Source organism: Tachypleus tridentatus, chromosome 11 (genome assembly GCF_004210375.1).
Source record: "Tachypleus tridentatus isolate NWPU-2018 chromosome 11, ASM421037v1, whole genome shotgun sequence".
Classification (NCBI taxonomy): domain Eukaryota; kingdom Metazoa; phylum Arthropoda; class Merostomata; order Xiphosura; family Limulidae; genus Tachypleus; species Tachypleus tridentatus.
Window position 1 is genome coordinate 40,653,655 of NC_134835.1, and position 144,179 is coordinate 40,797,833.

At 34.0% G+C, this 144,179-nt stretch overlaps 3 protein-coding genes across 5 annotated transcripts in view; all 3 read right to left on the minus strand.

Annotated features, from left to right (window-relative positions):
- Positions 1–10,221: 10,221 nt before the first annotated feature.
- Positions 10,222–49,666, minus strand: LOC143231472 (neuropeptide receptor 15-like). The gene is given in 3 exon segments (XM_076466011.1): positions 10,222–10,922; positions 49,204–49,253; positions 49,255–49,666. Coding segments are annotated over 3 exon segments (1,077 nt in total). The 5' UTR covers positions 49,594–49,666; the 3' UTR covers positions 10,222–10,234.
- A 4,889-nt stretch (positions 49,667–54,555) lies between these two features.
- Positions 54,556–108,290, minus strand: Rab27 (RAS oncogene family member Rab27). Of its 3 annotated transcripts, none has more exons than XM_076466963.1 (6): positions 108,235–108,271; positions 87,690–87,801; positions 73,607–73,785; positions 70,178–70,263; positions 64,448–64,675; positions 54,556–62,029 (listed from the first exon to the last, which is right to left on the minus strand). In XM_076466963.1, the coding sequence occupies exons 2-6, from the start codon at positions 87,721–87,723 to the stop codon at positions 61,852–61,854; spliced, it is 705 nt and encodes a 234-aa protein (XP_076323078.1). In that variant the 5' UTR covers positions 87,724–87,801; positions 108,235–108,271; the 3' UTR covers positions 54,556–61,851. The 3 variants fall into 3 exon arrangements, with proteins under 3 accessions (XP_076323078.1, XP_076323077.1, XP_076323079.1); XM_076466962.1 differs by having other exon boundaries at positions 54,556–62,050; positions 108,235–108,266; XM_076466964.1 differs by lacking the exon at positions 87,690–87,801 and having other exon boundaries at positions 54,556–62,050; positions 108,235–108,290.
- Positions 108,291–128,907: 20,617 nt separating this feature from the next.
- LOC143231350 (serine protease 42-like) overlaps positions 128,908–144,179 on the minus strand; it is a 15,807-nt gene continuing 535 nt past the window's right edge. Inside the window, exons 1-6 of the mRNA XM_076465892.1 lie at positions 143,883–144,179; positions 142,178–142,257; positions 139,032–139,132; positions 135,127–135,395; positions 132,915–133,069; positions 128,908–129,121 (exon numbers count right to left, since the gene is read on the minus strand). The exon at positions 143,883–144,179 is cut by the window's right edge and continues 535 nt beyond it. Coding sequence (XP_076322007.1) covers positions 128,960–129,121; positions 132,915–133,069; positions 135,127–135,395; positions 139,032–139,132; positions 142,178–142,257; positions 143,883–144,179 — 1,064 coding nt within the window. The 3' untranslated portion in view covers positions 128,908–128,959. The remainder of the gene's footprint in view (positions 129,122–132,914; positions 133,070–135,126; positions 135,396–139,031; positions 139,133–142,177; positions 142,258–143,882) is intronic.

A 144,179-nucleotide genomic window follows, 5' to 3' on the forward strand; every position in this document is an offset into this window, starting at 1 on the left:
AGAAGAAAAAAGTATGAGAGGCAAATATTACCAGAATACACCTTCCTTTATCGTATCAAAATGAGCTGTAATCGAGTACACTTATCACTTTACACCAGTGTCTGCGGATTTGAACTGCTAGACCGGATTTCGATACCCGTAGTGGGCAGAGTGTAAATAACCCTTTGTATAGCTTAGTGTACATCACTAACTATGAAAAGCTTATTCTCTTTGTTACTCTGTCGAGAACGTTCTCACGTTCTTTTTTTTATTTCAGTAATGCTCAATAATGTACCTTATAAAATCTATCATCTAATTGTTTTTAGGTCGACTATGGTGTTTATGTTGAATGTCAAATATTTATGTGGACTTGTTAAAAAGGTTTGTTTTTAATCTTTGTTCTTTTTTATAACTTTGGTGATTTAACACCAAAATAGTTTAGCACAGAAGTTTTATGACATTGAGTTGTAGACAAAAGCAAAGTAAAACTTACCAAGCGTTATTTCAGCTAAGTCGTATGTTATGTTTATGTGTTAGGCCCAATGCTTATATTAGACTAATATAGGCCTACTATTACCAACATTATAGATTCAGTGTTTAAAAAGTTTTAAGTTGTAAATAAATGTTAATTAATAACAATTATCTTGGTATTTTAACACATATATTACCTACTTGGCCATAAAACATAAAGAAAAATAAACGTTTATTACTACCAAATATCTTTTTTTCCTTTGCACAATTGAAAGTTGAACATTTTTGTCAGAATGTCCGCGCTCTATTTTCTAATTTCTGTTCTTGAATACAGTGAAAAGGCCAAAGTCCTATTTGAATTTTTTTCGGAGTGCATACGTACTTTTGTTCACGATAACATTTAATTTCGTTCCGTTGTGTTTGCTAAAAATGTAGGGTTTTAATAATAGCTTCGAGACCGATGAAATAAGGAGGTACAGACAAATTCATTTTAGTTAAGATCTGTATTTTTCATTAGTCATTCAACAATGGTTTGATGGGCTTTTATACTAGTGTGTTTATAGGTTATAATTGGTTCACGTTCAGCTGATCAAAAAGCATCACACCAGTAACGTCTAAAAAGTACAGGCAAACATACAATAGTCAGTAAGAGTTGCATGATTGTTTCATGTCTCCAAAGGCTGAAATACTGCATGGTAAGCATCTAGAAATCAATGTTATGCTTAGTCTATATAAATAATTGTGACGAAGCTATTCTTTCACTAAGATATGCATGAAAAACTTCAAAGAGATTGCGTGAAATTGTGACAATTAGTAATGTTAGTGACGGAAAGAAGAAAATTCAAACTTTACAAAACTAATATTAAGTATCTAGGAATATGTTTTTTAGATGACAGACAAAAGCTGAGATCAGATCTCGCTAAAATTCTTGCTGTAAATACACTTGGCAATGTTACATCGAGAACAGTAAGTTACTTCTAGATTCATCAAAAACTGCTACTGAGAGAAAGTAACCAAACAAAAAATGGAAATGGACATCCGACCACAAACAGAGTAATGATTAAAGATAAGAAACGTGCACTTTGGATATGAATCCAAATACAGAATATTAAACAACAATCAACTATATTTTTACAGCAAAAATCAGTGAAACGTAGGGGAAGAGGGCAACAGTACAAACTTGGAGATGAATTTTTGCGATCTACATAAAACGAATGGCACATGACGTCTAGAGAGTACAAGCAGACGTTGGTTCAATATCTCTTATTTCTGAAATTGATGACCAGATACTTATTTTTTAAATAAAATCAAACCAGATAACTTTGTTGAATAATATAAATATTTTTCCTTAAGTTTGGAAAATTTTCAATTTATATATATGTAAGTATTTAAGGCCCTGTTATATTTCACATATTGTCGGCTCAGCATGGCCAGGTGGTTAGGGTGCTCGTACTCGTAATCATAAGGTGGAGGATGTGAATCCTCATCACACCAACAATCTTGCCCTTTCAGCTATAAAGGCGTTATAAGTGACGGCCAATTCCACTAAATGTAGCGATGTGTCATATTTATGATATTTGCCGATACGATTGATATACAGAGTTTTCCTTCTTAGCAAAAAAAAATTTTAATATACAAACAACAATACAATATATAATAATGGCTGTTACAAATAATGATTTATTTTCAACAATTTTAGAAACTTACAAACAATGCTGAGTCTTCTAACTGGTCTGGAACTAAATACTTTATCGACGGTTCACGGAGAGTTTGTTGTTTGAATTTCGCACAAAGCTACTCGAGGGCTATCTGTGCTAGCCGTCCCTAATTTAGCAGTGTAAAACTGGAGGGAAGGCAGCTAGTCATCACCACCCACCGCCAACTCTTGGGCTACTATTTTACCAACGAATAGTGGGATTGACCGCAACATTATAACGCCCCCACGGCTGGGAGGGCGAGTATGTTTGGTGCGATGGGGATTCGAACCCGCGACCCTCAGATTACGAGTCGAGGTTCATGGAGAGTGAATTAATTTTAATTTATATGCAAACATTTACAAACTTAGAAGTAATATGAAGTTCTTTATCCAACCGGGAACTGAATATTTTGTCCACAGTTTACAATGTGCAAATTATGTTGATACACAGATATACTTCAATGAACAGGTATGCTAGGTAGCCCTATTCTTCACACATGAGTTTTTTCCCAACGAAAATATCTGATGTCCTCGTAGGAATACTAACATCTAAAGTTAATTTACAGAAGCTTGTAATGATCGAAGTTTATAAATGATCCTGGTTAAATATCTGCAGTTTTCCGATTAGTAAGTGTTTGTCATAATTATAGCTCTGAGGCTTATAGTATATTGAGTGTAGTAACCTAACAACAATATATCGAACTGTCGTCCCACCTCTTGTGATTTACAAACTTTAAGGCGAAATTCTAGAAAGTTCAGTTGGCCCAACTATATTGGTATTTACGTAGTTATGTACATTGTTGATTCTTACGCTCGAGAATCTTCTACAAATGTTGTTGCTCAGGGTTTTGAGCGTAGCTTTGTTAATGTTCCTCTTCATAACATTTATTTAACATAAGGCCTAGTTTTGGGACCAGTTGTGATTGAAGTAAGATCCACTCTTCCAATTAAGGGTGTATCATTATTGTTAGGCTGGAGGAAAAGTTGTTGCCAAACCAAAAATAGTTAGCAAACCAATATGTTTCACCTAAGGATGATGTTATTGTTGAGGAGAATCGGAATGTGTTTCTCTTGTTTTCTGTGCCTCTAGCTCAGACTTAGAAATTAATCCAAAAATAAATGATGAATACGTATTCAAAAGATGATATTACAGATTTGTTTCAGTATTTTTTGGATCCGATGGGAATATTGTGAATGACTGTCTTAGTGACAATTCCTTGGTGATTAACAATGTTGAACATAAGGGATCTGGTTCATCTGATGAAGTTCTATTTGCTAGAAGCAAACTGATCACCAAGCGAAAAAAATGATTCACAGATATCTTCACTATTTAAATATGCTCTCCCAAAAGATGAATCGGAGAAAGTTCCAAATGGTAATTTTGCCAAATATTTTTGCTTCAGAGGATTGGGTTTTAATTTACCAGTAGTTGTTCACAAAGCATATCATTTTGAAATATTGAAAGTTGCTCATGAGATGTCATTTATATATCAACAAAGCATATCATAAAAGCAGGATAAATTTCTTTTCAGCAAAAATTGGGCAAAATGTTTCTCAGTTTTATAAAACTTGTCTTACCTATTAATGGATCGGAAAACCTAACCAGGAAGGTCCTGTTGCTTCTTTGAAAACTATCCCAGTTTCGACGAACCTCCTATTCGTGTGATTGTCTGTTGTGTTGAACCTTACAAAATAACAATAGTGCTGATGCGCTTTCATGTGTTATGTAATTTTATGATCATGAGGTAATTTGTACTGATTGTATTATATACTCTTATGATAACTGAAATTGTATAATGTTTATAATAATATATTATATTTAATGTATTGTTGCAAATGTATATATAATATCTTAGCTAAAAATTGTCTAATGCCAATTTTTAATTCTCTAAGGAGGGAGGTGTGATGGACATACTATTGCATATTTATTTTATTATCAGTGTTTGTTCAGTTTAATATATATTCAAAAATGCATGTAACTTATTCTGTTAAATCGGTAGTGTGGAATTCCCGCCTATTCACTAAAACTGTAGAAGATTCTTGGGTATAAGAATCCACAATATATGTCTTACGAAAGTATTTGCGTGTCACGGCTAGGCTTGGCCAGGTGGTTAAGACGCTCGACTCGTAATCTGAGGGTAGTGAATTCCCATCACGCAAAACATGCTCGCCCTTTCAGCCGTTAGGACATTATAATGTGCGGTCAATCGTTGATAATAGAGTAGCCCAAGAGTTGACGGCAGAGGGTGATGACTAGCTGCCTTAGACTTCTAAATTAGGGACAGCTAGCGCATGTAGTCCTCTTGTAGCTCTGAGCGAAATTTAAACTAGCGTATCTTCAGTGTTGTTGTGTCAACTAAAATTTCGAGAACCTTGCCTAAAGTTTAGAAATCGACGCGCCAAGAAACAGTTATTTATATTGTTGGCTTACTACACTTGGTACATTATTAATCGGGAAATTACAGATACTTGACCATCATAGATTTCGAACATTACAAAGCATTTACTTTGATGAATTCACATCGGATATCAGTAATATGACGAAAATATTATATAACTTCAATGGTGAAAGTCAGCTGTAAAAGGCATGAAACCAATGAAAAATATAGAACTAGCTAGCTCCCTGTTAAGTGAGTTGTATCTTCGTTAACTCGGAATTAATTCGTTCGTCGTAAATCTTCGATAAGATATCAAGGCAGTTCCAGACTGGAAAGAAGACTTAATATTATTTGTAAGCTTGTAAACCCTTTTAAGTAAATCCCTATTTACATAAACTGTATATAATAACTGTTATTAGAAATTGTATTATTATTTGTATATTGAAATATACTTATATTAAAAATAAAACTGTGTATCAATATTGTGGGTAAACATCATAAATTTGATACATTTCTACATATAATTAATTTCTAAATTAAAATTTAACTCAGTTTCAGGCTATTTGAAATGGCAATATGTAACATAATGAAATGGAGGCTTGTCCGACATAAATTGTAATAGGTAATAGTTCTCAGAGAGAGTTATATTAAAATTTGCATATATAGTAAACTCTCAGTTATCAGGAGTAATTACTGGAGGGAAAGTGGGGACAACGATAACACAAAAACACGGTGTTACAGATTATACTTTATCCCAGATTAGCTGCCAATTTATTATGTTACATATTACGATTTCAAATAGTCGGAACTCTTAATTTTAGTTTAGAAGTTAATTGAATATCGATATGTATCAAGTTTATGATATTTGTCAACAAGATTGATACACACAAGTTTCTTTCTCAATATAAATATATTTTAATTGACAAAATGAAAGAACAATACAATTTGTAATAATGGTTATTCCTAATAGTAATTACAAATGATGGCTTATATACAAGAGTTTTACAAACTTACAAATAGATGTGAGTCTTGTATTTCGTTTAGAACTTAATCTTTTATCGACTTTCACGAAGAGCAAATTATTTTTCGTTGATAAATCTGTACACTTCTCTTGACAGGTAGCTAGCTTGACTGACGACAATATCTAATGTCCTCGTAGAAATATTAATGTCCGAAGTAAATTCAGTGAAGTTAAACTTCTCATAATATTGGAAATATAAAAAGTTCCTGGTACAATTCTGTAGTTTTCTAATTAATAAACGTTAATCACAATTATAGATTCCGAAGCTTATAGTATACTGACTGATAATATTCCGTCACTTGGAGCGTTGGTCTATATAGTTTAAGACGACATTCTCAAATGTTCAACAATCTTCGAAAAATAGTAGCGTTTCTGAAAAACAAATATTGTTGATTCTTACTCTCAAGAATCTTCTACAAGTTTAGAGAACAGGCAGGACTTACGCAATATACATCCAAAACATACGCCACATGCATCAAACTGAAACTAACGCAAGTACTGAAATAAAAGTATAACGGTAAATCCATTACAACAGATAATACAAAACACACAAAGAAAACTTAGTTCTATGCATATTAGCAAAAAGTAGCGAAACGAATTTTCATACAACTCATATTAAAACGTTATGTATAACATACAACATGACAGGCTTTACAGCAGTAATATAAAATAATCGTTTAAACATTTGCATAATGAAGTTACAATGTATTTCACTATTTTATTATTGTTAATTTTTATCATTACACTTTTTATTATAATATTATTTTACAGTGCTAGTAAAACTAAACTAAATTTCCCAAACTGTCTGAATTTCTAAATATTTTGCTAGAATTAAGGCCGAAAAACACCAGCCACAAAAGCACTAAACTAAATATACAATACATTTTTATCATTATAAGAAAGAACGTAAAACTGTATATTGAATTAATTGTATTAATTACTGGGTAAATTTTTAGTTACATACTTTGTAAGTAATTTTTTTGGTCAGAGGTTAATGTTGATAAGCTACGTTGATGATGGTCAAATAGGCGTCATTCTCAAGTAACTTTGTATGAAATCACAAAGCGTAGACCTTCATGATGTTCAGTTATAAATTAATGATAAAAAAGATTGATATTTTACATCTTGAAATTTCTGAAGTCTGAAAACGTCGAAGAAAAGTGAAAAGTATGTAAGTGTTTTCATATACATAATGTTGTTTTCAAGATATATTCGAAGGGTTTTTCAATAATACCGTAACAGGCTGCTTCTAATGCACTGCTATTGTATGAGAGTGTGGTGTGTAGCGCACAAATACACAAATTGGATTAGATTAGTTACTAAACAGGAATAATTTGATCCGTCTATGAAAAGACACGTGACAAATGCAAGCCACATCCACTTTCATTATTGTACTTTATTTTAACTGTAAACTGCTTCGACAAGATGACAATACTGGTCGACATAAGAAGCAGTTTTATTGCACAAGACACTGGCGAGAAACAAGTAAAAATAAACGGGTTTTGAAAATATCCAGAATAAAAGCCTCTGTTATAATATTGCAATTTCTTGGTTTCCTGCAACTTTTCAACTTTGATGTTTTCACTTATTTAATTTCTACATGTTACGTATATAAGTTCATGTGGTCGTAACTTCTGTGTCTCTTTTTAAGTGATAGTTTAGTACATTTTTAGATTCGTTTTTCCTAAGAGTCGTGCTTACTATTAATTATATATATGTGTTTATTTTTTATTTCATACTATTTGTTCTTATTAAAATTATTTTAGGTTGAGGTGCATCGTAATAATAACAGATAATTATAGTGCTGGTCAAGAGTTTGATCATGTTAGTAGCTAATATATAATTGTGTAAATAATTGATTATGTTAGTGACTGTGGTGGTTATAACACAATGTGATTGATTTATTTTAGTTAGTGATTTCGAGAAGATAGAAAAGTTTTAAGATATGGAGTTGAATCAGGCTGTATATCAATTATTACGATTTATCTCGGACGAGTACCTGATTCATTATGTTACGTATTGTAATTTCAAATAGCTGGAAAGTTTAATTTTAATGTAAAAATTAATTGAATATCAAATTTATGATATTTGTCAATAAGATTGATACGCACAATTTTCTTTCCTAACACAAATATACTTTAATGTTCAAACGACAACACAATTTATAATAACTGTTATGACAAATATTGGTTTATAAACAAGAGTTTTACAAACTTAGAAACTATATTGAGTCTTCTATCTAGTCTAGAACTGAATATTTTATCAACGGTCCAAGTTCACAACGAGAAAATTAGTTTTGAGTTGATATTGTTACACCTTACTGAAGCTAACTAGCTTGGTTGGCCTCATGCAACTTATAAGCTGACTTTTTACCTACGAATATATTTAATGTTATCGTAGAAATACTGATATCCGGAGTTAGTTGACTGAAGTTGAACAATTTGTAATGTTCGAAATCTGTAAACGTTCCTGGTCAAATAGCTGTAGTTTCCCAATTAATAAGCGTTTGTCACAATTATAGCTTCTGACGCTTATAGTATACTAACTGTAAAGAACAAACAATATTCTGTTCTGTCTTTTGGCTCATCGGTTCATATACTTTAAGGTGAGATTCTTGAATGTTCAACAACGTTCAAAGACATGCTAGTGTTTTCGTAGACCATATGTTGTTAAACAAGCGGGACTTGTGCAATATACATCCAACAATATACATCACATGCATCAAACTGAAACGAACGTAGGTATTAAAATAAATACGTAACACTAAATCCGTTACAAGAATGAAATATTGGGATCCGTGTTACCTGTAGCGCTTGTTCAGTTATCTGGTAGAAATAAACCTATTTTAGGTTTGTCCCGGTATTGATAAAAATATTTATGTATCACGTGTAAGATAGACCTACAGAAAGTGTTCAAGTTCGCAGAAACATTAAAGGAGGAATTAAACTAATTTTTTATTGTTACATGGACTAAACGGTGAATTATTATTATCAGATAATTAAAACAATCGTCAACCAAAGAACAGAATTACAACACTTGTATCAAGAGTGGAAGATTATTTTAGTGTAAATAAAACATAACTTTGGCTAATCTTTACTTGTAGAAGGTAACGACCGTGAGGTCAAAGAAACAGAGTGAAGCAGTTGTTTTTATTAAGCAAAACGTTACAGAAAGGGCTATCTGTGTTCTGCTCCCCAGGCGCATGAAGCCCGGTTTTTAGCAGTATAAGTCCGCAGAGATATTGCTGTGTCACTGGTAACTAAAGTGAAGCATCATTTCAAGATGGCGAAATTATCACTATTAGGACAAGTTCAGAGAGTACATTATAAAAAATTAAAAGAAGTCCAAAAAGAAGGAGGGAAAACATCAAATCATTCAAAGAAGAACAAGACAAAAGTAATAAGGAAAAATAACAAGAAACAGACAGAAGATTAGAAAATTGTGATAGGAATGTAAAGTGAAGAGTTAAAAGAAAGAGATGTAATATTTAAAAAGGAATTGAAATCAGAAAGAAATCTAAGTGAAGAGCGGATTGATGGAGCTGTAGACAATCTATACAGAAACTGCAACAAAAAGTTCTAAGAATGTTGGTAGAGGTCAGCAAAGTACAAAATTACAATAAAAAAGTCAAAAGCAAAGTAGAAAGAGACGTAAATGATGTTAAAAGTAAGCTACAATAAAGATCATTACTGAGGTAGAAAAGAAAATCAATAACAGATTAGAACATCTACAAAACTAATTATTAAATGAGAATATTAAACCAAGATTTCAAATCAAAATAACATCTACTGCTATATATGAAATACGAAAACACATTTGGCCAACACCTGTTACCGCTATTGATGCGTCACTTGTCATAGAATGATCTCCTTGGATTACTCCAGCGCTGACACTACCAAATTTAGTTCCAAACTTTAGCTGAACAGTTCAACCTCAGACAATATAGAAACAAAAGAACTTTGATGGAAAGGTGTCGTGAGAGTCATACTAAGCTCATATAGAAATAAATTTCACTCTGAAGGGCTAGAAACGTGAACACCAAATCATCAGTTCTGCTGCCCATCTGAAAGGAACAATATTAAATAATCTTTCATTTACCAAATTATATTACTCAAACTTTTCTCGCGAAATGATATCACGGGTAGAACAATAATTATATAAATTCTATATTTGGTAAGATATGAAAACTATAGTACTTTCTTAACTGCTGTCATGACGACATACAAACATACAGTCATTACCGCCACAGAGGTCTTTCCTGGTATCATGTACCTGAAAATTAACAAAAATTTCTTGATAGAATTGATACTGATAGCGATAAAGCATAAAACAAAAAAACATATATGAAACTAATTATGTTCACGTGTTTAAGAAACATGATATTAGATTCTAAGTATACTTTACAATTTTAGAATAAATGTCATATTTGTTTTTTAATTAGGCAATTCTTTCTGGAATGGCCAGAAATGACGTCCTATAAGCAGGAGCGATCATAGTCATTCTGGATCCCCGGGTAAAATTCAGTAAATGGGGTCCCATAATCATAAGAAAACTCAGAGGTAGAATAAAAACCTTAGCATCGGGAGCCTTTACATGTGTGGGGTTCTGGGAAATTGCTCAGTTTGCCCAATAGTTAAGGCCACCTATGCTGGCAAGAAAAAGCACCTTACCTTTGTCAAGCATGTTACGTTACACTTCAGTAACAGTCGTTTTTAAACTTTTTGTGGTCTTGTTTCGACGACTGAAGAAATTTGCGGTGATATAGTTTATCCTCTTGGCCACAGAGGTGTGACAACATAGGATACTACGAAACTTCTGGCGAAATTTTTCACTGAAGATACTGTAAAGTAGAGGGTTACAGGCAGAGGAAACGTATATCATAATGTTGACAAAGATCAAGTACGACCAGGTTTCTTGGAAATGGGTCTCAGAGAAGGTGTTGTAAAACAACAGAACTTGATGTGGAGAGAAACTGAGAAAATACACGGTGACACCTGCAATTAGCATTTTTATAACACCACGTCGTGCTCTCATGGTTCCGACAAACATTTTCTTTCCAAGACTTGGCTCAATGGCTCGAAAACTTGCCTTGCTGAAGAGATGTTGGCCAATCTTGATGTAGAGGATGACTTGAAGAATTAATGGAAGTAGATAAAAGCTTGCAAATTCTGTGTATTTGAACAGCCATAAAAACAGTGGTTGTGGAAAGAGCATCAAACATGGAGTAAAACCAGGCTCTACTTCGTAAAGCTTATGCAAAAACAGATTTGGAGAAGCGCAGACCATAGCTAGAGGCCAGATAGAACTAATAGCAATGAGGATACGACGTCGACAGCAGTAAATGTGAGCCTTGATTGGATGAATTATGGCAATGTAGCTGAAACAGTAAAAAAAGAAAAAAATTAATCTTGCCACGTGACAAACGCAAAATATATTTTTAAACTTGTCTTGTTTATCAAAATTATTATACGCTGTCATCTAGAGGGAAGTATATGTAACTATTGTTAACGTGATCTCGTTGATAAAATTGATGATGGACATAGATTCTCGGAGCGTGAATTTTGTTCATGGATAATTGTTTGGTAGAAATTTTAATTTTTCTGTAGTCTCATAGAGGTTATTCCATGGATTTTCACTTCGTTGATTTCAAAAAATGAGAACTTATAGGCAAATGTAGGGTCTATGAAAAAACAACATGATTTTACTTGTGCTTTTAGAGCATACACAGTATTAGGCTTTTAAATATTGTGTGAACACAAGGACAACAGATCAAGCAAATTATTTGAAGGGTTTAATTTCCTTTGGAGCCAATCGTTTGGAACGCACTGAACTAACAAGATATGAGGATTAACACATTGCATAAAACATCATTTATCGAATCGAAAACATGTTCTAACAGTTTAACATTAATAGAAAATAAACCAAAACATGGTTCATTATCAATAATAAGTATCCCTGAATTCTTAAAGATTTAAATGTATAAACATTCAGTATGATAATTGTTGTCTAAAACAATTATATAAAACAGTTGAAGTGATTGCTTTGCCATAAATATGATTTTTTGTTTAAAGTTAAGATTTTTTCCCTATATATATTAAAAATTAAGCAAATACATATGCACGTAGCTTAATTCATGTGACTAACTTGAGTGTTTATGTTGGCCCATTATTTGCTTTTTTTCTTCAGCGCAAAGCTACACAATGAAATATCTACTCTTTTCACTGGGGAAGGCAATGACCACAACACTGAATTATGCATTTTCAGTCTATAAAATATCAGCCCATAAAAGTACATGGTCGGAAAAAGGCAAATGTTAAATTGTACAATTAAAGAAATGTTTTTTTTTTTAAAAAAAAAGGAAATAAATGTAGGGATGGCTACTATTAATCCTTCGGATGCAATACAATCAAGATAGTATGAATGAACTTTGCATCATGCCTGCAAAACAGCAGGCACACAAATAAGTAGAATATTAACAGACAAAAATTGGATAAATTAACGTAAATTGCTATATGTCAATTCTTGACTTATTTCACTGCAATATTTCAATTTATATGTTTCTACTATCTTCTGACAGGGGCTGAAGTTATAAGTGGTTTTCTTGCTGTCAGTTTTCATTTGTATCTTGCATCCGACAACAATTCACTTTTTGTGTTTATGAATGCGATTATTTGCCAGTAAACTCCTTGTACAGTTTCTAAGCTAGCAGGACCAAAATTGACAGATTGACTAGGGGTGAAACGGGGATGTATTTTTTTGTTTTTTTTATATCTATGTGGCGTAGTTCCCCACCCCTAATAAAAGTGTAGGATCGATTGCTAAAATGCTTCCTAAACATGATGAAGAACTAAGAGTAAGTCTTCAGGGTTGATAATCACGAATCTGACAGAATTGTATGATTCTACTTTCCCCCCTCCTCGGGAGGGGTGCACCAAGTTTGAGACAATATCCATACTCTCAGTCACTAACTAGGGGGACCAAACGTTGATTACAACGTCTTCACTGTGACGTTTTTGGTTTTATATAAGTAGCAAGCGGAGGCGCCATTCACACGTTAAGGGTCGTAAGAATTGAATGTGTAGTTTGAATTAGCAAAATTAAATCGAAATTTTGTATTGATGTGCAATAATATATTTCACACGATTTACTTTACGACTACTTTATTCCACATTTACTTTATTTCATATTACACTTTGTATTTTTCACACTTTCTAAGTCAAAATAAAGCGATTTCTTGTTGAACTTGCTCTTGAATAACCAAAATAAAATTTACCATGTGCAAGAGTTTTCAGGTATAGTCGTGGCACTTTATCGGTCTGATCTTGTTCTTTGGTTGCCGTTTGTTTTGGCAGAAATGTGAATGTTTTTCATTTTGAATGAAAAACTTAGAAATAAAATAAAATTTGGGAATTTAAACTGGTCTAATACAATGGAGTCATTAGCTAAACAAACATATTTTTGCAATGAGTGTAACCCAAGGTGAATATGACCATGTACCTAATGGCCACTCTGTGACATATTTCTTGGCCTAATGTATCATCTTACTAAATTTAGTTGAGATTGGTCCAAGGAACACGTAGTAGTCCGGAGACAGACACACAAGCAAACACTTTTAACTTTTATATCCTTAGATTAAACTAATCTATATTGATAGGAAATTTGGTATTCTCAGTTGCGTTGGCAGGAAAGAACAGTCCTGCTTATAAACATAGATTCAAATGCAAAACGAGGTTTTAGATTGAAAATTTTATTCGCCCAAGGAACATAAAATATATTGAACACAATAGTAAAAAAAACATCAGTCTTTATAGAAAGAATAAAAATATAATCGAGTGGCTTACTTCAAATAAATATCTGAATCAAAATCTGAAGATATTCTACAGCAAGAAGTTGTTCTATTCTGGGAGAACATAACGTTATATACACAGAAGAAATAAAATCATCCCGCTCACAGCACAGACATTATCCATGTTAATCGCTGACTCAAGTAAAACTAGAGAAAACTTAACTCTTCAGCATTCGTGAAGTTAAACACGAGACTGTTGTCTGAAAAAGAAAATATGTCCCCACAATGCCCATCTGTCAGTGGGAATAATCATTTTACAGTTTGATTTTACTATTACTGCAATAACGTTCACTCCCACATGGCTTCTTGATCTTGACATATAATAAACGTAGTAACTCTCTCTGTTTGTTGAGGTAATTCTTCAGCATTTCCACTTTGTAGATATTGGCAGTGCTACACACCAAAATAGAACACAGCAAAGTCGTACTTGTCCAACGTTATGATACACATACAGTAATCCCTCACGCATTTTCAAGTTTATATGCCATTTAAGTACTGTATAATCAACATAAAGTGTTAACATTGTACCATGACAGTAGTGCGAGTAATATCTGACAGATGCTGCAGCTACAAGCAATACTTTCTTTATCATGTACTATCTTTCTTCAGGATCTATCAGTGCGTGACTACCATATGTAATTACACGTCTTACTCTGTTATATACCTGTGACAATGCTGCTTCAATGCTACTATATATAGCATCACCATCCAGAAGGTTGTTGCTGTTGTTTTGAATTAAGCACAAAGCTACACAGTGGGCTATCTGTGCTCTGCCCACCACGGGTATCGAAACCCGGATTTTAGCGTTTAAGTCCGTAGACATACCGCTGAGCCACTGGGGGGCATCTAGAAGGAATAGATAGATTTGTCAGGGGTATTCTGCTACCAGTGTCTCCACTAAAGAACATTTTGTGTAAAAAATGTACAGTTACCACAATAATTAATTTAAGATGTTTTTCAACAATCTTTGAAGGGTCTGCCAAGATACTCTCCCTTTTACAAGGTGACTAGACAACCCAAACAATGATATTAAGAACTTTCTGAAAGTCTTAAGAATTCCATCTTTCGCCCTACTCTAAATATAAAAGCCAGCTGTAACCATAATGCTCCAGGAAAGCATGTGTAATGATTCTTTTATTAGATGCATAACACCTGTGTCGATGTGTTCACAAGTTATGGTTGTCTGAATAAATGACCATGTGGTCCCCAAACATATTGTCATATTTGTTCGGCAACTCGCTGAGTCTCTGCCACTGTGATAAATTCATTTTGCTTACACCGTCATCAACCACTGATCGTAGATGTTCTGACAGCTTTTTATAATCTTTAAGAAATTATGAGATGGACGGAAGTAAACCTATACAACTAATGCCATTCACTTCCACTTTACGTACTGTCTTGATAATCATTGCAGTAAGAAGCTCGATCATGCATTAGTTTCATCACAACATCAGACAGCGACGCTGTGATTCTCTTCTCAATGTAAGCTAGTTCAGTTCCTTGTTTCTGGGGTTGGTCTGGTTAGCATTAGAATGTATTTACCATGGAACTCACAGTTGACCTCTACGACCCGCTGCGGTTCTAGCAGCACCACTCTTGTTTCAGAATCATTCTCGTCTGCTTCATTGTTCGCTATCTTCAGAACTCAGTGTTTGTTATACATCTTGGTGGCGAGACAGCTTCAATTGGTAAACAGTGTCCCATAGTTGCACCTTCCAGTTTCATTCAGCTGGTAATTGGTGATAGAAACTGGATGATGGACTTCTCTAGTTTGCAACAGTCTTGATGTCCTATAGATAATTCCCTACTCGATCTTAGGATCTTGTTGATCCTTAGTCACCAGTGTCTTCTGTGAGAAAAGGGTAATAGTCAGTGACAGAATCCTTTCGACAGTTCTGGATGCCCTTGTATGTGGCTTTTCTTCCTTAGTAGACATAGATGGCTCTTTGCATCATCAGCCAAAGACACATTCAGGAAGGAAAAAAAACTCTTAAACTTCGCTACTTTTCCAGACTGTAGTCTACTCTTGATGCTAAACCGCAACCTTATTCATAAGTCTTTCACCTAGAAAGGTATTTCTAAGGTTTTCTGATGTACGTGATTAAGTAACTGTAGAATAAGAAGGAGCAAAGAAAACTCCCTGTTATAACTCAGAAAAACTCCACAATATAAACAGTGGTCAGGGCACCAAATGTTCTTCCTACTACCTAATAACCAAGTGCACTAACCGTCAAAAGGTTTATTTTGAATTTTGCGCAAAGCTACACGAGAGCTATCTGCGCTAGCCGTCCCTAATTTAGCAGTGGAAGACTAAATGAAATGCAGTGAGTTATTACTACTCACCGCTAACTCTTGGGCCACTCTTTTACCAACGAATAGTGGGATTGACTTTCATATAATAACGCCCCCAGGCTGAAAGGGCGAGTATATTTGGTATGACGGGAAGTCGAACTCGCGAACATCAAATTGCGAGTGGAGCACCCTAACCATCTGGTCATGCCAGGCCCACCAAAAGGTAATAACAGTTCTACTAATAAATATAGGTTTTAACACCAAAGGAGTTACCAACCATCAGATTGAAAAATTGACATATTCGACAGAGTTCCTGAAATGAGAATACGCAAAATTCAAAAGAAGTAAAAATCAATTTTGATTTTCTAGAACACGAAATAAAAAATAGAAGAGTACAAGAAGTCGGTTAGTACTTCTGGATACTTTTGAAGAGCAGTTTAGAGAAATTATCCAGAAAGTCTGCTCTTGATAAAGAAGCCGTGAAGCAATCAACATATACAGAAACAATAATATTATTTGTCTCTGAGGTGAAAGTAGGGATAGCTTTATATCTAAAGTTAAATACTAAATTTTTGCTAGAAAGCCGCAAAACAGATCTCCATCAATTTCACCATGAAAAACGCCAAAAAACTTCGAACTGTGATACATGTCTAGAACTTCTGTAACTAGTACACGAAATAAGTTCATTCTTGTGCAAAACAGTTTTTATGTGTATGAGAAAGCTTTCTAAAACTTCTCAAATATTTCGGAGAGTTTGGTAAACTGAAGAGTTTACTTTTACGGACTAAAGGAAAATATATATCTTCTAGGTGTCACACGATCACTATGTGGCCGTTTTGTTTTATATAGATCATTAAATCTTTATTCATAGGAAAGTTTGATATATACAGAGTGAAATATTTCAGTATTATTGTATAAATAGGTAATGAAACTAGTCTGTATTGATAGGAAAGTTGGTTAGACCATGTATAGCATGATTGATATTGTATAGATCGTGGAAATAGTCTCGCAGCTTCATTCATGGTTTTCTTATCAAAAATATTTTTCTTGTTATTTTTTTGTGTGGTCTCTCAATAGTTCGGTTCAGATAACACGATAAAAAGCAAGGTTTACTGAAAGTGAGAAGTAAAATAAGAAAACGTACTATGCTTTCATTGAATTGAGATTCATCGTTACAGCTTTGGTCCAGTTTTTAGCATATTGATTGGCTGAACCAAAGCATTATTGTCAAGGCAGCTGGTTCTAAGAAAAGGACGTGAATCGAAATAATATAAAGAAATTTTGAGCTTCTTAAAGTTACAGGAATTACCCAAAGATCCTCCTTTTGGATAAATAGGTTAATTTCACACTTCTAGGTTGAAAAATTGCCATGAAACGTTTGTATCTTTGTAGTATCACAAAACCAGAATGGATTAGTGCAAAGTTCTAACTGTCCTTTTTTTTTAAATAACCTCTTCTGTGACAACCAGAGAACAACTAGCATACTGGCCTAACTTCTATGTTGTTGTTTTTTTATTTCTGGATGTGAGGAAAGGAACAATGGCGTACTTTAGTTTGTGAACGCATAGGACGAGAATATTTTAACCCCCTTGCGCTCCCCATACACACAATTAAATCCTACTGAACCTATAAACGACTATATTGACCAATTAAGGATACCAATACCGTTAAGCGGTGAAACTTTTACTTGCCAGGAGCTGACAAATAATTTAATGACAACATAAAATATTCATCGGTATTTGTTTGTGCTAAAAAAATCCTCTTCCGAGCTTCCTGCTCCGCCAGTATATCAACTACAGTGTCGAAACTTGATTCTGGTAATTCTCGTTCATGTTCAGCTGTACTGTAGATAAGTTCTTTAACGGGTCTTAAGGCAATGTATTTCCCAAGGGTTTATAGAGCCTCTCGTTATTGGTTCATGTGGGATCTCAGAAATTTCCACGCTGGCCATAAGTATATTAGGAAACTCATAGTTAGACATCTGAATACATACTTCTAATCTGAACTACTTTAAAACGGGCTTCTAAGCATAAAAAAGTATTTATTTCATATACTACAGAAATGGGAGGATAAAGTTCAAGATATATGTTTGTTGTTGCACCGCAGAAAATATATACTAATATTTTTTATTTTGGTAAATAATTAGTAACTTCAGACTGACATATTAATGAAATAAAGCTAATAATTAACGATACATAATAAATATTTAAAATGAAGCTGTCACTGTTCCAGTCACAAAATACAATGAAAGTTACTTTGCTTAATCTGACTGTATAAAGATAAAATACTGTGAGACTGGGAACGTAACTATTTACCCTTTTGGATGTTTTAATAAGTAAAAGTGAGGGAAAGTTAAAAATATCTATTTACCGAAAATCATTCACACGAAACATTGTGACACTGATTTTCAAAAAATTGTTACATTTTATTCTTATGTGGTTAGAATTTTAAAATGATGATGTAAAGAGAAAGATATACAGAACCAGTTGTTATTAATGAAGTGTATAACTGTAGAAAGTGGTTTTGATCCTGATTTTGTTGATAGAGCTGTCAAAAAATTAAAAAAACGGGAATATGAATATTACATTAAAACCAAATACTGAACAAAATAAAAATAAATACACTTATACCTGGTTTATCTTATCCAAAAAATACAAAAATTAAAAAAACAAAATATCTTTGCGATATGCAGACCGATCAACAAGATTAGCCAGATTCTTGATACAACTAAAGACCAAATTGATTTAATGGAAATAAAATGGTATATATATATATGAAATAACAGATAGAATACTCAATACTGTTTGAAGTTTGTAAAACTTTTTTATGGAAATCATTCTTTGAATTACCATCATTATAAATCATATTGTTGTTTGTATATTAAAAATATTTTCGTTAAGAAAGAAAATTGTGTGTATCAATTTTGTTAGCAAATATCATACGTTTGTTATTTTTCTGCATTCAATTAACTTCTAAGTTCAAATTGAACTCTCTGGCAGTTTGAAGTGGTAATACCTAACTTATGTAACATAATAAATCGGAGACTAGTCAGAGATAAATTATAATACGTAAGATAATAAATTGGGGGCTCATCCGGGACCTGAATCAGAGACAAAGTTCATTTTAAATTAAAATCGAAATCTTAATTCAATTTATATTTACCAGAGCCAACAAGAGTTTATCATGTCTGATTATCTAGGTTTTCTTGAACCACCCTCCCCTAAGCAACTAGAAAGATATAACAAAAGTGAATTACTCGAATTTTCCAAAATCGTATAATTAGATGTTAAAAACACCATTGAGACAATGTTAACTCAAAATTGTATTATTGAAATACTAGTTAACGATGATTTGCTGTCTGAGAAAGCATTAGGTAAATATTCTAGTGCCTCCTTTAGCCAATCAGAGTCGAGTGATAAAGATAAGCTAGACATCCAATTAAGACTCAAAGAAATCGACTAGAACAAGTACACATCGAAGCCTTGAAAGAACAAGCTCGAATCAAGGCTGAAAAAAAAATAAACGTCTCGAGGCCGATCAAGCCCGTATCGAAGCGGAAAAAACAACATAAACTATGTAGCATAATAAAATGGAGACTCTTCCGGGATGAATTATAATATGTAACAATACAACTATGTAATCATTGTATGAGCAAATAGTCAATGTATATATCTAACATTTTGCCCACACACAGACACACACGCACCATCTACAATGTAGAGTATTTTGGCTTCACTTGAGTATCCGACTTAGCCCACTTGTATAGTCTGCAAAAGTTTCTGTGATTGTAAATTTAAAAAAAAATCCAGATTAGTAATAAACAGTGTAGAATGGTATGAAAGATGCCAAAACATTTTGAATTATGTGAATTTGAGAGAAGAAAGATAACAGTCTGCTAGAAGTTTAGGAAACCGATAAGTTAAGTAGTTGCAATGTTTGCTTAATTGCAGTCTATCCTGCTGCAGGTCTTCTAACAATTGTGATGACGTAATAATACGGATCGACACAGCTTAAACTTGCCAGAATTTGAAAATTTGAAAATGCTTTAAAATCAGTTGCAATTAATTTTCTCATCTTTTCAAAATATCTTTTTTTTTTTCTGTCGGATAATCTTCCTGTCACGAAACATGCTTGGCTTCATAGTAACAGTGGCAAAATTTTGAAATACTGAATCTGAATGACATTTTAATTTGATTCTTAAATCATAATAGCAAAGAAATAAAATTCAATATACGAAAAACATATAAAAAAGTGAATAAAAAATTAAAATAGTTGTATTTATTTTTCATATCTTATACAGTATTACTTTGATATTAGATTTTAATTTTCAACTTCACTGGATCTCCTTACTTGTACTTGTGATTTGTTTATCAATTATATCAATGAGCAATAACTTTGCCAGCAAATGTGTAGTTTAGTTTAGGACATTATGGGTAAGAAAACTAATTTTGGCCCTCTAATAACTTTAGTTTTTCCAGATAATGTATATGTGGATAGATAGATTATCTTCAACGCTACTTGAATGTTAGTAAAAAGTTATAACCCACTTTCGATTTTATTATTTGTTTATTTGGCCCGGCATGGCCATGTGGGTTAAGGCGTTCGACTCGTAATCCGAGGGTCGCGGGTTCGAATACCCGTCACACGAAATATGCTCGCCCTTTCAGCCGCGGGGGCGTTATAATGGTACGGTCAATCCCACTATTCGTTAGTAAAAGAGTAGCCCAAGAGTTGACGGTGGTTGGTGATGACTAGCTGCCTTCCCTCTAGTCCTACACTGCTAGATTAGGGACGGTTAGCGCAGATAGCCCTCGAGTAGCTTTGCGCGAAATTCAAAACAAACAATGTTTATTTTATTTTTATGTGTTTTGCCTTTGTACATGTTAAGATTTGATTTATTTATGTATATAATTAATCCCATTTTGAACTTAAAATATGAGCCAATAGTATAACAGCATATATATTTGCAATATTTATTGCGTTTCAACGTATTCAAATTTCATCTCACTTTGTTAAAAAAAAATTAACATTTCAAAATTAGTTTCACGGAAAGATATAGGGGTATCGAATAAAATTCAAACGTGTAAATTAAAAAAAGAAATAGATATACTTCATAGTAACTTCTCTGAAGTTTTTTAGTGCTTTCTGAGTGACTTTGCACAAATTACTCACTAATTTTAGAAATAAAAATTAAATATGACATATTTGTAACACATCTGAACGACCGTCTATATCGTAACTTAGACAGAAATGAGAAAAATGTTATTAACTTGACAGTAATAAAATTCGTATACATAAAATTGAAAATGGCGTAATTCACAAAAGTAATTAAACTTCGTTTTGTTAACGCCTTTAAAAGGACTTGGACATCATAACAGACATTTTCTTCATTATCCAAGCTATTCTCATTGGCAATCTATTTTTGTTTAGTTAAATTTTATATGGTTAATTGAATTATTTGAACAATTTTTACCTTTACAAAAGTTTCGAACTTGTTCTCATACCTCTTATGATTGAAACTATTTTTCATTCACACGCAAGAAATGAGGTACACTTTTAAAAAATTACCTTTCAAAAGCAAAGTTTTGATGAAAATTTGTTTACTAAAAAGTTGAGAGCAATTACAATTGACTGGAATGAAACAGTCGGTAAGAATTGATATTTGTGTATGATTAAATAGTTTTATAGTTAAAAGAATAAACTAAATAAATTATTTTCAATATACCAGTTAACATACTCAACTATTCTCATTCTGAGTCCTCATAAAATTAAAGTTTAAGGAATATTGATGTTCTTGGAACGTCTTTTCACTAAATTTTTACAGAGTTAATTTCATATATGCTATTAACATAAAAATATATAATTTCAAGGCTACGTCATTGTTGTCGCTTATTAAGTTCTATTTATAATCCCTGCACAAAACCTTATAAATAAATTATTCAGTATAGAAAGTCTGAAAAACAAACCATGACAAGTATTTCCATGAAAGACAAACAAAAACGCATTTAATAAATATTGTTCAAATCACTTTATGCACAAGTCCAGGTTTTTTAGGGTAACTTTCACGGTAATATAATTTTGTTTTAATCCTATTTCAAGTAAGACTACCAGCTGTTTTCTCTACAAAAAGGCTATCTGGTTATTATAAGGTAGAAGTTAGCTATACCAGTGGTCAGCAGTAAGTTTACGAATTTACATTGCTAAAAGTAGAGGTACGATTTTCCGTGACGGACAGAGATGTTCAAATAATTTATTATGCAATTTTGCTTTAAATTAAAAAAAAAAAAAATCTGAAGTATTGAAATTTCAAATAATCTATCATCTTGTTAAATATTACTGTTTATTTTGTATGTTTTTTTAATTTCGCGCAAAGTTACACGAGGGCTATCCGCGCTAGTCGTCCCTAATTTAGAAGTGTAAGACTAGAGGGAAGGCAGCAAGTCATCACCACTCACCGCCAACTCTTGGGCTACTCTTTTACCAACGAATAGTGGGATTGACCGTCACATTATAACGCCCCCACGGCTGAAAGGGCGAGCATGTTTGGTGCGACGGGTATTCGAACCCGCGACCCTCGGATTACGAGTCGAACGCCTTAACCCACCTGGTCATGCCGGGTCCCAAATATTACTGGAAACAAGAGGCAATAAAACTGGATTGATATTTCTTTATTTCAATTAAGAATATAAATACCATATTGAAATAATAATAAGTCGAAAATATTTTTTATATTCTAAAAGGCACAGAAAAGTTTTAAATAAGTTTAGCCTTGTAACAGTATTCAACTTAAATGGCACCTCTTGCAACACCTGGACTAAATGATCAGGCTAGAAATTCGTTAGATTTAGGCATAACTTACCTTAGTTGAAGAATATTGGTTAGAGGGAAAACAACCAGTCAACATTACTATTGTCCTTACATTTATTCCCAACCAGATAGTAGTATTGACCGACAAACTATAACGTACCCACGGATCCTGTCCACTAGTATAACACATTTCAACCCTTTGAGTTTCTTTTCCGCAACTCAGTTACTAACCACTAGGCTACACCTTATGAAATGTGTGTGTGTGTTGTTTTTTTTATAGCAAAGCCACATCAGACTACCTGCTGAGTCCACCGATGGGAAGCAAATCTCTGATTTTAGCATTGGAAACCTATAGACTTACAGCTATAGCAGTAGGCGACATGAAATGCGTTCTGTGCTTATTAATTAAGAGGACCACTTGCAGGGTAAGAAGTTATAAGACAATAGTTGTGTTTGAAAACCTCAGATGTATATTTAAATTCAATCATTATATTAAAGAAGCTACTGCAAATAGAAAAAGAAGAAACCTGTCGCAAAATTTACAAATAAACATGCCATCACTTATTACAGCGCCTCCAAACCCCCAGCTATAGGGGCTTCACTCACTGTGCTTGCTCGTGATTTTCATAGCTCTTTAGAAATTAATTGAAATTGGTGTCCTTTCTAATACTGTATGCGCCTGTCTGTATGTATTGCTACAGATAGGCCTAGTTTAAACAGATCAATAAAACATCAAAATAATAGAAATATTTTGGTGTTGATTTATCTGGAAAATCCCGAACTGTAGGTTCTCAATGGAAAACTACTTGTTAAGAGATAACATAAAGATAGAAATTAACAGACATTTTTTGTAATTATAAGTCTCCTAACTCGAAAGATTTAGTACTATAACACTATGTAACAAAAGATTTACTTTTTCTTGTTCCTGGGCAGAAAGTGTTATTTCCCAGTTGCTTATGCCTAAAGTAAATGGAAAAGACCTATTTTTCTCTTCAAACTTTCCTTTTGTGCCGTAGTTAATGAAATTTTCAAACCTACCCATTTTCCAGAACATTCCAGGAAGATTCAGTGCTGAGTAGCTGATAGAGAATTTTCTCAAAATTACAAGAATTTTCTAGAATGTGTAGAACATACGAGAATTTTCAAGAACCTTTGCGAATTTTCTAGAACTTTCCGTAGTAATATATATACAGTATATATATATATACACACCATTCACCATTTCAATTTAGTTCTAGCTGCCTAAGTGAACACACAGACTTATCTGATTTTATCAGAGATGGCATCAAGAAGCTGCAAGCATTCTCTAGACACCTTCTGCTGTGTATATGGCCAAATTATCAAGACAAGAGTGAAAAGTACTCTGTGATAGCATCTGCTAAAATGTTTGAAGTCTACAAGGCATATTGCGGCATGCCTGTAGGGATCAAGACAAAGCCTGGGCACCTCATTTTACCTGCAAAAAAACTCTAGAAGTTAAGACGGATAATTTTTGCTTGCTTTGAAAAGTAAGATTTTATATTATACAAATTTTAGACCTTTTAAAATTTAAATATCTTTTTTTTTAATTTTCAATAGTATAGAAAAAATATCACATATAAAATATTTTGCATGAACCTCTTACACATTAGTTGTAGACGAAATAAATTTATTCTTCACAATAACAATTTTATTTTGCTATTTTGCAGGATGGTACAGAGAGGAAAAAGAGCCATGAAGTTTGCTATTCAAAGAATTTGGTGTCAACCCACTGATCACACAAGCAACTGCTACTTCTGCAAGGTGGACCCTTCCAAACGTCGGGCTGGCAAGAATGCATCTGCTATCATGTATCTGGACCTTCCATCATCCATCGCCCTAGCGCCACAGTGCCCTGAGCTCCCTGTACCCACTCCACCAGAGAGAAAGCAGTGATCCTTATAAGAGAGCAGCAAATTAGAAGAGGAGGTAAACGTTGAAGATTCAGATTACAATTTTAGAGGTGCAGCTGGTGAGAGAAACCCATACTACCCATCCAAAGAGACCACAATGACTTGATCAGAGATCTTAGTCTAACAAAGCTGAATGCCGTGACTATATCTGTAGGCTGATACGTGAAAGGGATTCACATTCCAGTCGCAAATCTCGAAAAAATACTCACTTCTAAACATTTTTGTATATCTTTCGTATAAATACATGTAAATCTTGATTAATATGTTGTTTTATTTAGACCTTATGTAAATGAAAATGTGCAAATTTGCCCGTTTTTACATAGAAAATAGGTTAATTTCTAAATTTCATTATCCAGGTCACAAAAGCAAAGTTTGAAAGGAATAGTGGCCATTTTCTGTACTTTTACAACATAAGCAAGTAAGAAATAACACATACTATCCAGGAACAAAATTTGCGTTGCATAGCGTAATAATCAGTTCGTATACACGTGAATTAACAGTGATGTCTTAATATTTAGGTTTAAAAATTTTAATGGACAGTAAATACTTGTTGAAATGTGAGAGACGAATCAGTGATGTCGAGAAACCCACTTGTTGAGAAATTTATATGCAAAAACGGCTCGTTTGGGTTGAGAAAACATTTTACATAGAAGAGCGAACAACGTTTCGACCTTCTTTGGTCATCGTCAGGTTCACAAAGAAGGAGGTAACTGACCGGAAGCTGACCACATGTTTGAAAGGGGTTGTGTAACTGTGTGTCGAAATGTAGAGGGCGGTATTAGATGTTTGAATATATAATTTTATTTATTTTAGTATATTAATATAGGTATAAAGGCGTTCCTTTATATTGGTTTATTTTGGGTTTAAGTTGTTGTATAAGTAAGGCTTCTTTAATTTTGCGTTTGTTTATGTTTGTTTCTTTATTTAGTATTTGAGTGTTTTCTATGGTTATGTTGTGTTTATTTGACTTGCAGTGTTCGAAAACGAATTACAAGAACTGACACACAATTCAAAACAGAAATCCACCGAAAAATCACCCATACTGGACTATACATTCCTTGGGACTCAGCACATGAAACAAAACAAAAACTCAACATACTAAGAAACCAAATAAACACAGCCATAAAATTATGCTCACCAGATAAAATTAACGATGAATTAGACAAAATAAAACAATACTTCATCAACATCAATAAGTTTCTTCCACAAACCGTAGAAAACATTATACGCACACACCTAGACAGAAAGCAAAATCAACCAACAAAAGTAAATACAGCTCACGAATCAAAAAACCACGAAACCATATACTGCTGTATACCATATATTCCTGACATCAGCAAACAAATAACCAACATTTGGCAAAAATTAGTAACAAAATATGACATTCCAGTTAATACCAAATTTATTCAAAAACCAGGCACAAAACTGAGGTCTATACTATGTAAAAACTACACTGACAAACACCACACCAACATTATTTATAAAATACAATGTGATAACTGCCACGACTTCTATATTGGAGAAACAAGTAGAAAAATGGAAACCAGATTCAAAGAACATAAAAAGTCACCTTCACACGTTACTGTTCATGGTTACTGCAAATTCCACTATTCGTTGATGAAAGAGTAGCCCAAGAGTTGGCGGTTGGTGGTGATGACTAGCTGCTTTCCATCTCGTCTTACCCTGCTAAATTAGGGACGGCTAGCGCAGATAGCCCTCGTGTAGCTATGTGCGAAATTCAAACCAAACGAAACCACCGAAACAACATTTGTGGATGCGAACGAAATTAGAACTTTCTAACCATTTGTCTACCAATTATAACTAAATACCTTTTAATTTTAACATTTTAACTTATAAAACGCTAGAGGCCTGTATTGCCAAATAAACAGAAGCTGTGACTGAAAACATCGTACGCAGAATTTATTTTTATCTCGTAACATACTTGTGAACAAACATGAAAATTATTATTTACAGTACTCAACTTGTGTAACAAGAATCATAAGAGCTTGTTTTATACATAAGAGGTGTTAAAGTAACTTCATTTGATGCTATGGTTTATCATTTTTGCAAACACAGTAAAAACATTTTCTACATTGTTTATTCATAGCAGTGAGCGATACTTGAAAGTAAAGCTACTCCCTTCTTGACACCCTGCCTCATGTGACAACATATCTAGTCTAGTAAACATATGGATTAACAATACATTGAAAGTTACTATAAAATAACCTACTACTATAAAAATATTACGAGCATTCTGTGAACGAAGTGATTTGAGATTAAAGTGAGAAATGCCGTGATACTGAGGATTCCACTCCTTAAGTGGTCAAATTAAATGTTAACATTAGTTTTGAAGTCAAGAAGTCCTGAGCTTTAAACTTCAATAGGTGTTCTTGTAAACTTTATATCATCAGGACTAAAAGCCGTACTGTTGATTTTAGACTAACATTTAAGTAGAAATAATCAGTTACGAATAAGTTTAAGCACGACGTGGAACAGTTAGGAAGATTCAACTAGTGACGACACAGATGTGTTTATCATATCTCAGCAGCCCTAGTACTGGCTCATCAAATGTGTGGTTGATGTATTATTATACACACTTCTTTACTTTCATTTGGAAGTTTTTATTACTGGCGTGTATTCATACTACAGAAATTTGGCGTAATGTGATGAAAATAATCTGTATAATATCTAATATGGACTAACACGTGTGTACGTATTACCAATATTTTTTTTTCTAGTTTGTGTGTGTATTTTCTTTATGCAAAGCCACATTAGGGTATCTGCTGAGTCCATCGAGGGGAATTGAACTCCTGATTTTAGCGTTGTAAATCCGTAGACTTACCGCTGTACCAACAGGGGACTTTTCTAGTTTGACTCACCAATTTATGAATTTTAAGAACTGTCAATGTCACCTTGTGTGATTAACACAGATCACAGGATTAATTCAACTAGTATTTTTCTTTGTGTTGAGTTCAGTTATCCACTCGTACATTAAAAGGTATATAGATTCCTAACTCATTCTTCTGTTTCAAAATAAAATACATTAAATAATTTAGACGAGCTGACATATAGATATTACTGCCTTGTAAGTTTTGAATCAGACAGGAAGTAAATCTTCGCGCATGCTCTGTTGTTCTATTTAATTTGTTTTGTAAAGCATCTAATGTTTTAAAATTTCTTATCCACTGTTTGCCACATGGTTTGGGGTAACAGTTAGGAAAAGGTTGAAACGATTCGGGCCTAAAATCGAAGATCGTGACACTCCTGATTTAATATATTTTGCGAATGAGAGTAAATGAGGTACAATTATCATTCCTAAGATTTTATTTTCAAATAAAGTAATTCTGTGTATATAACTGTTTATATTGCCATGTTCCACTTTACCTTGTGTGTTTAAAGCTTGCTTTTTGTTCGATGATAGCCCATGGTTGCTTGTTTGTTTTGAATTTCGAATAAAGCTACTCAAGGGCTATCTGCGCTAGCCGTCTCTAATTTAGCAGTGTAAGACTAGAGGAAAGGCAGCTAGTTATCGCCAACCACTGTCAACTCTTGGACTTCTTTTTTACCAAAGAATAGCGGGATTGGTCGTCACGTTATAACGCCCCTACGGCAGATAGGGCGACCATGTTTGGTGTGACGGGGATTCAAACCCTCGACCCTCGTATTACGAGTCGAGTACCTTAACCACCTGGTCATGCCGGGCCCTGTTTAACTACATATGTAATACAACTCAGACTTTCTTTGGAATAATTTAAATAAGTCTTCTAAATTTCATAAGAAAATTCAAACTGAAAGTTGGCGACTTTTCCCTTAAATACTAGCTCTTGTCTGGTATGATGACTGTATAATAACTTTGTGACTGAGTGATTGTTTTTAGAAACTCCTCTATGGTGTACCTTTAAATAAATAAACTAATGGTGTAGTAGGTTATGCTTCTAAACAGGTGAGTAACACAAAACTGTTTTAATTTTATCTTATTTTATTAACACTCCTACGAAAAGTGGGGCCTAATAGGCCCTAGACCAACTTGAAAAGTTATTAATATTAGGCTAATAAATTTGTATTTAAATGAAATCAAATGAAATGGCAATTTCATTTAAATACAAATTTATTAGCCTAATATTAATAACTTTTCCAGTTGCTCTGGGGCCTATTAGGCCCCACTTTTCGTAGGAGTGTTAAAGTAATCCAATTGCAGAAACTTTTCAGTTAAAAACTATTCAAAATGTTTATTTTCGATGTTTAGCGTGTGTGTTTTCTTATAGCAAAGCCACATCGGGCTATCTGCTCAGCCTACCGAGGGGAATCCAACCTCTGATTTTAGCGTTATAAATCCACAGACATACCGTTGCACTAGCGAGGGGTACCGATGGTTAGCCTGTCGACTTGTCTTTTCTTTCTTGATAATATTAAGTCAATGCACTATTTTTTACAATATTTTGTTTTAAGAACAATATCTAAAATTGAGATACCAGCCTGTTTTTCGAAGTATGAATGAAATTTTTAACAAAGGTTAACAAAGAGAAAGTTTGCAACTGACCGTTGCCTATCTCGTGCCTTGGGGACGAGAATGTAAACGGATACTAAACTTTATTTCTTCTTGGAATGTGTCTTTAATGTGATATAAAATCTTATTAAAATACATATATATGCGCTTTGAGATTTGTGTTGTAACCTAGAAAAAATATGTATCAATAGCTTACTTAAGCTGTCTAGAATAACATAACTTACTTTAACCTCAACAGGTTTTAGGAAGTATGTTTAGCAGCCCTAGACTTTTTGCTAATGATTTGTATGATTATTTTAATCGATATTTAATTTAGTTTGTAAGCTGCTTTATGTTTTTTGTTACAGCAGTTTATCGACGTTACAAGTGTAACTCAAGCGCAGTCTGTGTGTATTGTTAGTTCATAACGTCAACCTCGATAAGCTTTATTATTCTAAAACCAAATAATTGCCAATCACAGAAGCGGGCGAAATATGTCAACCCGCAAGATAAATGTCAGGAGTGGCTTCGTGCAGAGCTGCTAATCCAAGTGTCGTTATTCATTTTCCATTGCCTTAAAATTATTTGACTGCCAAATTCCGCTACCATTTGATTAGAGCAGCCTAAAGATAGTGTTTGGTGTTGTTTACTAGCTGTTTCTTTCTAGTATATTAGTTCCAAATTATGGATGGCTAATGTGTAGCTTTGCACGAATGTCCGTAACAAACTCAATGTGAATTTGATGGCAGAAACTCATCATCCCAAAAGTAACTTTAATTGAGTGGTACAGAAGGGTACTTGTTTATCTTATTTCTGCAATTGCGGTTTCAAGTTCAATCTGGTAAAGAAGTTAGAGGATGAGGCACACAGGTGGCGTTAGTTTTGACCTCAACATCACTAAAGTTCTGGGTTAATAAAATCATTCTTAAGTGCAAGAAAAATAGAATTACGTGAGTAAACATTCAATAAAGACAAACTCCATGGCCACTCTCACAGTGTGGCAAAGCTGTCAAAATGTTTAGGTTGTGACAATTTATAATTCTGTTTGTTTTATAGAGTAAAACGCCTGTCTGTTTTTACTCTTCAAATGAAACACGCTGAAAACGTGAATGTTTCAGTTTGTAGAGTTCTAGAAATGCATGCATGATGAAAGACTGTTCGCTTTTAGCAGGTGAATGATCTTAAATTGATGACCAGATCAAGAAACATTTGCTGGATGTCATAAACATTAAAAACAAAGAAATGTTTTTACCATTGAAGGTTCTTTAGATTATAATTCCAAATGTAAAATTAGAAAGATATAATACATCTTAAAATTTCACGAAAAACTACCAAACCGAAACTGTGTAGGGTGGCTAATGAAAAGACTGTACTGAAATAACTTTAATCAAAATAATCTTGCAAAATATGTTGTTTTTGTTCACGAAACAAAATTTGTATTTTCAACACAGTGTTTTCCCTTTCAGTGGAATATTTTGTTTTTATAAAAAGAAAGACTTCTCATTCATTTTAATTAGTGCCTATGAAACAAGGCAGCTAGTAATCACCACCCACCGCCAACCCTTGGGTTACTCTTTTATCAACGAATAGTGGGATTTACCGTCACATTATAACGCCCCCATGACTGAAAGTGCAAGCATGTTTTTTTGTGACGGTGATTCGAACCTGCGACCCTCAGATTGCGAGTCAAGCGCCCTAACCACCTAGCTATGATTTACATCTAATCAAAGCGCGTGTATCGTTCACAAAACATGTATTTAATTAGATCGTTATGCTGTTAAAACATAAAACTATGGGTGATAAAAATGTCTATCAATCCTCATCGGTCTATTCGTTTTTTTGGAAAGACGAGATGAATAAAACTGTTTAATAAAACTAGATATCTGAAAGACAGTTCCGAATTTTTCATAACTCACTAAATAATTCTAAAGTAATTAAAATGAAACAAAAACTCGCTTTTGTCGATAAGACAAAAACTATTTATCTACCGTTTATACAAACACTGGCTTTCTTTTGATTAGACAAAAGCAAATTATTTCTCAATTAGACAAACAATAGCTATCGTTTGATTAGACGAAAACAAATTATTTGTCTAATCGAGAGATAACTGTCTAATCAGAGAATAGTGATAAATTATCTCTCGATCAGACAAACATTAGCTATCTTTTGACTAGACAAAGAAATAACCATCTTTCAATAAGATAAAAACTAATTAAATACCAATTATTAATTATCTTTCGGTTAGACAACTAACATATGTCTCCTGATTAGACAAACAAAGGTTATCTCCTGATTAAAGAATTAATAGGGTCTCTCGATTTGACAAAGAATGGCTTTCTCTCGATCATGAATAAAAACAAATTGTCTGTCGAATAGTCAGGTGAACTTGGTCTGGCAGTTAATGCACCAGATTGCTATGGATCCGAGGATATATTGTTTGCGTCACATTACTGCAAAACATAATAAAAATAAATACAGTTTCGCAGTTCGGGGTTGTGGTTAATTACAAGAGTAATAGTCAAATACCATTATTCACAGTAACTCAGTCTATTTGTTCAAAACAAGGAACATTTTATAGAGATAGTTCCTGTGTAGCTTTGCGTGAATAACCCAAACAAACAAACAAACGCTTTTTCTCTCTTGGTTTGATTTATGGTGAAAATGCTGCCTGTTGTCCTGAACTGAAGTCTGAAAACAAGAAATTCATTTATGGCCCGGCATGGCCAAGCGTGTTAAGGCCTGCGACTCGTAATCTGAGGGTAGCGGGTTCGCATCTCAATCGCGCCAAACATCCTCGCCCTTTCAGCCGTGGGGGCGTTATAATGTTACGGTCAATCCCACTATTCGTTGGTAAAAGAGTAGCCCAAGAGTTGGCGGTGGGTGATGATGACTAGCTGCCTTCCCTCTAGTCTTACACTGCTGAATTAGGGACGGCTAGTACAGATAGCCTTTGAGTAGCTTTGTGCGAAATTCAAAAACAAACAAACAAAACAAGAAATGCATTTCACTTTGCTTAAATCCGAAGACTTACCGCTGTCCCAGCAGGGGAACAACATATTATAACTAAGTTCTTACTATTCGCTCCCATTAAGAACAGTTTGTAGAATAATTTTTCCACACTTTTAATGTGCTCCCTAGTGACACAGCGGTATATCTGTAGACTTATAACGTTAGAATTCAGGTTTCAATACCCATGGTGGGTAGGGAACAGATAACCCATTACGTTTCTTCCTGCTTAACTTCAAACAAATAAACTTGTAATATTATTCTACAAACACTGTCTGCCAGTTTTTGCTCTATTATTTTGGTTTGTTTGTTTGTAATTTTTCGCGCAAAGCTACACGAGGGATATCTGCGTTAGCCGTCCCTAATTTAGCGGTGAAAGACTGAAAGAGCGAGCTTGTTTGGTGAGACGGAGATTCGAAGCCGGGACCTTCAGATTACGAGTGGAGTACCTTAACTACCTGGCCATGCTGGCCCTGTTATTTTGATAAAGATAATCCCTATTTCATTCTTTTTACTCCTTGCAAAAAAAAAATGTTATTCATTTTTGTCTTCGTTTTAAACTTACGTTGATAAGTCTGTGAATACAGTATAGTAAAAAAATAATTACTTTAAATATTTTTTGGAACAGTCAACTAATTTTTATAACTTTACTGTTTCAGATTTTAAAAATATGTCAGAAACAAATTATCGCACTGAGTTATGTCTGTAATTTTTTTTTCAATGATACTTAATTGGTTGGTAAAATGCCTGGAGAACGAGCGTTTTTCCCAACTTACAGACACGTCAATTATTTATTACATTGAATTATTCCCTGATATTGATGTTGCTTGGGAGTTATAAAAAGTCATGTCTATCAACCTACTTAATACTTGAATTCTATTTAAAAAAAAACTGTTTGTATTTATCCGCTTTTTCATTATTGTGTATTACTTTACACAAAACACGGCGCATGATTCAAAGAGAGTCGGTTGCTATGTTGTCAATATCATTTGCCTGTGTGTTAAGCCAGTGCTAATCTAAAGGGTAGAAGAAAGAGGCGTAATCTCACCCATGAGTGGTAGTGGATATCTCGTGTCAGCGTAACTTACATACGAAACTGTTTGGTGACAATTGATTGTGAGATTTATTATTTATTATGTACAATATTAAAATGCATTTCTCGTTTTTGTAGCTTGACTTTCACCGTTAAAGGAAGAGAAAGCACGTTTTTTATTCCATTAAATATAACGTTATTTGTTATTTAAGCCATTCATCTCAACAGAAATGTTAGTTTGAGGGAATAATATTAATTATAGACTAAAATAAAGACAAAGTGGGCATGGCATGGCCAAGTGGTTAAGGCACACGACTCGTAATCTGAGGGTCCCGGGTTCGAATCCTCGTCCCACCAAACATGCTCGCCTTTTCATCCATGGAAGGCGTTATAATGTGACGGTCAGTCCCACTATTCGTTGGTAAAAGAGTAGCCTAAGAGTTGGCGGTGGGTGGTGATGACTAGCTACCTTCCCTTTAATCTTACACTGCTAAATTAGAGACGGTTAGCGCAGGTTGCCCTCGTGTAGCTATGCGCGTAATTCAAACCAAACCGAAGACAAAAATATAGAAATATGTCAGTAGAAGAAAAGCTAATGAACAAAAATTAGTTTCAATTACAGATAGTTTACTGTGCCTTGCACGTGACGAAGTATTCCATCCATACTGTTTTCCTTTGACATGAAATCTAATATATATACACTTACAATCTCAGTATTTTTCATACGTTTTCAAATGTATAACATTTATATTATTCTTAATTTCATAGTTCCCTTTCCCTGATAAGAAAACAGACTTAAGCCAAGATTCTCACAAGAAATGAGACGATCTAATTCCCTGCTAGAAACCAGACCTAGTCTTACATTCCCCCACTAAATTACGACAGAGACATCAAACTACATCCAAGTTTCTCCCTAGAAACCATATCCAGCTCCACGTACCTCACTAGACATAGTATCCAGACTCACGTTTCTTTAATAAATAATACGAGATCAATAACATTATGTAACACAATTTTTACTTTTTCTTGTTCCTGGGCAGAAAGTGTTATTTCCCAGTTGTTTGTGCCTAAAGTAAATGGAAAAGACCTATTTTTCTCTTCAAACTTACCTTTTGTGACCTGAGAGCGTATCACGAAAACCTAATGAGAGACTATATCTGGGGGCTGATACGTGAAAGTGATTTACATTACACTCTTAAATCTCGAAAAACTACTCACTTCTAAACATTTTTGTATAACTTTAGTATAAATACATGTAAATCTTGATTCATATGTTGTTTTATTCAGCCATTGTGTAAATGAAAATGTGCAAATTTGTCCATTTTTACATATACAATAGGTTAATTTCTAAATTTCATTATCCAGGTTACAAAAGCAAAGTTTGAAGGGAATAATGGCCATTTTTTGTACTTTTACAACATAAGCAATTAAGAAATAACACATACTATCCAGGAACAAAATTTGTGTTACATAGTGTAATTCTTAATTATTTAATATAATTATGATATAAATAGCTTTTGTTATTGACTTAGCTATTGTAAGTTTTAATATAATTATGATATAAGTAGGGTTTGTTATTGACTTCGCTATTGTAAGTTTTAATATAATTATGATATAAGTAGGGTTTGTTATTGACTTCGCTATTGTAAGTTTTAATATAATTATGATATAAGTAGGGTTTGTTATTGACTTCGCTATTGTAAGTTTTAATATAATTATGATATGAATAGGGTGTGTTATTGACTTAACTATTGTAAGTTTTAATATAATTATGATATAAGTAGGGTTTGTTATTGACTTCGCTATTGTAAGTTTTAATATAATTATGATATAAATAGGGTTTGTTATTGACTTAACTATTGTAAGTTTTAATATAATTATGATATAAGTAGGGTTTGTTATTGACTTCGCTATTGTAAGTTTTAATATAATTATGATATAAATAGGGTTTGTTATTGACTTAACTATTGTAAGTTTTAATATAATTATGATATAAGTAGGGTTTGTTATTGACTTAACTATTGTAAGTTTTAATATAATTATGATATAAGTAGGGTTTGTTATTGACTTCGCTATTGTAAGTTTTAATATAATTATGATATAAGTAGGGTTTGTTATTGACTTAACTATTGTAAGTTTTTAAGCTATAATCCAGCAAAGAATTTTCAACTAATTTCACGGATTGGCGCACGGGAAATGTTGATAAATAAAACTTAGTAATTTAAAACATGGCGGATATTGTACACTTTGTACAAATCATTACTTTCTAAATTCTGCCTTCCAGTGGCACAGCGGGCTTATAAAGCTAGAAACTGGGTTTTAGTACCCGTGATGGGCAGAGCACAGATAGCCCATTGTGTAGCTTTGTGCTTAATTACCAACAAACAAACTAATAAATTCTTTATCTCATATTATTTAAGTTCTACGTTCTCAACAGAAAGGATGAAGACTAATAAATTAGAGCGAGTCAACATAGTGTTGTAAATGTTGGTATTGTTGGGTGGATTACAGTCCACTTAATGATAAGCGTTTTATTTCTCCAACTACAAGTTCTACAAGTACACAACTAACGACAGACCTAACACCATAAATAAATAACTCTTCGACAGGAATTACACTTACTCTCAAAACCCGTAAGTGAATCAGTAGTTTGCTATATAGATTCACACCGCCTGTTTCTTTAAAAAATACCTTGAAAAATTACTATTCATCTTCTTAGAATTGTCTTTCCAAAATTGGTTGCGTCTTCCACGATGTAGCGTCTTATATGCGTCATTGTTGTTTGTACTGGTTCAAGTCTAACGTCACAAAGTAATGGATGTTTAGGACTAATTAAAAGTATATTAACAAACGTGCACTGGTAACCTATCCGACAATTATACCGATGTTCTAAAACTGGTTACGTGAATAAGTGTAAACTCTACACCCACAAAATCTCTGCATGATTCTCACGAATACCAGCAAATAGCCAAAGGTAAATCAACCTGTTGATCATCGGTTGTACAACATTAATTACCTTACTGTCAAATATAAATGGCTTCTGCCACATGTTTCTGGTTTTTAGTAGAATCTGTAACAGAAGACAGAAAATAATGTTCGTTTGTTGTAGAGCAACACTACAATGGAGTACCTGCTGTCTCCTCTTTATGGTTAAATCACCAACATGTAGAAAGTAATGACTAGTTTACATTAATTAAGTTGATCGAATTAGTTAAATTCTGTAAACAATAGGTCTCGTGAGACTATTGGGGACACATGAACAGTAATTGTTAGAAGCTATGCACAACAATACTCTTAATGTCCCACACTTCCAATTATTGTTACAAATAGTGAATTTCAAAATAAAATTACAACAATTAAGTTTTGAAATATTTTGAGGATATTTCGATGAACTTCTAAGCGTACAAAGTACATATTTTTCACATATAGAAAAACAACAACTGAATAACCTTGTGTTTATTGTCATGTTATGAGTACCATTAGATATATTAAGTTTTATGTAAATAAATATGTAACAGTTAAAGAATTTTACTTTTTGTAATTTCACTAATATTATCAACTACAATACTGAATTCTCACAGTAAAGAGGCTTTTAAAAGTTATCATGTCGTCACTATATAAAATCAGCATCTATAACATCTTGTTTTGATAACTTTTCTTCACTCAAAACTGAATGCTCTCTATCTTATTTGTTTCAGTGAGTGTGTGTTTTCTTACAGCAAAGCCACGTCGAGCTATCTGCTGAGCCCACCAAGGGGAATCGAACCCCTGATTTTGTGTTGTAAATCAGAAGACATACCGCTGTACTAGCGGTGGGCTAGTTGTTTGACGTTAAGCACAAAGCTACAAAATGGGCTATCTGTGCTCTGCCCACCACGAGTAACAAACCAGGATTCTAGCGTTGTAAGTTCGCAAACATACAACTCTGCCACTGGGTAGCGAATATTCTTTAAACAGATCCAGCATAGCCAGGTGGGTTAAGGCGATTGACTCGTAATCGGAGAGTCGCGAGTTCGAATCCCCGTCGCACCAAACATGCTCGCCCTTTCAGCCGTGGGGACGTTATAATGTTACGGTCAATCCCACTATTAGTTGGTAAAAGAGTAGCCCAAGAGTTGGCGGTGGGTGGTGATGACTAGCTGCCTTCCCTCTAGACTTACACTGCTAAATTAGGGACAGCTAGCGCAGATAGCGCTCGTGTAGCTTTGCGCGAAATTAAGAAACACAAAATATAATATATTCCCTAAACGGCCATGTTCACACGCAAAGAATATGTTGTCGCACGTGTTCACGTAAGGCTAACCTGCAAATGACTGGATATGTCTTCCATGTGTTTTTCATTGTTTTATTCTAAATAAGCAAATACTTTGTTAGAAGTGATAGAATGCTTTCTAATGTTTTATAGCATGATATTTGCAATTTGTGTTAAGAAGAAAAGTTAAACTTCGTGAAACGCTTAAATCGACTGGGCCACGTTTTTCTTCCAGTAAATGCCACATGTTTATGTAGTGCCTACAAGGAAGTAATAAAATAAGTTTTATTCAGAACTACTTTGAACACCATATAATACGCCTAGCTGTTAAAATGCAGTGAATTCAAGGTTCATGGTTCACATCCCCTTGCAATATAAACATATTCTCCACTCTGAGGTCGTGACGGTTTAATCTAATTATTTGATCAGATAAAAGTCATTCAAGAGTTGGAAGCTGTACAGTTGAATAGCATGGCTTCCCTCTATCAGTGCAGAGAACCCTAAATATAGCTCTATCTAAAAATTATAAAAACGAATTATATCCTAAATCTCCAAATCGTTTTTAATGTGTCACTTGCAATTTTTTTATATGCAGTTTCAGAAGTAAAAGCTGTGTTTGAAGTTAAGCATTAAAATTATATAAAAACTAATAATATTCATAACATAAAATGTTAAATCAAACCAAACTTTAACCAATGAATAATTGGAAGTCTATAACAAGTAATAGGGATCTTCAAGCATCTTATGTTATTTCATAAGCAACTATTACTAAATGTTGAATACCGTATTTTCCGGTGTATAAGACGATCCTAGAGGTTTTGTAAAAATTAAGTGTATTTCTTTGAAGCTCATTGTATAGGGCGGGCCCGACATGGCCAAGCGTGTTAAGGCGTGCGACTCGTTAAGGGTTCGCATCCCCGTCGCGCCAAACATGCTCGCCCTTTCAGCCGTGGGGACGTTATAATGTTACGGTCAATCCCACTATTAGTTGGTAAAAGAGTAGCCCAAGTGTTGGCGGTGGGTGGTGATGACTAGCTGCCTTCCCTCTAGTCTTACATTGCTAAATTAGGGACGGCTAGCACAGATAACCCTCGAGTAGCTTTGTGCGAAATTAAAAAAAACAAACAAACATCATTGTATAAGGGCGACCTCTATTGTTAAACTAGTCTAGGATGTTACTTTTGTAACCTATGGCCAACCTGCGCATTGGGATAATCAATGCAACCATAAGTGTGATTTAGTAATGGTGTTCAAATGCTACAGAAGCTCAGTATAGCATAACTTAAGTTGCAAACATGTAATAATCAACTTTACAAAAGTTTTCATTATAGTTGAACTTCTTTTCTGTTAAAGAAAATACTAATCCTTAAGATATGGTGATCTACTACAAAAACGTGTTTATGTAATTAGTGTTTGTTACATAAACTAACTTTTGTAATATAATATTGGGATTATTTTAGTATGACGGATGATATCAAATAAACTATGTCTTAATCAATTACAACTAGGATGTGTAATAAATAACTTCAGGATGTAAAATTCACACAAGAACTCTATCTTTGAACCTGTGTATACGACTAGGGGTAAAATCAGGTGTTGTTTCAAGTTTAGTTTGAACTTCGAGCAAAGTTACACGAGGGCTATCTGCGTTAGCCGTCCCTAATTTAGCGGCTGGCATGGCCAGGTGGTTAGAGCGCTTAACTCGTAATCTGAGAGTCCCGGGTACGAATCACTGTCACACCAAACATGACCGCCCTTTTAGCCGTGGGGGCGCTATAATGTGACGGTCAATCCCACTATCCGTTGGTAAAAGAGTTGTCTTACACTGCTAAATTAGGAAGGGCTATCTGCGCTAGCCCTCGTGTAGCTTTGCGCGAAATTAAAAACAAACCGTAATTTAGCAGTGTAAGACTAGAGTGAAGGCAGCTAGTCATCACCACCCACCGCCAACTCTTGAGGCTACTCTTTTACCAAAGAATAGTGGGATTCATCGTCACATTAGAACGCCTCGACGGCTGATAGGGAGACCATGTTTGGTGTGACGGGAATTCGAATCCGCAGCCCTCGGAGTAAAAGTCAAGTGCCTTAACCACCTGGCCATACCAGGCCTGTTGTTTTAAGAGTAAAATGAATCGTCTTATACACCGCCAAACACAGTATTGAAATTTGTATTCAGTACTGAAAACGGAAATCAGCTGGAAATGCCTTCTTATTCAAAATCTACTGAAGTGGAGAAATTCTTTGTCGCAAAATGCAATCTTTATGTTGTAAACACCACAAGAACATGCCTTTATCTTTAGTGTGTTATTTAGCACATATGGTTGTTTATTTTACCCTTTCTACTTTATACCAATTAACATATATTGTGAGTTTTTACAAACAAATTGCTTTGATGGAAAAGCAGTCATTGGAATCTCTGAAGTATTATATGTCTACTTTTATAAGATATAAAGTGAACTTTCTTCCGTTTTTTTCTTTATTTGTCATAACTTTAACGGAATAAGACCGTATTAAAGATGTAGGTATCGGTTAACATCCACTAAGCTGTCCACATGTACACGTACATAAATGTATTTAAACATAACTAGTGAGTGGAAAATAATACTCTTCAAACATATCGGGATATTTACACTATCAGCTCAACGAAAGAAAAAAAGTAATTGGCGTATAAAGGACAAGATATAAGCGTAATATAAATTGATAAACCCTCAAATTAATGCCTGGCATGATCTGATGGCTATGGCGCTTAACTCTGTGTGTGTTTCTTATAGAAAAGCCACATCAGGCTATCTGCTGAGCCCACCGAGGGGAAGCGAACCCCTGATGTTAGCGTTGTAAATCCGTAGATTTACCACTGTACTAGCGGGGGGCAACTCTGAGCGTCGCGGGTTCTATTTTCTCTCATCGAACATGCTTGTCCTTTCCGCCGTGGGGGCGTTGTAGTGTGATATCCAATCCCGGTATTCGTTGGTAAAAGAGTAGCTCTTTTAAATGAATGCTAGGATTGATCATCTGCCTTCTCACTCCTAAATTAAGAACGGCCAGCCAGATAGTGTTCATGAATCTTTTCGTGAAATTCAAACCAAAGCATTAAATGAAATAAATCACATTTTGGCAAATGTATTACTAATTACCGTGCTCGTGCAGCTAGCCATCGAGGAAAGTTACTTGAAAACAACGTACCGTAATTTTCTCTGTTATCTACCAAACATACTCGCTCTTTTAGCCGTAGGAGCGTTATAAAGTGATGGTCAATCCCACTATTCGTTAGTAAAAGAGTAGCTTAAGAGTTGACGGTGAGTGGCGATGACCAACTTGCCTTACCTCTTGCTTTACACTGCTAAATTAGGGACGGATAGCGAGGATAGCCCTCGTGTAGCTTTGTGCGAAATTCAAAACAAGCAAACTCTCTGTTATTTCTCATATGGTTGTTTTTTTCTGATATTTGTGAGAAATCGTTGAATGGAATTTTACTAGCAAATTTAAGAACCCTTTATTAACTGTTGTTAATATTTCAGTAGCTTAGTGATAAGTTTGTGAGTTTATAACGCTAAAAATCGGGTTTCGATACCGGTGGTGAGCGACCCACATAGTTGTAGAGTTGTGGTTAATAACAAAAAATATTTATTCTAATGTTAATGTACAAAACAAAATGAACAACTCTTGTTTGTCTACAGAACTGAAGAATAATTTGAGTGTTAATTTTGACTGTGGTTTATACAAACAAACACACTTCTGCATTTCTTTGAAATAGAATACAAAAACATAATAGACAAAACTATTTGCCATTGAAATAACATGATCGTCTAAAATGTGTCTAAAGAATAGAGGGGTATTTTAATACACTAAATACGCGCACCTCTATTGCCACACTTAAACAGTATTAGGGTACAAGTATTATTTTAGAGAAACCAATAGATAGTATTAAGCATTTAACCGCGACCTAAAGGTTGATAGAATGTCTCCGAGTTTGTTTCTTTTCGACTGAAGTATTTGATCAGGCTCAGGGTCTCATAGATCAACTTACTAGAACCGTGCCTGAAAGAAGTTGAATTTGAGGGGTGGCTGGCGGAGTTCCTGATGAGCAATAAAATGCAATTTGGCATGCGTGCGTCCCATGCTTGTTGTTGCTTGCGCACAAAAAAATATAGCTAATGAAAAGGGGTAAAAGTCTCATATATTAATATACTCTAATCCTGCTGAACGAATTCCAAGTGCCGTGGCTATTGAAGGTTCCCTCTTGCTTTCAAGTATAATCTTTTTGCTCATAGTTCCATCTTTTCGTCCTATTTGAGATCTAATTACAGCTGCGAGTACTGTGGTTTCCCTCTTATTAAAGGTTATATTTATAGGTTTATGAGACTATTGAGTTTCTGTCTCATAACTTCAATGCCAAATAACGAGCAGCCAGAAGTGTTTGTTTTAGAACAAAGCCACAGTGGGCTTTCTTCTGGGTCATTGTAAGTTCGTAAACATACTGCTGTCTCATTAGGGGGACTACCCAGAAGAGAAAGTCTCTGAAATTGAGAAGTATATTTTATTCTGCTTAATTTGTTAAATTTGTTAATTTGTTTCTTATGTATAATCCATTATAGAAACGTTGGTTAATAATAATCGTATATGAAACGTAAGCAATGGAAAATTAGAACAAGGTTATTGAAGTTCGCCGAACCTTAAACAACGTTACAAATTGAAAGCCATGATTTAAACGTATGAACCAACCAGAAGATAAAGATAATTTGGAAGTTCATTTAAAAAGCGGTTAAACCACGTTAGCACGACAATTCAGAATTTGTTCATCGACTGCTAATATTAAAAAAATGTTAAATATATCTCACTTACATGTGTTAATAAATTCATGGGATGCACACGTTTTACTGTCGTGACGTCATTAAAATGTGTGCATCCCATGAATCATGAGGAGAATTATACCCTCTGTAGGCTACAACACAGCATGACGTTTGAACTTCAAAAACAAGAAACGAAAATATTTTTTACTTTTAATTTTTGATTTTATGTACACTTGAAGCAGAACACTTTCAGGAACCCTACGGAAGCACATCTAGTATGGTTTTATGTACACTTGAAATAGAACACTTTCGGGAACCCTACGGAAGCACATCTAGTATGGTTTTATGTACACTTGAAATAGAACACTTTCGGGAACCCTACGGAAACACATCTAGTATGGTTTTATGTACACTTGAAATTGAACACTTTCGGGAACCCTACGGAAGCACATCTATTATGGTTTTATGTACACTTGAAACAGAACACTTTCGGGCACGCTATGGAAGCACATCTAGTATGGTTTTATGGTTTGATACAATTATGGTAAGATTTATTAAGTAAGTATGGAGTGTGTGTTGAATGCAACACGGAAAAGTAATAAACAGCAGTAAAAGGAAAGTTAAACGTTCCTAAGACCCGTATTACAATTCCAATAGAGTAAGAACTAAAGGCACCCAGTAACGAAGTGATATAATGTTTGTTTCCTGGTAATTATTCTGTTAAATAAGACATAAAAAAATCTCAATTGTTTAAATTTTCAAAGAAAACAGATTTTTTTAGCGTATATAGCGTGCATTGAAAAAGTGAATGTAATTTCTGTCTACATAGTACCAACTATAGTCTATACAAATGAGTGTTAAGTTCATGTTATACAATAATTTAATAATTTGTAAAGGTTACTTAATACCTCTACTAGTACAAATTTGTAGTTGCACAGTAAAAATTAGAATTTATTTTGAAATGTTTGTGGATATTTACATACAAAAATTGTAATTTCAAATAAAATGAAAGAATTTTGGATACTTCAAACAAGTGGTCAGATAACCTCATAATTAATGCTGGATAAGAAAGTAGAAATTTACACTTCAAAACGCTGTTAGGGGGCACTCGTAGTGGTGTATTATTAACAGTATTTTGTTATGATACGTTGTCAACTTTCATATCTTTAACTGACAAGTTATCACATATTACTACGTGAATATTTAATAGTGTTTTGTTATGCTGTCACGTGTCTTTATTTGTTAAGTAGAGGTATTTTTTTAAATTATCAATTATATTGTTAGGTGACACAATATATTATGTTTTGTTACGCTATCGACTATATCGCTGAGTGACAGGAGTAATGGTATTTTGTTAGGCTCTCAACTGTATTGCTAAGTGACACTAGTAATGGTGTTTTGTACTCTTCTGTATTATTAAATGACAGTGACAATGGAGTTTTGCACTCTGCTGTATTTTTAAGTAGCAATAGCAATGGTGTTTTGTACTCTGTCTGCTATTCATTAAATAACACAATTAAAGGGAATTTGATAAACTTTTAGCAACATCGTATTGTGTTGGTAGACATAGGTATGGAGAAGTTTCTACACATTGTAAGCGATAGAATACTACAGTTAGCTTTGGTTCATCCTTCTCAAGGATGAAAACCAAACACGTGACTACTTTCTGGTAAAGCCCGACATGGCTAGGTGGTTAGGGCCTCTCGTCTCGTAATTTGACGGTCGGAGGATCGAATACCCTTCACACCAAAGATACTTGCACTTTTAACCGTGGGGACGTTATATACGTGACGGTCAATATCGCTGTTCGTTGGTAACAGAGTATATACTCAGCTGGTCATGACGTGAGTTGATAGGTTTTCTTATTACATTATTATTAGGTCATACCTTAAAATAATTAATATCCAGTAATAGAAATATTAATTTAAGAATGATAAGGCGTGGGTATTGTTCAGGCGGTTGATATCCAATTGCCACAACTTTACCAGAAAATTCTATATATACATATCAGTGGAAACTGTTTTGAGGTCATCGTGTAGCAGTGGCATGGGGTAATCTAAAACTAATCAATCAATTGCTTGATAGCCGCTATCAACATTATCAAAGAGATCCATGGGTTAGTTGGAGCTTGTTAATTTCTAAGTAGCCTAAGGCCAGTAGTTTGTTTTCCTTCATACATGCAACTTACAATGATAAAACTATTTAAGAAAGCTTCCCTTTTCAATGAAATGTAAAAAGAAAGACGGAAACTGATTCATAGTTTTACACGAACCCTTTATGAAAAATCTGTGTTTTAATTTTAAAACCAGAGACGCAGCTAGGCGCTTAAAAGGTTCGGAACTCGAACCCATAGGCGCGGGAATTTTCGTGGGTTTCTTTATAATATTAATCATGATTTTCTTTCTGATTTTCAAGACATCAACTGGGGATTTTGGGCTCAAATGGAAACACGGCACGGGCCACACGTGTCAGTGCTTAACGCAGCCTCTGTTTATAAGTAATGAAATTTGTACGTACACGGATGTGTAACAAGTTGCTGAAAATATTTTTCTGGGTTGCTTCTATACCACACCTACTTAAAATGCAATCAGAACGAAAACAGAAAAATGATTTAGAGAATACAAGATTGTAAGATTATTTTTGAATTTCGCGCAAAGCTATACGAGGGCTGTCTACGCTAGCCGTTCCTAATTTAGCAGTGTAAGACTAGAGGGAAGTCATCAGCACCCACAGCCAACTTTTGGGCTACTCTTTTACCAACGAATAGGGTATTAACTGTCACATTATAACACCCCCACAGCTGAAAGGACGAGCATGTTTGGTGTGACGGGGATTCGAACCCGCAACCCCTCGGATTCCGAGTCGAGTTCCTTAACCACCTGGCCTTGCCGGGCCGACAGAGAATACAACATAGGACGAAATTAATAAGTGTGTTAAATACAACACACACACACAAACAGGATTAAAGTTAATAATTTTAATTTCAGTACAGAAAGAAGAACATGTTTTTACGTGAACAATATTCTATACATAATCGATAGACGTTGCGAAATGCATGTTTCATCAGCAGTAAAATAAAACATATATATGAACAATATTCCATATAGAACCGACAGACGTTTCGGTATAAACACATTTGAGCAATGGTTAAACAAAAGGTATAAAAAAGATACAAAGCGTGTTAGAAGTCAATGATTTAAAACAAGATATAATCAACAAAAACAGAAAACACCAAGTATATATTAATGACGGTTAAGATGTAGTGTCAGAGATGGAGTTACGAGAAGTACGAATGCGTAGACAAAAATTATAACGTCAAATGAAAACTTGTAACAGTTGGAAGGAGCTTGTAAGTTTTGGTGATCTTTATATTTAAACTCAGGAACAGATGGAGAAGTATTGAAAACTCAAAAGCATAGGAAAAGAACAAAATACTTGAGTACACACGAAGGGATAATTTTTCATTTCACATTCCTACGCTTCTCGAGTAGTCAGCATGGATCATTTAACAGAGTGAACCTCGAGCACACTACAAATTTTGTCGTAGTGACGTAGTATTGTTTGAACTTGAAAACAAAGAGTCATTCGTCGGGTATAAACAATATTCTACTTTCTAAAAATAACAATAAAAAAAAAAAATTCGCGTATATACCCAACACCTTACAATCACTAGAGCTAAAAGGCTTATCCCCTATGTTTTCACGCTCCTCTCATGTAATGTTCAACAATATGTACTGTCGCTTAGCAACAAAACTATCGTCTTACTGTTCTTTGTCCAACTATGGTGTTTATGTTGAATACTTAATAATCATGTTGATTTGCTTTCTATTTCTTATTTTTTGATAACTTCGGTGATATAATAGTATATAGTTGTAGTCAAAAGTAAAATATAATTTATCAAGTAGTGTTTCAGCTGAGCTCTACGTTACGTTGAAATATTAGGCCAATGCTTAAATTAGACTACAAACAGACCTAATATTACTGACGTTATAGAGTCAGTGGGTAAAAAGTTTAAGTTGTAAATAAATGTTAATTAATAAATATTATAACCTTTTTGGTCATAAAATATAAAGAGAAATAAACGTTTATTATTACCAAGTATCTTTTATCCTTTGTATAGTTAAAAGAGTTGAAATTTGTGTCGGAATGTCCGCGCTATGTTTTCTTATTCCTTACCTAGGTTACAGTGAAAAAATAAAACAAAAGAAAAAATCGTGGCATGTATTAGTTTTTAAAGTAAAGATTTTACATTTTTAAAAACTGGGGTGTTCAGGGATAATGTTATTCTCTTTCGCCCCGCAAACGTAGATCTTAATTGTGATTTTAGTGATTTGTAATTTTTATCAACTGGTGAACGTCTAGTGGATGCAGAGGTGAGAGAAGACCAAGGCAGGTGGCGTTGATGGTGATGATAACGGCTTGATATTGTGACGCTGATGAGAAGGAACAAGTAGATAGTATTCGAACAAAGTATGTCACATCGGACATCCTTTTAACAAGGATTAAAACAGTACCATAACTACTATTCACTTTTTGCTTGAATATTACATACTTTGTGCAAATAACTTGTTGGGGTAAGTTTCGGCTCATGAACACTGTTTACGATAAATCTCTTTCTGTGGTGATTAAAATATTATTTCTAGAGTGATGAAATAAGTGTGCATTTTATAGCAACAAACATATTTGTTTTAATAAATTCTATAATTTTCATTAATTATTCAACAAGCTTCCTGCCAATAATGTTAATAATAATAAAGTTCTCTCACCAGTAACACAGTGGTAAATTTGAAGGCCTATACCATCCAAAAACTGGGTTTTGATACCCGTGGTTGGCACAAATTACACACAACACAGATAATCTATTGTGTAGCTTAACTAACTAATTAATCAAAAAATGGAGAAAGAAAGTCTCGCATTCACAGCAATTTAGTTAAAGTAATATTATAAGATAGTGTCAAACATATTGTTCTGTGTTATATTTAGTTGACAGGGAAAAAGCAAATTAAGTTGAACGAAAATCCTGTTTGTCTTGACATTTTTTGTTATTTCGCTTTGTCTCGCTAAACAGTAACATGCCAAAAGAAGTGAAATTGACTGTGAATAGAGAGGTGCCTTGGTGTGAAAAAGAACTTATATTATCTTTGCTGTCTTTATAGAAAGTCTCGGATTGCTATCTTACTTACATTGAAAAAGCTGTTTTGTGTGTTAAATTATGGTAGCGCTGCAAGTTAAATGAATTTATTTAATACACAAACTAAAGGTATTGAATTGCTTAAGGCCAATGACTTCTACAGCATGTACAATATAATTGTAAGCTATTGGTAACCGTCTAAGGGGAATTAACTTGTACAGGAATAAAGTGCCAATAAACTACAATTATATAATTATGTGGTACATAAACGTAAGCTGTTTTCTCAGAAATATAGTTAAAACTCCATAGCGCTACGGAACGAAAAAAGTAGAAGGACAGCATGTTACATGGAAAATGTGTTTTGTTATTTTGTAACATTCTTGTTACAGTGAATCTCTACATACAGAAATAACATTGTTTTGTTGGTGTTTTTTTTTTTAACTTCGCAGTTTGTCGTTCTTCGTAGGGAAATAAAAATGTTTTAGTGTTTGAAATGTAAAATATTCCGTGTTAATGGTAAGTAGAAAGTAATATATTTATTAAGTATACGAACGTAATTGTCAAACTTATTCTATGTATAATTACACGAACATAATGGCAACACATACACTCATCATACATACAGCCTCGGCATATCCAGGTGGTTAGGACGCTCGACTCGTAATCTGGGGGTCGCGGGTTCGAATCCCCGTCATATCAAGCATGCTTGCCGTTTCAGCTGTGGGAACATTATAAAATTACGCTCAATCCCACTATTCGTTGGTAAGAGAGTAACCCAAGAGTTGGCTATGGGTGGTGATAACTAGCTGCCTTCCCTCTAGACTTATTACACTAGTAAATTAGGGACGTCTTGCGGAGATAACCTTCGTGTAGCTTTGCGCGAAATTCAAAACAAACAAACGTCATGCTTACTCCGTGTATAAACTAAGTATACAAAACAGTCATCAAACTTTCTCTAAGAGTTATACTTAACGTAACCGTCAAACCTGTTCTATGGAGAATTGTACAAAACACAATAACCACATTTATTCTACGTGTAATTATACGAAACGTAATCATTAAACTTATTCCATCTGTAACTAACTATATAATACATAACCATCAACCGTGTGTAAACTTGTGTTTTTCGTGTAAAACTATATAGAAACTGCAAACGATTTTAAACGGAAGTTTTGTGAAGCGCTGATTGTAAATTTAATTTTAAACAACTGTTAAATATGGCGGATACATTGAACCACATATAACGGAAAAGAACCATCATGTTTCTTAAGATATTCTAATTCATTTGGCGACATAAATACAGCATGTTTTCATGGAACCTTTCGAAAAGAACAAAAAAGTAGTTTTTAAGTTTTTTAAACATTAACAAGAAACCCATGAAAGTTAAGTTACATATTTCTTTCTGATGTTATAGAACTAAATTGTTTGAACTGCCCTTCAGTTTCATCCTTATTCTATAAAACTATTGTTATAAGTACGTTAGCTGGACCATTGTTTGTTACGTCATTGATCTAGACCAGCAATTATCTACATATATAGTCGATAACAACATCAGATAATGTTGTTGTTGTTTTGGAATTTCGCACAAAGCTACTCGAGGGCTATCTGTGCTAGCCGTCCCTAATTTAGCAGTGTAAGACTAGAGGGAAGGCAGCTAGTCATCACCACCCACCGCCAACTCTTGGGCTACTCTCTTACCAACGAATAGTGGGATTGACCGTCACATTATACGCCCCCACGGCTGGGAGGGCGAGCATGTTTAGCGCTACGCGGGCGCGAACCCGCGACCCTCGGATTACGAGTCGCACGCCTTACGCGCTTGGCCATGCCAGTCCCAACATCAGTTAACAACTTAAATTTTACGCTATCGTTATTCTATGATTAGGTTTTAAAGTTTCTCAAGTCATGCATGTACTTCCAGAAGAAAGGCGTATGAAGCCTTTCACATATATAAAAAGTCTGTTTTATTTCTTTTATGAGTTATTTATCAGTCAGTTATACAACTACAGAGAAATTTCACATTTTTGCCACCTTCAGTCTATTCTTTGTCTTGATTATTAAATAAATAAACATGTGTTACTCACCGTTCGACACAAACACCAACAAGGGTCATTACAGAGGCGTATAAAGAAAAAAACTTCAGTAAATCGCAGGAGTCGACAGGAATTCAGCCCCAGTTTCCAGCCAACGTTCTTCATGAACTGGACAATGTCCGGAATGCAGGCGACCATGATGATGAAGTCGCTGACGGCCAGATTCATAATGAGAAGATTAGTCACTGAGCAACGCATACGTTTGTCGGCTAAGATGACAAAGATGACTAGTGCATTTCCCAAAACCCCTACTGTTCCAATCAAAAAGAAGAGGACTGAAAGTGATATAACGGTGATCTGGGAAGCTGGTGGTGGGTGATGTTCCTCCCCATTAGTAAAAGTAACCGATTCATTTGTAACATTATCTAAAGTTATAATCATCTTGTAAATAGTAAACAGTAAATTTACTCTGGCTTTATGATGAGTTCAAAAGATCGTCTTGGGTCTCCGAAGGACGATTATTAAATGTACTTTTACCAGGTAGTGTGTGGTGCAACATGTGTATCCTGCTGTTGCTTTAAGCAGTTGAACACGCCTCCGTAAAATTCTCTCAGCTCCTTCTTTTTGCGCCCTCTATTGGCGCATTTTAATAGCTTATGTTTGTTTGTTTTTGAATTCCGTGCAAAGCTACACTGCGCTAGCCGTCCCTAATTTATCAGTGTAAGACCAGAGGGAAGGCAGCTAGTTATCACCACCCACCGCCAACTCTTGAGTAATTTTTTCCAAGGAATATTGGGATTGACCGTAACATTATATCGTCCCCACGGCAGAAAGCGCGAGCATGTTTGATGCTACGGGGATTCGAACTCGCGACACTCAGATTACGAGTCGAACGCATTAACCACCTGGCCATGCCGGGCCTAATAGCTAATGATGATTAAAAACACACAGTATTTCAGCCCGTTTTTAATTATATCTAATTATATAATTTAAAACTAGTATTTATAACACTTTTAAGCTATCTTCCTATCAGGTTAAAGCTTCAGATAACACATTATTACAAAAATTAATATGGAATAGAAAAATGTCTAATATAGGATAATTGTGGCGCATCACATACACAAATATGGAATATTCAGGGTTAATATGAAGATACTACTTTGTTACAATGTATATATTATTTTATAGTATCTTACTATGTGTATATACTCTGTTTTATATCAGTCCTTTCTCTGTACTTAACATATATTTGATAGTTCAAATAATCCCAATTTTGGCACAGGAATTATAACTGAAAAATTCGGAGCTCGATTCTCGCGGTGGGAACGTCAAAGTTAACTCATTGTGCAGACTTGCACCCACGGACATCACACGGAAGTAGTCTCATGTTACAATTTGTTTTCTTTCTTATTTCACCCTCATAAAGGTGGTATAAACAAAAATATATCAATGGTTCAAGACTTCTCATGATAGTGACTGTACTTATCCGGATAATAAAGAAATATTAATTATGGTAATTACCTGAGATACAAACACAGAAAGTTAGTAGTAACAAAACAAAAAATTAATATTGTTACCAAACATATTAACAGTAAGTTGAATTTTAATAAACTGAAAACCATTAAAATTAAATAAGATTATCATTGCAAATCTCTACATACTATATAACTCTGTATACCCTCGTTTAACAAATACCCAGAGTCACGATAAATACAATAGAAATCTAACAGTTTTTTTCTCGTAACCGAAACCGTAAGAAATTGAAATAAATTTTAGTTTTAAGTTGAGCTTTAAAAATATTCACAAAATGAACACCAAAACCACACGATATAACCTTATTACAGACATAACAAATCACAAACATAGCTATAATCATACATGAACGTAACAACCAAAGATGATGAGAACTTAGTTGAGGTAAAAACCCAACCAAAGCCACCTGTCCTTTTTTATTATCCATTAATAAAAAAACGAACTAAAAACTAAATTCCACGCGTACTGTACTCACATTGGAAAAACAAATGAGCAATAATTCTCGAGCAACGCCACAGAAGGAACATTAGCCTGTCAAATAATGAAACATACGAACCAACTTAATAATGGTAGTCACTTCATGGTGCCAAGTAAGATAATTTAAACTAGAATACCGATAAACAACAAAGGAGTCAAAACAACCTTCCCAAAAAGAAGGTCAGTCAGTAGCGGGTACGACACTGCTCCAAAACTGATTGGGGTTAACATTATCCTGTAAGACAATGATTACATCTCTCGCAATGAAAGACCCTGAAATAAATTGAAATCCAAACCAGTATTACTTGAACAATACAAAACTCGTGTTCGGGAGCATCCACCTGAAGGTAATCCAGAGGTAAGTAAAGATAACCAATCCTGAGGAAGTCCCGAATGAGGAAGATTGAAACGTTTACTAATAAACTCCTTAGTGAGTTCACTATTAGTGGACAACATCAATTCAACAACAGCTGATACTCGGAGGAAACGAGGGATAACCTCATAATATAAATGACGAAGTCGCGTGATACCTGTATCTACAAATTCAAGAAAATAAAACGTTCGTCTACGATTGTCATCAAATTTGGGTCGAAAAAGAAAGGTTGCTCGGAAATTTCAAGAAAATCGTCACAGATTTGTATATCGGTCACACCATGGTGAAGAATTTGAAATGTTCTAGAATATTTTATTATTTGTGCAAAGTAAGTACGTATACTATTCTACCTAATAAAATGCATTAGAAGGAATGATTTATTGTTCCAATTTTTTTTCAAGTCATCTCACTGAATGAAACGACTCTGGTAATTCTGATACATTTTTTACTCATCATCTGCTGGCTTAATTGGGAGAGGGGGAAGCCGTCAAACATTTACGAATCTCTACATAGTATCTCGAGCCGAGCATGGCCAAGTGATTAGCGTGCTCGGACTGTGATCAGAGGGTTCGTGTTCTTTTACCCAAGAAATGCAACCTTGCACTTTCGAGTGGTGGGTGAGTTATAAGAGTGACAGTCAACTTTCTCTCTTTGGTAAGATAAGAGATAGCAGTAGACGCTGTTGACTAGTTGCCTTTCCTCTAGCTTAGCAGTTCATAAATGGTGACGGATATGCCTAATTAGCCATAGTTTTACAAGAAATGTTTCAAAAACTAAATAAACTTACATTTGAATTAAATTATAACATACTACAACTATTTTGAGAGGGAGTTTTCTGGCGTAAGCTGTCTCACTGTAAAATTAGCTTCTGTGCGTGTATTTTCCTTGTAGCAAAGCCACATCAGGCTATCTGCTGTGTCCACCAAGGGAATTAAACATCTGATTTTAGCAGTGTACATCCGAAGACTTACCACTGTCCTAACGGGGTGCAATTAGTTATTAAGCCATTTATTATGGCTATTTCTAAATATTTAATATTCTAGTTTGAGATAACGACAGAATGTTGTTGAATGAGAATAAAAACTGTATTATAAAACGCGACTTGTCCATAGTATTAGTTATGTTTCTCTACACCAGGCTGTACTTTGGGTCTGTCAGCTCGTCTAGTATTTAGAAGCTAAGGTTCTTTTAAATTCGAACTACTTCTAGTTTTAAAGTCAAAGAGATGTTTTCTAATAAATAATGTGTTCGAATGTTCAGTCGACTGAATTAACAATATGAGTAGAACCATTGAGCTTTAAATGGTTAGTTTTAACAAAATGTAAGGGATTTAAAATTTGTTGTGATAGTTAGAAACCATGAAAGTGTATGTGATCTTTCATCACCTTCCACTTTTCAATCTGTAAAAACCGCTTTACAGGATATCTGTTGATGCTATCTAGAATACGTATTCAATGCTATTCATCTAATTGTACAAGCTATTTAAAAACATAGTGTTTATAGTAGTTGGTCGGGAGGACTATAGTTTTTTTCTTTTGGAAATGAAACTTCAACTTTTCACTCGTTAACATACATTACTGTATGTTAGGTTTTAAGATACTGATAATTTGGGTACATGGCCATTATGAGGGCTAGAATGCCCACTTCAAGAGATGAGTGTTATGTATCATTCCATTTGTAGCCAACTCTTTCCAGGTGGTGAATAGTAATCATGGATGTGGAATGTTATGACCTACATCTGGTTTTAATGCCTTTCTTTCTTCCACTACTGAAGCTTGCAAATAGAAATCGATTTACATTCTTTAAGGCAAGTATAGATCATCAATATGTTTCGCAGTTAAACTCTTTTATTTTACTGGATTGAAATTCAATAAAACTAAAGACTTTTAACACATTTTAATTATAAAGTTTTTAAACTTTAATGTGACCATAGATTCGTTGTTCTGATGAATATTTGTTGCGCGTTTTTAAACGTAATAACAACTTACGTTTAAAATTATTTTTTTTTCTTCATGTTAAGCACGGACCATTAATTGAAGAATAATTGCTGCCATTATTTTTCTGTTCTAAACATCAACAATATGTGAATATTGTTGATAAGCAGTCTGGTATTTATGCTTTTTCGTCTGAGATTCAATAGAATTGAGCATTCTGATTATGCATGTAAGTTCTTCAAAAAGCTTTATTACTTGGAAAAAGCAAAGTAAATATAAAAAAGTGATCTTTAACTATCAACTACATTACGTTCATTTTCAGCTTTTATGGATTGTTCACACTCGTCACATGATCCAGTAGTGTAGTTCACGTCCTGTCTTTTAATATACAATGCTTGAGCTAATCCAGCAGTGTATTTCATGTCCCGTCTTTGCAATATACGATACTTGTGAGGTAATCCAGTAGTGCAGTTCACGTCCCGTTTTTCCCAATACATCGTAGGAGTAGAATACCTTTCGTTATATTAGACGTTATATTAGACCTTCTGCAGTTTGTATTTTAGTATCTTCGGCGGCTTATCAGCAAGCATTCGGACTTATAACACGAAATGCAGGCGTAAATACCCGTAACTGGTAAAAAGCCACTCGTGTTTAATGATAAATAAGCAAAATCGAACGTCAGATCACAGACTTTAGTTAAACCACGTTCTTTCAAACAGGTTTAAAAGCAGAATATATTTCAATTATCATCAAACCGTTGAACAATTTTGATCACGAACCAAGTGTGCACAAGGTCCTTTAAGGTTTGAAATTCGATTTTTTTATTACAGGTTTTATTGCTAGTAATTGTATATACCTTTTACATGTGCTTTTTAAATTCAAAACTTGTTGTTTTGTGTACGTTGCAGTAGTAACTTAATGGAAGTGAGAGCACGTTTTGAATAAAATTAAAGCAGCAACACTATTGAAGAAACCGATGATTAAAACACAACTTTTAAATACATCGTCGACGTTTCTGTTAGCTGTTTATAAAGTGGATTTTTTTCTATCTTTAGTACTAGAAAATAAGAGGATAACCACAAAGAATAATTTAATACACTATTTTATTCCTCACTTCAAGTGGGATATGAATACACCAGTTTCAAGAAGTTACACAAATGTTTCTTCTTTCATAATGAACACACTAACGATGCAGATGTGACTAGTTACTGGTCAAAATAAGCCACTGGATTACATAGAACACAATCAGTAAATAAGAATTAACAATTTTAATCATAGTTAAACACCAACCAATACACACAGAAAGAATTACGTAAAAAAGGGGTTTCACCTCGTATCTATTCAAAACAAAATAAACACAACTGTCATCCATTGCTACTACATTACATGGCAAATCATAATATGGAGTCTCTTTAAAATACACGATTAATTTCAAAACATAAGCGAATTAAAAACATTATTGTTATAACCCCGCGTGATAAAAAAACCTAAGTAATATTTTTAACTGGACCAATTATTTAAAAACAATCATATTTGGTTTTCTTTATTTTCAGAAACACATAGCAGAGAAGAACTGAAATGTTAAAAGGTCATCACACAGAAATGTGACAAACGCCAGTTCTTAAGCATATAACACTGCATAAAGGTTTGATAATTGTTACTTTGGCCTTTTTGATACAAACAGTACTAATGTTTTTAAGGCCATTACATGCAACATCATGGATAAATACACCTGTTGGAAACTGTAACAACTAAAATTGTTTCTAGCCTTATTACATAAATATAAGGAAATCGAACACAGTAATACAGATACTAGTTTACACATTTTACAAACCTGCAAGACTAAATCACCCTATCAGTATGTATGTTTGAGCAAGAAAGTACATTTAGAAAATGATTTATTATGACAAGGTGTGTACCATGTATATTTAAACTAAGCTGTAAAACGCATCAGCACAAAATATATATTACAACACCTTATGCTTTTATCTTAATAACTACCATGAACACAATTTTCTTGAAAAAGGAAACCTTTATGAATTAAAATAAAACTTTTGTACAAATTGTTTGTTAGCAATCAATATTTTTATTTCTTCTCACCTTGAAAAATCGTGTTATCGTAGTAATAGGGGATGTATCATAAAAAGTGTAAAATAATTTGTTTAAAAAAAGGCGCCGAATATTGTTACCGAGAAGTTGATCGTTATGATTATTTCAGAATAATATTAATAAATTTGTTAAAGAAATTTCTGGATGACTTTAAATGTCAGATATAAAAATAGTGAACAACGGTTGGAACAGAACAGAGAAAAAAAGAACTATCATTTTCTCTACATTACATATTACACTATATTTTTATCCAAAATATACGAGACATAAGATTACGTTGTACACATGTTTTACAATCCAGTTCCAGTAATACAGGACAGTAACAAAATGTGGATTGAAGTTATAAAGCACTCCGTTTTCACAATATGAATTAAACTGTTTTAATGGAAAAAAAAGAAAGTCGTTCGCTCTTCTCTATACTTAGTTTTACCAGTCGTCTATATGAGTGGGCAAATGACCTCTGTGATGTCACTTTGGTTTCTGTCCGTACCCAATCATTAAACCTCTATCACACACTGCAAATTACATTTTCCCACACAATCACTACTGTTCCTCAAGTTTACTAACACTTATTTTTTTTCATTTATTAAAACGACTACAACCATATTATGTTTCGTATTTTCCTTTCTTGCCAGGAAACAGTTTAGTAACACAGTGTGTGTTTTATGTTTGTTCCTCCTCTTTGACACTAAACAGATTCTATACAGAGTTTAATCAGCAAAGTTTTAAAAAACCTTAATTAAAATAGGTTACTTAATTAATGGGCAAAATGTATATATGCATTAATTTTCTAAAGGCTACAGGGCAGAATATCGAGAAATGATGCTGCTTCTATCATTTGATGACATTAGTTCAATAAATATTAGGTTGGTTTTTTTTTTTTTCTTTTTCTTGGTTTCAGGTCAGAGTTACACAGTGGTTTCAAACATTTATTGTCAGTTAAACAACGCAGTTCAATTACTAATATAATTCATGCCTTTTAAGTTAAATTATAAGAGCTCATTTAACTTTAAATGTATTATCTTTAATGTAGAAAATATGTACTGCTTATTTCATCTGTTGTATGTAAATAAACCAAAAACTGCCTATCCAAAAATACTTTAATGTAAACAAAGAAGTTTAATATGAATAAAAACATTCATGTCCTACACAATCATACAAATATAGGTGTTATCACACACAAGCCTTGATCAGAGAACTTCATTTGAAATATAAAAATATAATCATACACAAATATTTTGCTTCTGATTAATTTCATATATTTATGCAGTACTGAACTTCTAAGATTCTTGTTACACAATTCTGTATAAAAATAATACTGAAAGAAACGAAAATACATGAGACTGAAGATGTGTGAAATTGTATAAGTTCTTTTCCTGTGCTTTCACAAGAGACTAATATTACTTAACTTGCAAATAACTTTACAAAATGTGTTAGGTCTATAATAAATTTTAAATCTAGAATGTATGTTAAATCTAAAATCAAAAGCACATCTTAAAAATAATCTACAATTCATGGTTTTATGAATAACTTAACAACTTAAAAATCTAACTAACTGTAACAGATGTGATGAAAGTGTAAGTGAAAACTTGTCATGCTAATTCTTTCCTTGCAATTTTGATGCAAGGAAGGTGAAAAAAATCTGATTTTATTTGCTTCAAATATTTAGAACATGACTGTATAGAGAGGTTTATTTTCTGGATATAATTTTACAAATGCCCTAAATAATGAATTGAGTAATTTGAAAATTCATAACACATTAAGGAATAGATAACATAATTTAACAATTGTGGTAAATATCAAAATGGCATGGTAAGAAAAATGCCCAAACAAACAAATAGTATCCTAGTTAAATTGTGCACTTACATATGTTAGAGAAAATATAATATAAAACTTGACATCTTTAGTACATTTGGTGTAAATGCACTACTTTTAATCAGTTTGGTCTTCCTTTAACCTTTCTGACAAACACACTTAACTAGAATATATGCATATGCTATATTTTACTCCAAGGTTACTAGCATGTGTAAAATGTACTAACAATTTGATGTTTTTATGCCTTATACAAAGCTCAAGATATATGTTGTTTGTATATGTGCTGTAGTTCACATTGAAATTCACTTTTATTGTGAATATTTTATTTTAGTAGTAAATGGTATTAAAATATTTTTTTACTATTAAATATCAAAAACCTATGTTTGGCCTTGTGAAAGTCACTGATTCCAGTTCATTTTGTAGAGAAATATTTGCTAAAAATATCATAAGAGAAGTTATTTATTAGAGACAGTTTTATTGAACTATTTTTAAAATTCTGTCTTAAAAGTACATAATTTTAAAATTAAATAATTTATGCAGCACCTTTTGTGATTTTGTGTCACTCAAATATGAAGAGCAACCACATTTTCATCTGAACACTGCTATCCATGTTTAAAGAAAATGCTATAGCAGTGATTAGTAGGCTTAAGAGAAACTGGACAAACTACAGTTTCAGATACCTAGCAAGACTACTATTTTATAAAATCTGATAATATTTTTGGCTAATTACACCAGCTTCATAGCATCCCAGAAGTAGGAGCCAGATATCTGAATATAAGTTTAGAACATGTAAAACTCGCTATTCTACGTAAAAAGTACCATTTGGTTTCCTGGTACATTATCATTCAACATCCTATAATATATAAAAATATAGTGTTTTCAGGACATAATAGGATTGTCCACTTAATATCAAGAAGTCAAAACTCAGAAGATAGATATATATATATATATACACAAATAAATTGAGAGAGTTACCTGAAAATTAATGCTTGAAATATAAATAAAAACAAATGTTTCTACAACTGTATAATTAAACAGTTCAAAAATATATAAAGATTTTTGTTTGTAAAAAACCAATATGAATAACAATTTACTATAAATTTGGTGGTTTCTTTTCATAATTACCTACAATTCAGTAGCCTTTGAAAAATACCCTGTACCATTTCTCTAATAATACTAGTTTTAAAATAACATTTATATCTCTAGAATGACTTAACACATATAATACAAAAACCTTGACTACATTTTTACTGAAATAGATCCATTTTCTATTTTGACATTTGCTAATATTAGACGAGATTTCAACAGAAGGTTTTCCTCAATTTTTCTCTTGTCCCTTACAACAAAGTAGTAAGATTCTACTATTTTTCACCACATAAAAATTGACTACTGATTAATGCACATTTACTCTGACACAAAGAAAGTGTGTAACACATTTATGACTTAAGTGACCCTGAACACTAATACAAATACACCCCTTTTGCACATGATCTACTGTTCTCAATGAAGTTACAAAAATAAAGAGACTCCATTAATTTCATCTACTTGTGGAAGTAGAGATAATTCTACTATTATGAGCATACCAACATTCTATATACTTTTCTAGATACAAACTAAAGTTAATTCTTACTGTATAAGGTGAACCAAGATGTATTATAGTACAAAATAAACCAACATTAAAACATACACTAGCCAGCCTCTTTAGGATAATAATAGTGACTAAAATATATTGTGTTCAAATAGTCTAAATCCTCAGGTGAAGGCTGATACATACTGATTAAGAAACAACAAAAAGTGAAACAGTCACTCAAAACTACATGTAAAATTTAAGCTTCTTGAGAATTCTATTGACATTTAAATGCTAAATGCTTGTTTAAAAATCACAAAACAAATGATTATTAATACATCAATTATGTATTTTCTATATTCTACAATAGATGAATATTATCTTGTACACCATACATCTTCATTTTGTCTCAAAAAAAAAAACTCTGAAGGAACTCTTTATGTCACCAGTTATTTAATCAAACACAAGCAGGAAATAAAGAATCACCACATGCACAGTTATATATTAAACCTACACACAGATACATTGATACATATAAAAACACATCTCTCAATGACCAACAAACATCTTATCATACCACTGCTAAAAATAGTTTCCTTAGGCATTTTCATAATGTTTTAAAACACCAGAGAGTAAAATTAAAGTAGCTTAGAAATTGCCTGTGTGTCTTCCACAACAAAAAAAATTTGAGTCTAGAGAGTGCTTACCCTCAATTTTTGTTGTCAGAGGGTCAACTCAGACTGCTCAGTTATTAAATCACAAAAAATATACTACTCACATAAAATAACACTTGTCTAACACTAAACAGAGAAATTCTTAAGTATTTAAATTTCAATTTTTTCCTTTTCAATAACAAAAAATAATTATTCACAGAAGGAATTCATGGTGACAAGAAACACAGTTGAAGTAAAAATGTATTCTAAATTTATATAACTGGTAAGGGTATTAACACTGATTAAAATAAAATAAAGGGTATTAACACTGATTAAAATAAAATACAGAATAACATTTCAACCAGTTTAGGTCAACTTCAGGTTAACAAAGAGAGTCAGCAAGAAGGTTGAAATGTTGTTTTTTACTTTATTTTAATTAGAGTTTTAACACCGATTAGCCATCTTTAGAATACATTTACAGAAGCATGATTTAAAGGATTATTACTATTCATGATTTGTATAGTAAATATCAGTGATAAATGCACATGGAAAAATATCATTATTTAAATATAACTCTAAGATAGAATGTCAAGAAGAAATAGATAATTCAGTCAACTGAGTGTGATAAGACAGTATAACTGGTTGTTAGGCCTGTGACTTAATTATTTATCATTATTTCAATCTATTTAAAATATATATAACTAAAATTATTCAATTAAAAAATGAGATGTAAAATTTAAAGCTAAACTTTTTTTTCTTCAAAATGTTTACAAACTTTTCTTACTGCATTTAAATGTAAAAACACACCTAGAACACAATTTTTATAATCAACTGAGCTTGATTTCAGGATTTCTCACAACTATAATGATAATGAAAAACAATTCTCATATGTATGGCATACAGCTGATTTAAAATAAATGCAAGACTTTAGGAGAAATTACACAAAAAAAGTCCAGTTTTGCACCAATCAATACTCAACACCTAAGACAGACAATTATATGCAGAAGAATCATATTACTAGATTTCTACATATTATATTAAAACAAGACAATAAACGTTCAGTAGTAATTTTTAAAGGCAATTTAACATCAAACCATTAATCTTATTAACCTTTGACTTCTTCAATGAAAATAATACAACAATATCAACTGCATGCTTGATACAAAATTACATCTTATTACTTACAATTAATTGTTTTTGAAGCAAATCCAGCAAATTAGTAAAATAATATCATAGCAAGTAACATTTATGAAGATCCCAAAACCAATGAATGTGTAAGGGCAAACTTGAAGTTTATTTTATGGTTTAAAAGAAATGCTGGACATAAATGAAAATAATAATAGTTTTTCTAGCATTTAACTATAATGAAAGGAAATATATTTACCTTGTCATTTTTATATGTATTCTAAAGCAGGCTAGAGTACTTCCTACACATTTATTGTTTCAAGACCTGCACTGAACTTAAAATGTAGTTAATTATATTATGTATGATTACCAAATATCCTCAAACTATTTCAAAAACAGTTTTTGAATATTATCTACATAAATGCATCAGACTAAAAGATTACAGAAGAAGTTGTGAAATGCTATTAACAGTTTTATGTTTTGTAGTTTCAGAATAAACAAACAGGAAGACTTTGCACATGAATTTCAACTAAGTAAGTTATTTCAATGGTATAAAAAATCATATTGAAATTTACTATTCAAATGTCAATGCTGGTAATAAAAATATATATATATATAAATCTTTTATATGAATTTTGTTTGTTAATTTCTTTATCACCTGATAGTCTTCAATAATCATATAATATTAGATGAAAATATTTGGTTTCACTGAACATGTTGTAAAAGCACTTGTAAACAGAATGTTTTCTTTGTACACCTCTCAGTTAAAAACAAAATACCTTTGAGAAATGTTTGAATTATTTTATAATAAAAATATATATTTGCATAACAATTTCAAAACTTCTAACTTAATCATAACAACTTAATAACAATGTATGATATCAACATATCATGAAGTGAAATTTTAATTTCATTAACTATTTATTACAAATACTGACACAATATTTAGTCTGTGATTGACTAGTAAGCATTGGATAACAAATGGGACACCAAATACTAAAACATGACTAGTTTTAATACCATCACCAATAACCCTGTTGATTACCACCATTAATAAATGGATTCTTCTTTTGTGTATTAAAACTTTTGACACCAGTGCAAAAAAACACATAATCAGCAGCCACAACTGTTTTTACTCTGACCATCTCCATCATCTGAATCAATGTGAACTCCAGGAGCAGCTCTTTTTCTACCTGGAAAGTTGGTGTTGTCCACTGTTTCTCGTATGCGAGTCATCACAAGATCAAGAAGGAATTCAACAGCTTTTGTGACATTCTGGCCTGTGGAAGCACTAGTTTCAAAATAGGGAAGTCTATCCAATAAAGATGGGAAGCATAAAAAATAAATGAATTTACCCTTAATAAATGTATTTATAAGCTAGATGTGGTATTTTCTTAGTATAACTGTATGTTTAATACAAATGAAACAAGTTTTTTTATATACTTTACCTGAAGTTCATGTACCACATATTTTTAACTGAAAATTATTTTCGTCAGGAACATTTTGTTCACATTTTACTCTTAATTACTTTACACATTAGTCACATGAACACAAATGAAACGGTCTATGCTGAAGTATGAAACGTAACAGCTGTATGATGTGCCAATGTTTTACACATAGAATACAAGTTTTTAGTTTTAGAGTTCAATTTATTTTTGTGATACAAAGACAGTCATTAATTTTTGTTGCAAACTGTTCTATTATGAATGACATTTTGCTTTAAACTGAAAAAAAACATGTTGACTGGAATGTCTTATTAATTATAATGTTAATGATTCACTTTTTAAACCATTGTTTTAACATAAGACTACTGAAGAACAAAATCTGAAGAAATATCAACCAATTGCGAGAGATTATTTTATATATACAGACACACACACACACGTTCGCATGTTAGCTACAAGAAAAAACATTTTTCTTATTGTTAGTTCAACTGATTTAACATGTTAATCTGCTTAGATTCAAATAGAAAAATCTTACTGAATTTAATTCATTAATTTAGACCTGATCAACATTAATAAATTATCATTAACAAAAATTATTCTTATGTGCATACTAATATGGAAGTTTTATTTTAAATATTAAATTTTATAAACACAGTAATGTCTGATTAGCTTACCTTTAAAAGTTTACCAGTATGTTAAAAGTGTGGACAATGTTCATTAACAAAAAAATCAACTTCATTACAGCTTAATTCTTTCCAGTCTGGTATCTCTTCCTTATTTATTTATACAAAGGTAAATGACATCATCACATTTTTTTAAAAAAATAATTCTGTTTGATCTATTCTCTCATATCACATAAAACTAACAAAAATTGTCATATTTAGAATTTTGTTGTGGTGTATATTTTGTTAACATGTATTTTAAACTAAGAAATAAAAACAAATGTTAAAATTTTTAATACATTTTTTTACCTTGTTGATAACCCGATACTACGGGTAAAAATGTTGTAAATATAATTAGAACTTGTCTACTCTAAAAGCTGCTGTTATTGCACTTTTGGAATCGACTTTTCTGTTCAGTAGTGTCCTCACTAAACATTAATGCTTTTCTTACATCCTTAATTAAAAATGGTAGAATACATTATTTCACTATTTGAATATTCTCACTGCTAATGATATTTTCAGTTGCATATCATGGTTTTGTAGACTAAATTCCATTGACAGATAACATTGTGCCACTTGCAAAACCTAGCATTAAAAGTTTTAAAATTAAGAGGAAATACACTACTTACACAAGAGCATAAAATAAAACTTAGTAGTTTTACTAAAAACACCCATCTTTACAACTTAGTAGTTTTACTAAAAACTTCCACCTTTACAACTTAGTAGTTTTACTTAAAACTCCCATCTTTACAACTTAGTAGTTTTACTTAAAACTCCCATCTTTACAACTTGATAGTTTAACTAAAAACTCCCATCTTTACAACTTAGTAGTTTTACCTAAAACTCCCATCTTTTACGAAAAACAACTCCCACTTTTACAACTTAGTAGTTTTACTAAAAACTTCCATCTTTACAACTTAGTATTTCAACTAAAAACTCCCATCTTTACAACTTAGTAATTTTACTAAAAATTCCCATCTTTACAACTTAGTATTTTAAATAAAACCTCCCATCTTTACAACTTAGTTGTTTTACTAAAAACTCCCATATTTACAACTTAGTAGTTTTACTAAAACCTCCCATCTTTACAACTTAGTAGTTTTACTAAAACCTCCCATCTTTACAACTTAGTAGTTTTATTAAAAACTCCCATATTTACAACTTAGTAGTTTTACTAAAACCTCCCATCTTTACAACTTAGTAGTTTTACTAAAAACTCCCATCTTTACAACTTAGTAGTTTAACTAAAAAATCACATCTTTACAACTTAGTAGTTTTACTTCTTTTTCTTTTAAACTATGAAATTTTAGAAAATTCTAGCTTCACCTAATTTTTTTTTACTAAACAAGTTTAATAAATGATCTGATAAGTAATATTCAAATGCACTTTTTTATAATGCAATGTTGTATGTACAAACATTTGTTTCTGCTTTGAAAGTTATTTTGTTCACTATAGACCACTTAGAAAGGAGATCAAGTTTTAGTACTGCATGTTTAAGTGCAACAGAGATATCTCTTATCTGTTACTTGTAATTCAATTTTTAAGTAACAACATGCATATCAAGAACAATTTGTTAATTCTAAGGAAACAGAATCAACCTACTCATATTTTTCTGCTTCTTGCTTGGCTCTTTCTTCAGAAACAACTCTTTCTTCTTCTAGATCAGCTTTATTTCCACAAAGAATTATATCTGGGTTCTCACAGTAGGCATGGGTACGCAACTGATCCAACCAGTTTCTGATATTCAGGAATGACTGTTCGTTAGTTAGATCAAACAGGAGTAAGAACCCCATGGAGTCTCGAAAAAATGCTGTTGTCAAACTTCTGAACCTAGATATTATTTTATACAACTGTTTAGCATACAATTTATAACAGATTCTAAAAACATGTGAGTTTGAAACTTAGAAAGATATTTATCTATCTGTCTATATATAAATATATATGTATAAAAAGTGGGAACAATTTGCACAGAATAGAAGAGGAAAGAAGTGATGAAAAATGAAACAAAAAGAAATATGGTTTACAGAACAATTAAAGAAAGACAGAGAAAATCCATAGGGTATGGAAAGAAATTGATAAAAGAAAGAAAAATGTTTGATATTCCATTATTTTCTTGTATATATACATAGATAGAGAGAGCAAAAGATATATATTGTTTTACAAATTTTACCATACCTTTCAGATGCCTAATGCTTTAAAAAACATTAAATAAGTATTGCAGTAACATTTCTTAATATATCAATCCACTAACATTACACTGTCATTTAAAAATAAATCCACATATGTTTGTAGTAAATGCAGTCATATGAAATCAGTTACACTATAGAAGTTTAAGAAGCTAACTAAACAAGTCAGATTAATTTTAGAAGTACAAAAATCTAGAAAGCTGAAAAAAGTACAGTGTAACAAATAGAGTAACAGATCATAAAATATAACAGTATACTGGTAAGATGTAAGAAAATAAGAGTATAATAACTTTCAATTTTTCAAACTAAAAGTTTTACAAAAGTCATGAAACTACAGAGGCCAAATAAATTGTATAAATACAGTTTTAAATAAGCAAATCAGAAGTACACAAAATTACAAAAGCCATTACAAATCATGGGGTATGAAAACTACATTTTCACATTGTTCAACATTTTACAGGTAGAATGATGCAACCAAAAATTGGTGTCTTTGGGCAAAGAGATATAACAGCCTTTTATAATGCAAAATATTTATACACTCAGATCATAAACTGGTCTTTGGCTCATGGATTTAGAATTTCCATGACAGGGATATCTGTGTGGCATTGCAAAAAAAGGAGTTTGTATGAATTTGGGGCACCAGGGCCATCCAGAGACAGTAACAAGTCATACCCTAGCTGTTGAAAAGAAAGTTTGAGATCTTGAAAAGGTGGGATTCCATGGATATAAAGATCAGTGGCAAAAGCTGAACGTATAACCAATGCAACATTATGTAAAAATAATCAAGATCTCCATCTTGAAAACAGACATGTGAAACATGTTGCTTCCATGACATAGCCATTCAATCACTGCATACCCTAGGAAGTTGAAGAATAAAACAGATATCCATGATATTCCATACAAAAACATATTTATCAAGTCACCAAGTGCAGTAACATGAACTTGACTGAACAGTTAAAACCTGAAGGATGAGAGTTCAATTAAACATTCTTGAATTTTTTCTTATAAAAAAAAAGAAAAAAAAAAGAAACTACCTTCATTAAATAGACTGCATCACCACTTTTCATTCCTTTATGACAGTGTCACAAACATAAAAGGTGGAAAGACATGAAGGAATCCAAGAAAATGTAATACTGAAGAATGCTAGTCCTAAGTGTCAAGTTGCTATGGCATGACAAATTAGTAGTTTTACCTCATCCAACACCAGGCAGTATGTGGAATGGTACATCAGATCCATAGTAGGTAAAGTATCACCTACCTCTTCACCTCAAAACAGATGGTAGGAAGGTGACAGTTAATGCTTAAAACCTGATTTGCAATGGGTATAGTACTTCCAGTCCACACTACAAAGAGGACAGCTAGCCATTCACAAGAGGGAAAAACGTGCTGCATTTAGCTACAACCAACAGCAGATTTACTGGGAACCAACATCCAACAGATGGCAGGAAGAGGGACTGCAAGCCTGAGGTGAATCTCCAGTTGAAACCTGGTGGCAGTGTGAGCATTTGTCATACAGTCCATGATAGGAGGAGGGACACTGGCCAATAGACAAAAGGACATACTTAGCTGGACCATTTCAAACAAATGCTGGACCTGCTGGGAATGTATGTTTGAAGTATGGAAGGGAAGATGAATGTCTCAATGTGAGGGGCAAACTGCAATATTACATATATATATGATATTTGTGACATGGAGGAGTGCTTCAACCAAAACTTGGTGGCATCTGGAATAGTACATCAGGTCTGCAGTAGAAAGGGCATCATTCCATCTATACATGATATGAATCATAACTGAGCCATCTCCAACTAAATCCAGACCCATCAGAAATGTACATGGTATGAAGGAGGTACACCATGATGCAAGAAAAAACAAAAAACAACAGGTCAGGTATACAGACAGGAATACACTGTAGTGCTACAACCCAAACCAGATCTGCAGTAGGAAGCATGACACAGAAGCAACATCTGCAGAATTCTACTGCCCTTCTATCAAGTGAGTGTTATGATATACCACTTAGGAGAACAGACTTCTATGGTCCACTGTCCCAGCAGCTAAGAAATGGAATAAAAATGCACTTGAATAGTCTGGAAGACTACATAACTGGAGACAGTGCAACAGGTGGCTACAATACCCTATTTTAAAAGGCAGAGCTACCATGATGACTGAGTCAATTATCTAAAACCTTGTGGCATCTGAATTTGTACATAAGGCCAATTTTAGGAAGAACCTCGAAGCAGTAGAGTATCAGAGACAGACATCAATTTTTGTCGGCTTTACTCATGTTAATCCATTAGTGCAAAATTTAAATAAATATTAAGGAAAACTAAGTTAGTAGCAGAATGGAAAATGTTGAGAAATCTGTGAACAAAAACGACATATCTGAACAGTACTACCGACAATTTAGAAGTGATTAACAAATGCTGATGTGAAGAGAGTGCTGTTTATGATAAAAGTGATGTCATGCTTCTATTGGTGAAAAGCTGCAGCATGATAACTTGCATGTGGATATGCAAAAGTGGAAGCTAAAAATGTTATTGGTGTGTGTGTTGAAAATTTGTGCTAATAGCAGACACTGCTGATCAAAAAAACTATAATGTGAGGGGAGATATCATATTGGAATAAGTATTTCTGGACAGGCATTACTTGCTATAGAGTGGGATCCAATACAGAAGAAGAATGTGATCCTGTAAAAAGAAAAAAATAATGAAATTAATAAATGTATCAACTCACAGTTGAATTGGTGTGTTTAGTATGGCTAAAGACATAATGTGATATCTAGATGAGGATGAAACCACTACCTGATGGGCTTAATGGGAGAAGAACATGTTAGGTGTTGTCCATCTGCTAGCCTGGATGAGTTCTTCCAAATGACAGTGTAGATGAGCAAGCAGTGAAAGGTAAGATGTCTAAACTGATGCAACAACATCTGTAAAAACAAACTGTAGAGAACTGAGAAGTAAGGATGAATACACCAGTCTGATAAGTTGGCTAATCCAACCTATGAGGGTGGTGAGTGAAACATAACTCAGAGATGAATGGATAAATAAACAAGAAGAGGGATCATGAAGGGAAGCTGTGTGGTCAATATAACATTTGAGATGATGTATAAGACATAGAAGATTATCCATATCCAAACAGTATTAGGATCAAATTTTATTCCAGTATACATAACGGGAATTTAAATATGGAAAAATGTCATGTAAATACAAAAAATCAATTAATCTGAACTTGAAGAAGGTTGGAGCATGATAATGCCCCAACCTGAACACTTTTTTGTCACAGAAAATTTGATCAGTACAGACCCTAACATTTTAACAAAAAAATGAAAACTAGGAATAGCTAGGAAGGGACCTAAATGAGGAAGGATACAAATTAAAGGAGATGTACATGTCCCCATATCTAAGAATGCTAATGATTTCCTGGGGACCTCCACAGACAGAAAATTGGAGTTGCATAGCCAAGGTAAGAAGTTGAAAATAACCAAACCTATCTAAATCTCTTGAATTTTGCCCAGATTCACTAGATGAAGAAATGGGCTTGGAAGAAATAGCCAGCAGCATGATGGATCCCACCTTCTGTTAGAAAATCATGACCTCCACAGCCAAACGTTTAAGACCTGCAGTCTGGGACACAGCATATTTAAATGAATAATATTCATTACTGATGGTGAAATAGAGTTCTGAATTTATGTTCAACTGAATTTTAAAATTAGTTTAGTGAAACTGTCACTGAATTAAAAAATAACAAAGTTGTTATGCAGTTAAAACTGCATGAAAAAACAACAACAAAGATGATTTACTGAGAGTAAAAAACAACAACTAATCTGATTTACTGACAGTAAAAAACAACAACTAAGCTGATTTACTGACAGTAAAAAAAATAACTAAACTGATTTACTGATAGTAAAAAAACAACAAACTTAAATTGAAGCAAAGGCAGAAGTGAGAGTTAACATCTTAATAATACTGTGCCAAATCAAAAAGTGTATATTTGGTTCTATGGTGTAAAGGTAGGCAGCACCAAGAGGAGGGTGTTGCACTCCTATAGGTGGACAGTTGTCACATACTTATCTGCATGCTACAACATAGCTGAACCATTGAGAAATATGAGGTAGGTGGTAATTTCAAGGCTAGTGATGAGCAAAAACATCTGTGCATATAGAGTGCAGCATTAAACAAAAAAACTATTATATGATAGTGGGTAAGATATAGTAGCAGAAATATCTGTGAAAAACTGTCCAAGGAACTTCACTACTTGGGAAAAAAAAATCATTACTAGAACGTTAGTTTTTGTGCTTGTGTTAAATATGTTACTTTTTCTGATATGCATATATTTATGGATTATATATCATAAGCTATTGAACAAAAGTTTACATTTGTCAACATAAATGAGATAAAATGTATTGAAACTGTTAAACATACATATTCAGCTAATCAACCAGCACAGTATTCTTCAAATCATGGGGTATACAAGCAAAAGAGCAGTGGGTGCTGTCAAGCCAGCTGCTTTCACTCCAGTTCACACTTTAAGTAAAAACAAATGGTAAAATATGTCACACGTGCTGCTTATCAGTTGCTCTCATTCTTGCTAGCAGTTCAAAACTATTGACAGCAACAGATAGATTCAGTAGCTTTGCCATAAACAAAATCACAGCAAGTAAGTCTGGTGATAATGGGAATCAAACCAGAGATCCTCAAATCACGATCTTCCCCCAAATCATTAAAGTTGAACAAACTTCCAGTAAAAAAACTTATAAGGCTAAAATTTGGCAGAGCACAGGCAGCTCATTATGTTGCCTTATGCTTAAAAACAAATAAACCTAACAGCAAGATTTTACTACTTGGATAGTTGTAATAATCAAAAATAGTAACAATCAGAAAATCCATTTCAACTAGTTCATTATTTTCAAGACAACTAATTTAATTGTTATTTTGGTTAATCAATTCTTGGAATAATGGAAAACACTAATTTTGAATAATCCATTTAACTATAATTTTGTTTAACTGTCTTGTGTACATAACATTAATTGCTGCTCATATGCAATAAATTTATTTTTATTCAACTGTCCATCTCTGCAATGGAGTAAATCAACTTTTAGTAATTACCTATTTTTATTTTCAACTTGTTTAATGAGGTGTACCTTTACCTTTCCTGTCCAGCTGTATCCCACAACTGAATGTGTACTCGCTGACTTCGACCTGTAATACCATCTGCATGTTGAGATCTATAAACCTGAAAGAGAAACTTTGACACTACTGTACAAGAAAATTACAAACAATTATTTGTAACTACATGATAATGTACATTCAGAGATGTTCTACTTGTATGTCTAAATGATATGTAAACAAAACACAACAGGAATCAAATATACTCGGAGTTATATCCCCTTCATCAACATGTTATCTATAAATACTAATTAGTGTTACATAAACATTCTCATGCCAACTGATTCATATCTTAATGGTTAAAAAAGTGATTAACAAATGTTGGCTCTAGGGTAGGAAAGCAAATTTATGTTCAAAATGTACTTTCACTGAATCTTCACTGTATCAACCATGATTTCAAATTGTTTAGTGTACTGATGTTTAATGCATAATAAATTTTTACTGCTGGTAATCAATAAAAGTAGAACTGGACAATTATTGGAATTTGTTACTTACTTAATTGTTGAGCTCATTAACTGATCGTATTATACTAATAGATTATTCTCACACAAGGTTAATATTTCTATTTTCAACTATGTTTATTTCTTTAAGTAATTTTTTTAACTATCTTTATTTAGTCTTTTCACAACAGGTCAGGGTTCAAAGGTCACGCCATCCTGTTTGTTGACATGCATTCAAAATTTTATTGAACTACTATTTTATGAATTCATGTTGATATATAAAGATATAAATTTGGACAAGATGAGGAGAAAAGTTTCTCAGGGTCTTGTGGATAGATTGAGTCACTATGAGAGGGAGAGGTGCAGAAAAAAACATATAAAAAGCAATAAAAGAAATCAGTGAATCACTGAACATACTCTACTTACCTTTAAGAGGTTACAGAAGGGAATACAAATGGGTATGATCATAAGAATAAGGGTCTCTAGAGAAGCTAAAGTCCACAAAAGGAATAGAACCTCCCACATACTGGATTGGGGTTATTACTGTCTTACAGAACCTGACTAGCCAATCCAAACAAGCAGATTCTTGAAGGAAAAGGAAAGCTGTAACAGAGAATGCCTAGAAGGATGGGGCTAGAAGGAACTAATAATCCATAAATGTAAAAATGGCTGGTATGGGTTGAGAAAATTTTATGTAGAGGAGCAAACCCATACCAGCCGTTTTTACATATATATTTTTCTCTACGAGTGTTTTCTCGTCATCACGGATTAATAATCCATACAGTTATGAAAGTCCAGACTCAATGAGTATATTCTTGTATAACAGTCCTCAAAGAGAAAGAATGTTTTTGAGAGAGCATCTGTGTAACCTAAGATCCTTTCGCAAAGTGGGTTCACAGAATATGTCCCAAGCTCTGACAAGACCAGAGCCAAGGAATGTGTTCCAAAATTGAGTAGAAGGAATCCATTGATGCTCACTGTTGTTGCCCCTGGATCTAGATAAACAGGTATCACAGTGAGCAAAGACAACTGCTTTAAGCTGCCTCAGTACAAGTTTCCAAAAGATGAGGAACTCCCTTCCAAAATAATATCTCATAGAATACGGCATGCAAAACAGACTTCCTTGAAATAATACTGAGGGAATATCTCCAGAAACTAAAGTATTCTGACCAAGCAAATGTCATAAGTAACCAAGAAACTCAGTTAACTGGGCAACTACTGAAGTAGAATTGAAGGCATTACAGAGAACAGTCAGGTGTGACCTACCCCAGTAATGAAGTAGGGTGTCTTGGAGCAGAGCTTTAGAAAGAAGAAGTAAAGAGGACAGATAGATGGGAAGTTGTCCAAGCAGACAAAAGAGGAAATGTCCCAACCACAGACCATAATAAAAAGAGTAACAAGATCAGGAAGACATGACAACCAAGAGCCTTCAAAAAGCTAAAACAGAGAAGAACCTGCATGAACAATGGTAATCAACTGGAGTCAGAGAAAAAAATTCAAATACTTAAAATCACAGTAGCAAAATACAAAAGTGTTTTCCTCAATTTTGTAAGACAAAATATAAGAAATAGAAGAACCAGAAGCAGAAGGAGATTGTGGTAAAAGTTGGTCAAAAACATCAAAAGATGAAACAGGCTCAGCAGAAGCCACAGTCAGTTATTCCTGGGCCCAAGACAAAGTATGTGGGCTAGAACCAACCACTTGATGTACAATGGTTACAATACCACTCACAATCAAAATATCTCTAGTCACCAAAGAAGTAGTAGAAATGCAACTCCTTTTGAGAAGTGTCTGTTGATGCCAGAAACATGGATATGAGAATTCTTATTTTACAATATCCAAAGAACTGAATTAAATGAATTATTAGTATTTTTTTAAAAAACGTTTTGCTTCTTTTTTCTTTAGTTGCTTTTGGTTTTAATTTTTCACTTTTGACAAAACTGAGATTTGTAATCAAATTTTATCTAAACTCTATCACTAGGTTGGAGATTGTGGGCAATATTCCTTCCTAGGCAATCAAATCACAATCTCTTGAAACACTTTATTAAAATTTTTTTTGATTGGTTACATAAAAAGAAAAATTAATATATCCAACTCTGTAATTCTTATTAGAAAAAAATTATTTTTAATTTAAATTTAGGGACATTGCAAAAAATATTTTGTTTGATCAAATGCCAAGTAATTCACACGCCTCAACAATGTAGTGCTGAGAAAAAGAATGATATTTTGGTTGACACAAAATACTCAAGGAGAATAATGTGCAAGAAGGATGTGTCACTGTCCAACTGACAGAGAGATGTAATCTAATACTCATATAACACAGACTTGTGCAGTTCACATTATTACACATAGGAGATTGAGAGCTTTTACAAAAATTTGTAGCATGCACAAAAACCTTTTGCTAGCAATTCAGTTGTTTGTTTGTTTTGAATTTTGTGCAAAGCTACTCAAGAGCTATCTGTACTAGCTATCCTTAGTTTAGCAAGGAAAGATTAGAGAGAAGGCAACTAGTCATCACCACACACTGCCAACTCTTGGACTACTCTTTTACCAATGAATAGTGGGATTGACAATTGCATTATAATGCCCTCATACCATGTTTGGTGCAACTGAGATTTGAACCTTTGACACTCAAATTATGAGTAGAATACCCTAACCACCTGGCCATGCTGAGTGAGCTTTGCTACCAGTGCCAAGGAGCCAGCTATTTGTTGAAGAGGTAAGTGATAGGTTGACTTGTATTTTTTTTAGAGTAATTAAACAGAAAAACAGTTAAAAAGATAATTAACAACTGAATTAGTAGCTTTCTACTTTGAGTATACTGTGCTAACTGAAGTTTACACATTTTCCAAACAGTTGTTGTTAGTAAATCAAAAGAAATATTGTTTTTCATTGTAAAATTACAACAACCAAAATTAATCTTTAAATGAAGTGTTCCAAGCCAGACATCAACATTTTGGTCATTCTTACCACTCTCTTCTCTCGGAAGTCGATCCCTACTGTTGAAATGAACTTGCTGTGAAAGGTTCCATCGGTATACTGATACAGAAAACTTGTCTTTCCAACTCCAGAGTCTCCAAGTGTAAGAAACTTTATTAGATAGTCATAATCACTAACAGGCGTACTTCCTGCATCTGCCATTTCTAGATCTGGATACAGAAACAAATGAACATTTTCATTTACATTGAAAAAAGAAAAGCTAAATAAGGATAATACCTATGTTTTGCCAGAAAGTGTTCTGAAGCATACAATCAAACAAGAAAATACCGTAAATGAATACTGGAGTTTGTGGTGCTGTATAAAGTACCCAGTTAGCAGTTAGAAGAGTCATTCTCAAACTGTTTGATGTTAACAAATATTCATACACAATGGGATAAAAACCTTCAAAATCAAACAATACTTTATTATCAAATTGCAGATTATTTTTATAAACATGTGATATAAAGTAGAGAAATTAACTTGGGAACCCTAAATTTTTTTTCTCAATGACCTAAAGAAAACTTCAATACAGAATTTTGTTTCAATATTCTATATAGTATACTTGTACAATTATTGATAACTGTTTTGTTCAAAACCTTACATAAATGGTTCCTTTCAGTAACTCATTGCAAAACAATTTTATAAATTTAATAATAAAAAAACTTATAGTAATTTCACATTTAATCTTATTAAATTAACTAGCATCACTATATTCTACATAAGTTTCTTCACACACTTATTTGAAGGTATATTTATTAACTATACAATAATGACTTAAACATGTGACATGTATGACCAACCTACCAATGTATTTGGTTATCTTGAAGAGTGCTAGAACTGTCTAATTGCCATGTAGAGTTTATTCAATTTTTATAATTTTCAGGTGTGTATATGTGGTCTACTGTAACAAATTCGTTTTCATAGTCAAATAAGTTTTCTTCCTTTACAGGCAACTTATATAATATGTACATAGCTGTGGTGGTTTCAGTAGTTAAAAAATATCATAACAGTAGCTGTTAGATAATTAACCCTTTACTCAGTTGGTATAGTGCTTAGGGCAAATAACAGATTTGCTATATGGATCTAGAAAGTAGTTGTGTTTGTAGATCTTTCATATGTGATGTCTTGGGTTCTTAGATGAGAAGACATAAAAAGATTAAAGTGGAGAACACTGATCCCAAGCTAGTGACCATCCCAGTCTTGAGATTACACATATGTATACACCTTATTTGTTAGAATAAAGAATTGTAATAGTTTGCTTTGTTTAAAAGTGCCTCAATACCACTAGCTAGTTAGACTAGTTAACATACCACTTTCTATTTGAGTTATTAAAATGTGTATTATTATTAATAATAATAATATCTATTGGTTTGTTTTTTTTTTCAATTGATACAGTTGAATTTGGTAATAACTTTTTTCTACCATAAATATTTTGTAGAATGTTCAGTGCTTTTACTCCCTTACTAAAGATTTCTTGCAAGTAAAATTAATGCAACTCATGGTATTATCTTGCAGAGGATGATACTTGTTTCTTTAATAATATATGTAAAGTTAATACATTTTTGTTACCATCAAGACAGTTTCACAAAAATATGAATCACAGTGTGTAGTATTTAGTAATAACTTTCCTTTCCTCATAAACATTGTAGAATTTTCAGTGATTTCACTTGTCTTACTGACAATTTTACACAAATTAAATTAATGTAATTAATGGCCTTATTTTTATAAATTTACACATTACTGTAAGCTACAGGTTATAATAATGTATAGTTTTAAATATTTCTACAATAAAATTAATGGATGACTCTACTTCTTCCTCAGACCCCTCTGATTCCAAAACATCTAAAAACACCCAACTGAAGGAAGTTTTATCTTCAGAAGTAGATGCATGAGATTAAATCATGTCTCTTTGGACATGCTCTTTTCACTAGCACTAACAAGTTGAAGGCAAAATCATTCTGATGAGAACCATCTCTCCTGTTTCATTGTAAACTTATCCATTTCCTAATAGTAATAAAGATTCAATTTTCAGTCTGTTGTCTAAATCCAGATGTTGGTATATATATACATGTATGGTACAATGTTTTGTTTTTTCACATAAAAGAGTATTTTATTCTTGCAAGGTAAGGCACTAACTTTGATTTTTGTAAAGTGGTAAGAAGCATTAATTAGTTTTGTATAAATAGAGAGGTTGACCACCTGTGATAAAGATAAGATGTATTTAAGTGGCTAGACCTGGTAAAGTTATCTATTTTAGCTGAATACTGCTGAACTCTACAAGACAGACTGGTCTATGACTGTTTGCCTAAGATTGTATGTGTATACTAGTGACAATCTCCAGACTGAAGAAGTACACTGAATAAATACTGGACTGAAAAAAGTGTATTAACATTGTGTTTGCTAAACCAGATTTAAAGATAATACAAAAATGCTTACCAAATAATTTAATATATAGATGTATATTATTGGTTGAATTTTGTAAATATAAAGCAATATGTAATGCATGTTGAAATGAAAGCAAGAAAAAATATAATACCACAATTAATCATGCTGACTGGAATTAAAATAAAAAAAACTAATTCAATATAACCCAAATATGTCAACCATAATAAAAGTACATGTATTTGGTATTCTCTGGTACACTAGTAACCTTCATTTAAGTATAACTTTAACAACTAGTAAGTGTGTGCATGCGGTGAGAGGTATGGAGGTTGTTAAAGATAGCTGTGGTATCACTTAGACTTTATTTGTATAGTTATGAAAAAAATTGAGAATAAATAATTTTTTGGAGATTAGTTTTTGCTACTCATTGCCTACCTCATTTATGAGAAACAACCATTACCAAGGAATCCCTAAACCTATGTAAAATGTTTGTGTAATTGTAACCAACGTCTATAAAAAAAGACATTCACACAAATATGTAGTAAATGTTTCAATTATATAGAACATCTCTTAACATATGTTAGATATAAGTAGCATCACTGAAGAAATAAAGTGGAATATATAAAATATTACAAGGAAGTAAAAATTATTTTGCTATAAAGTTCTAATTCAAAAGTGAATATCACCTACAATAGATAAAATGAAATAAACTCTGTACAAGAGGAAAGCTATTCAAATTCAATATAATTGAGCCAGTTTTAATATGTTTTTCCTCCATTGATGATTCTTAGGCCTTAGCTTTAATGACTTAGTATTTTTATGGTTTAGAAAACCTACTTAAGTACCTCACTGTAATAAGAACTTTGGTTTGGATAAATTCAGAGTAAACAATGTTAAAACAAATACTATGCTTCCATCCTAGATGACAACATGCCATTTTGTTCTTTTAACATTGTTTTATCTGTTACTCATTAACATAATGTTAATCTGAGTATAATAATTATAATATCATATATAGTATAATATAATAATTATAATATCATATATAGTATAATATAATTATAATATCATATACAGTATAATATAATAATTATAATATCATATATAGTATAATATAATAATATAATCATATATAGTAAGCATTTAAATTCCCTGTTTCTAAAATGTTAAACAAATATTACTATTACTGCCTCGATGTGAACATACAAGTTCGGTATTCCCTCGATTAATGCAATACAAATACTGGTTGTGGTTTTTCTGTCTTCTTTACTGTTGACTATTGCAGAAAAGTAACTGGCTCAAACACCAAATAAAACTGGAGAATAGAAGTATTTTTACAACACAAAGTAAGTTTGGATAACTTTAATTTAATACTAATACATACAACTTTTTAAATAAAATGTAGTCATGTTGGTAACAGTAAAAAAAGTAACATTATATATTCTTATTCAAGTCTTCATTCATTGTTAAATGTAAATACTTTCAAGATAGTTATCACACGAAGTTATGTTGTAAAACAGCCATATGTTGACTTCAACAAAATTCTTGCTAAAGATTATGGGTTTAGAATCACATCATTTCATGTATTTGATTTCTAGAGATATTGCTTAGGGTAATAGCAACTATATTTAGTGTTCTGACCACCATTGGTTTTACCTACCATTAATTAAGTTTATAATTATATATAGTAACAGTAAGTATAGTAAAAGTTTGGTATGCAGTTTGACATTGCATAATTTATTGAGTTAGTTTTTATTATTACTTTGTTTTATTAATGCCTGATTATCTTCAGATACTATGTATTATCATTGTTATAAAGCATTTTCTTTCTACAGACTTATGATATTTCCTATCATCTTGTAAAGAATACTAAATGTTATTTATTCCTTCCTTTTAGTCAGCTCTAAGTGTTTGTAATAGGTGAAAGATATGAGCAGTAGTAGAAATTTTTAAACACGTTACATATTAAGTTTAGTTACATATTAAGTTTAGTTACATATTAAGTTTAGTTACATATTAAGTTTAGTTACATATTAAGTTTAGTTACATATTAAGTTTAGTTACATATTAAGTTTAGTTAGCTTTTTTTCTTAATACTACTGTCTCTAAACTGTAATGTATGCAGACAGAAAAGTATGGTACAGATTTTTCATGAATCCATGTGCCACATTTATAACCTTACTTAAATGTTTCCTGTGTATTATTTCCACATGACAGTAACAGCTGTGTGTGAATATAAATGTACATCAGGTATTTATTTTTTTCATTTACTGTTTTATATCTTTATAAACATTGGCTGGAACTTGTACCATGGAAAAGATAATGTTACAGACTTAACAGGCTTTAAACTGAAACCTATGTCTTGAATTGTCACAGACAGAAAAAGGCTAAGAGGGTGGGTTTCCTTTCATAACGTGCTAGAGAAACCAATATTAACATTTACCACCAAAGAACTTCTATTACAATGGTTCAAATATAACTAGGGTTTGTGTGTTCCCTAAATAAATTACATTGACTATTTATTGTTTTCATTATTAAAATAGGTTAAACTAATTAGTATATGGAATGTCATTACATTTGATTTTGAATTATTTTTTATTACTACACTTTTATAATAGAAACTGTTTTGCATTGCTAGTTTAGAATTTGAATTTAGGGCTAACAAACTGATGAAAGAATCCATTCATATATTTTATAAACAGAAACCTGAGAAAACCATATTCAATGGGCTATAATAATGATTATAGTTTTTAGTTTTTAGTTTTGTTCTAAGTGTATAGCTTACTCTGATTGGATGTTGTTATTCATGAGCTCTTGTTTCTTGCAAGTCTTTGTTAATGCCACAATAATTTATTCTTAAAGCCAGTGAGTTTTCAATTAAGAAAGTTATCAATGATCTAATATCCAATCTCATATATAGCAGTATTTAAAGCACTTGCACAACCCAACTGGATGAAAGTTTTGGAATATACCACAGTTTAGAGACACTTTTGGAGCACATACCAGGTTGGACATAAATGTCTAAAATAGTGCATTTCGTATGTGCTTTATAAATAATGGTTATGAAGAAAATGCCACCTTTAAAAACCTAAGACTTAAGACACATTTACCATAGTAACAACAACTGCAAAAAAGTTTGAGTTTGAATTTGTAGCATAACCTGCACTTTAGCTCAATTAAATTTGTGTATTTGTATATATATATATGTATATATATATATATATATACACACACACACACAAATTGTAACATACTAGGTGTAATCTTAATTCTTCATACTTATGAACATTAAATGCTCAATTATGAAGAAAAATAAAAAACACACAAAAGTATGGTACAGATTTTTCATGAGTGCATGTGACACATTTATAACCTTACTTAAAACAAGATTTCCTGTGTATTATCTCCTGTGTTTGTGACAGCTATGTGAATATAAATCTCTTTTTGCAAACCAGTTCCAGTGATACTCCAGTGTTGTATACTACTTTAATCTATATAATATAGATGACAATTATCCACTTTGTACACATTTTATTAGTTAATATATGTAATTTAACAGGTGATGACAACCACACAGTAACAGTTAGTGATAATTTTCACAACAGCATTATGATATGTAGTTTCAGTGTACTATCACTCATTACTTCAAATATACAGACAATATTCAGTGAAACCCTTTGATAAAATTTGCATTTCCAGAATCATGTTTTACTACATTTGGGATTTTAGCCTCACTTCACATTATCGTTTGTTTTCTTAACAATACCTTAATTCACTGTATGTTCATAATCTATTTAAACATCTAGATGATCTTTTTGATACAAAATTATGATACAGTCATTATCTTTCAATTGGAATTATACATACATATATGAATTGTATAAATGTGTATTTCATTATATCACACTGTAAATAATGCTGACAAACTCAGACATTTACATAATAAGCAACAGTTTTAACTTATTGCAAAAACTGCCCCATTTCTGTCATATAAATCAATCCTGGTGTTTATCCTCTAGGTCAGGGGTTCTTAACCGATGGGTCGCGACCCCCCAGGGGTCACAAAGCCTTGGCAGGGGAGTCGCGTAGCCTTGTTAGAAGTAGCTTGAGATAACATTAATTTTATTTCATCAATTACATTTTCATGTCGTGAGTGCAAAAAGGTTGGGAACCCCTGCCCTAGGTGGTGGATTTGAACCAAAGGACCTCTTGATATTTTCTTTCAGACAAGTTGCATATTGCATCCATGAACAAGACTGGGTTTCTAAACTACAAGTGAATTTAGAATTTAGTATGTTAAGAAGGTACATTTGCTTCAACTTAACTGGAACCATTTACATTTAGTACTACAGGCCTGTGAACAAAATTAATTTATTTTTATTTTCTTACAAAATCAAATGGATAAAATTTAAAATGAATGAGTTAGTATCTCCTAAAACAGCGCTTCTATAAGTGGTTGTCTAACTTTAGACTAGTTCTGGTGTCAAAAGTACATGTAGGTGTATGTTAGTCAAAGCTTTAGTTCATTTATCTTTTGTTCTTTTGATACAATAAAAATAATGTAAATTACAATCAAATCAAAACCATATTTACACCAGAGTCAAACATTAAAATTCATGCAGTTTGATTAATTAATTTATTAAATGAAAGTATATAAAAATAAAGTTTTTACCTAAGCAGCTTATACAATAATTTAAAATGAAATAACCACTCTGGTTTTTCAAACTAGAAGTACTAATCACCTTCAACAGAATTTTGATAATGTCTCATTTTATCTGTTTAAAATCAGAATCCATAATGGAAATTACTTTCAGATATAAATGTAGTACAGTCATTTGGGATGTGAGAGGTAAAGTTTGAACACTATACAAAAATTGTGATCCAGTTAGTAGTTATTCCAAGACTTTGAAATCTGAGAGAACAGACCTTTTCTGTGAAAGAGAAAGAATATGATAGATAAAAGTATTAAATAATGTAAAAACAGAGTACTAGTAGCTTATTCTTTAGCTGGGTTCATAGTGCTCATTAAGCATTCAAGAGGTACAGAATTTGATCTCAGAAGAAGGACTAGTTGGATTATTACAAAGCCATACCCACAACTAATGTAGTTATTCATTTAAGGTTCTGATACATCATCAATATTTCATGCACACTTTACTTTTCTTAAATGGTTTGCCTAATAATTTGGTTTATCACTTCTCTGTACAAGTCACTTTTATTAGAGTTAACACTTTTTCCTTACATGAAAATAAATTTCACATAGACACCTACCTTTCAACAGAACTGAAAGCTACCACCATGCATCATGGCTGAAAATAAATGTTTGCGTGCAAGTCAAATCTTGATTGAAACTTCCACCACACACATATTAACATATACTGAACCAGTCTATGATGCAAACAGCATTATAGTTCTTCACCAACAGAAAACCAATATATCTTTCATGTTCTGCAAAACTGATAAGCACCTCATGCATAAACAAATTCTCATTCTTGATGAGGCAAAAGAAGCAGAATGGAAGTGAGGAATGCATGTAGGATATTCTGTGTAGAGATAATTATCCGACTGAAATACATTTTCAGGTAAAAAAATGTTGAATTCAGAAATGTTTCCTTTCTATAGAACTGAGACCTAGAACTCCATATCATTAAAATGGTGGAGAGATTATACATAAAGAAATAAAAAAATATGAGCTTCTTTCAGATGATATAAAATCAGAGGGAGACTTTATTCATCTTATACAAGAAATATTCCTCATCCAAGAAAAGTGGTAGATAGAATGGTGTAGTGAAGATAACTTTCTGAATGTGTTAAAGTATTCAATAGGTGCCTGAAAGGTAAACTGGTCTATATATTTCATTGGTCAGCAAAGCATGTAAATTTATTGTGGCTGGGATAATAAGATATTGAACAAACACAAACCAAATAGGCATGTGTATAGAGAAATCATCTTAATGAGAATGTGACCCACATAACTGGTATAAACAACAGGAACCACTTGGTTTTGAGGATGAGGATGATCTATACTTCACTTACATGTAAACACTGTTTCTGGTAAAGGAGTTTATCCATTCACTTTCATACTGGTAAGAGAATCTCTTCACATTAATCTCCTCAGTTGTTTGGGATGGGAGAAGCAACGATTCTTCCTTTACACTTCTAGAATAAGGTGGAAAGGAGAAAGCTGGAGATATCTCTTGACCACAGGAATCATCGTGTCACAACTACAGAAGGTTAAACACTGATAGCTGTGTGTAACAGGTTAATGTGAACAGAGATAGCAGGTACAATGTAGGTGTGAGGGAAGAGTCACAGCTGGTTTTTCATGTTTTGTTCTTGACATATAGTCTGAAAGATAAAATATACATATATTTCTAAGAATGTCTTGCAGAAAACACCATATCAACAGTCATCACTGACCAAAGGCAGAAAACTATCAATTATCCCCTACTTAAAGTGGATATTGGGAGAGAGAAGTATATCCTGTAAGTTGACACTGGCCAAGACCCTGCTGTCTCCAGTTATAAAGTGCTGGGTGGTTATTGGCAGCTTAAAAGAAAAAAAGAGAAGAATAACTCATCTCCTATAAGCCTGTATGAAGATCAGAAAATGTCAACTGTACAGAGATGAAAATCAGAAGCAGATGAAATTGCAATGTGAAGTAAGTAACATAACACAAACATGTCAGAGATCGTTCACTCCCTACTTGTAAAAATTCATTCAGGTGATGTCAACAGCTAAAGGCAAAAGAAGATGTGAGATGATAAACTTGATGGGAAGTGACATAATAAAAGATGGAAAGGGTCATCGCTTAAAGAATAAAATACTAACCAGATGAGCTGTTTAAACCAAACATTTAAAGTAGAAGGAGATAAGTGATGATTAAGAAAAAATCCCACAGCAGGATGGAGAGTGCCTGAAAAGTGAGAAGTATTAACAAGATAAGAATGAACTGCCTCACCAGGACAAATGAGATGATAAAGTCAGAGTAATGGTATGGGGAAGAATGGGATAGGAGGTTGAATGCAGAAAATATTCAATCACTCTTCATGACAACCCATGTCTTGGGGAAAAAAACATGGTCTGAAAATAAAATCAACAATATCCTGTGGAAATAAATGCAGGAAACCTCCAAGGGGTCATTCCATGTCAAATCATCCAGGGAGCTGCAGGTGACCTCCATAGAATGCCTTGAAAAAAATTCACATGCTCATCTACCCATATAATGAAAAATTGCCAAAGATTAGATCAATATCTCTAATAGTTTCTGATTTACAGCTCAGTAAAATTTAGTTGATGTTTTTTTGTTTTCACATTTCCTATAACATATCAGTTGATAAATCAGTAATTGTTGTAATTAAAAGTCTGTTAGATCTCCTGTAAAAAAATTTAGCTGCATGCAACGTTTTTATGATTTAGTTAAAAATAGCCCTACTTCAGGCCATTGTTTGACCATGTCACCAGTTATTCAGCCATTTCAGATTTTTACCATATATTCCTACATCTCTGAATATGATCTACAAAAAAAATCAGGATGGTGTTCAACCTACTTTTTGAGTTACAATTTTTTAAAGTATCCTCTGACCATACGTTTTTTTATTTAAAAAATAATAATTCTGGTGTGTAACTGTGTGCAAATATATCCATACAATTTTGAAAAATACCTGTCAGAATTTTATGAATACCACTGAAATATTCTAACCAGCCTTTCACAATGTTAAATAATGAAGTTGTAAGAAACAAGAAAGAATTAATTAATTTCTGAACAACTTTATTGGCATAACTAGTTAGATCACATGGAAATGTAAATATATTGTGTATGCATTACAGTTATGCAGATATGGGTGAGTTTAAGATTCATAATATTATAAATACAAAGGTAAATCTGACACAAAAAGCACAGTACTACAACAGGGGATAACTGAGAAAGATTATAGTCACACCAAACTGCAATAATCATGAAAATGAAATGTTTCAAAAACTGCTTTGGCAATAAATTACCCTTAACAACATCAAATAAACATTGCTCTGTTCAGACAGCTTGAATAAATATCTGAAATTTGAGTTTGATTATGTTAAGATCACTTTGACTTAGAACGTAGTGGTGAGCACTACTGCCTTGCACAGTAGGTGCACTTATCAGACAAAGAATATGTTGGAAAGGAATCCAGTTTTCATCTTTATATGACCTTGCAGGCCATGAGAACAGTTCGTTTCTTGATTTCTTCATAAATGAGACCAACAGATCAGAATGTTCATCTGATCTATCTTTTATGTTTCCCACATACCATTCATGATTGTATATGCATGCCACATATTTCCCTGGCTGATAATTGTCATTGCTATCATTACTCTATTTGAGCTGCTGCAGCATTACTTTCACTGCTACTACCAACAGTTACAACTGTGTACACATCATCATCTGATAGCCTTCTCATATACAATTTGTTGGTAGAGTGGGGAATAAAGCTATGATGTGACCTAATACCTGCCACAGTTTTGCATTTTTCATAGCACTCAAGTAGATCAAACTTCACACAATTCTGCAGGACTGATTCCTGATTAATAAGAAAGAACTGAATGCCCTGAATGTGGTCCTTTGTCTAATGGTACATATCAATGGGATTTATAAATTATTTCGAAATTGTATGGATATATTTGCACACAGTAACACACCTGAATTGAAGTTTCTTTTTTCAAGTAAACAACGTATGGTCAGAGGATACTTTAAAAAATTATAACTCAAAAAGTAGGTTGAAAACCATCCTGATTTTTTTGTAGATCATATTCAGAGATGTAAAAATATATGGTAAAAATCTGAAAAGGCTGAATAACTGGTGACATGGTCAAACTGTGGCTAAATCATAAAAACTTGCATGCAACTAAATGTTTTTACAGGAGATCTAATAGACTTTTAATTACAACAACTGCTGATTTATCAACTGATATGTTATAGGAAATGTGAAAACAAAATTCAGCTTTGTATCATATTAAGTCTTAGAGCTATGGCTTATTAAATAAACAAATATGGCTTATTAAATAAACCAATGTTTTTTACAAATTTGGTTTTTCAGGTGATTTTACAGCCTCACTATGAAAATCCTAAGAGAGATAAACTTTGTTTGAGACCATTTTTGAATTCTGTGAGATTAATTCAGTCAGTGTAGCAAATTTCAGCCTTCTACCACCATTACTCTTGCAGCTTTAAGCAGCCAAAGTTGCCCGAAAATGAATTTGCCAAAAAAAAAAAATTTTACAGGGCTGTAAATCGGAAACTATTAGAGATACTGTTCTAATCTTTGGCAATTTTTCATTGTATGAGAAGATGAGCACATGTGAATTTTTTCAAGGCATTCTGAGGGGCTCACTTGGAAAAATTTTCCAAAATCTGGATGATTTGACATGGAATGACCCCAAGGCAAAGTTTTCAGAGCATCTCTTACAAGACTATAGAAGAAAATAGGTCAGGAGTTTGAATGGGGGACACTAAGCAGATGTTCTAGTTCAAAAAGAGGAACTTGATATAGAAGACAACTTCTGTGAAGGTTATGCAGAAGTATGCAAAAACTTGAGGAAGGAAAAATGAATGGCCAGAGAAGAGATTGAAGACCATTGATAAACAGATAGAAAGGAACTAGATCAATCCTAAAGAAGAACATCCACAGCTAGAGGTGTAGAGGCTCAGACTAGTGATCTGTTAAGTGGAAACTGGGCAGTGAGGGAAGTCATGATAGCAATGACAAGAGTACTCCCAAAGAAATAAGTTCGTTGAAACACCAAATAAAGTAGAGAATACACCTTGGAAAGGATCTGGTCAGGATAAAATAGGTAAGCCATTACCAATGTCAGAGCTCTGAGGATATGACAGGGTGGCAACTGAATGTGTTTGTTACAGGTTTGAAGGAAAAAGCCCAGTGTCTGAGAGGAGAGGTTTCATGAGCAAGTACCTCTTTGTCATTTGATTTAAGAAACAACAGGGGAGTTCTCTCAATGGATCATGCAAAATGGTCATACAGATGAGGCAGAAGATTAAGGCATGTGGCATCCTTAAGCATCCCTTTTTCCCTATCTTGCTCAGACTTGTATCTGGGACAAAGTTTTCTAAACACCTCAGACCTGGTTTCTAGAAAACTTTGTGATGAGGAAGGAGAGGCACAAGAAAAGACGGCAGATTTCTGAATATGCACCAATAATTAGTCAAAGTCTGCTGAAGAGGATGCACATGGACAAAAGTGAGTTGAAAAAAGTCAGAGTACCCAAAAGAGACCTAACTTCTTACATAGAAAGAGATATAGAGCCACGACATCTCTTGTAACCAGAAGCTCAATGTCTTAAAGATGAAAAGGACAAGTCTGAGCCTGCTCTGCAAATGAAGTAAAGACATTACAATGCAATCAGATACTGGGCAGGTGGGAGGGCTCAAGGTGCATTTGGAGAGCTTGACTAGCTAACCCAAACAAGACAATCCTGAAAGAGAAATGAGGTTACAGGTGAGGATTTGTTTGGATAGGGTAATAAGCCAGTCATTCATCTAGCAGTGAAAATGCAGCCTTAATGAATGTATCCTCTTTGCAAAAGCCATCAGAACCCAACCAAAAACATTAAAGGCCACAGCCAACATAAAGAGAAAAGCCCACAACTGATAGTTCCAACTGTTGTGGATGAATTAGAGGACACAATTCATTTGAAATATCAATCTTGATCATTCACAGCCCAGTAGAAAACACCCATCATAAAGTGAATAACATCATCCACTAAAAATGACTATAAATGGATTCAAGGACAAAAGATAATGTTGAGTTACTAATGTTCCACTTTCATTGGAATAAGTAAAAAACAAATAGGAGTAAAACCCCACAGTGGGGTCAAGGGCCTGTTTTACAGCATCCATAACCCAGAGAAAAGGTAGAACCCCTTTTAGGTGCCATAGATACAAGGGATCCTGAAAAGGTAAGGGAAGAAAAAGATGGTTGAATGTGAAAGCCTCTCAGAAAGCACCTGCATGTCCCAAATGTCTTGTGCAATATAAGTTCACAAATGCACAAATTAGAAATCAAGCTTCAAAGGAACTGAACATTGCATGAAAAATGATGGAGAATATTCCTTTAAACTATATCACAAATTCTGAAAAATATCTCACATCTGTTGATATGGTTAACAGAAAAAAATAAAATTAACAAAAGAAAAGAGAATAATTCAACTCAGAAGTTCTAACTACAATTTTTAAAATTTTATTACAAGAAAACAAACTTTGAATGATGAGTGAAATCTAAGAAAGAAAAAAATAAGGATTCTGTAGTTCATAATGAGAAACATAAGTAGTAGCAAGGAAAGAACAAGCTTTTCTTAATATATAAGATGCTCGTGGACTCTACTGCACGTGAAAGATACACTCTATGATAGCAACATAGACTGGCACGATAGATGTTAATACATGTAGACATAGGAATTTCAGTTAATACAGTGCATGGGTAAAAATATTTTCAGTAGCAGCATGAGGTAGTACATGTAAGTTCTGTGGAAAAGTAGTATTCCTGAGACCACCATTTTCGTTTCTTGTATTCATTATATACACAAGTACAAATATGTATGGAGTCCTCTGACAATTTATATGCAGCAAAAACCTCAAATACCAGTACTTATTCTAATGACATACTGCAATAAAAGTTCTGTTTTAAGTAAATAAACTTACCAAATTTTTCTTTTGATGGTGGTAGAATAGTCATTACTACTGTGTACGCCAGAATCTTATCTGCACTGCTACAAGATGTGTAGGTATAGACACAATCAAATTTTATCACGACCTTTTCAGAAAGAAATATATGTACATGTACATTTTCTGATACTTGAAGGTGTTATTTTAGGTAGGTACTTGATGGCTGTTTTTCCTAATTACCATCAAATTTTATACACCCATTGAAATCTCAACTTGCAGAGAAAATGAACAGATGTAGGTCAATATACTGTGAAAAATTAAATAAATAAATTCAAGCTGACCTCTGTGTTTAAAGATGCTCCGAGTCTACCTCCTTAATGGTTATGAAATAGGATCTGTTAAGTATGTTTATACATGAAATGTAATAATACCATATACAGTGCAATAGTTTATCTTTACAAGAATGTTACTCATTAGACTGATTATGATAAGGCCATACTATAATTTGGTTACCTTCTTTAATGACAATGTCACGACGCAAATTTAAAAAAGTTACACACGAATAGCAAAAGATCAGAAAATCATTAGCTCTTCTAATTCTAGATGGTGCAAAGAGCAGACGCCTTCTGAATATCACCGCAACACTGAATGCACTTTTTTAAGTCAGACACTGTGCGACAAGAACAAAGAAAGTATCAAGAAGGTTCAAGGTGTGAAGGAAGGTGCAATATCATTAACAAAAACAAACATGAATTAATAGGCGTCTGTCTACTAAAACCTATGGCATGTTGTTGTAAATTTTTTTAGCTTTATTAATTAATAAATATTAATTTATCACACAGTTAAATAAAGATTTAATTACACTGTTACCAACTGCTAAGATATAAGATAAGTACAACGAGCCGTGTACGGCTTAAAGTATGGACTTAGTACAAGTTATAGTGTTTAGTTTTATGTACAGAGCTAGTTTGTATTTTCTTTGTTCTAACTTACAGTGTTACCATGTATTCATTTATAGATGCATTTCCTTGTTATTGTGTGTTGGTATGCCTCTAGTATTTAGTTTTAATTATGTTAGTTACCATGATTTGGTTTGAAAGTACAAGTACAAAATTATTTCCCATGTTACAATTAGTTCAGTTTTAATAGATGTTCTAAAAACAGTTACAGTGTTAACCATCTGAAACCTAATTGTATGCAGCTGAATCTATGGTTAAGGAATCAGTACCAAATATACCTTATAAAAGAAAAATGTACTTAATATTGCCATATATACTGGGTAAGTTAACAGATCTTCAAGCAGAAGTTACCTTTTTTTGTAAATTAAAGATGTATTTCCAATAATACTTACTCCACTGACAGTTATATCTATTACTCGACCTCCAAAGTTTCAGCTCATCTAAGCATTGGTACAATTTTATCTTATAACTCATTCAATTGCTCTTGACAATGTTTGTCTCATGATACTCTCCACGTATGTTACGGCATCCCTTTATCCTGTTACTTTATATAAGCACCTGATTCAGATAATTTTATCACTTTCTCAAGACTGCTACCATTCTAGCCTCTAACACCAGCTCTTGCTTAGAAGGAAGTGTGGGAGTGTGTGAAATGAGGCAAGTACTATTAGAAATACCTTTTTGATTTAAGAAAATGTTAACTTCCAAAACATACCATCTCTCACATTTATAATTAGAATCCCACATTACTAATGAGGAGAGGTCAATCATGGCACTGTTCATGCAAAAATGTATGATTGGATCATAGGCATATCAACAGAAGATTGGCACCCTAGTGTAGGAACCATACTACATCCAAAACACACATGCTCTTTATACTCTGAACATAGTTTCTGTATCAAAGGTGAAACAGAACATAAATAATCATCACTATAGGCCAGCTTCAACCAGACAGTTCAGGTTCGTCAACTCAGTGTTGTAATTGAGAGATCTTAATCCATATGTCCCACATTAGTGACTGGGACAACTGGATCTTAACATTATATACAGAGGGACTTTTGATTGAATCCCAGCCTGTAGACATAGAATGATGCCTTCCAAACCACCAGAATCACAAGAAAAAAGTAAGCAATACTGAAGTGGACAAACTTTTCTCCTCTAGCTGAAGAAACCCAAAAGGCAACAACCCAAGCTGAGAATGATAAGATTGTGCACACCTTACTCAGCTAAAGGAAAAGAACTCATACAGTCTTACACTCCAATCAGATATCTGATCAACAAATATGAATCAGTATTACAAGTAGGCTCTTACGTAGACTGATGCTACTCTTAGTGACATCTGAGGAAAACATTGAGGAATTTTGGTAGGAGGGCCTCCAACTTTACCCTCTTCTCCAAGAGTGGAAGAACATAATCACTCTGAAGAATAAACCCTCTGTCCACCACCCTAGTGACTGGAAATTTCGTGTGGTAAGGACTTCCTGACTCCACTAGTAGAATTTGGAGAACCTTGAGCAACAGTGCAATAGAAAAAAAACAAGTTCCCTACATTTTTTTAAAAGGAAACCAACCCTGATTTATTCAATCCAAAGACTGGCAGGAATGGCAGAGTTCCCTTTGGCTTTACTTATGATAGTCTATGAATGGCAGTCCAGCATAATATGGTAATACTATCTGGTGAAGTTCTAGATGGTCTTATGGAACACCTCATTTTTATAGAGCCTGTTGCAACTGCTAGTGAGTATAGTCAGTTGTTAGTGCAGAATTGGATTAATAGAAGTACACCTGTATGGGCAACACTCACAAGAGAGTAGGATCCAATAGAAAAATATAAAAATAAAAATAAATAAGGGACAATGAAAAAAAAAATCACCCTTCCTTATAATATAGCAGATAAGGTCAAATGGCCACAAAGAGTAGATGAAAACCCTCAGAAGAAAATGACAGATCATGTAAATAATGAGAGAAGAGTATTGGAAAAAGTCCACATACCACTCTGCATGATGTCCTCCAGCAGGCAATTCAATCAGGCAGCTACAGATATAGAAATGTAACAAATCTTGTAAGGTGCAACTGTAAACTATCCCTTGCCTGAAGAAAACGTTCAGAAGAAGTAAAATGGATCAATTTGCACAGCCACCTCATTAAAATAATTAGGGATAAATATAAAAAAACTCAGAATCTCAATGAATAAAGAGTCAATTTCTAGCTGACAGAACATAACAAGTGATTCAAGTCCAATCAGTCAAACAGGCGAGAAATAGCTGGAAAATTAATTGATAAGAACAATTTATCCCTTTTCCTGGCTCCAGAGGAAGTAAAGACCTATCAGGGTACAGTAAGACATAAGTGGAGTGATAAAGAGTTCTGTGTGCATGTAATGTAAACAATTCCAACCTACTACTTCCACATGCCATCAACAATAAAAAATACACTTGAAAGAAAAGTTGATATATAGTACATGAGGTTAAAGCATGGAATAGATATCGAGACAAAGTATTTACTACCACCTTAATATGTCAGAAGAGTAGTAAAGGTGAAATGATTCTGTGAAAACAGTGATCTCTACAAACTGGATATCACAGGGGATTCAAATACTTTCTGATGTTTAGAATATTGAAATGTAGTTGATAAAATTGCCTTATATAAAATGGTACTAAACAAAGTACCTTAGTCAAAAAAACAAGATATATCTGTTACTTTTGGATGAATGGGGTTCAATTTCCTCTTGTGACATCATGGGTGACAGGTGCACTATTTTCTTTGATAAATAGCCATTCTAGATCTACAGATAGACTGAGACAAATACAAGACAAGACTAAAAGTTAAATCCAGATGCTGTGTGAACAACTGCATAACTTTCTCACATCAAGTTTCAGCTTGGGAATATCTGGGTGTAGTAAGTTGGACTGAGGTTGCATCAATAGAGATGGACAAAGAGGAAGTGAGATGGATAGACACTCTTGAAGATATTGTAGAAGAGGAAACCATAGTTTGGATGGCCAATCTGGAGTTACCAACAGCATTCAACAAGTAATAGATCAAATCATAGCAAGAACTCTTCTAGTTTTCAATATAGAAGTCAGCAAAGGAATCAATTTGTCCTCAATTGAATGTGAAGAATGCTGTTAGATTTTCAACAAAACTTAGAGAGAAGATAAATATGTCAGAAGAATAGTAAAGATGAAATGAATCTGAAAAAACTGTGATCTCTACAAATTGATCACAGGATCCCATCTGGAATACCACATATCCAAAAGAGGATAAAGTTTTTGGGAATCTAAACATATGTTGTTCTGGTGGTTATAAACCAAATTATGCTGTTATGACACACATGGAGGCATAGATATTCCATCAAATAACTGAGCAGTAAAATCTCACAGCACGAACATCAATATCAAATGAAGGAGGTTGGTTAATTTGGTGTTTAATGGTGCAAGCACCTAGGCTATCTGTGCCAAACATCCAGTAAGAAGTTAAAATTAAAGTAAAATTAGTAAAATTCATAAAAGGAAATTAAGGTAAAATAAAACAAAGTTTATTTTTTGAATTAAAAAACATAAATAGCATTAAAACCAATTTTTATATCTAGTCTACAGTGGTAAGTGAAAAACTACAGTAATACAAGGTGTAAAGGAGTTTCTGCAACATAAATGTAATTATAATAACTCACCAGGAAGACCAACAGGTAAGTTCAAAAACCTCCATTAGTCATCTGAAATTGGCCTTTCCAGTCCTGGTTTTGAGTTATTTGATGCTATGGCAATTTTCAGAAAGTAAAGTAATACAAGTTTTAAAAGACTTGAAGTAAAATTTTAATTATAACTCACTAGGATGACTAACAGGTAATTCAAACAGCAGCATTAGTCACATGAAGTTGGCCTCTCCAGTCCTGGTTTCAAGTTATTTGACATTACAGCCATTTTCTAATTTCAAGTCTAACCAGATGTACTTTGATTCTTAAAAGGGAAACACACTAAAATTGGTCTCCTGTATAAATTAAAAACTTAAATAGCATTAAAAAGATTAATGGCCTTTAAAAAACTAAAAATATTTCTAAGGTATACAGTGTCACCATCACCAATAACACTGTCTAACGTTACGGATAAACCTTGGGACAGAACATGTTTAAAATGGTGTCATCGTTGAGAGTCATAACAATGGCAAAACAGTAAAATGTGGCTTACTGTGACCAGAGTCTCACATGAACAACACATTGGTACATCAGTCCCAGATAAAAGAAAATGATGGGTTAAAAAACTGTGACAGATGTGTAGTCCAGTTACAACAACTTCCTCTTTCCAATCTTTACGAAAGCAAGACGGCCAAAGTGCAATATAGGGCTTTATTTGGAAAAGCTTGTTTTTGCATTACTCACTCCAGGCCGACTGCTAACTGGCATGGAGCCAAGCCTTGAATACAGGATCACAGTCCATGTATGTAGTAAGCACAGCAGTGATAGTGCCAGAACAGACAGATTTAACTGTGGTGTCGGCAAGCTCGTTCCCGTGAATACCAACATGGCCCAGTATCCAGAAAAACTGGATAGAAGTAGATGTTAAGAGAAATAGGTCAGTCTGTTTTGAATATCCGTGAGAACAGGGTGTGAACTAACATGAAGTGATTCCAGGGCCAGAGAAATAAGTGAGTCAGTACAAATAGTGCAATTTGAGAACTGCTTACTTTTTACATGATCCAGGACAGGAGAAAAGGCTTACAGTTTCAGCAGTGAACACAGAAGCTGTAGAGGGGATTCTGCATGCAACCACCGAACCACAAAAACCAAGGCAGAGCCCACATAGTCACCTGATTTTAAACCATCTGTATAAATAGGAATGGAAGGATGGTTTGAGAGATATTCAGCAAATAACAGATGTTATTTCCAATTAGGAGTGTTTGCTTTTCTCAGATGACTTAAAGATAGGTCACATTTAGGGAGTTTAATAAGCCATGGTAGGCTGGGCTGACCTAAGATACAGCAATGTTATCCAAGGACAGACCCAATTCATCCAATTGCGCCTGGATATGAAGGTCAAAAGGAGCAATGGCAGATCATCTGTTCTGAAAAAGTATGGCCCACCGAGGAAGGAAAATATAACCCTAAGGTGAAATACTTTGGTAAGGAACGAAGTTTCGAAGCATATAGTAAAAACAGTTGCAAATGGCAGAGGTGCAAAGAAGTTTCATGAAACTCTGTGTATAAGCTCTGAACTGGAGAAGTGCAGAAAGCCCTGATGCAGAGTCAAAGTTTTGTTGATAAATAGGATCCAGATACTAAAAAGTTGTTCGAAGTTCTTCTATGTAAAACTTGGAATTTTCTATTGAAATAAGCCGCAAATTTTGCATATAAAAAGCTTCACTGATTAATGTTTCAAGTCAAATCAGATGGTCTATGGTGAAGCGTTGTTGTCAGAACCTACACTGGGTGGGTGAGAGGAGGTTGTTTGATTCAAGGAACCAAACAAGATGAGCTTTAACCATCCTCTCTCAGGTCTTACAGAGACACCTCATCAATGAAAACTGGGTGATAGTTTGAAGGAATCTTGGGATTCTTCCCAGGTTTAGAGAAAGGTAGAGCAAGAGCCTCGCACAAGGCATCAGGAAAAACATTCTCCTGTCAGATCTGGTTAAAAACAATCAGAAGAATAACAAGAGAAGCAGCAGATAGATGGCACAGCATTTTATAGTGTGCATCATGAGGTCTGACTGATGTACTAGACCAATGAAGGGCCAGCTTGAGATCAACCAGTGTAAATGGATAATTATAGTCATAGAGACAACTAGCTTGAAAGGAAAGAGATGATTGCTCTGCCCAAGTCTTAAAGGCTAAGAAGAAGGAGGAAGAAGCAGAAGTGCAAGATACCTGGCAAAAGCTTTCACCTAAAGTATCAGCAATGCTCAGGGTATAAGATACTTCCTGGACATGAGAAAGCAAGATTGAGAGGGGGATAGAATTATAATGCCCACTGGCCTTTCAAATCTTGTCCCATATGACTTTGGAACTGATGGTAGAAAATATGCTGGTTGTGAACTTAATCCATGAGTCCTTTTGGCTTTGATGTCTTACCCACTGAGCATGATGGGCCTGCTGGAAAGTGATGCAGTGTGAGAGTGTGTGATACCTACAAAAAGTATTCCAGGCCTGATTTTGAGCCTTTCATGCCATGTGGCAGGCAGGATTCCACCACAGACAAGGATATTGTGGAAAATGTGTCGAGGATTTAGGAATACATTAAGCAGCTGCCTGCATAATACAGTGAGTTCTAGTTGCCACACAATCATCTGTTGATGGCTTACAGATGATGGCAGGATCAAGTTTTCTGAAAGCAGTGAAAGAGAATCAGTTTGTTTGATCCAGCACCACTGAGGTATGCAGGTCAGGTGGCACTGACCACAGCCAGTCTCTCTTAAAATTACAGGAAAATGATCACTGCCTCATAGATTACTGTCAACCCTCCATGAAAAGTGGGAGAATAATGAAGGGAAGCAAATTGAGAGATCAATAATAGCAGTCAAGGACAGACTAGATGCCTGGAAATAAGTATAAGAACCACAACTGAAAAGAGAAAGATTGTAATCAGAGAGAATAGGCTCAAAACAGTGACCTCTCCTATCAATATCAGCACTTCACCAAAGGGGATTATGTCCATTAAAGTCCCCCAGGATTAAAAAGGGAGATGACAACTGTTCAATGAGAGCATCAAGGTCTAATTGATCATAGGTCTCTCCAGGTGACAGGCAGAGAGAACAAACAGTGATGGTATGATCCAAGGAAACACAGATGGCTACAACCTCCAAGGATGTCTCAAGTGGCAAAGACAAAGTGGGCACATGCTGATCATCCAATAGTGCCATTCCTCTATGCAGTCGTCCATGACACACCTGTCATTTCTGTACAAAGAAAACTGCCAAAAGATGACTGTATTGGCAGGTTTCAGAAATGTTTCCTGTAAGGAAAAACATAGAGAATGGTAAAAAGCAATCATTGCTTTGATGTCATCCAGATTAGAACGTAAGCCTCGACAGTTTCATTGTATCAAGGTGGCAATTTTTATTTATGTGTAGACAAATTGGGTGGAGATCCCTTCTCTTTATGACCATTCTTTTTCTTTATTGTCTTTATTTGAGGGAGGTCTATCGACCTCCATGAATCCTACCTAAGGTTGATTGGGCAGGTCTTTGCTGTTGGAAGAGGATTCCAGTGACTGTGGACGTGAACAAATGACTGTTTTGCATCTTGGGGTGGGAGAAGATGTACCTGAAAAATACCCATATCCAGAACCAAAGGAAGTGGATCTTGGGGTTTGCTGCAATGTATGCTAAGGACAGAGATTAGTGTTGAAGTTGATTCATCAACTTTTTTAACCATGGAGGTCAAAAGACTTTTCATTTGGTTTGAAAATGATTCTTTGGGAGGCACAGAAAGATCCATCTGCACTACCACTGTAGTAGTGGAATGAAGTGCTGCAGCTTATGTTTGAGATGAAGTGGTGAACAGCAATTTTCAAACTTAGGGTAAGTCATGTTTTGAATCATTTTAAAATGCTGCACCTCTTTTTTCTCCCAATCATTTATGGCAAGAATGAAAGTAGGATGGGTGAGAGCTATTGCAATTGATGCAAAGAGGCTCAGTTCACTCATAGGTATTGCAGTCCTTGCCACTGCAATAAGCACATGTCAAGAAACCATGACCTGATGTCTTTGAGTGACCAAGCCACTGACACTGGAAAACATTGAGAGGGTTTGGAATGTATGACCATAACTTGGAAGTAAGATAACCTGCCTTGATGATGGCAGGTGGACGTGGTGATGTAAATGTCAGTACTAGGACACTGATAGTCATCATAATTCCATCTTTGTAAGTGGAGATACGTCTCATTGCAGAAACTCCTTGGGTACAGAATCCAGCAAGAACCTCTGACTCTGGAATGTTCTTCAGATCCCTCTCAACAATAATTCCTCACAATGAATTCAAAGTAGCATGAGGTGTAACCTCAACAGGTATATCCCCAATCACCTTTGAATGCAATAGGAGTTCATCGTGTTGACACAAAGATGTTTCCACCAACATGTCACCAGAGCAAAGCTTCTTTACTGACTTTGGAAAACCAGTAAGTCCCTCTAGTCCCTTCTGAAAAAAAAAAAGGAAAACATCTGCCCTAAAGATTTGTATGAAAGCTAATGTAGTATAAGAAAATGATTGCTGCTCAAAATCTTCAAGACGTGGTCATTTACCAATGGACTATTTTTCACTACAAGGTTTTATTTGGAGGATCCATAACAAAAAAAAGAATATTTCAGTGCCCACTGACCTCACCCACCATGAAGTCATATGAGGGGATGCACTACAATGCCAAATGAGAACACTGCAGCAAGGTCAGGGTTTGTGAGCACTATACCCAAACACCAACATCAGATACAATGTCCATAACACCTGTTGAGAACATCCAACACTGGTACTTGTTTGACCCTAGCCCAAGTGGACCAGCCAAATGACCCAAAGGTGCCACTCCAAGGCCACCTGTCTACAGGAATTCAAGGCTAAAGTGGTGTGTTAGAGTTGGGCCTCTCAATCACCAGGATCCTCTCCTCCCCTTAACGGGTCACCATGCACGGCAAATACATGGGTGGATGTTTAGATTCCAGAGGAGGTAAATTGAATGAACAAAACCTTCCCTGGGAGGTCCCCTCACCACATACAGGAACCCACACCTAGGAGCAAATGAAGGAGGAAAAACTAAATAGTCACCCTCAGACCTTTCAGCCATCAAGGAAGAAGTAGATTCAAAGGCAACTAGAGAAAGCCCCAAAATCTCAGAAACCCAATTGTCTAACTGAAGAAATAGAGTACATAGTAGCTGATTGAAACTGTCCTCTTGACAAATGACCTAATAAATGAAAGTGCCAGAAAAAGAGAGGCCAAAGTCTCTCCATACTGTCCTGGATCATCATAAAAAATGACCTAAGAACCCCCTAGATAGATACCTCCAGACCAAATATACATCTCAATCTTACAAAGAATCAGATCATGAACAACCTCAGCCAATAGAGACTCCCCTGAGATGGAATAGAAGAGGTCTGATTGGCCTTCATGATGGATTAACTCTAACCTGCAAATTCATGTCTAAAAACAGCATTCAGATTTTTTTTTTAATAATAATAATTAAATACAATTCATACAGAAAGCCACTGGGTGACATAAAAATTGCAACCCAGGAAATTAACTATTGTGAACTTTTTGTAAAGAAACCTGTGTTTTAACACTTTGTCAGGAAAAAGTGATAAAATTATCTGAATCAGTTGCTTATAGACATTACCCAGGTAGAGGGTACATTGATGTAGGTGGAGTGTATCATGAGACAAATGTTAGTAAGAGTAGCTGAGTGAGGTATAAAAGATGAGTATGTGAGAAAAAATCAGACCAATGCTTATATAGGCAAAGTTGAAGACCTGGGAGTGGAGTAAGAGCTATAAGTGGCAGAAGAAGTATGTTCTGGAGAGAGGACACTTTGCTGGAACCTGTTACTAGAGGGTGAAAACAATGCCGATATGCATAGTTACTGATTATAAGCAGGACTGAGAGGCATAAGATCCTGCATCAGATATTAGTCTCAACATTGGAAAGATATCTTTATATCCTATTGGCAGAATTTACTCACATCAATCATGCCAGTTCCATTAAAACAAGCTACTGGCATGCTACCATCCACCTGCCAGCTATTTTGTTAGTGTGGACAGGACTATGAACTAGAGATGCAAGTGGTCAATGGATTATTTAAAAATAATACATTGAAATACATTGTCCAGCCATGCATAAAAGTGCATTCATTTTGATCTTAGGAGTATGAGATGAAGTAAATACTGTCTTGAAAAGCTTTCTAAATTTTATGACATCAACACTCTTTCAAGAAATTAAGCTTTCAGACTTTGAGAAGTTCTCTCTCACTTGTTTTATCTTCATACTACACACTGACACAGAGGCTGGAATGACCACAACAGTTAAACAGGATAGATATTTGTTTTGAATACTGTTATGACAGCAGCCAGTGAAACAATCACCACTGAAAGTTACAAACCAACCAAATAGCTCATCCAAGATTACCCATAGAAATCTAAATCATGTTACTAAAGGATAACAGTACATTATACTGAAAGTTGTTGATTGTTACCTTATTTGTCTGACAACACTCCTGTATATCTGGAGATCTTTTCCAGACATCTCAGCTGAGATGAGTAGCAAACACTAATGCCAAAAGTTGAAAATTAATTTCCAATAGATTCTTAACTCCTCTTACATGCCCTCTACATGTGAAAACATTTTGCTTATCACTAGCCTTGAAACAACCCCCATCTACTCTCAAGTGAGGTACTTTTATGATAGAATGCAAATAAACATGCAATAACCCTCCACTGACAAGAGTGCAACATAACCCCTAGCACAGCTCACTCCCTCTCCGCAGATTAGCTCAAAATCACTTTTATATCAAGCAACATAACAATACGACAACAACGGTAATGGGAAGAAGAGTTAAGAATCTATTGGAAACACATTTTCAATGTAAAAAAGAAATATTAAATGCTAACATGATGTCTTACTTCTCTCACACAACAGCTACAGTCCCACACTGACCTGATGTAAGGACTGATGTAACATGACCTACATAAATCCCTTCAAAAAGTGCCTGTAGGAAGCTCATTAGGTATGTGAACAAAAAATATGTAAAACACACCTATGGCTGACTGCTCCACTTCTGAAACAGGTATACTCTTTGTCTGTATCACACAATAAGGGTGAAATCAAGGGAGAAATCCCATAAATTAAATGAAGGTATCACTGATATAGAGTGGCAAGAGTACAGTGGAATGTAATTGGGAGTTCTACCTCAACTGACACTTATTGTACAATAATACAAGTTCCTAGCCCATAGAAGAAAGAAGGTCCTCTATCATTCACCTCAGACACAGAAACTGCAAGGGAAGATCTTCCATTCTATGTATATACATCATAATGTGCACGTCCAACTTAACCAACACAACTATCTTCCAAGAACCAACATCTGGATGCTGATAGAAAGCCAGACAGCAATGTGGTGTGTCAAATTGAATCCAGAATCAGGCAGCATTGGGAATGAATTGTCCAGTCCATGTTAGGAGAAGGATGACCACTCACATATGAGGATGTGTGTGTGTGTGACTGGTACAGCTCCAACCAATACAAGTACTTCCCCAGAACTAACATCCAGGTAATGGAAGGAAAGAGGGTGCCCAGCTGGAGGGATTAATTGCATTGTGGCAGAAATCATCCAGTCCATAATAGAGCAGTATTTGGAAAAACATCAAGTCCATAGGAGGAGGAGGATGTATACACAATCTACACTGGCAGAACACCATCATACATGATTCACCACCCTAGCAGCTATAAGCTGATGAATGTTAAAAATTCCAATGGAAGAATGGGGTGGAGAGTAAATGCACTGGAGAGTCTGGAGGAATGCAACACCAGAGACTGTAATGGGCAACAGTAATACCTTATATTGAAATGCAGACAGTCCATCATTTAGCCACATCAAAGTAGGGCAGGGGTGAGCAGCAATCCTCTTCTTTACTCGTGTTACTCAATGAGTGTGTGGGACAAGGTAACCATATTTATGATACAAATACTATGAGGCAAAACCTACAAGTGGTCTTTCAAAACACCCCATTTCAATGGTGGGTATTATTGATTTGAATGGTCATACAGTACAAGTTTAAGAATAAAATATACCCAGTCAGGTAACGTTTGCCACTAAGCAAGATCTGTTTATGCAAGAAAGACCCCTGTACAAAAAAATAATAATATAAGCAGAGCACCTACCCACTTCGGGAAAAATCATGGAACTCAAGATAGTGATAAGAGCTATACAGTAGTCTGTGTAACAGGAAATAGCCAGGTAATGCAGAAAATGCAAGGTAAATGTATGAGGAGTGAACTATCTTCAACATGACAACAGAATCAGGCACCTGGAAACACAATAAGATGATGAATTTGATGTGAGGATACTTGGAAGAGATGACAACCATCAGGTAAATTGATAGAATAAGTCAGATAAATCAGTTGGCAAATCCAACCAATAACAGTAACATGAGAAATATAATAACAAATAGAAGGTTCCAATGAATAAACAAACTAGAACCAAGAAATAAAGCAGTACAAACCATATAAGAGTAGAGATGTCAGATAGGACATGAGAGGCAATCCAGTTTGGAAAGAGGATAAAGGTGAAAATGGAAGTAAAGGCAATTTTGTCCTCACATACAGCCTACATTTTGAGCAGAAAAGACTGATCTGGATAGAGAATGACATAAGAAAAGTAATATGTGAGAGGCCCAACAAGAGCAAATATATCCAAACAATGATGGTCACATGCCAAGAAGAAGAGAAAAAGTGTCTTTAAGGAGAGATGATATAAGAAATAGAAAGACACGAGTTCAAAGTGAAGAAGAGAGAAAGAATGGAAGATGACATTGAGATTCCAATCAGGGATGGTGAAAGCAAAAGGAATGAAACAAAAGGTGAAGACACAGCAAAATGTTGTGAAAGAAAGATGGGTGACAATTGCCATGTACTAGTAGATGCTAAAAGCCCCTTGTCAAAAAGTCAGGTGCAGGAGAGTAAGACAGGATGGATGAATACTGGAAGAAGAAGACTAATGATGGTAAGCATACCACTTACACTGATACATTGATATAAAGTAGGGATGCACTGAATGGGAAATCAGTGAGAAAATTTGTTGGGAATTGGCAAGGAACCAGACAAAAGCCATGCATGAAAACAAAGAATTGGGAAAGAAGGATGAAACACACCTAAACAATGCTGTCCAAGTGGAGAAGAGGAAGTATCTATAGTCATGGGCACAGATGTGGAAACTGTGGTTGTGCCAATCAAAGTGGATAAACCATGAGGATTCAAGATGAGGTGGCTTGTATTACAGAGGACATTGGAAAGAAGATGAATGGGAGGATATACATAAAGGTAATGGTACCCTCAATCCTGACTGAGGACCACAGCCAAAGGATGAGGAATAGGAGACCAAACTCAGGAAGCATGGAATTCAGTTGAGTGATGAATGCATCTAGTTCCAGAGTACCACACAGTGAACACAGCCAACTAAACATCTGAGGACTACTCCACGAAAAGTATCTTGTTGGAGCTTATTAAATGATCCTTGAACAGATTCAGGGAAACTGGTATATAATAATCAAAAAGTGGATATTATAATGTGATGGATAATCCTTTTTATTGATAAAAAAGTAGCCCAAGCTGCTGGCTGGTTGCCATTAAATCTTGCTAGAGTTCAAATTAGGGACATTTGCAGATAGTCTAATTAGTTATGCTATAACTAAAATACGTTTGTTCAGCTTGAAATATGTACCAACAGAGCTTCAATACTCTACTATACTTGTACAACTTCTTTTGGAGAAATATTATGCATACATGCTGTTTTACAATTCACAAATATGAGAAGATAAGGTTGTAGCTTTGTGACTATTGTTTATATAACAAGCCACAGCAAAGTTTGATATTTGTGTTTACTTTATTTGTATTAAATGATACCGTAGCTTTAACTTAACATTCTGCTTACTTATTAAAAGCTACAAATGTAATCGGTGTTGCTTACGATGAGCCTGCCTCAATAAAATAAGACGGTCGCATTGATTTACGTATCTATGCATGAACCACTTCCTTTGATCTTCATCTGGATAAAATAGGGTACAATTATCGTCAAGAATGACTCATATCACATTATAGTCACAGACGGTTCTAAAATATAAGTAAACAAATTGGGTATTTGTGTTACAGAGCAACTACATTCTGCATAATGCTGAAGACTCTCACAAGCAGCCACTTACCTGCTATAAAAGCAGTGACCACAAATGTATTCTCAAGTGGGTTTTTCATCATCATGATTGACCACAACTAAAAAGCATGATCAACATTAATATTGGTGAATGACATACAGGCAGTATTGCACAAAAGTAAGCATGTTTGGTATACAGATTGGAAAAAAAAGCATAATAACTGCATAGTAAGACTATCACCTGGATGTTATGTCATGCTGAAGGAAATTTAAATGGTAAAATTAACTGGAAATTCATAACACATCTAAATGACAGGATATCAATCTTCACAGCACTAGTAAGGAGGGTGTACTAATCATATAAGAACTTAACTGATATTCAGTAGAAGTGAGACTGCTGAAAACAAAGTGCTGTTTGGTGTAGCTAGGAGAAGTAAAATATGAGAAATCAATGAGACAGAATACAGATATAAGACTACTGTAACATCAGCAGAACAGCTCTCTTCTATTCCCTACAAGCCTCTTTATCCCTACTTAGCCAATTTGACTGACCTTGTAATCATCATATAACCATGAAACTATACATATAACAGATCTGTATGTATTAAGCACACCTTTACAAAAATCAGTAAGCTTTCAAAAACATTACAAGTTTCTTTTACAAAAACAACTTTCTAATAAAGCATAAGCTAAAGATTTGTCTGTGAATTTATAAAGCTTTTACTGTGGTTGGGAAAAAGGTGCTCTTCATGCTAAGAATAAAAGTACTTTTTCTTACAATTTTCATATTTCATTTCATTAACCTCTAAGAGTTACTAAATGAATATCACAAGTTTAATTTCAATACAACTTTTTACTTTATTTCTTTACTTGTTTTATCCTAACACTGACTACAGTGAAATTATTAATATATTGTAAACTGAAAAGTTAAAAAATTAAAGTTGAAAATCAATTTTTTTTTCTAAAATGACTGCATATTCTAACAGACAACCACAGTTATTTATCCTAAGGTTTTCACACTTTTTCACAACTGCTTTTGTTTGACTATATTGTTCTCTGAACCATGTTTAATTGGTGTAACAAAATAATTAAATTATTTGACTGGATTTTAGGATAAACAATCAACTTACATCAAAAGACGGTAGCCCATGTGTTCTTCCAAGAGAAATCAAGAACATTTTTTACATTCAAGTTTTTCTTTCTGAACTAATAAGTTTCTAATTTCTACATTTTACATTTATTAAAAATATACAGCACCACATAAACAGGAAATTTAAGGGCAATTCGAGACACAGAAGACATTAAAAACTATGTTCTTGGAGATTTTTGTATATTATTCAATATCAATAATTTGTAGTAGTTTATATTTTAAGAATAGCAGTAAAGAAAAATGGTAGGGTTACAGCTATAAATTATATATTAGAGCTCAGAGGTATAACTTGAACTACAATGTAAGATTAGGCTTAGGACATGTAATGGGACATTAGGGTTAGATATAATTTAAGTTATTGTTAGATTATAAAATGGGATAAACAGTTTTATTAAACACATATAATCTAAAGACTAGTTGATCGTTTTAAGTTTAAACTTGATTACTTGACTTAATTAGTTTAAAATGCAACCCAGACTAAATAAATTGTATTATTACATAAAACGATAAATATCAGCTAGTCCAAAGTAAAGACTAGTGATTTGTCACTTTTATATAACTGAAGATAAACTTAATTACTTTACTGAGAATATAAGATAGTGATAAATACCATAATATATTTGATTCTCAAATATTAAGCTTAACAGTGTTGTAAAATGGTTACCAGTACTAATACTGAGTAGTTATGGCCAAGCTACAAATACAATGGTTAAGACTAGTGTAGGAGTTAAGCATTTACAGTTTGTTAAGTGTGATGTGTTCAATGAGTGGGGTTATTTGGGCACTTTGGTTTCTATTAGTAAATGTGAAGGAAAAACACTTTTAGTGTGATCTTGTTACAGACAACCAGGTGATACTGATAAAACTGATGACAATCTTTACAGTAAAATTAAGATTTCAGCTGTTAACGAGGTAATGATTATTGATGACATTAATTTAAGGCATATAGATTGGGAAATGATAGAAGCAAACCACAAGAGTGAAAGGTTTTTGAAAACTGTTAAATATGGCTTTCTTCATCAATTGGTCAAGCAATTTACTGGAAAAAATACTATTTTAAACTTGATTAACTTCTAATATAAAAATGGTTTAGATTCAATGTTCAGCTACAATTAGATTAAGAATAATGATATTTTGATTTCAAAAAAGCAAATGATGAAAGGACGTGAAAATTATTTTTTGTGATTTGGACAGTTATCTAGAGACACTGATTGGATGTGAAGAAATTTTAAAGGTAATTTTATACATATTCAAGATAAACATATTCCATATAACAAAAAAGAAGGGGTTGCATGTAGAAAACCATGGTGATTCACAAAGGGAATAAGAGATAAAATTAAAGAAATGCATAATACATTTAACCTGACTGGCATGAAAAGAGATTTAGAATATTACAGAAGATAAAGTAAGTTGATCATACAGGATATCAAGAATAATGTATGAAAAAAATGTTGGCTCAAAATGTAAAAAATTAACAATAAGTATTTCTTAGGACTTTTGGGAATAATAAAAGAAGGCTTGTATCTGATGATTATGAGATGTCTGGGTTATCAAATTATGCTTGTTCTTCAGATTTTACTTACAAAGGTTTATGCAATATTCTTCATTTTGAACAGCTGAAAGATGGAAACAAGAACATGTTCTGAATTTATTAAGAAAAAAACTGGGAATTTTAAAGAATGATAAGGTTCCTGAGCCAGATAATATTTCTAGAAGGATTTTGAACGAGGTTAAAGATTGTACGTGTGAGCCACTTGCTTTTATATTTTGTCCGTCCTTGAATAGTGGGCAGATGTCAGAGGATGGAAAGTTGGCGTTACTCCTCCTTTCAAGGGAGTTGATAAAACATTTGCCCATTAACTATAGGTCTACAAGTCTTAAATTAAGCTGTGGAAAATCTTTTGGAAAGTCTGATAAAATATATTTCCAAAGTCATTTAACAACATTTAGAATTTTACTGGATAATCAATATGGTTTCACTCATGGAAAATCTTGTCTTAAAAATCTTTTGACATTCTTTGAAAAGGTTACTGCTTATGTTGATGAGGGTAAGGGTGGATTTGGTTTATCTGAATTTTCAGAAAGCATCTTCAGGGTACAACATAAAAATCTTATAAAAAAAACTATTTCTATAGATGTGAGAAATAAGTTAGCTAGTTAGGTAGAAGAATGGCTGGATGGAAGAAAGACAAGGATTATTATAAATTGAATTCAGTCAAACTAGCTTAATGTCACAACTGGGATACCTCAAGGACTCTTGCTCTTTTTGATTTGCATCAGTGATACAGATGAACAAATAGTCAATAAATTACTTAAATGTGCTGATGATATCAAGGCCATGGGTGTTGCTGGCTGTGAAGATGATGCTAATTTACAACTGGAACTAAATCCTTTACTGAGTTAAGCAAATAAATAGCAAGTGGGTTTTAATTATACTAAATGTAAGATACTGCATGTGGGTTAATATAATTTGGATGGGAATAACCTTAACCATGTCATGAAAGAAAGGGATCTTGGTGTAATAGTCAATAAGTCTCTAAAGCCATTCAAGCAGTGTGCTGTTGCTAGTGGTAAGGAAAATAGAATTTTAGTATCTACAGAAATATTGAATACAAGTCTACAGAGGTTACAGTTTCATTGTATAAGTCACATTTGGAGTATTATATTAAGTCTTGACTCCTTACTATAGGAAAAACATTGAAATTTTGTAAAGAGTTCAAAGCAGGACTACTAAAATGGTGTTTGAAATGGAGAGATTAATATCTCTGAAATTGGTTCTTCATGAAAAAAGAAAAAAAAAAAGAGTTTGAGGGGATTTGATTGTGGTATTTAAGATTATTATGGGAATTAATAATGTTGATCCATCATCTTTCTTCATACTTAATGGTGAGAATAGTAAACAGGACAGAACAGGAGTAATATTTAACTAAAGCAATTTTATTCTTCTGACAGGATTAATGATCTTTGGAAGGAGTTCCTTTTGGATGTTTTAGAGACAATAAATTTATGTGAATTTAAGAGAAAGCTTGATAACTATATGAATAATAAGGGCTGGTTTTGATAGTTTTTTGTATTTATTTTTTTATTTAATAGTTCTTGTTTTGGTTTAGAGAATGGGGCAGATTAGATGGACCAATAGGTTCATTGTTGTCTCTAAACATTATGTTATAAGCATTTTTGTCTCTAATATGTACCTTTTTACATACGCAAGTCCTTCGTATATATACCTCATTCTAATAAAATATACTTAAATTTGTCAGGGAACATTTTAATAGCCATTACTGATCTGAGTATTCAAGAATACCTGTGTAGCTTTTCATAGTTTTGGGAAATTATGTACACAACAATTGTAAATGCATTAAACCCAAGAGAAATCTACTTCAAAAGAACATCAAACTGGTAGTGCAACATACAAAATATTCACCACACATATCTCAAGTTGGTGTGTGATTCAGTAGAGTTGACCAATAAATGGAATTTGATAACTGATTATTCATTGGGCTCATTAATTGGTTACATTCAACTAATTGATTATTCTCTCATACAATTTGGATAGTTATAGTAATCAAAAATAGTACTAAATAGAAACAATAACACTGACTATAAACTGAAAAACATTGAATTAATCAAAATCATAATGGTAATATTTCAAGTATTGGATTGCTGTGATAATCAAAAACAACTGGTAACTTTTTTTTGTTTTGATTAGTAAATTATTTTCATGACAAATCATTTAATCATAACTTCAACTGGTTAATTATTTCACACAACACTAATTAATGCTCATAGATAATCCATTATATTAATTACACAAGTTAACAGCCCAAATCTAGTGTTCAATAATAAACTACAGTTATAAAATACAATTTGTAGCATTATTGGTATTAACAAAATTGCTTCTCTCATTGACATTAGTACAAACATATTCTAAGTACTATTATTAGAAACAACCAATTAAAGTGCATGTGCCATTTTCATGAATTAACATTCCGACTGGCAGTAACGTCTGCTTAATTTTTACATTAGATGTTTGAATGGAATACTGTGACTGATATAAACTTTTCATAAACATAGTGTAAGAAATAAATTATGACTATGCCAGTAAGTGTGAAAGATATTTCAGCAAATAAAAACAAAAGAGAAAACATTATCTAAATTACCGCGTAAGATCAAAAATATTTTAAATAGTAAAATATAATTAGTTTTAAATTAATAAAATAAAACTAAAAAAGTATTTTTTTCACCCCAATCATGAGAGGATGAAACATAATTTTTACACGGAATCATCAGAATTGCTGACAATAAAGTTGGAACCATGTTCTAGAACTCGATAATCTACAACAGCGTTAAACTGTGAATAATGGAATGCAGTTTATACAGTATCAATACGCAAGTTTAACCCAGTGTTCTAATATTAAAAGTGAAACTAATAGTATACTGATTATTTGGAAAACTAAGACGAGTAAATCATAAACGTTAGTTAAAACATATTGTAGCCCGTTACTATCTTTACATCTTTGAGAATAATGCAAACAAGATGTATAAACTAGTTGGTTATATAAACAATGCTGGAATTTCTATTGAAATATTACTTCCGTTAAATTTAAAATGATAAAATAAAACACACAACTTACTAAATATATTTGTGTCAACAGGTGTGTCAGTGACGAGTTTCACGATTATCCCGCCATCTGGTAGGTATAACAAATGATAGTTTTTCATAACATTTTTGGAGAGAAAAATGGCAAATCATTTGTTGTTTGTTCATTCTATCGCAAAGTTACAGGATATAGAATCAAAACTAGGATTTTAGCGTTGTAAGTCTGCAAACTTACTGCTAACCCACTGGAGTAACATACCGAAACATAAAGTCTGAATTCTGCTTTATTTATTTATCACTCTAAATCACGCATCATCATTTAAATTGTTTGTTTGTTTGGAAATTTCGCACAAAGCTACTCGAGGGCTATCTGTGCTAGCCGTCCCTAATTTAGCAGTGTAAGACTAGAGGGAAGGCAGCTAGTCATCACCACCCACCGCCAACTTTTGGGCTACTCTTTACCAACGAATAGTGGGATTGACCGTAACATTATACACCCCACAGCACGGCTGGGAGGGCAGATCTTCTTGAATGGTATTTAAAAGTAATCATTAATCACATGTACACTTTGGTTTATTTAAATACTTTAGGTTCCATAATAAGTATATATGTTATTGTCTAATCAAAGTATTATTTAGATATTTTTATTTAGATGGCAATATCTATAGCTATAATTGCATCGCAGAGCTTCAACTAATCACTGAAAATTCCATTTTTAATTAAAGGCATTATCTTACTAATATATATATAGTCTCATGTTGTTAATTCGGATCACTTGTAACTCTAAAAGTTCGGTGTTTGATACTCGTGAAGGGCAGAGTGCAGACATCCGTTCTGTACTTTTATGTTTAACAAACCAAACTAAAGATGGCATTACAAAAATAAATTGTTATCATAGTGAAAAGTGTATTTATAGAATGCTACCTAATATGTTTCCTAATTTACTTGGTTGTTGTGAAGTAATAAGCTACACAATAAGATATTGTGCTATGTTCACTATTGGTATCGAAACTGTTTGTTGTTGTGTTTTAGACTTCTAAACCTTTACCTGAACAACTGCGGAGACAACTGTACTGATAAAAGAAAGTAAATTAGGCCCGGCATGGCCAAGCGTGTTAAGGCGTGAGACTCCTAATCTGAGAGTCGCGGGGTCGCATCCCGGTCGCGCCAAACATACTCGCCCTCCCACCCGAGGGGGCGTTATAATGTTACGGTCAATCCCACTGTTCGTTGGTAAAAGAATATCCCAAGAGTTGGCGGTGGGTGGTGATGACTATCTGCCTTCCCTCTAGTCTTAGACTACTAAATCAGGGACGGCTAGTACAGATAGCCCTCGAGTAGCTTTGTGCGAAATTAAAAAACAAACAAAACAAGTAAAGTATTTTAATAATGTATAAGACAAAACAAATTAACAAATAAATGTAAGTTTTTTTAACAAGTAATATTAGCTTTAAATGGGTCATGCTCTTCCACGAATTCAGAATAGCGTAATTAAAACTTTAAAAACCAAAACAATGCTGAACTAAAAATATTTTTTTAAAAAACCTTCCTCTAGTCTATCATTACTAAATTAGGACTGTTAGTGTAAATAATCCCGGAGTAGCTTTGTGCGAAATTCAAAATAAACCAAACCTTCATAAAATATTAAAATCTGTCATCATATTCTACTAAACTCACATATATATCAACAAATATCACAAAATGTTTGTCTCTGTTCCATTGATATGTGTTACTTCTATATAGTCTAAGAACAGAAGCTATGGTAGAATTCTATTAACGCACAGTTTTTTTTTATCTATGGCTTACTTCTATTTAAAGATTAGGCTTCATTTAAAACATGAAATGTCCCACTAAATAAAATAACTGTTGTTGCTATGGTCGCAAAACCTGTTCAGAGATCAAATAGACTAGCTTGCCATTTTTACGAAGTTTTTGTTTTATAAGTAAGTAAATATATAAAACTAATTATCAGAAGCCAATATGAATGACACTGACAACCTTACAGATGATGAAAGCAACCACAAAAAACTTGAGTAAAACCAAGAAAAGTACTAGATTTGTTGAAAACGGGAATGATCTAACACTGGCTTAAGCTCCTCAGTAATGTTGAAAACACCCTTCAAAAATACATTACCAAATGAACGTTCGTTCCATAAAACTAAGTTGTCTTATATAAAACATATTGAGCACAACATGAAACTGTGTAGTTTGAGATGAGCCATTTACAAACGTCAGGTTTCTTGTGTAAAAACAAGAAAAATGGAAAGTATCTGCAGAAATAGTTTTTTAATGACGATATGGAGGGCTTTTTCTGACGAATGTTAATTCGCAAGGTCTATCTATATTTTGATAGTCTTGCAACTTTAAATAACCTTGGTTATTACAATTATTATAGAATTACCAATCGCGCACGTGACAGATGCATTTGCCTTCAATAACTAACGTGCATTAACAGAGCTAATAATAAAGTTGTCCGTAGAAGTATTATACAGCTGTTCCATATCATTGTTGTTATTTCAGGTGCAGCAGTAATCATGAATGCCAGAAAGACTCTTATGAATAAATATATCGCATTTTACTTTTGGTGCCGAAATATAATAAGGAGGGTTTTCGTTCAAATAGCACCAAACCATTTGTCCAGAAGCTATTAACAGATGATTAGAATACAGAATTTCTTGTTCGTAATGCTACGGTCATCTATGTTAACAATAGCAATAATAATAATATCGAACCTAGAAATCATAATCTCACTAACATGAACCTTTAGTAAGCTGATAATTGTTGTAGGTATTTGTGAATACATACATACTCAACATGTTGAAGCCGATTTTACTAATGGTAAAAACATTGTCGCTTTCATCAAGAAAAGTATGATTAATTTAAGTCAGCGTAAAAGTTGCAGCCAAGAGGTGGAAAACTCCATTGCAAACGTCAGATGGCTATTAAATCCATGAATAGGAGAGTTAAAAAGGAGAGTGCGAGCCTTAAGTAAAGTCAAGCTTACCTCACAAACCCGTTGCAATGAATCTTTTCTAAGGATTGTTTGCGGACGATGTAGTGCATTCCAAACAACAAGGATAAACTCATCTGAGGACAGACTTGATACAGAAATACTTTATCACTTTCATCAGAAGCAAACGGAGAGGGCTGTGTGAGAAAAGCCAGTCTCATAGGATACAATTCAACTGTTTACGACGTCTCCTAGTTTGAATAACCTTCCCATACTTTTTCAGGACTTTTGTGATTTAGCTATTGAAATTTATCATATCTAACAGGAGAAATCGTATATTTAAAAACATCTCTCAAGCACATCTGTTCTATCAAAAGCATGACTTTGACCTACTATAGATTGGAAACAAACACGCCAGGTGGTATCAAAGGTTTACTCCATGTGGATAACTTGTGATAAAGCAAGAACTGGTAACCTAATATTCCGTAGTAAGTGCCAGTACTGTAAAGGAGCAATAATTATTTGAATTATTTGCTCATATTGCGTCTTTATATCGTAGACTCTCACGATAATAAGTACACACTTCTGCTTCTTCCAACACCATGCTCCCCAGAGGCACAGCGGTATGTCTGCGGAATTACAACGCCAGAAATCGGTTTTCAATACCCATGGTAGGAAAAACACCTATAGCCTTTTTATGTAGCTTTGTGCTTAACTTAAACAAAGAAATAATCATGGTCAGGTGGTTCAGGTGCTTGTCTCGTAATCAGTGGGTAGCGAGTTCGAACCCTCGTTACATCAATTATGCTCACCCTTTCAGTCGTAGGAGCATTGTAATGTGACTGTTTGTTGGTAAAAGAGTAACCCAAGAGTTGCCAGTGGGTGGTGATGACTAGCTGCATTTCCGCTAGTCTTACACTGTTAAATTAGGGACGGCTAGCGCAGATAGCTCTCGTGTATCTTAGCGCGAAATTCAAAACAAGCCGAACCATAAACAAACAAAGCAGTATACATTTCATGAAAATGGTCAGGAATGAATCTTTACTAACGAGAGTGATGTCCAAAATGCAGGTGAGTAAGTGATAATAATTATTGTGAACGAAAAAAAGTGGGGCTCGAATCCTTATTTCCGATATTTACACAAAGCAACTTATAGGTTGTAAACTTGAGAGAAAACAACTAGAATAGGGGCGTTCGGGAATACCTATAAATTCCAATCTCTTTCAATAAATGTAATGAAAATATATTTTGGTGTTATTTCAATATATTTTAAAAATATTGTTACTCCTTACCACGTAATTTATGTCTCAATTTTTTTAATGTTTCCTATTCTGTTTCAAGAAAAACTAATATGCAAATTGAGATGAATACTGTACAAAGAAAACTGAATACAAGAGAAAAGTACTGTTCCAGTTTAATATTAAAAGAGACGCAAGGCAGCAACTAAAAAAGTAGTCCCAAAATCAATTGAAAATTTTGTCATTCTGAAATGAAGTCGAGTTCTTGGTAGATTATATGAAGCTAAGGATATTCATCATAGTAGAAAAACTGTTTTTCATAACCTCCAATGAAAAGTTAAAGGCGCCTCCTACAAGTATCATATAAAGAAGAAATTTCTGCTATATGCTAGGGCAAAGTTTAACAATACCTTTGTGTCCCAGGAAGAGAATAACACCATGCAACACAAATTTTGTTCCTGGATAGTATATGTTATTTCTTAATTGCTTGTGTTGTAAAAGTACAGAAAATGGCCATTATTCCCTTCAAACTTTGCTTCTGTAACCTGGATAATGAAATTTAGAAATTAACCTATTTTCTATATAAAAACGAGCAAATTTGTACATTTTCATTTACATAAGGTCTGAATAAAACAGCATATGAATCAAGATTTACATGTATTTATACTAAAGTTATACAAAAATGTTTAGAAGTGAGTAGTTTTTCGAGATTTGAGAGTGTAATGTAAATCACTTTCACGTATCAGCCCCCAAATATAGTCTCTCATTAGGTTTTCGTGATAGGCTTCTTGGTAGCGGCGTTCAAATTCCAGTATATTTTGATGGAAGCGCTCGCCTTGCTCCCATGTTTTCCTTGAATTTATCAAGATGAGCGTCAAAGATATGGACTTTCAAGGACATCTTGCAGCCCAATTTGCCGTAGTTCTTCACCAGAGCCTCAACCAGTTCCACATAATTTTCGGCCTTGTGATTCCCCAAGAAGCCTCGAACCACTGCGACAAAGCTGTCCAAAACTTTTTCTCCCTTCTCACTGAGCTTCTTGGGGAATTTTGTGCACTCCAGGATCTTCTTTATTTGTGGTTCAACGAAGACACTAGCTTTGACTCTTGTCTCAGACAGCTTAGGGAAAAAGTCTCGAAGGTACTTGAAGGTTGCAGACTCCTTATCAAGAGTTGTGACAAATTGTTTCATACGACCCAATTTTATGTGCAATGGTGGGAACAACACCTTCCGATGGTCTACTAGTGGCTCACGCTTGACATTGTGCCTCCCCACATAGAACTCGGTTCGTTGTAACCAGTGCTTCCTGTTGTAGTGCGTTGCGGTGTCCCTGCTGCCCCAAAGGCAAAGATAACAGGGAAAGTTGGGAAAGTCTCCTTGGAGACCCATCAGAAATGCCATCATTTTGAAGTTTCCGGTAACCTCTAGCCATACTCATCATACTTCAAGGCTTCCAGCAAGGTCTTGATGCTGTTGTATTCCTCTTTGAGGTGCATCGAATGAGCTAAGGGAAGAGATGAATACTTTTTCCCGTTACGGAGCAGCACATATTTGAGTCTTCTGAATGACTTATCAAAGAAGAGGCGCCACTCGTTCGGGTTACAGACAATTCCAGTTTCTTCGCACAGACTGGATACATTGTGGCACAAGCAGAGCCCATCTTGACAAGTGAAGAAGCTTGAAGAATGCCGGTGACTTGCGACTTGCACACTTTCATCTAACAAATCCCATTCCTTGAACCTGGATGTCAAAAGCTCGGCATTCGACTTTGTTAGATCAAGATCTCTGATCAAGTCATTGTGGTCTCTTTGGTTGGGGTAGTATGGGTTTCTCTCACCAGCTGCACCTCTGAAATTGTAATCTGGATCTCCAACGTCTACCTCCTCTTCTGATTTGCTGCTCTCTTCTGAGAATGGCTGCTTTCTCTCTGACGGAGTGGGTACAGAGAGCTCAGGGCAGTGTGGCACTGGGACGATAGATGATGGAAGGTCTGGATACATGATAGCAGCTGCATTCTTGCTGGCCCGACGTTTGGAAGGGTCCACCATGCAGAAGTAGCAGTTGCTTGAGTGGTCAGTGGGTTCACGCAAAATTCTTGGAATAGCAAACTTCATGGCTCTCTTTTCCCCTCTGTGCCATCCTGCAAAAGAGCAAAATACAATTGTTATTATGAAGAATAAATTTATTTTATCCACAACTAATGTGTAAGAGGTTCATGCAAAATATTTGATATTTTTTCTATCGTATTGGAAATGCCCGGCATGGCTAAGTATGTTAAGGCGTGCGACTCGTAATCCAAGGGTCGTGGGTTCGCATCCCAGTTGTGCCAAACATGCTCGCCTTTTCAGCCGTAGGGGCGTTTATGTTACGGTCAATTCCACTATTCGTTGGTAAAAGAGTAGCCTAAGAGTTGGCGGTAGGTGGTGATGACTAGCTGCCTTCCCTCTAGTCTTACACTGCTAAATTATGGACGGCTAGCACAGATAGCCCTCGAGTAGCTTCGTGCGAAATTCAAAAAATAAACAAAGAAACTATTGGAAATTGAAAACATATTTAAATTTTAAAAGGTCTAAAATTTGTATGATATAAAATCTTACTATTCAAAGCAAGCAAAAATTGTCCGTCTTACCTTCTAGAGTTTTTTTGCAGTGCTCGCAGGTAAAATGAGGTGCCCAGGGTTTGTTTTGATCCCCGACAAGCATGCCGAAATATTCCTCGTAGGCTTCATACATTTTAGCAGATGCTATCACAGAGTAGTTTTCGCTCTTGTCTTGATAAATTAGCCACATACATGGCAGAACGTGTCTAGAGAATGCTTGCAGCTTCTTGATGCCATCTCTGAAAAAATCAGATAGGGCTATGTGTTTATCAAGGCAGCTAGAACTAATCTGAAGTGATGGGTGGTGAGACCCTGTGTATATATACTCTTCAAAAAAAGAAACGCACAAGGGATATTTTTGTTATTTTAAAGAGAAATATATGTAATAACGTTACAAGCTCAGAGTATGTGATGTTACACGTGTTAAGGCACTGATTGACAGACCAAAATGACAATAAAAGTTGTGCACTTTGAAAATGGAGGAAAACATCGGATTTTTCGCCAAAACGCATTCGTGTCCAATAAATTTGTTTGAGAGATCTGCATGTTCTGCAAGTGCAACATGTGCAAAATCCCTATAAAAGTGACGGGTTCTCGGTTTCCATAGCTCAGTGTTAAGCCACCGAAACGCAATACAGTTACGCCAAGACTGACTGAAGCACTGAAGCACAAAGCAACAACGCCATTGGTCGCTTGGAAGCAAGCGAATCTCGATCAGATGTTGCCAGAGCTGTGAATGTCCACCCAAGCACCATCACAAGGCTATGGAATCGTCACCAACAACATGGATCAACCTGTGACCGTCCACGATCTGACAGACCTCGTGTGACCACGCCCGCACAATATCGCTACATCCGGTTACGTCACCTTCGGAATAGGACCACCACTGCAATGTCTACTGCCTCAACCATACCAGGGCTGCGTAGGATTTCCGATTAGACCGTACGCAACCGTCGACGAGATTCTTAGGCCCCATGTGCAACCCATCATGGTGAACGTCAACGACGTTTTTCAACATGACAACGCCCGACTTCACACAGCCCGACTCACCACTGTCTTCTTGAGACACCACAACATCAACGTTCTTCCCTGGCCCTCCAGATCACCAGATTTAAACCCCATCGAACATCTTTGGGACGAGTTGGACCGACGTCTGCGACGGCGACAACCTCAACCGCAGACTCTACCTCAGCTTGCAGCAGCTTTGCAGGCTGAGTGGACAGCCATTCCACAGAATGTGATTCGTCATTTCATCGCTTCCATGGGCAGGAGATGCCAAGCAGTTATTGATGCTCACGGGGGCATACTCGTTATTGACGTTGAGTGACGTTGAACTTCAACTAGTGAGCGTGGACTTTGCCTTTGCAGACTTTGGATGTTCAGCAGTGAATGTGCAAAATTTCACACATGTCATACAGTACTACCCGGAATAAACTTGTTAACAATATGTATCTAATTTTGCCTTTTGCGTTTCTTTTTTGAAGAGTATATTACTATGGAAAGTTCTAGAAAATTCTCGTAGTTTCTACAACGTTCTAGAAAATTCTTGTAAGTTCTACAACATTCTAGAAAGTACTTGAAAATTCTCGTAAGTTCTACAACATTCTAGAAAATCTTTGTAAATTCGAGAAAATTCTCTATCAGCTACTCAGCACTGAATCTACCTGGAATGTTCTGGAAAATGGTTAAATTTGAAAATTTCATTACCCAGATCACAAAAGCAAAGTTTGAAGAGAAAAATAAGTCTTTTCTATTTACTTTAGACATAAGCAATTGGGAAATAACACTTTCTGCCCAGGAACAAGAAAACGTAAAAATATTTGTTACATAGTGTAATACTTCCCACAGTGTTCGTGTTGTGCAGGATTGTCTTGGCCAGGAGAACATAACAAAATTACCAAAGCCAGCAGAGTTTCCTGATTGTAATCCCACTGAGAACTGTTGGACAGAATTGAAACAGAAAAATTTGTAATCACGACCACAAACAAACTTATGTAGTTGACTTGTAGCGCTTTCTAATAATTAGGCAAAATTAGTGTGGAGGTTCATTAGATCCATGTGTGGAATCAAACAAGTTTTCATTTTTAGATTTTGCAGTCTTTATGGGAGTTTGCGTTTTTTACCACTACCTCACCTCCTGTAAATGGCTCTTCACCAAATTTAGCTTGGAGTTCATTGGGTCTTTAGGAAGATGCATACAAATGTTAAATTTTGTGTTTGCAGTTTTCATGAACATTTTTGCGTTTTGCTCTTATTACCACCACCTAACTTCCTATGAATAGATTTTCACCAAATTTGTTATGTTGGTTCATTGGATCCATAAGATACACATACCTTTGCAGTTTTTCGTTTTGCTCTTTTATGAATGCTTTTGCGTTTTCGCTTTTTCTAATCACTGCTTCACTTCCTGCTGATGGATCTTCACCATATTTGGCATGAAGGTTTGTTGGTTCATGGAAGATACAGGCAAATTTGCGATTTCACATTTTATGTTTTGCAGTTTTTATGGGTGTTTTATACAATTAGTTATAAAAGACGCAATTATTCATGTCCTAAGATAACCTTTCATTAATTATGAATTTGTATAATTTCCGTCCAGGGGATTGGATACTCCAACTAGTTATAAAATATAATATGCCTAATACCAAAATCTTATGACAAGCATAATTAATATATCATCTCACATACTAAGTTAACAATGCTAAGTTATTCCCTAAAATGAAGGAATAAATAAAGATATATATATAAATATAGAAAATATTTTAACCAATTTTATTAATGAAAGTAACTTTAAAATATTATAAAATAGATAATTTTGCATTAGTTCACACAATAACAATTTTGTGCGTCATGCATTGCTTGTTTTCTTAATTTCAAAATTACACGAGGGTTAACAATGTAAGACAGGGAAGACAGCTAGTCATCACCACCCATCGCCAACTCTTGGACTACTCTTTTAGTACCGAATAGTGGGATTGACAGCACATAATAACGCTCCCACAGTTGAAAGGATGAGCATGTTTTGTGTAACAGGAATTCGAACTCTCGATTATCAGATTGCGATTTGATCGCCTCAGCCACCTGACCATGCGGGGCCTAGCAAACAACTCCATATGATTTTGCTTAAAGAACAACAGATAAAACAAATAATGAAATCTATCATTAATTACTAAAATATTAATAATATACCTTAAAACAATCAAAGTAGATGTAATAAAACAAAAATAAGCTATATTTTAACTTAAGTATAATGTTTTATTTGTTTGGTTGATTATTTTTAAATTTCGCGCAATGCTACACAAGAGCTATCTGCGTTAGCCGTCCCTAATTTAGTAGTGTAAGACTAGAGGGAAGGGAGCTAGTCATCACCACCCACCGCCAACTCTTGGGCTATTCTTTTACCAAAGAATAATGGGATTGACTGTGACATGATAACTCCCCAATGGATGAAAGGGCGGTGTTGTTTGGTGTGACGAGATTCGAACCCGCGACCCTCGGGTTACGAGTCGGCTTTGTTTGTAATGAAATGTGTTATTTTTCCAGATCGAGTTATAATGAATAAATGTTTGGTACTGTCAAGAAAAGAGGGGTGAAAGAATTCCATCAGTAGATTTACAAGTTATGAAAATATTTGTTAAAGTCTTCCTCATTTACGTTATGAACAGAAAAGAAAAGTTAAATACAAATATACATCTTGTGATATTACATTAGTATCCATAAGTATATTGCCTGAGTACAAACGTAAGCAGTTTTCCTGTGAGTGACCTCTGTGTTTACTAAAACAAGTATTAATTTACAAAAATTATTATGATTATCTAGAACAATCCACTATCCAACAATAAATACCTTGTTTCAGATAATCGCGAAATGTTGCAGCAGAATCGTACTATTAATTCATTTTAATTTTCATATGATGGGCTAGTTGTTGATGTTTTTGAATTAAACATAAAGCTCTATCTGTGCTCTGCCCATCACAGATATTGAAACCCAGTTTTTAGCTATGCGAGTCTGCAGACATGCTACTGTACCCCTGGGGGGACATGATGGACTAGGGGGAAGCTTTCACTGCCAATTCTTTGGCTACTGTAATCGAATGGTAGGAGTTGATGATTCCACGGCTCCAATGTGCAGAGCTTGGTTTTACCACAAGATGATTAACTCACCATTAAGCCTCGCACTGCTAAAGAAATAAAATAAACAACTACATGAAAAATTACATTATGTTTAAATTACATTTCTCAAAATTTCTGACAAATATTTGTCTTTCATGTGTGTTTTATAGCAAACCCACAGCGAGCTGTCTAGTGTCTCTATCGAGGGGAATCGAATTTCTTGTTTGAGGGTTGTAAACTCGTAGACTTACCGCTGTCCCAACACACTTTCTATACATTATCCGCAATCAGGTAAATGAATGTTTAAAACCTGAAATGTAAACGATATATTTAATTAAGCAGTAATTATAAAGCATAGAAAGTAGGATAAATAATGGCTTGATAGAGCAAACCCACACAGAGGCTATACAGAGACACTCGACTCATAATCTGAAGGTTGCGTATTCGAACTACCGTCACACCAAACATGTTCGCTCTTTCAGCCGTGGGGCGTTATAACATGGCGGTCAATCCAACTATTAGTTGGTAAAAGAGTAGCCCAAGAGTTGGTAATAGGTGGTGATGAGTAGCTGCCTTCCCTCTAGACTTACACTACTAAATTAGGGACAACTAGCGCAGATAGCCCTCGTGTAGCTTTGCGCGAAATTTAAAACAAATCAAACTCTTTAAATTATTTTTAATTTTTAAAAAGAACGCTCGCAACAAATGCTTATGATGCTGAGAGTAAGTATGTACTGATACAAACAAAACAGATGGTCATAGGCTGGCGTACAAAGAACTATACTCTCCAAATACAACGGAAGCGCAAACGAAACATTTTTCACACTGTTTGTCCTTCATAAGAGGCTTCTTTTCTCTACTGCTGGTTGCGAACTCTTCTTCAAGTATGTCTTTATGTAATTTTTTATTCAATGCAATGTGAATTTGAGTAGGTTGAAGCTAGAGTATATGAATGGTTAGAGACTTCTTCAGAAGATTATAATTGTATGCACAACTCAGAAAGCCTTGATGCACTGAAGCCAAACATTTCTCTGCTTCCATTGAAGTTGAGCGGTTCGGTTAGTACAGAAATAATTCAGTAAAGTGTCTCGGATAATAATAGCAGAAAAAAAATTCGAATAGAATTGCTCAGTGAGAAGAGTATTGCGTTCCTATACTCATTGAGGTGTGTATCTAAAATGATGTCTCAAAATTTCTTTTCGGTTCGAGAATTTATCAGGAAAAATTAAATTGCGAGGCAACTTTAAGGCTTAAATCAGCAAGCTTTTCAGTGAACTTTTTTGTCAAAGTTACTATTTTTTATAAAAGTTCCCGTCATTCCGAGTAATCGCGTCGATCAAATATTGCGTTGTTTCAAATAGATGTGTTGTTTGAGACAAATAAAATCCAGCCGTCTGAAGATACCATGAAGGAGGCAAGGCCATTTCAAAAGTTGAAATGTACAAAAATGTCACAACTATTGTTTGTAATTCGCACAGTTTCTTAATAATATCGTTCGCCTGATTTCTAATGCTGGATTGAAAGGCTGTTGAAATGTAAATTCCTTGCAGCATTGAAATGACATCTGTAAAATTCCATTATTTTATGTTGCTGAATTCGCCAAAGATTTTTATGACTGCATCTACGTAACTTTCATTTTGCTAATCAGTGTTAATTGTTTGAATATTTTTATTCAGAATGCTAATTTTTTCCGGTGTACGTAGACCGCCATTAGTTTTCTTGATTTGCGAAAAAGAACAGTCATTTTGCACAAGTTGGAACCGCGAAACTGCGAAGACAACTGAGCTCGTTGTCGATCAAAAGATTAAGTAAATGTGTAAAACACTAATATAGATGTATTTGATAATTTCATTTTTTATTAGAGTCTACAACCTCTAAATATCTCCTCTGACTGCAGATGCTCCATCGAAAGAAGAAACACAGTTCTTGAGAAGAAGTCCAACCGATTCCAGTTGTTTCTTGGTGTTGTCTAAATAACTCTGTGCTGTAGTGCTATCTAATAAAAATAACGACAGAATGCTTTCCATTATCTCATGCGAAGTTAGATGGATATAACGTACAACCAGAATGCATTGCTCAAAGGTATCCTGCGTGCTGTCTCATTGAATTGAAAAAAAAAGAAACTAATTTGATTTTATCAACAGTTTGTTCCCTGATGTGATCGAAAATGCCACAACAATTTTCTAAATATATTGATTACTCTGAAACATAGCATATGACCCTCGCCCTCGTGTTTCTTTTCTCAAATTTCTCGTTCGTCAAGCGCTTTCAATATGCAGTCTCAGTGTTTCGTCGTATTTAGCAAGGAGTCTAATCAGAGTCAGAAAATTGCTGAGACGACAGTTTTCATTCAGTAAGTGATGAGAGGATTCATTTGAATTACTACAAAAAGCTAAGCCTTGTTTTGACACATAAAAAGTCGCATCAGTGAATCTGATGATGACTTTTTGTCTTGCAGATATTTGATGGTTTCTCTCTGAAACGTAATCTTTAAATAATATGATCTTCATGGAGCGCTCGCTTAAAAAAGCCATATAACAGAGACCGATTCCTCGTGAACAACTCTTCTGTCGTGTTTCACAATTCGTTGGCTAATGTGCTTCTAGTCTTGACAACCGACAATAAAGCGATTGTTTGGGGTTATTGAGAATACGAGGCAAATCTGTAGTGAAAAGTTTGCTTCATTTCATTGAAAGTAAACCATTTTTGCAGGGTTGTTGATTTTTGGTTTGTTGCTGATTCTCTTGCGGGATTCTTCAGGTAATATTTGGAATTGAGAACTGAATGTTTGTGAGGGAGATTGCACCAGATGAAACGTCATAAACACTGCAATGTTTTAACATTGCTGACAATACTAATATCGGTGGATATAGATAAGCTAAAATCAAATGGAACGTGTTTGTTTTTGAATTTCGCACAAAGCTACACAAGAGCTATCTGTACTAGCCGTCCCTAATTTAGCAGTGTAAGACTAGAGAGAAGGCAGACAGTTATCATCACCCACCGCCAACTCTTGGGCTACTCTTTTACCGACAAATAGTGGGATTGACCGTCACACTATAACGCCCCCACGGCTGAAAGGGCGAGCATGTTTGGCGCGACAGGGATGCGAACCCGCGACCCTCGGATTACGAGTCGCACTCCTTAACACGCTTGGCCATGCCGGGCCATTTCCACAGAGAAGGAACCACTTATCTTAGGGTCCTCGAGTATGTAGTGCTTAGAATAACTTGCCTATTCACCTTCAGTCTCTTGTATCTGGCTGTCTGAAGGTCTATTATTTTCTATCAGCTTTTCATCACATTCTTGTTGTCTTGGAGTCTTGACGATGAAGCCAATCAGAACATCACGCTGCAGGTTTATAAATTATTGTTCTTTTTTCTTCCTGGATCGTTTAGATGTTTTGAAACAAATGCTTTATTCCACATGTCCAAATCCAACCTATGAAAAGAATAAAAATATTCAAATATATATACGGTAGTAATTATTTATAATATAAATACCAACGAATTAGTCAGAATTTATTTGATGAAATAATTCTGACCATTAGTTATTTTTAACTTAATGATTGATTGGTTATATTTTATGATGGCTTTAATGCAGCCCTGGGTTGTAAATATGCTGAAATTTGGGATGTTTCAACATTTTGTAAGGCCCCTGTAGTGGCATAGACTCAAAAAACCTCTGGTATTAAGTTTGGTTTGCCTTGGATATTCACATAAAATCAGCCGTTCTTAATTTTAAACAGATAGACGAGATGGAAGACAATTGCCAACAGCGTCCACTGTCATCTCTTGGGTTGCTCTCACATAAGTGAATAGCAGGATTTTAATGACATTTCTATGTAGCAAATCCAAGTCCCTAAATTTCAGAACGCTTTTTTCCGGCAATATAATGCAAATCATGAACCTTTTGATTTATAGTCTGTACATTTGTCGTTGTTGCTTGGCATTAAGCACAAAGCTACACAAAGAGCTACCTGTACTCTGCTCACCACGGATATCAAAACCCAGTTTCAAAAATTTAAGTCCGCAGACATACCACTGTGCCACTAGGAGATGACTTTAAATTGAAGAACAGTGCCCACCTGCTAAGTGCTGTTGGAATTATTCTGATTTCCTTTTAACAAATGCGTTCAGCTGTTTATAACTTTCATACCAGATTTGACATCTGACACTTTCACAACAATATTCCCATTTTGAAAGTCATGTTCAACATCTACTGCCCTTTAATACATCCGTTCTAAATATGTCTATGTCCGCAGACATACCGCTGTGCCACTAGGGGCAGCCAGGATGCACTAATCATTAAGCTACGTCCATTGTCATTTGAAAATGAATGTATGAATTGAGTTATAATACCTTATAACAATTCGTAACATCCATATCTAGCAAAATGAAGTAGTTTTATAGAAGAACTAAATAAATGCGTTTTTTTCTTATCAAGTGCCTTCTGGTGATTCAGCGGTAAGTCTAAAAAATTATTATGCTAAAACTCGGACTTCAATACTAGCGGTGAGCGTACAGAGTAGTCCGAAACAAATATATTATGGTGTTTTATGTCAAGTGTTTTAATAAGTAATAAATTAAAATATGTTGATTAAATTTTGCAACAGGCTAGAATCCAGATCATACGCTTATACGTATTTAACTCAAAAATTACTTTTTCAATCTATATCACTTCCAACAACAAAGAGGATAACATTTTATAGTGAAATTATGTTTCAAGCACATAAAAACAGATAAAGCTGAAATTAAACAATATTTACAAATATTATTTATTCTTTGAATACAATTAATGATCGGTTTCATTGATATTATTTCGTTTGTTATAGCTCATTGACCATTATTACCCTCAAGTTCAAACAGTTAGAGGTAAGAAATGACTGAATCATCTTATATGAAAAGAGTCATATTTGATAAAAAAAGAGACTTTCAACAATAAATATCGATCCATGTTTTCTTTTCCTGAGGTTTTTCGCCCAGCTAATGAGGTTAAGAGAGATTTTGTAAAAGTTAGCTCTCTGTCAAAGTTTCAAGGTTGATTAAAACGTTGAAGAATGTGGGGTTCAAACTATTCTATAAACTTCGGATTAGGAATTCTTGGTGCACAATCCATGGTCATTATGGTGTTTTGTTCAAAATATTCCCTCACGGTCCTAATGGTATGATATGGGGTATTATCCTACACCAGAAAAAAACCAAGCTCATTGGATTGTAACTGCTACTCTAAAGACAATGTTTAAATTTAATGGCTTTTCCAGGCTGTTTATCGTGCAAAGCAGATAACTGGTAGCATGGCTATAATCTGTTTAATACGTACCTCAATACACCGAAATGATATATCCACACACTGGTGTCTGAAGGGGGACAAGAGGTGTTACTTGCCTTCATGAAAAATAAGAAAGAAACACAATATTTTCTTTATTCATTCATCATATATAAACTAATTTTTAAATTCAGTTCACATTCTCACACTATTTTGCTACAGAAAAATTTGCCCCCTGAAAAAATTTCTGCGAACGCCCATGTCCACAGCATTTCCAATAGTTTGTGCTTTCGTCTAAAATTTTCGAAACGCTGTCATTAAATTTTTAAGGAAACAATAACCAAAATCAAAGTGATTAATAAAAAACAACAAATTATCAAATCTGAAAATGAACTGCGAATATTTTTTTTATATGGTAAGTAGTTTTATCGAAACACGTATTCTTTTTCACAACAGAACATATAAAACGTGGGCACAACTAACGGCACATCGAATTTGGGAAATTTCCAAACTAATTGTTTGCCGTTGATTTAGCCTGACATGGCCTAGTGATTAGGATGCTTCACTCTTACTCTTGATCTACGAGTCGCGAGGTCGAATCCATTCATTGAAAATCTTTGCTTTCTTAACTACGGGGACTTTATAATGTTACAATCAAGCCTCTTTTTGTTAGTATAAAAACGTAGCACAACAATTGGTGGTAGGTGGTGTTGACTAGCTGCTCTCCCTTTCTCTAGTTTGTCGCTTCATGATTAGGGACGACTATTATAAATAGATTTCAAGAATTGTTTGTCTGTTTTGAATTTTGCATAAAGCTACACGAGGGCTGTATGCGCTAACCATCCTTAATTTAGCAGTGTAAGACTTGATGGAAGGTAGCTAGTCACCACCACCACCGCCAAGTCTCAGGCTACTCTACCAAAGAATAGTGGAATTGTACGTCACATTATAACGTCCCTACAGCTGAAAGGACAAGCATGTTTGGTGTGACGGGGATTCGAACTCGCAACCTTCAGATTATGAGTAGAGCGCTAAAACCACCTAGTTATTCCGGGCCTAGATCTCAAGTATCAAGTAGCCTTGCGCGAAATTTCAGAAAGAAACAAAGAATTCTCATAATCTTTCACAGCATTTTCAGCATTTTCTATCCAGACATATAAATTACGTCAAGTGTCACAAGCCATTTAGAGTTTTCAAAGACAACCATGTCAATAAATTCATATCGATTCTTTCTGATATTTGAACTGAGATATTAATTTTTCAAAATCCTAAATTTGGCTGAAATCGGTGATACTGTTTTCGTAAGTGAAACGAGCACATACATCAACAAGAACAACCAAAACAATCTTTCATAATTAATTTGCAAATAGTCAAAACTACTTACGAGGTACGCTGCATGTTTTACAGTTATTAGCACAATATAAATTTATTTGTTTAATCATTTGTGGAAGGTTACAGTGTTCGTTTACGTAATGAGAGAGATAGCTACAACGCAATATTTTTTAGGATTAGATATAACAAGCAGATGCCCAGTGAAAGAGTTTATCGGTAAATTTCCTAACAGTAGTGATAAATAAACAAAAATATGCATATTCAGTCAACCCAATACCTTGCATCATGCTCTGTATGGAACTTGATTATCTGGTAGGCCGTTTGCAATTTATTTTGCCATTTCATGTGTTATTTAAGGAGACTCACTACCAACGTTGTTGGCAAAAATGCTTGAGTTTTAATACAGTAGGTGTATCCAGGACATTAGGGCCTTAGCTTTGCTTAGTAGCTGTGAAATGTTTTCGCTGGATGCCACTGTTTGTTATCATTTTGCTGAGTGCAAGAAAATACCGCTACCAGAGTGAGTACTTTTTGAAACTTGCAACTTCTAAAATATGAAAAAGGAGATATTAAACTTAATTCAAATAAATTTATTCGACATGGTACAATAAAATCATACATATATATATATATATCATCGACATAAAAAATAAATAATATATATACATCAATAGAACAATAACAAATGCACACTGGTTCCTCTCTTTATATGTGCTTTGTCATTCATGCTCCTTCTTCGAAGTATTTCATTCGAAACTGAAGTCCTGCTTTGTTTTCGTGACATTCCCTCATAAAAAGAAACATTTGTGTTTTAATAAGCATTTTTCTCAGGTTGACTGCTCATTATATACGAAACCTAATGGGCTGATATTGATATTTAAATAAAATTTTAGAAATATTGCAGATAATAAATCATTTTTCTGTAATTTAAACATGGAAATAAGCATTTTGATGCTTTTTTAAAAAGTAAGATTAACCATTCAAGAGATACAGAGCGTGGCAGACAGAGAGATGATTAGTAAGTATTATATATATATATATGATAGATAAATTATTTGAACCTGCCCTCCGCTAGTACTGCGGTATGTCTCCCGGTTTATAACGCTAAAATCAAGGGTTCGATTCCCCTGGGTGGGCTCAGAAGATAGCCCCCTGTAGTTTTGCTATAAGAAAACACACACACACACACACATTATTTGAACCTGGACTTGGCTAATGGTTAGAGTGCCAAACTGTGAATCAGATGGTTCGCTATTTTTCTACAAAGGAATAGTGGAATTGATTGTAACATTATGATATCCCCACAGCTGAAGTGCTCGTTCGATGGGATAGGAATTCTAACCCATGACTCACAGATTGTGAGTTCCAGCGTCCTAATCACCTGAAGGAGTGATTATTAAATTTCGCTGTTTAATCAGAATAGCCCAATAGTTGTCAGTAGGTGATTTTGACTGGTTATCTTTATTTATTTTATATACTAAAAATTAGGAAAGATTAATGCTGGTAACCGTTGTTTATTTTTGAACAAATATTTGGAAGAAACAATTATAGAATATAATAATAAGGACTTCAACACGTTACATTCATAAACGATTCATTTTATAAACTTATGAAGTTATTTTCTTTTATACGGTTTTTTGTAATAACATCTCACTCCATGTTTTTGACTTGAGTAACAGTTAAATGCTCTGTCATAATACGTTCTGTTGAAAGATTATAACCATTAGATACTCAGTCAATGATCTGGCAACCTCAAACGTTGTTATAATACGTTAAAATTAACTGTTTACTTGACTGTATCCTTTTAAATTATGTCATAGAGGTTGCTTTCGCTCTCTCTCGTTGGATGTTTCGTTTTCTGTTGTTTTTTTAAAATTAAATGGCAACTGTCTAAGTAAAGAACAAACGACTTTTAATTGTACATATGTTTACAATAAACTAATATAAGACTCGACAGTAGAATGATTAGAAACTTTATATCCGGAAGTGAAGAACAAACGATTTGTATTAGCATGTATGTTTACAGTAAAAGAATATAGAACTTAGCAATAAGATGGATTGGGGAACTTTATATACAGAACTAATGAACAAACAATTTTTAATTGCATGCATGATTACATTAAAGGAACATAGAAATCAGTAATACGTTTCTTAATTTTTTTTTAAATTTCGAACAAATCTATTCAGGCGCAATCTGTGTTAACTGTCCATAACGTAGAGGTGATAGACTAGAAAAATAGCCGCTAGTCAACACCACTTGCCACCAATTCTTGGGCTACTCTTTTACCAACATAAAATGGAATTGACCGAGCATTATAACGTTTCTGCGGTGAATATATTCGAGCTCACGACTCAGAGACTACAAGTAAATTCTCCTAACCACCAAGATTTGTCAGACTCTCCCCACGAGTATAAGCATTAGGAAACCTCATACTCGGAATAATGGACAAAGATATTTAATTTCACGTATATTTACATTAAACTAATATAAGGCTCTATAGTACAAAGAAATAGGCAGGTTCATATCTGATCCAATGAATGATATATTTTTGAATCCACTTATGTCAACATTGAGTTTAAACATTCATTGTTTATGCTTCTTTAACATGTTACGGACTGTTTAAATGTATTTTCTCTTTTATAAAAGTAAAACTGTTTAAACATGTTTCTTCTTATTATGATTTATCAAGGTCAATTTTTAGAATAAAAAGTGATTAATTAATACACACTGCTTGTGAAAAAAGTCATTAGCGCGAAATAGTAAAAAAGAACGAACTCTAGAAACAAGCCTTTTAGTTTCTAGCTTATAAAGATTATAAAACCACTCTATTCAGTGCTATACACTGCAGTTGGCTTTAAGACACATACGGAATGACACTAATTAATCTTCCAAGTGTATATACAGTTAACAGATAAATGTATAACGTATTATTTCAAAGTAACATGTGTGCTTTAAGATCTATAAGTAATAAGAAAACAGTCAAATATTTCTTTTCGCGTGTCTCACTTCTTGTTAAAGATTTCCCTGAAAATAAAATTCCCTTCACTTTAGAGATGAGGAGGGAAATAATCTAAAAATGTTCTTCTTTTCATACTTGCTTAAGTAATACAATTAACATTCGAATCTTGCTTAATCATCTTCGAAGAAAGACATTTTGAGTTCTGAGATCCACAACTTTCTAGAGGTTTATTTATTTCCGGAAACTAAATTCCGTAAGTGGTCGTTGTAGTCAGTTCTACCAAGGAGAGTTACGAGTGCACTAAAACACAATTATCTGATTAATCCAATCAGAAAATTTTGTGATACGAGTGTAAACACCCGGTTGGTTAGGAAGAGCACATCCAATTCCCCAAGAAATTATTCCCGCTAAAATCCATTGTCCATTCTCTTCTTGAATCACCATTGGTCCTCCAGAGTCACCCTTAAAAATATAAAATAATAAAATAATGAGCTTTAAGTTGTGATGAAACACAAAATAAACTATTAATTTACATTTACTGTCTCCAGTGGGCTTAACAATTCTATGCACTTAAATTATATTTAATTTTTAAAATACAGTTATCTAATGGTGGGGCCCCGGCATGGCCAGGTGGTTAAGACACTCGACTCGTAATCCGAGGGTCGCGGATTCGAATCCCCGTCACACCAAACATGCTCGCCTTTTCAGCCGTGAGGGCGTTATAATATGACAGTCAATCCGTTAGCAAAAGTTGGCCTAAGAGTTGGCGGTGGGTAGTGGTGACTAGATGTTATTTTTCTTTATACTTACTATAGTGAACATAGCCATGGATCCACAAGCAGCATGGTAGGTATACAATTTGTTAAAAAGCAAATGGAAACTATTCCCCACCTGTAAGGTTAAAAATTCTATTGTTGCACTGTAAGTGTGCTTTCATCACTCTACTTGCAAGTGCTGTTAATCTGTAGTTTGACGAAAACGCGAACGAAATAAAACTATCACAGTCCATTGAAAAAAAGATACTTAAACGAATGAAGCCGTAAAACTTATCTTAGTAAAATGGACGTGTATGTCGGTATCTAGGTACAAAACCAAATTTCTGTACCATCTATTGAATACCACCACAAGCAAGAATCCATTAGAAATTTCACACCTTGGTTATTCAAGATTCAGAGTTATAGAAACAGATGTCTATTACGTGCAACAACCATTTATTTATAATAGAACACAATTTTAAATAAAGGTTACTGTCCTCATAACAAGAACATAACTTTCACTTGGACTGTATGTGAGGATTTGATTATACTTCTTTTGATGTAATGTTTAAGTTTAGTTTGTTTTGTTTATGAATTTCGAGCAAAGCTACACGTCTCTAATTTAGCAGTGTAAGATTAGAGGGAAGACAGCTAGTCATCACCACCAACTTTTGGGCTACTCTTGTACTAACGAATACCAGGATTGACCGTTACTTATAACGCCCCCATGGCTGAAAGGGCAAGCATGTTTGACGCGACGGGGATGCGAACCCGCGACCCTCAGATTACGAGTCGCACGCCTTAACACGCTTGATCATTGCGGGCCAAAATAAAAATTTCCAAGTTATTTTGACTTCAGGAATTAGGAGGAATCGTCAACTGCTGAATCTAAACAAATATTAAAACTTTTAGAGAAGTGGTTCTCAACCCTATTAGGACTAATGTCTAATTTTTGTCACTAAGCAACTTATCAAAACTTTTAGGGCAATAGTTCTCAACTTTTTCAGGACTAATGTCTAATTACTGAAACAACCAATTGGTCAAATTCTTTATGGCAGCTATTCCTATCTTTTATTTTTCGGCAACCCTGATTTCCGAAATATAAAAGTCTCACCATCCTCATAATCACAACTATACAATTATCAAGAGGCATATATCATAAGTTATCATCAGTCAATCTATTATTTTCGCTTACCTTTGATACTAATATATATATTCAGATTTGGAGCAGGTCAATAAAATGTATCATCCTGTTAATCATCCTTACATGGTTAGTAATTAAAACTTTTATAGCATCCAAATAGGAGTCATTTCAGAGGGGAATTGTCAGTAAATCAAGGTGAAAGGGTGCCACTCAATGGAAGGTATCATTTGAATGTGGATGTTCACGTGACTTATTATACCCTAGCTTCACGGAGCGGTGTCAAATGCCAGATAATTCCAAAATGTGCTGTCGGAGGTCACATAGTTTCAAAATTTGCAACTAGAAAGTTGGTAATTCAAACCGTATTACTAGTAGGCGGAGAGTTCCAACTGTGTTACTAAGGGATGGGCGGTTATGCAGACAGATGTTTTATTATTTGGTTAACAAGCAAACCACCAGGGTGTGTTTTTAAACCTGTCTGAATATGACAAAATCTATTACTTCATACTCTACAGTTTGTAACATAATATTAATCTTGAGTTATCGTTATATGCAACCTTTTGCTTAGTAGTTCATTTCATTGGCCACTTACTTAACATTAAGTAAACGTCTGAATACGTAAAAATAATATTTTTGTATTATATTTCGTCTATTTGTTTACAGTATCTTACAAAACTGTTTAGCTCCCTACCAAAAGTATCATATTTTGGAGAAATACAAATAACGTAAAGTATTCTTAATGGACTTATTTTAATTCAAAACTGTAATGACCAAACTTAGCACTGTTACGTGTGACAAAAGTTTGGATGTCAGCAAATCCTGTAAAAAAAATATATAAATTGAAATCTGTTGATTGCACGACTATCCCGCATTCTAAATCAGTACTTGGTGGAAGCATCTTTTGCAGCAATTACTGCTGTGAGTCTTTCTGGATAGATATTTACCAATTTTTGTAATGTTTTCAAATTGTTTTCAGCAAAATTGCTCTAATTTTGACAAGTTCATTAGGAGCCATTGATGAAGAACAATCTTCAAGCCTCACCATAAATATTCTATTAGATTACAGTTGGGACTTTTACAAAGCTTCTCTAGGAAATTCACTTTCTTCTTTTGAAAAGCCTTGCACTTCGGATCATTGTCCTACTAAAATGTGAATTTTCGATCCAGTTTTAGATTCTTGGCTGTCTCACATAGGTTTTCTTCTAGGTTTCATTTGTTTTGAATTTTCGCACAAAGCTACTCGAGGGCTATCTGCGTTAGTCGTCCCTACTTTAGCAGTGTAAGATTAGATGGAAGGCAGCTAGTCATCACCACCCACCGCCAACTCTTGGGCTACTCTTTTACCAACGAATAGTGGGATTGACTGACACATTATAACGCCCCCACGGCTGAAAGGGCGAGCATGTTTGGTGCGACTGTTTCTTCTAGGATTCACCTGTATTTTCAACCATCCATCTTCCCCTCAATTATGACAACCTTCCCAGTCTCTGCTGATAAGAATCCCCATAATATGATGCTGTCACCATCATGATTGACAGTCGGAATAGTATTGACTGGGTGATGTGCTGTGTTGGGTTTACCCCATAAGTAACGTTTTGAATTTAGGTAAAAAAAAATCAATTTTTGTCTTGTCTAACCACAAAATCTTCTGCCACGTATCCACAATATCATTTATATGCTTCGTTACAAACCCCATACTAGGTTTAAGATCATTCTTTTTCAGCAATAGTTTCTGTATATCGAAACCTGGTGTTTAAGTTTTATAATCCTTCCGATTTACCATTGAGCTGTCGAGAACTATTTTTTAATAACAGAAAAACGAAACAAAAGACTCATTAATACATAAATAATTAATGTTATACTGAATATACCGTAAACTAGAATACGTTATGATGAGAAATTAAATAAAACTATAAAATACACAGTCTGAATGAAAGTATCATAGATCGTTATTAGAAGAGCGTAATTTGTAAAAAACTTAATATACATTACGAAATGGTTTGGTATAGTTCGTTTTTAATTTTGCGCAAAGGTATACGAGGGCCCTCTGCACTTTTTGTCCATAATTTAGCAGTGGAAGACAAGAGAGAAAGCTAGTCATCATCACCAACCGCCAACTCTTGGACGATTTTTACTAACGAATAATAGGATTGATCGTGAAATTATAACGTTCACACAGCTTGAAGGGGGGGGGCATAGATCAAATTCGCGTGTTACAGATTGGGAGTGAAGCGCTCTAATCACCTAAAAGTCATAACCAATGAGTTGTGACACGTCATGATTATTTAAATAAATGTTTTTGATATTTATTGATTCCAGACTTACGATTCCTTTAGCATTTCTATGAATAACTGACCTCACAAGAATCTAGTCCACCTTCTGATAGTCCTGCACAGATAAAAATATCTGGTATATGTTCTATGTACCCAGCTTTTCTGTACATATCCATACACTCCCTGTTTGTTATCACAGTGACGTCCACGTTTTGAATAATGTCTGGCAGAGGACCGTCTAAATAGAAAAAAGAAATAATTAATTATAAAGTAAAAATTAACTATTCGCTTAATTCCTTTTTATACAATTAAATATCTGGGATGTTGTCTAACAGGCTTATTTCAGTTTGATAGAAGTGGCCTTACAGTTTTACAGCTCGTGACTCTTTGCTTCAATATACAATATGTCACTCACGATCAGTTAGAGATGTCTAGTAGTGATACTCCATGTTTAAATTCGAAGTTTAGATAAGAAAGAGATGTTACCATAGCATCTTTAACATCTCGGATGATCTAGTGGGATGCGATGCGAACATCAAGAGTATTCCGTATATTTTTGATGTGGACATAAGTTCAGCAATCATACAAGTCTCTTCACACATTCTGTCGCTCTCCTCTTCTTCAAGGGGTGTGTCAACCAGAAGTAAGGGGTCATTATACATTAGTCTGAGATCAGGACCAACTGTTAATCGACAGTGGGGTGTGGCCCATATAACAATATAGTTTCACAGGATGTAGAGGTTAGTATACTCACCATTGCTTATTTTCGCCCTACTGCTTTGTGCACCATGCTCTTATACGGGTTTGATTTACTTCTAGATTTGTTACGTGTGAATTTGCGACTTTTGCAAAAACTGTAAAAATAAAAAGAGATAAAACAATGCTGCTGTACTGGACATACTACTTACGTTATCGTAGACGAGCTGTTTTATGTTTTTGCTATGTGAGGAATGTACTTCATTGGACTTTTGGTACGTATGTTAACATTGAAAAATTTGTTCTGAACCACTTCTACATTAAAACAACATACATTTGTTTGTTGCGGCTGTGGACACTTTATTCATTTTCGGGGCTTACATCCTATGATTCAGAAAGTCAAAACAGATAGGGTGTGGTCATATAATAGTCGGCCTTTCTCATGCGTCTAAACGATTGTATCATTCGTTTTACATCTGTTCCGTATTCTGCTAATTATATTTGTATCCAGTGGTAAACAGTCTGCCGTTATTGGCCAGTCTCTGTTCGTCCTTGGCTCGTGAGTAAAAATATCTAAATTTTGCGACTCGTGCAAACGTTGTTGCAATTTAAATTTTGTAATTCACAACAAAATGCCAATTGTGGTAAGATTGGGTAAAACTTTTATATCTATTGTAAACTAAATAAATAGTTAGTTCCTTTTAAGTTTACTTTATTGACCACTAGATGCGTAACAATGAACTTCGGAAGATGATTGATTTGTGTTTTCTTATAGCAAAACCACGTGAGGCTATCTGCTGAGCCCAGCGAGGAGAATCGAACCGCTGCTGGTAGCGTTGTAAATCCGTAGACATACTGCTGTACTAGCGGGGGGACAAATGATTGATATTATGGTATTGTTTTTGATATTTATAATATTACAAATGATTATCCTTTATTTTTGAAATATTGAATTGTCGCGTTATATATATATCAAAACTCGTTCAGTATCAGACGTATCCTTAAATATACATTACGAAACAAGAAAGATATGTTTTAATACTTCATTACGTATATAAAACTATAAACTATGGTAATCTGTGGGAAGTTTGAAAAGAAGTACTTTATTCTTATGGTAGTACAAAATTTCAAACTTATATATAGTTAATATCAGACTTTTCTATGGCTAAACAACGATTGTATAGAATGTCCCATATTTGTCTCCACATTGCAATGTTAATGAGGTAGGAAGTTGCATATTTCAAAAGTGTTTCCATGTCAGTGAATAAGTATTATGTATGTATAAGAATAGTTTACACAGCTATGTTATACACTTACGAAAACTTTTATAAAGATGTACCGATACTGCTAAAAGAGAAATCTAATTAATGGCTTTCTACAACCTTCCATGGAGTCAGTAAGAAACGCTGGGCTTGCATATTCTTTACCTTCATAGAAGCTTGTAAAACTTGTGTCAGTATTTGAAGTTTAATTCGTTAGAAAATGATAAAGATATTCTTTGCAACTTGAACTTAATCGAATGAACCTAAACTGATTAAACTATGCACTTAATTTAAAATCATTTTCAGAGTTTATTGGTAATTGCTATTGTTTACTCACCTTCATAAAGCCTACCCCAGCCAGTAATTGTGGCGTTTTGGCCAACATAGGTATTGTTTCCTGAAGGAATACAAATAGGCAGTATGTTTCTCTGGAATTTTACAGGTTCGTAAAACCTCAGCAAGGCGAGATCGTACTCAAATGTGGCCCTGTCAAATTTGGGATAAGAAGCGACCAGCTGTACTCGTCGTTCTACGTGGGTGAGTGGTTCGTTTTCACTGTGTATGTTATATTCACCAAGTCGGAGGAGGAGTTGAGATGAAGGTACGCTGAGAATATAAAGAATGAATATTTGATTATATTTATCTATATATATATATGTAACGGTATTTCATCAACTCGTGTATACTTCTTCCATCACTCTAGCATATGTGGGATAATGTACAGCTTTAAAGGTGCGATAAAGAACGAACTGCTATAATCGAAATTCAGGTCAGTGTTGTAAACATTTGTTTGATTGATTTTGCACGAAGTTACATGATGATTATCTACACTAATCGTCCTAATTTTGATCTGACAGGCTAGAGGGAAGGAAGCTGCTTAACACCACCCACCGTCAACTCTTGGGCCACTCTTTTACCAAAGAATAGTGGAGTTGATAGTAACATTATAATATCCCTACGGCTTAAAAGTAAAGAGAAATGTATTTTTGTGTTTTTATACGATGTAAACCTCTGTTCTACAGTTTGGTACACTAGCCCCTAACCAGGTCACAAAACAAAAGAAAGTGTTAACACCTCTTAGATCTGTGTCATAAAAACTTCTAATCTTGAAATAATCAGAATTAAGATTTAAAGCCCCTGATGACAAGAAAACCTCCTTGAAATAAAAATGTGTCTCAGGACGGCTTTGTCAACCTAGAGATGACTTAAAAATATTAAAACGTTGTTCTCTGCTTTATTAATATAAAAGTATTAATACCCATACCAGCCGTCCTAAGATATATAATATTTAAAGCCATTAACTCAATATAATTAATATAATAAAGATAATTACGTTTGCTTAAATACATTATTTAAGTAAACATTACATTATATACCAAACACACTGTTTTTTTTACTTCCACGTAAGTACTCAAACAGAGAACAGTCAGTTTTACCTCAACTGTTCGATAAGAAACATCTGTATATTTTTAGCTATGTGTATGTGTGAATTGATGAAGAGGCAGAAACAATGTGAAACAGAGTGATAGAAATGTGTCAAAAAGATCTATATATATATGATTATATCTCTGCACCCTACCTGCTAGATTAGAGCTATATTACAGCACAATTGCTACAAGTTTCTGGTCTAATTTGTACTTTAAGAAGCTTCTGGAAAATGACTAGAAAGTAATCCTTAGCTGTAAAACCGTATTGCTGTTATTCATGTCGGCAACAGTGTTTTATGTGGATCTTGACAAAGTAACCGTAAACATACTTTAAAATTGTTACACTAAATATGCTAAACCTAAATACAATATGAATTTACTACTATACGTAATTTCATCCCAAAGTGCCTCCCTCCCTAGTAGCACAGAGGAATGTCTGTGGAATCACACTGCTAGAAACTAGATTGCAAAAACCCCTTGGCGGGCTGAGCACAAACAGCCCATTGTGTAGCTTTGTGCTTAATTCTAAACAAACAAACAAATCATCCCAAAATAATTTGGTGTCAATAGGTGGAGAAACACAATTAATGCAAAATTTACTAGAATGTGTAATTAAAATTTTGTCTTACCTAGCATTCAATGAATAAAACGAAATGATAAGCAAATTTTACAGTAAACTGTTTTATACCAGCGGATCCTTCTTGATCTGTGTATAACAGTAAGGAAAGTTTTATATTTAACAATAAAATGACTAATTATTTACACTTTTTTAACAATATGGAACTGACACAAAGCTACCCAAAGTTACATAACCGATAAACTAGAGAGAACGCAATTAATCAACAACACCGCCTGTGAGATATTAAGCTACTTTAATCGAATGTGATTATTACTCTTATCACGCACCCATGATTCCAAGATGCAAAGCGCGATTTTAAAGGGGATAGGGGAAGCTGCGGAAAAGCAGCTCAGTTTATATTTGTTCAGTGTGTTCATAAAAATGCGTTTCTTTTACACAAACATATATCGAAACCTCAACAAATAAAACGTGATTCATTAGGAATAATATAACAAGTGCAAACAATTTTGTATAAACTTAAATAAGTTTGTTTGTTTGTTTCAGTATTTCGCGCAAAGCTACACGAGGGCTATCTGAGCTAGCCATCTCTAATTTAGAAGTGTAAGACCAGAAAGAAAGCAGTTAGTCATCACTACCCACCGCCAACTTTTGGGCTACTCTTTTACGAACAAATAGTGAAATTGACTGTCACATTAAAGCGCCCTCACGGCTGAAAGGGCAAGCACGTTTGATGCGACGGGGAATCGAACCCGTGACCCTAAGATTAAACGTCAAGCGTCTTACCCACCTTACGGAAAAAGTAACCTGGAACTGGATAAACGTCGGAACCTTCCTGTTGACATACATTATCTGTCTTTATAGAACATTTATAATAAAATAATAGAACAATATTTTAAGTATTTTGAGCTTATGTTCTCTTTGGCGGATGACACTCAGCATTTGAGCAGGATCTCGAAAGACTAATAGCGCTAAAAACCGGGTTTCAGTACCCCTGGTGGGCACAATACGTATAGCCCATCGTGTATCTTCATGCTTAACAGCACACATGTAAATAGAAGATCAAAGTGTATATCTTTCTGTAAATTCAGTGAGTTTTGATAAAGGCTTAATAAAAATTATATATATATGAGGTCTGTTCAAAAAATACGCGGACTGTTTGAATTGCGCGGCTCAAGTTGGTTCCAGGGGAATCCGCTTGGTGTCGCTAGGTTCGCACAGATCAGCTGATTACGACGCCATTTCCCGATTGCAGATATCTTCATTTGTGTATTAGCTACGCGGTTTTGAGTGAAGTGCGATTTTTTCGTTTGGCGGATTTCAGAATGAATGACCTGAAGGAGAAACGACTTGCTGTGAAATTTTGTGTTAAACTTAGAAAATCTGCGACTGAAACTTTTGCTATGCTTAACACGGCTTACGGTGATGTTGCTATGAAGCGTACGGCATGTTTCAAGTGCCATGAACGTTTTAAGGATGGTCGACAGTCCATTAAAGATGATGAGCGTCCTGGACGTCCTTCCACGTCAACCGACGACCCACACGTCGACAAAATCAACACCCTGGTGCGGGCAAATCGACGTATGACTGTCAGGGAGCTTGCTGAAGAGTGTGGGATATCAGTTGGATCTTGTTACGAGATTTTGACCGAAAAATTGAAGATGCACCGCGTTGCTGCGAAATTTGTGCCTCTGAACTCGTGAGGTTTTGGCCAAACACTTGATCACTGTTCTTCCCCACCCCCCTACTCACCTGACCTTGCTCATTGCGATTTTTTCTTGTTCCACAAACTCAAAAGACCCTTGAAAGGAAGAAAATTTGAGACGATTCCCTAGATTAAGGCAAATGGGGCGAAGGAGCTGGAGGACATTACAAAAGAAGCGTACCAGGACTGTTTCAACAAGTGGAAACATCGTTGGGATAAGTGTGTGCGTTGGGGTGGAGAGTACTTTGAAGGGGTCCCAGACCTGTAACTTCTAAATAAAGTACATTTTGTTTTATGACGTCAGTCCGCGTACTTTTGAACAGCCCTCGTATATACACACACATTATCAATTCGCAAACGTGTTTCCCGCATCCTGTTCTTTGAATAAACATAAAGATAAAACAGCTGACAATAACTCGAGAAACTTTGTATAGTTCTTTATGCGGTACTTTAAAAAAATAAAGAAGTGTAGTATTTGAATTTTCAGTCCTAGCATTTGGTGCAGTGGGAGTTGAGTCGATTCTAGAACTTACCTATGCACACAGTGAGCTGCAGTGATTGCCCAGAATTCGTTAAGTAAGGCTGCTCCACATTTATGAAGGAACTTATCTTTCTTCCACTGTCGGAGGGAGATCTATAAAGAGAAATCAACCAGACCAATAATTATAAAATAACAAAGAAAAAAATTCGTAGTGAAGGTTGTAACGAGCATTAGGTCATTAAAGAAATGGTGTTTTAAAGTGTCATTAAGATGATTCACCAGTAATATTGATGGTAAAAGTTTGTTAACGTCTCTGTGCATGATGTGGCAGATTTTAGTTTCCTAGTAAATATATGAACTCCAGGTAAATTTATTACGAATTACTTTCCATATGAGAATAGACGAAATTTCTATGACTGTGGCCACTGCTTTACGAAATAATCATAATATAGCATTCACCGGTTTCGTAGCTAATCTTATATATGCTATAAACCATACAAATAATTATGAACTTCATTTAACTGAGACAATAGTTCTAAGAAACTAGAGAATCAGTAAAGTGTAATGAAAAAGTAGAAGTGACACCTACACAAGATGACAACGAGGGAACTTATTGAAACGTTGGAAATTCCATACTTATATATATCCAATATTTAATGTTTTTAGGAAAAAATATATTATCTTAAAATTAGAAACATGATATTCAAGGTTTATATAAACAGTTTAAAACTGTTGAAGTTGTTATCCGGCCAAAACCTTTTGTCGTCTTTTTTATACAGAATACCTCATATTTAAAAAACTTATCGTGCTTTATTAATTTATTACGATAGATACAATTTTTATATTTTTTGCACTATGGAATGTATTTACTACGAGCTTTGATAAAATAATGCATTACACATCGTGCACTCATGTATTCCACAATTACATGTGATAGCCTTTAAAAGAAAAGTTTCCAAAACTTGTAAAAGTAGTAGAAATTGAGAGAACATGTTATTACATGTTTAAGAAACTCTGGTTTGTTGGACTTGAAGTAATGTCTTTACTTGACATTTTAGCGATTAATTCTGTGTACGGACAATAAGCTTTACCTGTAATACATGATAACTTACTAGTACGGACAGTAAGCTTTGCCTGTAGCACATGATAACTTATTAGTACGGACAGTAAACTTTGCCTGTAACAAATGATTACTTATTAGTACGGACAATAAGTTTTACCTGTAATACATGATAACTTATTAGTACAGACAATAAGCTTTACCTGTAATATATGATAACTTATTAGTACGGAAAATAAGTTTTACCTGTAATACATGATAACTTATTACATATAGTTTTCGTTATGTTTACACGGCTTATGATTTTTCGTCTTTAGTTTATTTATGCTTCAAACATACAATTATGTCACAAAAATTTTATTATATTCATTTTGAAACTTATAAAGTTGGATAGTTTTCAAGATTGTAACACATACACAACTAAGTATCAGCAACGTTTGTTATACTTACCACCATAGTGTACCATAAAAACAATCAACTTAAGCAACGTTTGTTTTACTTCTACCATCTTAGTTTACCATAAAGACAACGAACTTCAACAACGTTTGTTATACTTACTTAGTTTACCATAAAAACAATCAACTTTAATAACGTTTATTATACTTTTACCATCTGAGTTTACCATAAAAACAAACAACTTCAACAACGTTTGTTATATTTACCATCTCAGTTTACCATAAAGATAACGAACTTCAACAACGTTTGTTATACTTACTATACAACCAAACTTTTGTTATATGGACCACCCCAATATACCACATACAGAAACAAACTTGTGTTATATGAACCACCCCAGTATACCACATACAGAAACAAAATTTTGTTATATGAACTACCCCAGTGTACCACATACAGAAACAAGCTTTTGTTATATGAACCACCCCAGTATACCACATACAGAAACAAACTTTTGTTATATAAACCACCCCAGTATACCACATACAGAAACAAACTTTTGTTATATGAACCACCCCAGTATATCACATAGAGAAACAAACTTGTGTTATATGAACCACCCCAGTATACCACATACAGAAACAAACTTTTGTTATATGAACCACCCCAGTATACCACATACAGAAACAAACTTTTGTTATATGAACCACCCCAGTATACCACATACAGAAACAAACTTTTGTTATATGAACCACCCCAGTGTAACACATACAGAAACAAACTTTTGTTATATGAACCACCCCAGTGTACCACATACAGAAACAAACTTTTGTTATATGAACCACCCCAGTATACCACATACAGAAACAAACTTTTGTTATATGAACCACCCCAGTATACCACATACAGAAACAAACTTGTGTTATATGAACCACCCCAGTATACCACATACAGAAACAAACTTTTGTTATATAAACCACCCCAGTATACCACATACAGAAACAAACTTTTGTTATATGAACCACCCCAGTGTACCACATACAGAAACAAACTTTTGTTATATGAACCACCCCAGTGTATCACATACAGAAACAAACTTTTGTTATATGAACCACCCCAGTATACCACATACAGAAACAAACTTTTGTTATATGAACCACCCCAGTGTACCACATACAGAAACAAACTTTTGTTATATGAACCACCCCAGTATACCACATACAGAAACAAACTTTTGTTATATGAACCACCCCAGTATACCACATACAGAAACAAACTTTTGTTATATAAACCACCCCAGTATACCACATACAGAAACAAACTTTTGTTATATGAACCACCCCAGTATACCACATACAGAAACAAACTTGTGTTATATGAACCACCCCAGTATACCACATACAGAAACAAAATTTTGTTATATGAACTACCCCAGTGTACCACATACAGAAACAAGCTTTTGTTATATGAACCACCCCAGTATACCACATACAGAAACAAACTTTTGTTATATAAACCACCCCAGTATACCACATACAGAAACAAACTTTTGTTATATGAACCACCCCAGTATATCACATACAGAAACAAACTTTTGTTATATGAACTACCCCAGTGTACCACATACAGAAACAAACTTTTGTTATATGAACTACCCCAGTGTACCACATACAGAAACAAACTTTTGTTATATGAACTACCCCAGTGTACCACATACAGAAACAAACTTGTGTTATGCTTACCGTCCATGGCCATTCTCCGAAATCAGATGTCTCTCCACCAACGATTCTCCCGACAGGACCCAAATGAGGCCGACCACACACTAGTATCAAAAGTCCAATTTTCATGTTTTGTTGTATCCAAACAAATTTAATAATCTGTCTTTATTGTTTAAACATTGCACCGAAAAAATGTTTAATATGTGTTGAACTCTAGACAAAACATAAAAATATAAATTTATAATAACTTAATTGACACAGAGTATACAGATAAACGTGTGTTGCACTGAAAGTAAGAAAAGAAACTCACACCAAACCGGTTTTAGCTTAACTTTAATATGTAATAGATTAACATTATTGGAAGATAAAAAATATGTAAAAATCCAAGCGAACAGGAAAATTTTCGGGATGCGTGTAGCTGACTTTATAATAACTAAAACAAAGACTCCAGGAGTTATAGGTTTAAACTGCTCACCTCAGCTGTAAGAATTATAAAAATCACGATCATAAAATCCACAAATATATTTTGTTAACGTCTAAAGTTTCGGCTGCTAGCTTTCCAATGGGTTCTTTACTGTTGAAACGTTGTAGAAAAGAACAGAATAATCTTTATAAATATAACAGCTCTGTCTGTTTTCTGTTGTTTGTCCATATAACTACTTCACAGGGTGTGGATGGATCTTCACCAAAGTTAGTATGGAGGTTTATTAGGTCCATGTGTGAGTAAAAACGAAATGCTCAGTTTGGATGTTGTAATTTTATGGGCGTTTTCTCTAACACTACCTCACCTCATGGGGATCAGTCTTCATCAAATTTAGTGTGGAAGATATTGGGCCCATGACAAGATACATTCAAATTTTCAGTTTTCCATTTTGGTTTTTCGGTTTTTATGGGCGTTTTCTACAGTTACATATAAGTGAAGCAACTTTTCACGTTCAATGATAACCTTTCATTGATCATAAATTGAAATAACTTCCATCCCAGGGGCAGGTACTCCAGCTGGTATAAAATTTAGTTGATGGAACATAATACAATATTAATTATAAATTTTAATTCTTTCACTAAGATGAATAATTTCAGTGAAGATAAGAAAGAGAGCACGAATGATATAGAGGTCTAAGCTGTTCATTGATTCACTGCAAAAAAAAATTGGGATATAATATTGTTTAAAGGGAAAGAGACGTTGCAGGGTAAAAATAATTTTGAGATACAAGTATGAAATATGCTGAGAAATTAGATAGCAATAAAAGTTAAAGCGAAATGTTTATACTTCGTAGCATATAAAAAATACACATTAATACATTTGTCTCACTTTTAGTAAATGTAATCAAAATGAAAACATCAAATCAGGTAACATAAGCTTGCACCAAAATCAATAGGTATAGTGTAATAGGGGATCGGGATGAAGCACATAGAATTACATGAGAAACATATGGAAGTGTCAGACAGTTAAGTTAGATCCTCAAAACGAATTGTATGTTTTATTAATTCTCGTCTATTAGCTCCATACCTATAAATAGACAAACGTATATAGAAATTGCATGGGTCAAATTCTATTATTATTCATAGAGGATTTTTTTCACCTTAATAACCTTTTTTCCTCTGAATTTTGTCTGGATAATTTGTATAATGATTTCTAGTCTGCACTTAAACAACTAAACTTCATCAAATTGAACAATATAGTGAACAATAAAATAGTGTAAAGTTTTAATGAAACATGTTAACACACCTGTTCTGAAATTCGACTCTTCATTAGATGTAGACAAGTCGGTTGATAATGACGGTACAGTTATTGGACTGGGGGTTTCCCTTTCAGGCTCATTACTGGTCCATGTTTGAGTTGTCTGTTCGTCTTTTTGGATTCCGGTTTCAGTAATAAACGGTTCTATTCTAGTTTGTTTGGTAGTTAGCGAGAAACTGAGTTCATCTATCAGAGTCGGTGAAATTGTATTCTTTGTTGTTTCTGTTGTAGAACTAGATGGAGATCCTGCATGGGAAACCAATGTTGGCGCAGTTGTAGATTCGA

Coding starts and splice junctions, on each gene's coding strand:
- Rab27 (XM_076466962.1), bottom strand. CDS start 87,723: ATGACTATTCTACCACCATCAAAAGAAAAATTTG. Junction 73,786..87,689: donor ACCATCAAAAGAAAAATTTG/GTAAGTTTATTT, acceptor TTCTGTATCCAG/ATCTAGAAATGGCAGATGCA. Junction 64,676..70,177: donor GATACAGCTGGACAGGAAAG/GTAAAGGTACAC, acceptor AATAATATCTAG/GTTCAGAAGTTTGACAACAG.